Genomic DNA, 144,179 nt, shown 5'->3' with positions numbered 1-144,179 from the left:
AATTCTTCTGATAAGTCAATAACCACACATAGCCCAATGGATCTAAGGGCCCTATGGCTATGTTCCCTGAATTGAAGAAATATCTCTCTACTTGAAAGCTGTCTCTTCAGAAAACTGGCTCCTTGCTGAGGGCAGTGTTGGGCTCTGACGCCACTCTGTCTGGCCTAGAGTCCCAGGTCTGCCTCTTACTGCCCTGATAATCTCTCGGGAAACGTTATTTCCCCTCTCCGGATTAATAAATGCAAAGAACTCAGAAGAATGTCTGACATATAAGAAGTATTTGATAGATTTAGGTGTTACGATGCATTGCCCAATAGAGGTAGAAAAGACCACAAATCACTTCAAAACGTTAAAACAGAAAACCATAAAGGAAGTAAAGAAGGGTGTTTCTAGTCAAGCAAGGTGAGCATTATTCTTTAAAACCAAAAATTCTATCAAAGTATTTTCTGAATAATTATTAGTTCAACAAATATGTGCTGAGAAGCTGGGTGGCTACACGAATAAAACCTAAAACCAGAGCAACTCACCAAAAAATAATCATTGAGATATAAAATGAGCTTATAACTGCATTAGGTGCATTTTGGGTAGAGAAAAAGTATCAGACATAACTTATGTCTTCAAGATTGTCTTAGTTGAAGAGAGAAGATCATATATATGACAGACAAAAGCAGACAATAGGCACTCAGTAGATACTTGAGGACTCATTAAACGAACAACGAAAAAATCCAAAACAAGTATAAATGATAATAGAAATATAAGGACCTATAAGGTAGGCATTCCGAGGATCATAAGCTCCAACTGGGTTGATATAGTTCAAAAACTGGGATTCAGAATGGTATTTAAAGAATGTATAGATTTAAGCTTGTCATTCTCAACCCTGGTAGCCTATTAAAGTAGTGAACATCCAGGTCCCACCCCAAGAAAATCTTATTTGACTGATCTGAAGTCAAGCCCAGGCATTTATATGCTTTAAAAGCTACCAGGGTGAGTTTAATATTCAGTCAAAACGAGTCTCTGGTATAAATGGTCAGGACAGAGAAACAATTCCAAGCAGGGCTGGGGGAGAGGGAGGGTAGTGCAGAGGAAATCTGTGTGTAGGGCAATGAAAAGGTGTGTAGTGGCTCAGAAGGGAACTAGACTGAGGCTAGACTAGCTTAATTTTGAGGTATTAAAGGTCAAACCGGGGCAGCCTGGATGAGGATAAAAGTAACAGATATGTGACTTTCTCTTCTGCATGGGCTTGGACTTTAGACAGACCCAGCTTAACCCCCCGGGCAGGTTGCATGACCTCTCTGTGCCTTATATTTCTCATGTAGTGGGTGTGACTCTCTCATAAGGACCTTAGGGACAGAAAAGACACGGCGAAAGGAAATGCTGAATTAAATGAATTAAAATATACTGGGAAGATGGTAATGTCACGGGAGAGACAGGAAGATGGAAGTGCCCAAAAGGAAACAAAAAGCCAGTCACATGCTTCACGAGTTTGTAAGACTGTATTTCTAGAGAAATCATTCAAAAGAATCTCGAAACAAAATACATTGTGGATCAGAAAGCTGCTATTTTATGGAACAATTGAATCCCCTCCCCCCACTCCTCCCTATAAATTCTCCCTCAAAACCGATTATTCTGACTCAGAAATGAAACTAGAAATGTGTAAGTCAGTTTGGGAAAATTAAGAAATGATCCTCTTGAAAGTTTACTTGGTGTTTCAAACGTTCATTTAGAAGCAGAAGTATGCAAGTCCCGTGAGAAAATGCAAAATGAAAATAGGAAGTACTGAAAAGAAAGCTACATACATTTTGTAAGCATCCGTCCTTCAAATTCTTTTAGTAGACTTTTCCACATAAAAATAATTGAAATTGTTAGACTTTCTGGTGAATGTCTTCTACATGGTGGCACATATTAGTATTGTTATTTCTAGATTCAAGAAATATGGTTGCTTAGAAACATATTAAGTAACCATCTCGGCACCCTTTAGACTTAGTATAAAAAGAACAAAGAGTGCTAAGTGAGGCAGAATGATCTAGAGTGGAGTTGATCTATGATTAAATTGTCTCTTTATCTGAAGCTATTATATAATTTGCTAGGTCAGCTTTTGAAATGGCTTCTAGATATCATTGGCCTAAATATTTCTATTATCTCTATGCATTATTATGCATGTTCGCTCATTTTATCGCCACAATAACTCTGAAAGGTAGAGTAGATAAGTTATCCGGTTATGCAGTAGGACAAGGTGCATTACAGAGGGGGACTGACTGTGCCAAGAAAATGTGTCTGGCTAAGGGATAACAGTGACCAGGCTGGAACCCAACTTTCTTGAGTCTTAGTGTGATATTGTTTTATTTCTGACTATAATATTCACTCCAGTGCTCCCTGATCTTTTAAAATCACAGTCAGTAAAAATCATCCCTGTATCTTTCTTCAAGTTGATACAACACTAGTGAAACCAAATGTATTCATTTTGTGGAATTATGTATGACCTGGACTCTGACAAATGTTACTTTCTAAAGGAAATGATATTTCATATTTTCAATAGGTACAGGCCTTCATTTTAGATAGATCCAGCTTAAATATCCTGGACACCTTGCATAATCTCTATCTACCTCAGACTTCTCATCTATAAACTAGATAATTTGTACTTTACATCTGTGAGGAATTTTATCAAGTAAGAATGCATGTAATGTTCTTAACACACAGTAGGCTCGATACATGTTATCTACATCATTTTGAAGTCAAAATAACTATTTCATAATAATATGAGAAGTTTTTATTGATTTATTAAGAAAATTGTACTTAAAAAATTAACACAGTCCACACTGTAACTGAAGATACTCTGAAAAAGAATTCAGGTTAAAAGAGGGCAAAAATTAAAAATATATGAAATATAAAAAATACATAAAAATATCAACACACATTTTTATGAAGCTAGATAAATTGATATTAAAGCTCATGTAGAAAAAGAAGTGTATAAGGAGAGCCAAAAAAAAAGAAACACTAAAGAGAAAAGTTATACGGACAGCTGCATGCAAAAGAACGCAGCTGGATAACTATCTTACACCATGCACAAAATTAACTCAAATTAAATGAAAGGCTTGAACGTAAGACCTGAAACCAGAAAACTCCTAGAAGAAAACATAGGGGGTAAGTTCCTTGATATTGGTTTTAGAAATGATATTTTGGATTTGAAACCAGAAGCAAAGACAACAAAAGTAAAAATAAATAAGAGGACTATATCTAACTAAAAAGCATCTTCACAGCAAAGGAAACCATCAACAAAATGAAAAGGCAACCTACTGAATGGGAGAAAATATTTGCAAATCATATATCTGATAAGGGGTTAATATCCAAAATATATAAAAGAACACCTACAACTCAATAGCAAAAAATACAAACAATCCAATCAAGAAATGGGCAGAGGATCTGAACAGACATTTCTCCAAAGAAGTCACACAGATGGCCAACAGGAAGAGATGCTGAACATCACTAATCATCAGGGAAATGCAAATCAAAACCACAATGAGATATCACCTCACCTGTTAGGACAAGTGATAACAAATGCTGATAAGGATGTGGAGAAGAGGGAATCCTTGTACACTGTTGGTGGGAATGTAAATGGGTACATTCACTATGGAAAACAGTATGGAGGTTCCTCAAAAAATTAAAAACAGAATGACATATGACCCATCAGTTCCATATCTGTGTATTTATCTGAGGAAAACAAAAACACTAACTTGGAAAAGATATATGCACCCCCCCCCATTATTCACTGTGGCATTAGTTACAATAGTAAAGACGTGGAAATAACCTTAGTGTCCATAAATGGATGAATGAATAAAGGAGTTGTGGGGAGACATATCTATATATCTTTATCTATCTATATCTATCTACATCTATATCTGTATCTACCTATCTATCTATATAATAATAAAAATAATTGTGTAGACACATACAATGTAATATTATTTGGCCAAGAAAAAGGAAATCTTGCCCTTTGTGACAACATGAATTGCACCTTGAAGGCATTATGCTAATTGAGATAAATCAGACACAGATATACAAATATGATATTATCTCATTTATATGTAGAATCTAAAAAAATAAAACAACAACAAAAAACACCCAAAACTGAACTCATAGACACGGAGAACAAAGTGGTAGTTGCCAAAGGTGAGGAGCAGGAATAGGTGATGAAGGGTCAAAAGGTACAAGCTTCCAGTTATGAGATAAATAAGTCCAGGGGATGAAATGAATAGCATGGTCTATAGTATTGTATATTTGAAAGTTTCTAAGAGAGTAGGTCATAAAAGTTTTCATCATAAGAAAAAAATTTTGCAACTGTGTGGTGATGACATTTAACTAAACTTATTGTGGTAATCATTTCACAATATATGCATATTATCAAATCAGCATGTTGCACATTTAAAACTAATGCAATGAATACATCAAGTATATCTCAATTTTTAAAAAATCAAAAAGCAGGGGCGCCTGGATGGCTCAGTTGTTAAGCGTCTGCCTTTGGCTCAGGGCGTGATCCCAAGTCCCTGGGATCGAGCCCTGCATCAGGCTCCCCTGCTGGGAGCCTGCTTCTTCCTCTCCCACTCTCCCCTGCTTGTGTTCCCTCTCTCACTGGCTGTCTCTCTGTCAAATAAATAAATAAAATCTTTAAAAAAAATCAAAACATACATACAAAAGAAAAGCTATAAATGGAGACTATCTCTAACAGACATTAGAACCTACCATCAATCATTTATAAATGACATGGTGTGGTACTGGCACCTAACGAAGAGGTGGACCAGTGAAATTAAATGGAAATTATAGAAATAAACCCAAGTACACATAGAAGTTCAGCATGTATGTGCATATATATATATATATATGTATCTCCAAATCCCTTGCCAAACCTGAAAATCTGCCTGTTCTCTAACTCTTCTCCACCACCACTTGGAGTCACTATCCTGATAGTTGGACCTTGATTTCATTCCTTGCTTGTGGATTTTGAATTCTACTCTATACCAGTACTGTTCAACACAGCTTTCTGTATTAAAATCTGCACTGTCCTATAGAGGGACTATTGAGCTTTTGAAATATGTCTAGTGCTACTGAGGAACTTACTTTAAAATTGCTTTAAATTTTATTTTTTTAATTTTTAGTTCTTTAAAGATTTATTTGAGAGAGAGAGAGAAGGAGCCGGGGGAGGGGCAGAGGGAGAGGGAGAAGCAGACTCTCCACTGAGTACGGAGATGGACATGGGCCTTGACCCCAGGACCCTGGGATCATGACCTGAGCCAAAAGCAAACGCTTAACTGACTGAGCCATTCAGGTGCCCCAAAATTGTTTTAAATTTTAAGTAATTTATATTTAAATAGCTACGTGAAACTTGCAGGGATTCTACTGGATGATCCAGCTTTATACTCTGAGCTCCTGTTTCGTTCACACCAGTGTCCAGCATGGTACCTAAGGGTGACTGGTTTTTATTTTTCCAGCCCATATTCATTCCATTACAGATAATTGGCCGGGGGGGCGGCAGTTAGACCCTGATACTCAGCTCCATCGCTGTGCGCAGTCAAGGAAGAGGTCGTAGCTTCGGTAGGTGCTCCTTGCATGGCTTTTCCCTTTGCCAGGCGTAAGCTGGTTTAGTCTTAACCATACAGCCTTGCAAAAATTCACTCTTATTTATAGGAACCTCACAGTATTGCTTTTATATACTAGTGAATAAAAAGCGAGAGCAGGTATAAACATATTTATTCACTTGCTTTAAGGAAACTATAGGTTGCTTACAGTAGTATTTTCAGCTCTTTTGATGGAGAGGTTTGTCTTTTGAGGTCACATAGGCAGTCAATGGTTTACATAAACACTGCTCTCGAAAGCACAACATCCGATGGAGGGCTCGAGAGCAACAGAGGGAGAACAGGAGAATTTTGAAAAAGTTTCTGTTAATCTAAAACTAGTTCGAGTCAGATCGTCAAAGACAGCTTTGGGCAAAATCCAATAAAATGGTAAGCAGTATGTTGGCTTGGAAAGAGCGAGTGCTTAGGTCCATACTTCCAGCTCTCCTGTTCCCGTCAGCTGTGAGCGGAAAGCGGCTCAGCTTCTCAGCATCAGATCTTTATCTGGCAAAAAGAGAAGAAGGGTTGTGTTGTGTAAGTGTGGTTGGGGAGATAGCATGAGCTCATCATGTAAATAAATGGTCAACAGAGGTGAATTTCCCTTTACCCCCATATCTTCTCACGCTACCATCACTCCAACGAGGTTTGTAGAACACGAATATGAAGGCTGGCGAAGATCCTGGAAACCACCCAATCAAATACCCTCTCTTTATAAATGAGGAAATCGAGTATGGTATGTACACAGACAAAAGTGATACCAAAAGCAGACTCTAAAAAAAGGAGATGGTGTCATCAGCGTCACACCTGCTACGTGCTCTGTGCCACCACCTTTGAAATCAGTACTCACTGCTGAAAGCTCAGAGATGCAAACCCTCAAATCCATGTTTTGAGTTCTCCTTTCTTACACTGTGATTTTCGATATGTGATTTTTCTTCCTTCGTTGAACATATTACCAGGAGTGGTTAAGTTTCTCTCTTGGAGCCAGTGATTTCAATCACTTAAATGAAAAATAACTACCTCAACATTATTTTATCTAGCGAATAGACAAGTTCTTTGCTATCAGTATTTAGAATTATCTACAACTTTCTCTCTTCTAATGTGGTGCTTTGGTCCGTCCTGAATTTTAATGCACACAAATAGCTTTCGCTTTGTTTTGTTTTGTTCTGTTTTGTTTTTTGTTTTTCAAAACTCTGGATGTCTCTTGGTGATCATGAGACCCAGCATAGAGATGTCTGCTTGTGATAGATGACCTGTGCAATCACACGGTAGAGACACTTTAGTCATGTTACTTAAGAGAGTCAGTATTTTATGGCACAGGGTGAAAATACAGTATCAAGGAATAGATCAAGTATTTGCTTAAAGGAAAACTCCACAAAGTACTACAGTTTGGGGATTTGTTTTGTTCGGAGTTTATTATGCTTTTGACTTACAGCAACTATAAAACCCATTTCCCTTTCTCTTCTGTTTCCTGATTTGGGTATTTGAGTTTATGAAGGTAAACACATAGAAGACCTTTTTTGTGTCAGGTTAATTTTCTCATATAGAATTTTGGACCTTAGTTACAACTTAACCTAATGAGAAATCATTTTTGGTGTGGTATTCAGATATAATAGAGCCTAAGAGAAAGATAAACTAAAGATTCATGATTTTTCTTTTTGTTATGAGGCAATAAAACCTAAATACTTTGCATAGAATATGACAAAAATAACATATAACTAATATTTGACCAAATTTTGGAATGTAGCCAGAGTATTCTATTTTCCCATTTTTTACTCCTTGCAGAAATGAATACAGAATTAGAGAATATGGACACAATTGAAACTAAGACATAAAATATAAAAAATCTAGTCCAATGCATTTAATTTCTCTTGAGTGAAGTTCATGATAAATATTTTTTGTCATATATACCACTTTTACAATTTATTGGGTTGTCTTTTAAGATTACCCCCATTTTCTTTCAAAGTATGAGGAGGGAGATTAAGAAAAAGAATATTGCTCAGCAGTGTCACTCTGGAGATGAACACACTGATACCTCTAGGAGGCATATGCCATGGGTAGTTTTGTCATTATCCATTATTAGGGACTTGAGGACATTACCAACAGTGTGCTTTATTTTTCAAGGAGTCATCTGGTTACCCCATCCGCCCCTTCAGATATAACTTCCCTGACAGTTTCTCTTTTTTTCAGGCTCTCTCCCTTTTCCATCAGCTCATACCTATCCCATATTTATATGTTATTTATTTATCCATCCATCCATCCATCCATCCATCCATCCATCCATCTTATTCAGGAAGAACTCATAAGATGATAAGGCTAATATTAATCATAAAGGGGAAAGGATCCCCAAAGAAGGATTTCATTCACAGTGCTGAATTTTTGCCTCTTTATTTTTCCTTTAAAGATGATATTTGGGAAAAATTCCAAGATGAAACCTCCCCTGAACAATAGCTTCCTAAGTGAAGCTATTTTATAGCTGATTTTCTCCCTTTACAATATTATGCTTTGGCACAATATTTCTGGGCACTTAACCTCTCACTCCTCAACAGGAATCTCTTCCTTTATTGAGAGTAACAAAGCCAGGAGAGGAAGCAGGTGTTCAGAGCTTTAGCGGTCACAACTGGGGGTTAAAAAAAGAAAAAAGAAAGAAAGAAAGAAAATCTTTATCCCCAATCTACCTAGAGCATAATCTTTTTAAAAATTTGCCTTCCTAGCTATTATATTGTCAGGTTCATTCAATTTGCTTAACTGTGAGTACACGCTACCACCTTGTCAGAAAATTTCTGGAACATCCTATTTTTTCTTGTTCTTGCTAATGAGAGGGAAGCCCGAGGCAGCATCCTCCTTTGGCACAGCTCATGCTCTGACCCAGGGGTAATGGGCCTAACTAGAATAAGGACAAAGGGGGCTCCCAGGAGCTTTATCATTAGTCCTTTATAATCATAGTCTGTAGTAATTCACGGATTGGTAATCAAGAAGTCTAATTTTGAAACAAGTTATTTTAATAATATGAGCTAGTTATAAAACCATAGTGTATAAATTAAATTGTAATACCATAGGTCCACTTCTTATTTCCTAATTGAATGTAAAGTGATCCAAAATGATGTATAGAAATAATTAAACTTTCTCAAGTGATAAATTAGTGAAATTAACTTGTTAATTATTGTGAGACATTGAAGTATTAGAACTCTCCATTCAGATAGAAGAAAATATTGGAGAAATTAAGTGATGGTATCTTTTCTTATTTTTCTCCTATACTGTATCTCTTTTTAGAGTTCTGAGTTCCAAGATCTACATTTCAGGAGGGCACGTATTGCATGGTGCACTGGGTGTTATACGCAACTAATGAATCATCGAACTTTACATCAGAAACCAGGGATGTACTGTATGGTGACTAACATAGTATAATAAAAAAATTAAAATTAAAAAAACTACATTTTAAAATTCTAAAATAAATTATTTGGTGATTTCCTTTCATTCAAAGTCAGTTCAGTATGCTTTTTTCACTCAAGCACAGAAGTGTTTCTTAAATCAGGTTGCATTTCACATGTCATAAAACACCTTAAGTTGCAAAAAATAAAAAACAAAAAATAAATAAACACACCTTAAGTTGCTAACATCCTGTGAAAGGGAAAATGGACATTGTCATATATCAGGGCATAAATTGGTAGAGCCTTTGTGAAGAGTAATTTGGCAACATACATTAAAATGTAAAAAGCATGTAAAATTTGACTTAGAAGTTGCACTTCTAGGTACTTATTTATCCTCTACATATATAGGTTAATGTGCAAAATGATACGTACTGTAGCATTTTTATAATATTGAAGGTTAGAAACAACCCAAGTGTCACTAGTAGAAAAGTGGTAAATTGAGTTTACTGTATCCATACTGAAGAATGACATAGAAGTGTTAAAATAATAAACAATACTAATAAAATGGTGAAATTATTAAAACAGTAATACTAACATTTATTGAATGGTTAATTTGTAAATTTCACTTAATCCTCATAATATCTCTGTGATGTATATATTATTTTTAATCTCATTTTATAGGTTAAAAAGCTGAAGTATGGAAGAGGTTTCCCTTGGTGACCTAGGCAGTCTTATTCTGCTGTGCTATATAAACAACTGTAAAGGTTTATAGAATATGAACCCATTTGTAAAAGAAATCTATATTTAAAAAGAGAGGGAGTTTACACCCCTAATTTATCTATAGAATATAATTCTTTAAAATTATGCCTAAGTATTATATTGCTTGTTAGTGCCCATAACCCTTCATCATATAATCAAAAGTAAGTATTTTTCAATGAAGGTTAGGGTTTTATAAGTCAGACATTGCGGAGCGTGCAATGCACTCTTCAATATGGCAGCCCGTGGGCCCAGGTAGCTCTTGAGCATTTACTGTATAAAACACTCACCATACTTTGAAGATTTAGGACAAAAAAGTAAAATATCTTATTAGTAATTTTATTCATTACCTATCGAAATAATATTTTTATTATATTGAGTTAAAAAACTATTAAAGTAAATTTCACCTATTTGTTTTTACTTTTTACAATGTAGATATTAAAATACTTAAAATTACTCACATTAGGGGCTCCTGGGTGGCTCAGCTGGTTGAGAGCCGGACTCTTCATTTTGGCTCAGGTCATGATCTCACGGTCATGGGATCAAGCGCCACATGGGGCTCTGCGCTCAGCTGGGAGTCTGCTGGAGATTCTTTCACTCTGTTCCTCCCTCCCTCTCTCTCAGATAAATAAATGGATCTTTAAAGAAAATTACTCACGTTATATTTTGATTCAGTATGAATGATCTAATGCATTCAGGTTTCATTGTACTTCACTAGCTTCCCCTCTGCATTATTTTTCCAGCATGGTGGTTATCAATACTTGATGTATGTTAGAATCACCTGAGAAACATTTAACATACACCTGAGTCCCACTAAGAAGTTTTGAATTAGTTGTTCTGGGCTGGGGTCCCAGCATCATGTTTATTTTTTATTTTCCTTTTTTTTTTTTTTAAGACTTTGTTGTCTAATATGAAGTCAGAGTGGAGAATTACTGCTTTAAGCCTATGAGCCTAAAGCAATTGTACGAGGAACTTAATTTTTCAAAAGGCATTTCTCCCAATATTTTAGAAGTCAAGTTTTGCATTTTCTTAACTGGGTGGGGATCTTTATTTTATAGGGCAGTACCAAATAAGTAAGAAGGCAGAGGAAATTTTCAATTAGAGGAATATTCAGAATTTTTTGACTCTATGCTTAAATTTGTTTGATGGCTGTTAGAACAAAGAAGTCTTTTTTAAAAAATGTTTTATTTATTTATTTGTCAGAGAGAGGGAGAGAGCACACAGGCAGGGGGAGCAGCAGGCAGAGGGAGAAACAGGGTCCCCACTGAGCAAGGAACCTGTTGTGGGACTTGACCCCAGGACCCCAGGATCATGACCTGAGCCAAAGGCAGACGCTTAACCAACTGAGCCACCCAGGCGTCCCTAGAACAAAGAAGTCTTATCCATGTTGCCGTTTGTCCTCCAAACGTGGCCAAGTAAAACATTTAAAGCACTTCAAATAGAGCAAATAGAAGTTTCAAATCTGTTTATGACTGTCAAAACTAGATGGGGCCAAGAGTACTCTTTCAAAGATGATATCTTTACAAATCATAAAATAGAATTTTCTGGCCCCAAATATTCCCAGTGTCCTATAAATGGATTGTGGTAAACATACCAATAGAATCATTTGTACACTTTCAGATAAGCCCCAGTTTTATAAAATGCCACTAAAAGATGATTCTTATACATTATTGTAATCCATGGAGCCTATATTCAGCTTCTCAATTTTTCTATAGTTTTTCATAATTTGTTGCCTTCTCTGCCACAATGTGCTCCATATTTTGACCCCCAGTGTTTATTGGGTGGTAGTGATAGAATACTGCTGATTTAAAAAAAATGAAGGAAAAGAAAATTGTAACTTATAAAATTACCTATTTTCAGGGAGGAAGAAATTACTTATAAAATCTGGGTCTTTTTCTGGCTTCTTTGGTCTAAGCTACAAAATTGCCTTATGTTTATAAGATGCTAGAAACCGAATCCATAGGACTCAAAGTTTTATTAGCATTTAAGCTATTTAAAAAGTTACCTCTGCATGATTTTTTCCCCAAACTACTGAAATTCTCTCATTAGTTGACTGTAGCAACAAGCTAGAATTTAAATTCATTGAGGGCAAGCACTTATCTTCCCCCTTTCAGTACATCTCCCCAGTGTCGAGTAAAATAACTAACACATGCATTTTTTTAGTGAAAGAAAAATAGAAATTTATGACAATACTTTGAAGTACAATATAACCCCATTATGATAAAATTTCTTATTAATGGAGTGAAGTTGTAATTCAGTCACTCTGAATTTAGCACTTTTACTGTTTTTTTACCCCTGAAAATTTTTTAAAAATAAAAACTTTAAATGTTTATAAATATTTTTAAATTAATTTTTAAATGTTTTAAAATACTTTTAAAATGAAAATAAAACCATGAGAGACTCTGGACTCCAGGAAACAAACTGAGGGTTACAGAAGGAAGGGGGGTTGGGGGATAGGGTAACAGAGTGATGAGTACTAAGGAGGGCACGTGTGGTGATGAGCACTGGGTGTTATATGCAACTAATGAATTGTTGAACATCAAAAACTAATGGTGTACTATATGTTGACTAACTGAATATAATAAAAAAATAAAAATGGTGTATAAAAATGAAAATACTTTCTTTTCAAATTTGGGGAGGTTTTCAAGCTTTAGTTTAAGCCTGGCCTACCAAATATTCTTTCAATTTTCAGTGGCAGAATGGCTGCTCTTTAACATTTTGAAAAAGATACAACTACTGTTAACTTTCAAACAAATGACAGTGACATATATTACACACCTTACCCAGAGGCTGAGTGATTGTAACTGAGTGTGAGCTAATGTTCTGTGAGCGTACCTTGAGTTAAAGCATGGGAAACTCAGCCACAATCACTGTAGCAGCCTGTTATAATGGGGCAGGCAGCTTAGTACTGTGCTTCTCTGGGTGGATAGTTCAGACTCAAACACTATGAAATCTGTCTCCTCTGCCCTTGCTTAATTACCTAGGGACTAGAACTGATGGGCTAATATGCAAATGCACATTCTAGTACTATTACTCTTAGTTAACAACACCAAAAACCTTTTGAAAAGCTACTTTTAACTATAAAAATTTAGTGTATGTCATTATTGTGGTCAAGATTTATTATCTTTCAGGCACTATGCATGGATAATTTCATCTAATCTCCACAATAACTCTTTGATAAAAGTACTAGTATTGTTCCTTTTATGGATTAAAGAATTGCAGGTTAGAGAAGTTATGACACTTGCTCCGTGTTCTGCAGTTAGTGTTAGAGGTGAAATTTAATCACAAAACAATCTGACTTATCACATACAGTTTTAAACATTATATAATGTTTCTGAGTGTCTAATATGCATACCATGGGATTTAAGGTTATTGTATGTAGTAGATAAACTTTTTACAAAGTTACTTATTGAAATGTGTATTTTTTGAAAATTTAACTTTCGGGGCACCTGGCTCAGTTGGTTGAGCATCTGACTCTTGGTTTCGGCTCAGGTCATGATCTCAAGGTTCTGAGATCGAGTTTGAGATCGAGCCCTAAGTTGGGCTCCATGCTTGGCATAGAGTTGGCTTGAGATCCTCTCCTTCTCTTTCTCCCTCTCCCCTGCTTGCACACACTCTCTCTAAATTTCTCTCTCCCAGATGAATAAAATCTTTAAAAGTTTAACTTTTAATCAAAACCATGATTCCAAAATATTTTTGCATGTGGAGTGTCTGGGTGGCTCGGTCAGTTAAGTGTCTGCCTTCAGCTTGGGTCATGATCCCAGGGTCCTGGGGGGCTCCTTGTTTAGCAGGGAGTCTGCTTCTTCCTCTCCCTCTGCCTCTCCCCCTGCTCGTACTCTCTCTCTCTCTCTCTCAAATAAATAATAAATAACATCTTGAAAAATATTTTTTTTCATAGAATGAGACTAAAGTTAGCACAGTGAGCAACCTACATAGGCCACATGAACTTTATGGTGGCACTCAGGCATACATATTAAACCCCTTAATAGTTAAGCTTTTAGGATGTAAGTGTATAATATGGATTGATCACTAAGACAGATGCTTATATATTGAATTTTTCTGTTATTATGGTATTCTTTTTGGTGATGCACATACACCTCATTTTAATATGCACAATACCAATTATAAATTACAATTGAGATTATACACACTTTGGTTTTCTTTTCTTTTGAGCCTATCCTGGATCAGTGCTTTAAAAATAAGTCTTCTGAAAACATAATACTAAAAGATGCTGATGGACATGTAGGTGTGATGGTGATTGTGATGACACTGATCATATGTGTTCAGAATGGTTCAAAGACCATATTGATGAATTACCAAAGCCACTTACATTGTTGTAAAAATACCAGCTGCAGGGGCGCCTGGGTGGCACAGCGGTTAAGCCTCTGCCTTCGGCTCAGGGCATGATCCCGGCGTTATGGGATCGAGCCCCACATCAGGCTCCTCTGCTGTGAGCCTGCTTCTTCCTCTCCCACTTCCCCTGCTTGTGTTCCCTCTCTCGCTGGCTGTCTCTATCTATGTAGAATAAATAAATAAATAATCTTTAAAAAAAAATACCAGCTGCAAAGAAAGCAAAAATATCATGTTCATTATTTAAAATTTGGATTTCAGTGGACTGACAATAACTATAAGTTTCTTCCTTTAGGTACAGTGTGTTTGGGGACACTAAAAGTTCTGACAAGAAAGCATTCTATCTCAAATATCAGTTTTGAAATGTACAAAGACTACTATGGAAAGTATTGAATTTTTTTAAAGCAAAGCGGGATGATATTCAAGTAACTCAGAACCATCAGCACAGGGTGGTAGGAGATGAAATCACAAAAGTCATAGAAGCCTTGTTTATAGTGGTTGGTTCAATTGCCAAGGTTCAAGTGTTCAAGTGATTGGTGAGACACCAGTGACTGGCTGGCTGCCGGTCAAGTGAGGCTGTCTGGGACGAGGGAAGGGGAAAAAAATTCTGATGGGGCAACTCTGTCAAATACAATAATTTATCAAACGATGACAGATATGGCCCAAATGTAGAGCATCATTTATTATCCTTAGCCCAGAAAAGTCCGTAATATTCCCTGGAGACTCTAAGATGAATTCCCTGATATCAGCATCTCAACTGATCTTTTGTCAGATAGATCTGAAAAAAGGAGCCCAAGGACATATTGTTTGGCCAATCTTTGTTAACTCTTACAACTGGAGAAGAGAGTTTACTATTATTGATCACTTCGAGATAAACAGCACCATGCAAGTGATGTATCGGGCTGGGCACAGATGGAGCTAAGCCAGCGCTCTCCAGTAAGAACGATTTGTTCCATGTATTCAAGCTGTCGTACTGGAAACAAGATCTGCTCACTATTTCGTGCATGAGGAAAGCTTCCACCCTCAGAGATGGTTTCAAAAATTTAAGGAAAAAACCCTAATCAAGCTATAAAGATTGTCAACCACATTAAGGACAAGCAAACTGAATTTTCTATTTTTTCTCGCCTTAGAGAAAATATTCACATCGATTGCAAACAATTACTGTTTTCTGCAGTAACCTGCAGAAAACCTTCATGTCTTCGGTAATAAAATCCACACAGTGAGTCAAAGCATATGTGTAATTTGGATCGGCTTTCAGATCAGCGTATTAGTGATATATATTTCTCTCCTTTGAATAAACCAAACTTACCTTTCAAGGCAGGCGAACTTTATTATTCCAGATGAAATTGAAAATGAATGTGATAGTTGCAGGTCTGAATCGTTGGGACACATACCCGGATTTGAATGAGCTAGATTATTATATTGGTGTGAATAACCTTGTAGACAAGTCTTTGAAAGAAGTAACTGAAAATATTCTGAAAATGATGAATATTCACTTGATAAATATCTCCATAAATACTTGGCCAAGGAGAATGACTAGTGAGTGAGTAAGCTCTACATTTTTCATTATCCTTGATGTATTTCATATTAAAATGCTTTCTGCAAATGGCTTCTTCCAAGCGTTCAATGAACTAACATTACTTATGGAATTTTTTTTGCACTGTGATCTATGCAAATCTTTCATATTATGCCTAGGTTAGGATATTTGTAGTGGTTGTTTTGGGGTTATTACCTGTAGCCATTTTTTTTTTTTTTTGCAATTTTTTCAGAGACACTTGAAAAAGGATGGTTCTCTTCTTCATAGGGTATAGAACTCATGATATAACAATTAAATAAAATTTATTAATGATATTATTCATGTCCTCTGTATATCCATATTCACTTTTATCTGCTTGTCCTTTCAAAGATTGAGAAAGCTGTAGTAAAGTTTCCCACTATTTTTGTTTTTCTCTTTGTCTTTTTTACGGTTTTGCCTCATAAGTACATTGATACTCAGTTATTTAGCATTTTAAGGTTACAATTATACCTTCATCATAGACTGTAACCATCATTGTAACAAGTTAAAATTCTTGTTCTATAAATAATGTCCAACGTTTTCCTTTCATTCACTCTGGGTTGTGTTTTATTATGTGTATCTCTTACAGATCTTTTGTATGTAGCATTTAGGTTTTCATTTTCTTGACCTAATTTTGGGAATCTTTTTATTTCAATAATGGATTTCCTCTATTCATTTTTACGTCATTGTTTATGGACCAGCTTTCCCTCCCACTCTTTCACCCTTTCTCTTTTTTTCTTTTACTCTTTAGTTTTATTTGCTTCTTTCTGTTTCTTTTTTTTTTTTTTTAAGATTTTACTTATTGGAGAGAGAGAGAGCAAGAGAGAGCACAAGCAGGGTGGGAGGGTGGGCAGAGAGAGAGGGAGAGGGAGAAGCAGACTCTCTGCTGAGCAGGGAGCCTGACACCACATGGCATTCTATCCCAGAACCCTGAGATCATGGCCTGAGCTGAAGGCAGACACTTAACAGACTGAGCCACCCAGGCGCCCCTTATTCTTGTTTCTTTGTTTCATTTTCCTTTTATTGTATTATCTGAGATTTCTTTTATTTATTTTCTTCTCTAGTAATTTTCACTTGTCAAGTTTGTATTTAGACAGTCAACCATTAAATGTTTTTGAAAACATCTTTTAAAGTTTACTTTCTATATTATTAGCTTCAAAAACTAATTAGCTGCGCTTGTGATCCCATGGCATCCCACCTTCTCAGACTAGAGAGGCTGTTTATTTCCCCCCTATTTAAAAATTTTACTTAGCACTCTCCTTTCAAATGTGTAATTCTTAGCTTTGAAGTATGTTCACATCTCAGCCATAAAAATAATGCTCTTTCCTTGACCACATGTCTTTCTCCTTCACCTGTTTCATCTCCTCCTTACTACCACGCTTCTCTAAAGAAGTGCTGATACCAGCTGTACTCATTCCTCACCTCCCTGGGTTTCTACCAAAGCACTCCCCCAATTTATCCCTACCTCTTGGGGATTACATATCAGTCTCTCTGACTCTTTTATAATGTCATACTCCTCCACTAGGCCTTCATTTGCCATGTTTCCTCAAAACTTGGTCCTACATCCCTTATCTCCTCTCTCGGGGACATCCATGCTAAAGTTTCAAATGACACTATGTGTAGATGACTTGCAAATGTGTATCTGTAGTCACAGACCTCCCTTTGAGACTTAAGATCTGTATTGCAACTGTCTTCTTGACATCTCTAGACATATCAGAGGATGTTAAAATCAATGTGTTTGTAACTGAATTCTTGATTGTCCTCCCTGAACCAACTTACACTCTCATCCCCTGAACACAGAGAGCTCTGATAAAGCCAAGTGAGTGAGTGGAAAAGTGGCAGGAAACAAGACTGGAGTGGTGACCTGGGACCTGATCATGACTAGGCATGGAGGTCATGGCAAGGACTTTAGATTTCATTTTGAAATGCAAAATTATTGGACTTTGGGGAAGTAATAAGATTTGTATTTTAAAGAATGCTTCATCAATAGAGAAAATAAACAGGAGGGGAACAGCAAGACCCCTTAAAAGCCTATTGCAAAGGTTCGAGTGACAGATAAGGAGGTCTGTAAGAGTATGGTAGCAGTGAAAGAGATTAGATGTGGTCAGATACTAATTTTTTTTAAGGTAAAGTAAATAATACTTGTGGACAGGTTGGATGTAGAATATAAGATAAAGAGATGAGTCCAGGACAGCTCCTGGGTTTTCGGTGTCATTCTCCGATGAAGGCAACTTTGGGACAATGGCAGATATGGGAAAGAACTGGAACTGAGAGTCGAGTTTACAGCAAGATGATAGGAGATGCTCATTAGGCATCAGGAGAAGATGCTGACTAGGCAGTGGGATTTACAAGTTGAGTTCAGAGTAGAGGTCAGAGAGAGCTGCAGGTACAAATTTGGAAGTCATCAATAAATAGATGATCTTGAAAACTGTCTTGGATGTTAGAAATAGGGCCTTGTTGCCTGGGACTGATTACAAGCACTGAGGAAATTGTTTTCAGGTTAAAAGGGGAGCTTATTTAGGCCCACTCATTAAAGAGCTGTAGAGCACAGTGGACAAGGAGGCTAGTGAATGTGCCTGTGCTCAACTGGACATGGGATTTTGTGCCATAGGAATTTCTGGAGCCACAGCAGGTCTATCAGCAGCGAATCTTGCCGCTCTATTAAAAGACACTCTAAGGCTTCCTTCAAGCATCCTCTGCTTTGAAGCCATTGCAGTCCTTATTGGTCCCACCTATACCCTGCCGAACTCCCTCTTGGACCCTGTAAATGCCCCCACAGTAACAATTATTACATTTTATCCCACTCAAGTTTTTACATGTCTTTCTTTTCCACTAGATTTAGAGCTGATAGAGGGCTAGGGTACTATGTGTAATTAATATCAATGTCCCTACACAGTTCCAGGTACATAAAAGATACTTAATACAATTTTAATAATCAGTAATATTCAGGGTGATATTTAAAATCTCTAACAGGCATACTGAACAAGAAATGACCAGTCTGAACAGATGTTCAACTGGTCATAAAAACACCATACTACCACATATCAGCTGAATATCAATTCATCAAAGTTTGCTTTATTTCCACTTCATTCCTCCCTTCTTTATTATGTTGATCTTTGTGGATCTGGTAAAATAACATATGACCAAATGATATCATAGTTAAATACATAGCTCTTTTCAAAACCCAGTTTCCTGGAACAGCTCTGGTCTATGCTCCTACCATGTCAAGTTCCATGGCAAGATCTTATCAGAGCTTCAAATTAACATATCTTCCAAATGATTTAAAAGAGAATGACTTTTTTGCCTTCTGAAGGGATGGTTTTGACGCTTCCCGTGTAGTTCTCCATCATCTGAAGTACTGACAGACCAGCTGGATTGCTGAGAACAGTGAAATTCTAAGCCTTTCACTGAGGGATTATTTATCCAGCAGCCAGCACTATGTGAACCCTTATTAAACACTAAGTAAAAATCCACTAGCTGCCAGTTTATGTCACATCATGCAAGCAAGAATCCAACCTCCAAGACCAAAGCAGCCACAGATGCAGGTAAGAAGAGGGCCACAACCTGCTTAAAGAAGGTGTTTGTTTTTGATTTAGTGATACTCTTCCTCCACGGACACTTAACTAAACAAGGTTGAGTTGAAAAAAAATCAAAGCGATGTATGATGGTATTTTCTGTGGTCCCCAAAGAAAGGTAGATAGATACAGGTTTTAGCCATCATATTATGAGACAGTGCCTTTTAGATTTTCAGCATGTAGGACCACAAATCATCTCAAATGCTGCTTAATCTGTGGAAAGTATTTACAACAGCCAATGCCCCCTAGAATAAAAGAGAGCATTTCATGTGGCAGACCATGATGGAGGGGAGGCGATAAAAGAGAAAGCACAGCTTGAACTGCAGTATAACTGGGTGACTTACACCTCCCTGCTGAAGGCAGCAGACTTGCAGTTACGAAACTGCTAATCTGTTCTACTGTTTTTTAATCAGATGTTGGCATTATCTGCCACTAATTGCTTTTTCATTTCCACTTGTAATTATTCCATTGCATGTTTGTAGTGAGAAGCTGAAAATGAGGCAGATCACTGAGAAAGAATTAATTGTTAATGAATAATCATCAGTAGGAAGCCAATTTCATTATCTTCAAAGAGGTAGCCAGAGATTAACCACTAGCTGTGGTTCTCCTACTTTCTGTGCATGACTGTAAAGTAATCACAAATAATCACGCCCTCCAACTTCATCAATTATTTTCTATTATGTGGATTGATACCCATTTTTGTCTTTGTTGTTTAATGATAATGGCAGTATTCATGCTGGGGAGTGCTAATTGGAAGGTGTTACATTCAGTGGGCTCTAGGCCTAATTATTAGAGCATCTTCTTCATTAGCACAGGATCCTACAAGGGTTGCATGGTGGGAGTTACTGATTTTTCTGAGTTACAAGAATATCCTATTAGGAAACTTTTGCATGTCTTTATGCCAAGTAACACAGACAAAGTCCTATATCTGGTCAAAGTTGTGTAGCTGCCAACAGAGACTTTCTGTTTGAATAAAATCGGATGTTTTAACCTGAGATGAGTCTTTGAACACAAAGCCTGTTCTGCCCTAGAAGCTAGGTCTGCCCAGGACTGCAAATAAGCTTCTGCTTCTGCTTTGTTTCAGCACATACTAGCACTCATTTCAGAATGGCTCACACAGCTCCCTGGGACTTTCGGAGCTCTCAGTGGAGTTTTGCCAGATATTAATGGAAACATTATGAGATGAGTTTGAAAGTCACGATGGAAGGGTCCTAACATTTGTTGCCTTGGTGGTCAGGCGATGTCACTCCATACAGACTTAGGGAGAAAGTAAATCGCCTGCCCTACTTCACGTTTGCAGAGGGCTGCATGCGTTTCAAGGCTCCTTCACATGCATTGGCTCACAATGTCCTTTAACAGAGCAGCAGAATCTGTTGCTGGTGGACCTGCTGTGGCCCCAGAAACGCCTACGATACAAACCGTCATGTTCAGGTCAGAGCAGGTCCCCGTACCTGCCTCCCTTTCCATCGTGCTCTACAGTTTATAATAAGTGTGACCAAATAGGCTGTCCTTAATCAGAAAGACCTTCCTCGGTGCTTGTAATTATTCCAATGCAACCAAGACCCTATTTCTAAGTAGATCCACAGTGAAAGAAAAGTATAACATTCAGCAAGCTCAAGCACATTGGACCGTAGAGCATGTCTTTGACACATCTCTAGGAGAGACCTTGCCAAAGAGATAGAAAAATTGGGTGTAGTTAAGAGTCTGGGTTTTGCTATTGGTCTTACTCATTTTGTTAGCCACGTGAACTAGAGTAAATTATTTTACCTCTTGGAACCTCAGTTTCCCTCAGTAGGTTGTTATAAAAGTGAATGAGATATCCTAAGTAGTGCTAAACTCAGGGCCTGGCATCTAATCAGTGCTTGTCTTAGGGGCAGATCATGAAGAACTTTAAATGTCTGAGTAACAGGTTGTTTTCTGGAAATGAAAGTTTCTGAGAATGTTAGGCAAATTCTCCCCAAGTTCTCCAACAGGCAAATCCTGAAAAGTCATTGGCTTAGTACAAAAAGGTCTATTTCTTGCTCATGAAAAGTCTGCTGTGAGGTGGTCATGTCCTTCCTCTAGTTGGGGATTCAGGTTCTCTCCATCTGATGATACTGTCATCTGAAGACATGGCTTCCCAGATGATCAAGGAAGAGAAAGAGAGAAATAGCAGAGGCATATTGGCTCTCGTGTGCCATCAGCAGAAGTGATGCATTGTGTCGATTCATATTCCCATATGTCAGAATACTGTCATAAGGTTCCAATCTAGTGACTGGAGAATGTGGTCCTTCTGTGTGCCTGGGAGGAAGACATGGTGTGATAAACACAGCATTGTGCATTGTGTCTGCTATGGTTTGCAAAGAGTGAAATAATCAGGAAATTGGTTTTAGAAAGATTATAATGAGCGCACATAGAGATGGTCGGGAGCAGGGAAAAGACTAGAATTCAGGATGCACTTTAGGAGAGTAGTATAATTACAGAAGGAAAGAGATAATGGGAGTTTGAGAACAGTTTGAAACTGTGATTAGAAATAGAAGAGAGGGGTGCCTGGGTGGCACAGCGGTTAAGCGCCTGCCTTCGGCTCAGGGCGTGATCCCGGCGTTCCGGGATCGAGCCCCACATCGGGCTCCTCCGCTATGAGCCTGCTTCTTCCTCTCCCACTCCCCCTGCTTGTGTTCCCTCTCTCGCTGGCTGTCTCTAACTCTGTCAAATAAATAAATAAAATCTTTAAAAAAAAAAAAGAAATAGAAGAGAAAGGAGTCAATAAAGATAAAATTTCAAGCTTACATAATGGTTCTATGGAAACATATTAGCAATGAATGAGGAGACTAGATGCAGAGGATGAGAAGGGAAAGCATATAGGTGGTTTTCAAAATAACCTGGTTGCCACTGTTATGATCCGGGAGGAATAACCATAGTGAAGAGGAAAATACACCTGTTAGAGATCTGGACATTCAAACATCTGGGAGAAGGGCTCAAATGTGTCTTAATTTTTATTGGTAGAGTCTCTGGTGAGAGGTAATAAATGTTCAGGCAGGTAAAAAGTGCCTCTGAATTGTCTGGTGAAAATCCTACTCAGAACTTTTCTTTTTAATAAACTAATACAATTATTCCTTTACACGATGACCTTTACCCTGGCACAAAATAAATTTACCTTCCAAGGACAATAATACTAGGTTCTTGGTTTTTCTATTATTAAATGAAGTTGGGAAAGACAGGTGAGAAGTAGTGTAAAGGGGATAGAATGCACACAGATATATCCACATTTTCATAATGTTTGTAATATTAAATGCAAAAAAAATTACCATGGGATGAACATAATAGGTTTTCTAACTTATTAATAGGTGACATTATTTTGGCATTTGGACATTGCCCCATGCTATGGCATGAAGTGCTTTCTTTTGAATAAGTCATGATAACTAAGACCCTTTGTTTATACGATTTTTTGCCTGACTTGCCACTTGCCTGACTTGTCTTACTTACATAAGGCATTTCATAGGGCATTGACCATACATTTCAAGATCCTGGTCTTATTATGATATAGGCATTGGAAATAGTTGACTGATGCTTGGCGACTCTCAGCCACTTGGCTAATGCTTTTTTTTTTTTTTTTAATAATGATTTTTTATTATATTATGTTAGTCACCATACAGTACATCCCCGGTTTTCGATGTAAGGCTCGATGATTCATTAGTTGTGTATAACACCCAGTGCACCATGCAATATGTGCCCTCCTTACTACCCATCACCGGTCTATCCCATTCCCCCACCCCCCTCCCCTCTGTAGCCCTCAGTTTGTTTCTCATAGTCCATAGTCTCTCATGCTTCATTCCCCCTTCTGATTACCCCCCCTTTCTTTATCCCTTTCTTCCCCTACTGATCATTCTAGTTCTCATGTTCCATAGATGAGAGAAATCATATGATAGTTGTCTTTCTCTGCTTGACTTATTTCACTAAGCATTATCTCCTCCAGTGCTGTTCATGTTGTAGCAAATGTTGAGAACTCATTCTTTCTGATTGCTGAGTAATATTCCATTGTATATATGGACTACAACTTCTTAATCCAGTCATCTGTTGCAGGGCATCTCGGCTCCTTCCACGATTTAGCTATTGTGGACATTGCTGCTATGAACATTGGGGTGCATATGGCCCTTCTCTTCACTACGTCTGTATCTTTGGGGTAAACACCCAGTACTTGGCTAATGCTTTTGATGAAAAATTCATTCTACTGTCTCATCTCCAACTTTACCATTCCATTCAACTATGGCTACTACTGTGCCACTGTTGCACAGTTAGAAGCCGAAGATTTTATTTTATTTTATTTCTATTGCATGAAACAAAGAGATGTTCAGGATAGAGGCAGTAGAATAGACAGTTACCAACCTTCAGTAGCAACTCCATTGCATTAGAAACTAGACAAGAAAATATGCATTCCTTAAGAGCGAATACGAGCACTTTGTCAATCTAACATACTTTATTTATTGGTATTTAATATTTTTATATAATAATAATAATAATAGTATTACCATAAATTTTTTTTTTTAAGATTTTATTTATCCGCTTGACAGAGATAGAGACAGCCAGCGAGAGAGGGAACACAAGCAGGGGGAGTGGGAGAGGAAGAAGCAGGCTCCCAGTGGAGGAGCCTGATGTGGGGCTCGATCCCAGAACGCTGGGATCACGCCCTGAGCCGAAGGCAGACGCTTAACGACTGAGCCACCCAGGCGCCCCTACCATAAATTTTAACACTTGTGGCATTTTATTCATTAATTTAGGTGTCTGGTATTGTGCTAAGGATATGAAAAAAATTTCAGCTCATGCCTGTTATCTCTTAATGGCGGCCTATTTCAGAGTGCTTCCTGGGTGAGCAAGAGAAATCCAAAATAGAGATTTTAGAGGGCTCTGACTGTTTTTAGGGATAAAGGTAGTTTAAAAACCAAATGGTATGATAAAATACTATGAAATATCCTCAGATTTTAGTCCTGAACTTCACAGTAAGAATCACTAATTACACTGCTTTTAAAAAGACATTAGTGATAGAAGAGTAGGAGGGACTAGCTCCAACATATAAAAATGAATCTTGATACAATGAAGAAAACTACCAAAATGTCTTTAGGAGCGTTCATTCTGTCAATAAACTCCGCTGTCATTTTTTCTTACAAATGAGACCTTCCTAGCACTTAATACATTTTCAGTACTTTATGCAAGAGATAAGAGCTAATTATGTAACACCAGGCGCACATCCTCTACATTTCCACGGGAAGAACTAGGTTCTGAATCAAACATAAAGATTAGCAAAGAGTCTCAGGAATGAAGCCATAACAGAGACTGTTCTCAAGTGAAAACTTTACCCCTACAATGCTATTCTCCCATTTTGTCATCTCATATCAATTTTAATACCTTATGTCTCATCTGAGAGCAGTTATACTCTGACATGTTCTCTCCTGGTGCAAGATGGCAGCTACTAAAATATAAATCACTGCAGAGAATTGCTGGATTTAGAGCCAATTCTTCTAATCGAAAACAACAGCAATGTTAATTTCAGCTTGAGAATGATGGCTTTTGTATGGTCATATAATGGTACAGACTATAATGGTGTCAACTACTGCAATAAAATATGCTTCAAATGGGCTACCTTTTTTACGTTTAGACTAGGGTGACTTCTGTCACATTTCTTTTTTTGGCATGGAAACTGACAATCTATTAAATAAATATTAATCCCTAGCAGTCTTCAAAGCAGGCTCAACCATATCAGGATTTTAAATAACTTCATTAATTGCTTAACTACCTTTCCCCGAAATTCCTAAGGGATCCTTTGATGCTAGTCACTCTAATGAATTACCAAGTGATTCATGACTTCAACCTGTTATCATGCAAAATACGTTTCCAGTTGGAAATCTTTACAGATGAATTTGCCAGAAAGAAAGTAACCACTCCAGACTTTAAAGAGGGCAAATTCCATTTATGCAATGTATGAAGAAACGTGATTTGGCTTTTTTTTTTTTTAACATATTACTCTAAAATGGTATAATGTGTCCAAAAATTCAATTTGGGCAATATATGATCAAATGAGGGATTCTAATTAAGTGGTAAAAGAGGAATGGGATTATTTGTGGGTGGATTATCTATGACAATAACAGTAGCTACTGGTTGTTACTTTCCTGTGAACTTTTATATTACTTCTCTCCTCCTAAAGTAGTCACTGAAAACCCAGAATGTTTTCTATGAATCTAGACAAGACACATTTGAGAAGGTAACTATTTTTCAAAGGATGAGAGGACATTGTTTTGAGAAATCTTTTTTCAAAAGTTTGTTTTTTCTCCACTTGAATGGTAATTAAGCACTGAGTATTCTTTTTTTGTAATGAAATTTATTTTTAGAATCTATACATGTACTTAATTTTTTAAAGTACTGTGGAGCTAATAAGGAGAACCATTCCTGGAGAGGCCTTTCTGGAGGCTTCCATTCTCTGTTGCATTCTAGAGCAGCTCCTCTAGCATGGGACAGAGCCACCATCCAAGGATTTCCTTTTGTCTCTGCGTGTGCCAAGTCACCCATTTCCAGTATTCTAAAAGTTAAATAGGGAAGAAGAGCTAAAAGAAAATATGTCTTTCTTTTAACCTTTTATAGGAAGATATCTTAGAGGCTGAGGCCTCACTAGAAATTAAAACTTCTCTTTCCTGAAAAGATAATTGAGGTGTAGTTACTTAGGTCAAATAATCCTCTCTTATTACTTCCACCTTCAGTAGTGATGCTTTCAATTCTCAAGCCTTTCTGGGGTTCTGTGGCATGAGTCAGTTCACTTTCCTGGGACCTACGGATTTCAATTTTCCATCTGCCCAACATTTGTTGACATTGACTTCTCTTTTTCTTTCTTTTGTCTTTATGAATAATGATGTTGATTTACCATTACTTGAGGAGTGTTAAGGAATAGAGAGCAGTGATAGCCATTTGTTCAGTCTGCCCTGTTAACTAGATGTGGACAATTATCAAGCCTTGTCTTTTTGCCAGGGTTCTGGGGAATCAACAAACAGTAGGTCTAATTTGAAGAGAAAGTATTTCCCATCTATATGATTGAAACATCTCAATTGGTTTTTAAGTGTTTCAGTCATAGTGATTCCACAGAATTACCCTGGAGAGCTACCCCGTAGGAAAAAAAGGGAAAGAGTTGCTAGTGGATAGGACTGGAGGCTGCCAATCCCACCTCCTCACCCCAAACCGAAGGATTTCCATTTTTACGTGCTTCAGATATCATATTTTGTAAAAGATTTGAATTGAACAAAACGTTTCAAAGATACAAAGTGTTTGTACCCAGTTGAAGTCAAGTTACAGTTAAATGTAGTCTCTCTAGATCTCTTGAGAATGAGCGGCTGAGTTTTGAGATCTGAAGCTCTATCACCCTCCACGTGCTGAAATGTTTGCCTTTTCTTTGCTATCACATACATGTGGATTCTAGAGTGGACTTTTTTGTCAGCGCATAACCACATTCATGGTAAAGGTTCTGTGTACTTTAAGGAGATGTTGATTCAGACACGAAGTAGTGGCGGAGTTCCTCCGACCGCACAGCTGCCCTAATGTGTGGTTTTCACTGTCTCCTTCTTTTCATTCTTTCTCTTGTCTTCTTCACTTATAACAACTTATCCAGAAATTCATTCTTTTTGCATTAACTGTCCGGTATATTCAGATCAGACAATCAAATAATTCTTTTATCCCATATGGTAAACTGTCAATTAGCTCTTGTTCCCTGTAACCATCAGGTAAGTGTTTTTATATTTTCAGTGTTCATTTAAATACCAAAGAATTCATTTTTCTAGGTACAGAGCCATTTCAAAACTTGATGTTTTCAGGAATCTGGATTTTTACTTATCAGAGAATAATTGATGATACGGGAAAACAATTGATCTAGGCTCTCTGCTTCATAGAGAGCCAAGCCAGATGTAGATAAATACCAAATTTATTTCACAAAGTACTAAATTTCCCATGCCCTTCTTCCTTTTGTTGAGTGTTGCCACTGAGGAGAAAACAAATAGTTTTTGCTCATAAGCCAGTTCTTTTTCCCTCCCTGGTTGACTTCAGAGCCCACCTGCTTCTGTGAAATTTAAAAGGCAAGGAATTTATTTCTGACTTAATTGTTGGCTACCTCTCTTGAATCACATGTTTATAATATATAATTTCTCAAATACAGAAAACTTACGAGTGGATTCACCCCATTTTACAAAAAGCCCAATAAATGAAATGTTTGCAAGCCACTCAGTTTTTATAGAAGAAGGCCTGTAGGCTTTGGAATAGGATCAAATTTGGAATTATTAGAGATTCGAGGCATGAATTAAGTTTTCCTCTGGTATTCTCTTCATATATGTATGAAAATAATTTTTATGAAAGAATTTTCTTTATGTAACTCTTTTTTATTTTTTACCATGCTGTACATGACATCCCCATGACTTATTTATTTTATAACTGGAAGTTTGTACCTTTTGACCTCCTTCACCCATTTCACAGCTCTCTACCACCCAGCCTCACATTATTTATAGAGGAAGACTTCATCATCTGTTCTAATAATATTGATGAAGGATTTGACAAAAGTTATTAAAAAAGTAGAATGACTTTTTAAACCAAATTATTAGATGAGCAAGTTCAGGATACAGACTCTTTAGTCATTTGGCAATTATTGACTAAATGCATAATTCATAGGATTTTCCAAGGCACCTGGGTACTTCAAGTAACTAAGTAGAATCTCTGTCTTCAAGACAGAACTGGTGTGGTACTAGATTACAGAAATTAATATGAATATAAACATAATTATAATCACAAAGCTTATATAGAAAGGAAATAAAGTCATATTAAATTTGGATAATGAAAAAAGAGGGCAACTTTATAAGAAGATAAAACTTGATTCTGCCTAAAATTCAGATATGTGGCTGATTTCTTTCATGAGTACAAAAAGGAGGAGGAAGAAAATAAGTCTTTAACCACCATTTTTGCAGCTTTTGCTTCCAATGTCCTTTGTATCCATTTTTGATAGTAAAAATGTGCCAATAGACTTAGGAAGAAAATAATTTGTAAAGTAAGAAGCTTAAAGGTTTTTAACATTATAAGAGTTATAATTCTGAAAATCAGAAACATTGACCTTTAAAAAAAAGGACTGGATATATCATATGACTATCATGTTTATAGAATGGCCAAATAATAATAATAGTAATAATAAAATGTATCCATCATCTTCCCTTCCAACATGCTCCCTCTCCAATATTTCTTCACTTTAATAATTGGAATTATCATCCACCAAGATGCCTAAGTCAGAAATATGGGCATAATTCTCCACTATTATCACTCTTTGAAACTTCATGTCCAATAAATCCCTGGATTTTATGTATTTACAAGAGTTTGTGGAATCCTTCACTTTTTTCCATCCCACTACACTATGACTATTGCTCCTTTCCATTAATTTTGCCACTACTTTCTGTAGTCCTCCATACTGAAGCCAATGAAGTTTTCCTGAAGCACAAATTAGAATGGACCATTCCCAGTTTAAAATCCTTCAATGACTTCCCATAATTCTAAGGATAAAGCTTAAAATCCCTAGGATGCTTTTTAAAGCCCAAATTCACCTGAACCCTATTTGCCTCTCCAGCTCCACCCTTTGCAATTCTATGTGCTCAAGCCGTCCTCAACAGTAGTGATGCTGGGAATGCTCTGTGGCACTTTTTATGTCTGGGTTTTCAAACAAACTGCCCTTTGCATAGAATGTTTCTCCCTCCCACATCCCACTATTACCTGCCCTTTCCAATGTACTCATAATTACCTACCAGGTCCTCAGTTTCCTTAGAATTTGCCTAATATAAACTTTCTTGACTCCTATACTGAAATCTCTAGCCTTTTGCCAACCACTCCCTCCATACCCCTGGCCCAGTCCCTGACACTCTGGCAACCACTTTTCTACTCTCTGCTTTTATGGGTTCTTTTTTTTCACTTTTTAATGTGTGTGTGGTCAGTTGGTTGGTTTGTTTAGGATTCCACATTTAAGTGAAACCATGCAGTATTTGTCTTTTTCTCTCTGGCTTATTTCACTTAGCATAAGGCCCTCCAGCTCCATTCATGTTGTCACAAATGGTGGGATTTTTTTTTTTTCAGGCTGATTAATTCTCTATTTTATACACGTACGACATTTGCCTTATCCATTTATCTGCTGATGAGCACTGGAATTGTTTCCATACCTTGACTGTTGTATATAATGCTGCATTGAACATGGGAGTTCATATCTCTTTGAGATAATGGTTTCCTTTGAACATTTACCTAAAAGTGAGATAGATGGATCATATAGCAGTTCTATTTTTAATTTCTTGAGGAACATCCATACTCTTTTCCATTGTGGTTGTACAAGTTTATATTCCCACCAACAGTGTACAGGGGTTCCTTTTCCTCCACATTCTTGAGAGCATTTGTTATCTCTTATCATTTTTATAATGGCCATCCTAATAAGTATGAAATGATATCTCATTGTGGTTTTGATTTGCATTTCCCTCATGGTTAGTGATGTTGGACACCTTTTCATGTACTTTTTGGTTATTTATTTGTATGTCTTCTTTAGAAAAATGTCTCTTCAGGTCCTTTGACCATTTTTAATTGAGTTTTTGCTACTGAGTTGTGTAAGTTTGTTGTATATTCTGGATATTGATCCCTTATTGGATATGTGGCTTCCAAATGTTTTCTTCTACTCCATAAGTCGCCTTTTTATTTTGTTGATGGTTTCTTTTTATGAGCAGAAGATTTTTACTTTGATATAGTCCCACTTGTTTGTTTTTGCTTTTGTTACCTTTACTTTTGGTATTATATCCAAAAGATAATTGCCAAGACCAATGTTGACAAGCTCACCCTATATGTGGAACTTATGTATGGAAGCCTCATTGGCTATCAGGACCAGGTGATCTGGGGACCTGTCTCTTGGATAGTAGCTGCAAAATCCGGGGTGAAAACTTATGTATACAAGTTTTTTTTTTTTTTTAAGGCAAATAATGAGGACTTGGAGCAGGCTACGGGTAGGTGGAGGGGGAGGTGCCCACTTGTTTCCCTGGTTTCATGGGGGGATCATAGCCAATTCCTAGATGTGTACTAAATTAGAAGCAAGTAGCAGCTTTCAGATCATGCATATGGACCCCTTTCAGGGAAAGCCTGGGAGTTGGGTGATTGTGCCTGTTTCCTCTGTGCTGGGCCCATAGTGAGGCCTTATATGCCTATTAACAACTGCTCTTTTGTTTGTCTTCGTTTTGTGGGTCTTGTGGATGAAAGCCTTGTTGGTTTCAAAGCTAGGGTTTTGGGAACCCATCCCTTTGATGGAAGTCTTAAAAGTTGGAGGCACTAAGAGTTAAATCCAAATCCTTTGCTCCTCAGGGAGAAGCAGTCCATTGGGAGTTCTCTCCCAATTTTATGGTACTGTATCAGGGTTAGGTGTTTATGGCAGCAGTGTCTCAGTCTTTCCTTCCCGTTTCAATGTGGATATCTTCTCATTCACCTGGCGTGTAGGAGTCGCTCAGCTAGTTTCTGAATTTCTCTCATAGATAACTGCTCTGTGTGTAGCTGTACATGTCCATGGAGAGGAAGGGAGTTCAGGAGCCTCCTATGGCACCATCTTCATCAACCTTTCTTCCACTCCTTCACTCCTTCCCATTTCCTTTCTCATCCTGGTTGAAGCTGCCTTTGTTTCTTTCTTTCTTTTACTTTTTTAAGGTCAGATTTATTAAGATTAATTTATATACAATAAAATTCTCATGTTCAGTTTTATGGTTTGGTAAGTTTTGGCAAATGTAAACAGTTATGGGACTACCACCACAATTGAAATACGTAACATTGCCCATCATCCTATAAAGTTCTCTCATGGTCCTTTGTAGTCAGTCCGCTCACCCCTCCCCACCAGTAGCAATAGCTGATCTCTTCTGTATCCCAAGATCATCATACAAGTGAAATCTTAAAGAATGTAGCCTTTTGTGACTAGCTTGTCACTGAACATAATGATTGTGAGGTTCATCTGTGTTGATGCACATAGAGGTAGCCTGTTCTTCCTAGTGCTGAGTAATATTACATTTTACAATATACTACAGTTTATCTCTTTACCAAGTAATTTACATCTGGGTTATTTGGGGGGCTATAATGGGAAAAAAGTATTATGAACGAATGTTCATATAGGTCTTTGTATGGACAAATGTTTTATTTTTAATAAACATGTAGAAATGGAACGGCTTGGTTATATGGTAGGTATATATTGAACTCTACAAGAAATTGCTAAATTGTTTTCTAAAGTTGCCATATCATTTTGCATTCCCACCACAATCTGGGAATCCTTTCCAACACTTGGCATTTCTGGTTTATTAATTTAGCTCATACAGTAGATGTGAGCTAATTTCTCATTGTGCTTTTAGTTAGCAACGTCTTAATGATGTTGAGAAATCTTACATGTTTTTATTTTGCCACCTTTATTTTTTCTTGTGTGAAGTGTCCATTAAAATCTTTTGTCAATTTTTTAAAAAAATTATAATGTTTCTCTTTATTGAGTAGTAAGAATTCGTTACCTATTTTGAACAAATTCCTTTAAGAGGTGGATGTTTCGCTAACAGATTTTGGCTTGTCTCTTTTCCTGATAGCGTTGGTTTGTTTTTTTTGTTTTTTTTTTTAAGAGTAGTTTTAAATTTTCATGAAGTCCAGTTTGTTGCCCTACCTAAGAAAATCTTTGCTTAACCAAAGGTCACAAAGAGTGTATCTATGTTTTATGTTTTCTCCTGGAACTTTTATAATTTTAGTTCTTTTATACATGATCTGAGGTAATCCTAGAGCTTAATTTTTTCATAAGAGGTTTTATTCTTTTGTGTGTTTTGTTTTGTTTTGTTTTGTTTTGTTTTGTTGTAGGTCACAGCTCTTCCCACTACATCAGAATCTTCTCTGTTTTGTAGGAGATGAGAAGGTCTTAGTATCTACACTTATCTATATTATCTCAAGCTCATGATTATTTTCTTCTATGGTAGGCACAGGCCAGAACTGCCATGTTGATGTTCTTTTAGGCATTATAAGTGATTTTGAGTACCACAGACTAGTCATCATTACCTAGAAGCAATGTGGCTGTGTATGGGCCTGCCAAATCATTGTTACATGACCAACAGACACTGAAACAATAAGGTGCTGGTGGCATAGTAACATATACCCAGATGATGTGGCCTAGTCCTTTTTCTTGAATACTCCTGGTAAGTGATACTGGAAATACTTTCACGATGTTCCCTGTAGAAGATTATATTTGTAGTCCTATTATTATATTATATGAAGAAGTTTTTTTCTTTCCATTTTGTAGCATCCACCTTTATTAGAACTATAAGATACTAAGTAGCAAAAGATGAATAATGACTTATTTTACTATACTTGCTGTTTTATTTTTTAAGATGTCAATGCAGATTTTGCAATGGCATATATAGAATTTAGTCTGATTTTTAAGAGTTTTCGGAAAAAACTGGAAGTGAATTTCCCTTTTGGCCAGAAGTCTGTGTGGGTTCCTGGTTCCTCCTCCCACAAACTTCCTATTTATTCTGCTTTACTCCACATAGATTCTACAGATTTGATTTAAACTGCTCCGACTTGCACAGACATATCTGCCCTAGAGAAGTTTGACTCTTTTACTACTCATCACTAATGTTCCCGTTTCATTTGGGCTTTTAATTTGGGTGAATTCCAAATTACTATTTATTCTGATAGAAACACTACTAATTACACAAAGCATCTTAATAAAGAGTGGAAACATAATTCAGAGCATCCTCCTTGTGGTATTCTGTTACCTAGTAGCTTTAAAAGAGCATTAAAACACTTTTTTCCCATAGCTCTTATCCCACGCTATTAAAACTCTTGCTACTTGATGTTTTTCTAATGTTGAGCAAACTTAGATTCAAGGGTTTATGGAGAATTCTTCATCCTTCAGATAGATCTTAAATTTGACCAATTAGTAAGGTTTAAGCCTAAACTGAAGCAAGCATATTGACTTGCTGCTGAAGTTTAAAAATAAATCACTAGACTTGTGCTAAAAATAGGGTACAAAATAAAGTAATAAACCTGATTTTCTTGATCCTGATACTCCCCAGAGTTTCTTACAGGATCCCAAGCTTTTGCTTCCTAGTTTATATTACTATAATAGATTGAGTTAATTGCCCTGAATCTTCTTCCCTTCCTTGTATCCCCACCCTTTTCTATGTGGTTTTTCAGTTTTCCTATCAAGAGGTGAAATATTTTCCTTGCCTCTTAATTCTGAGTTCAGGCATGTGACTGGCTTTGACCAAATGGAATATCAGTAAATGAGATGCAAACAGATTGAGGAAGCACTTTAAAGGTTGTATTTACCCTCTTACGCTTCAGCCACTGCCATAAACTAGTAGGCCCAGACTAGCCTCCTATTGGTCCCACAATAAGTACAAGATACACAGGAAGCAGGGCTAAATTGACACAGCCAAGACCAGCCTGGATTATTCTGCCCCCAAATTGCGTTCAAACACATGAGTGAATCCAGTATAGGTAAGCTGTACTTCACAGATATACAACAGATGTTTATGATTGTATAATCATTATATCTCATTGTTTGTTTCACAGGTATGTGGGTTTGTTTGTTTGGGTTTTTTTTTTTTTAGTACTTTTGTTTTTTGGGGTGTTTTGCTTGTTTCAGTAAAAGAATGAATTTTTAAAAAATATTTTATTTTTTAAAATATTTTTTAAGATTTTATTTATTCATTTGACAGAGCACAAGTAGGCAGAGCGGCAGGCAGAAGGAGAGGGAGTAGCAGGCTCCCTGCTGAGCAGAAAGCCGGATGCGGGGCTCCACCCCAGGACCCCGGGATCATGACCCGAGCAGAAGGCAGATGCTTAACTGACTGAGCCACCCAGGCACCCCTTAGAAAATACTTCAAACTAATCTTTTTTCAAGTATATTTAATATACAGTGTTGTTAGTTTCAGTTGTACAATGTAATGATTCAGTAATTCTATATATTTCTCAGTCTCATCAAGTTAAATGTACTCTTACAACCCATTTTAAAAGGACTGAATCTTTACTCTCATCCACATACATTTTATGTGTATGATGTCATACTTTACATCCTTTTATTTTATGAATCCCTTGACTGATTTTTATAGATATAATTTTTTATAGATATGTGTTTTTTGCTTTAACTTCTGTATTGGTTTTATAAGTGATTAATCTACTACTTTTATGATGTTTGTTTTGTCTGTGAAATTTTTTCCTTTCCTAATTTTCTTACTTCTGATTATGGCCTTTTGACCACTCAAAGAATTCCCATTAGCATTTCTCGTAAGGCTGGTTTAGTGGTGATGAACTTCTTTAACTTTTGTTTGTCTAGGAAACTCTTTATATCTCCTTCTATTCTGAATGATAGCCTTGCTAGGTAGAGTATTGGTTGCAGTTGGGTTTTTGTGGGGTTTTTTTTGTTTTTTGTTTTTTTGTTTTTTTTTTGCCTTTCAGCACTTTGAATATATTATGCCACTCTCTTCTGGCCCACAAAGTTTCTGCTGAAAAATCAGCTGATATCCTTATAGGGCTTCCTTCATATGTAATTGTTTTCTTTTCTCCTGCTGCTTTTAAAATTCTCTATCACTACTTTTTGCCATTTTATTATTATGTGTCTTGATGTGGACCTCCTCAGATTGATGTTGTTGGGGACTCTCTGTATCTCCTGGATCTGGATGTCTCCTTCTCTAGATTTAGGGACATTTTCAGCTATTATTTCTTTTTTTTTTTTCCAGCTATTATTTCTTCAAATAAATTTTCTGCCCCTTTTGCTCTCTTTTATTCTGGGATCCTTATAATGCAAATGTTATTACACATGATGACGTCTCTAAGTTCCCTTAACCTAGTCTCATTTTTTTAAAGATTTTGTTTATTTGAGAGAGAGAGAGAGAGAGAGAGAGAGAGAGAATGAGCAGGGAGGAGTGGTAGAGGGAGAGGGAGAAGCAAAAGAAGCAGATTCCCCACTGAGCAGGGAGCCTGATGTGGGACTGGATCCCAGGATCCTGGGATCATGATCTGAGCTGATGGCAGATGGTTAACCTACTGAGCCACCCAGACCCCTTTTCTTTTTTTCCTTTTGAGAGTGTGAACACATGTGTGCTTGAGTTGGTTGGGGAGGGTCAGAGGGAGAGGGAGAGAGAGACTCTTAAGCAGGCTCCACGCTGGGCTCTATCTCACAACTCTGAGTCAAAATAAAGAGTTGGGATGCTTAACAACTGAGCTACCCAGGTGCCCCAACCTATTCGCATTTTTTATTATTCTTTTTTCTTTTTGCTGTTCAGCTTGGTTGCTAATAGAATTACCAACCAGATTAAAAACACTTTGAAGACAGAAACTTTGTGTTATTCATTTTGTCTAACACTCAGTCAGGGCTTACTTAATATATAATGGATGGATGGCTTTATGAATACAAATCAATTAAATGATTTTTCTTAGGTTCTGTTGTTGTTGTTGTTATTCTGAGAGATCATGATAAATAGCCACAATAGCATACCTCAAAATATAATAGTAGAGGACCACTTAGTGAATTAACATGTAATTAACCATCCCATTTTTCTCTAGAATTCTTTCCCAAGATCTTTAGGAGCAATTTCAGGAACCTCACCCTTGACATTGTTAGTGTATAATTCTTAACAATAAGAACTTGTGCTCTGGGAAACAAACTGAGGGGTTCGGAGGGGAGGGGGGTGGGGGAATGGGATAGGCTGGTGATGGGTATTAAGGAGGGGACATATTGCTTGGTGCCACTGGGTGTTATACGCAAACAATGAATCATGGAACTTTACATCAAAAATTAGGGATGTACTGTATGGTGACTAACATAATATAATAAAAAATATTATTTAAAAAAAAAAGAATGTGCATTTACAAAAAAAAAAAAAGAAATTGTGCTGATAAGAATAAGTAGCCATCAATGAACAATTTGCAGACCATAGATGAGCACTGAATGGAAAATTTTTTTATACTGCAGCTCAACACAGGCAGTAGCACTTGATTTTAAGCCAGTTCTAGAGAACATTGAAGAATGAGCCATTTTAAATTTCATGCCTTCCTCTTTCTGTCCCAAAATAAATATCCTTTTTCTTTTTCCTATTAAACCCTATTCTTAAAAATAGTTCTAAATGACAGCTAGCTGAGGAAGTGCAGTTAATATTGCCTCTCATGAAGAGATTTGCATATTAGCATTCATTCTTTTTTTTTTTTTTTTTTTTAACTCATGTAATAATGCTGAGTGGCCACTCTGCCCAGCACTTTGAGAAATGTTGGGGAGGTAATGGTGACCAAGGCAAACATGGTTTCTTCCTTCATGGAGCTCATGATTTGGAGGTGGGGCAAGTGGGAAGAGAAACAGGAGTAGTACATGCCTGAAAAGGAGGGGTAAAGGGTATGATGGAGTATATGGCAAGAGTTGATAACCTAGTCTACAGGGGCAGGGAATTCCCCTGGGGAAACGATATTTGCATCTGAGAAGGTAAAGTTGGTCCAAAAAGTATGGGAAAATCATTCCTGGAAAGGGAACTCTTAATACAGGGTTCTGAGGAGAGATAAATCTTAGTTTGTTCCAGAACTGAAGGTAGTCCAGAATGGCTGGAATTAAAAGAAAGATGGCATGGTCCTTGATGATGATATTTTGAATATTGTTCAAAGTTTTGTCAAAATAGTGTCTAAAAATAGTGTTTGGATTACAGGAGATGCTTGTTAAAAAAGCAGATTCCTGAGCCTCCCCCTGCTATTACAGGGCCGCAATCTTCAATCAGAGTCTCTGATCAGCATTTTAAAGGTTCATCCTACAATTTTTATGCCCCTCAAATTTTGAGAACCACTGGCCTAAGTGAATATAGCTCCCAAGGGAGGAAACTGACAGGTGTTAAAAGTAGGCAAGAAATGTGTTTGGGTGGAAGGCAGAATATCCTGGAGTTTTTAAAGTAACACCACATAGGCCAGGGTCTACTACTATTTGGCCAGCAGAGTTGCTAATTCTCTTTATATGAATAGGAGCATTGGGTCATGGCAAGCAATAGTCCTGAAATGTTCTGTTTTAAGAACTTATATTCAATGTAGAAATATCAAATGATTTTAAATTAATTCTAATTTATATACCATAATAACTCTTGAGAAGTACCTGGAATATAATAATTATCATGGATGTTCCCTTAATATACCCCCTACTTGACCAACTTGCTGGACTTGCTGTTCCTTCTGCCCTGAGGCACCCAGATACTTGTGAAAATAGACTCTTACAAAATACTTAAAGTATAGTATAACATACAATGCTCTATTAGTTTCAGGTATACAACATATTGACTCAACAATTCTATATATTACTCAATGCTTACCACTAGTTACCATCTGTCATCATACAACCTTATTATGAACATCATTGACTATATTCCGTGTGCTGTATTTTTCATCTCTGTGACTTACTTATTCTAAAACTAGAAGTTTGTCCGTCTTAATCCCTTTCACCTATTTTGCCCATCCTTCACCCACCTCCCTTCTGGCAACCATCGCAGTTTGTTCTCTGTATTTTTTAGTCTATTTCTTTTTATTTTGTTTTTTAGATTCCACATGTAAGTGAAATCATGTGGTATTTGTCTTTGTCTCTCTGAATTATGTCACTTCACATACTATCCACTAGGTCCATTCATGTTTTCACAAATGACAAGACTTCACTTTTTTGTGGCTCAATAATATGCCTCTGTGTGTGTGTGTGTGTGTGTGTGTGTGCGCGTGTGTGGGCGCGCATGCCACATCTTCTTTATCCACTTTCTATAGATGGATATTTGGGTTGCTTCCATATCTTGGCTACTGCAGATAATGCTGCGATAAATATAGGGATACATGTATATTTTTCTGAATTAGTGTTTTTGTTTTCTTCAGGTAAATACCCAGTAGTAGAATTATTGGATCATATGATCTTTCAAAATAGTCTCTTCTTAAGGATAAGCACATACCCCTTTATTCTTAATATGAGTCACTTGTGTTTATCTTTGAACTTGTTTATGCCACTTGTTTCTCATTTTGTAACTATAACATTTAATTAAATTTAAATAAACAATGTAATTGTGAAGAGTTTTTATTTCTGGGAATACTAAATTTAATGCTTCATAAAGTTTTGAAAATTCTTTAACATTGCTGTCAAATTAAGTACAGGTGAGAAAACAGAAAAGATTGGAGAAAAGTCAGAAAAACTTAGATAGAGATTCTGCTTTAAATTGTTCATCCATATCTTTGAGTTCTTATTTCACAAATGCACAAAACAAAACATATGCAAAACAAAGCAAAATAGTACTTGTTGAAGATGTGTCTGGATTTGTTTGTGCAAACAATCAACTCAAGGCTCCCCATACCAAAGAAATAATTTTGGCCCTACATTTGAACTTTGGCAAATGAGTGGGTATATTTCTTAAGTTAAATTAATATGTTAAGATATATGTGTATGGGGGCACCTGGGTGGCACAGCGGTTAAGCATCTGCCTTCGGCTCAGGGCGTGATCCCGGTGTTACGGGATCGAGCCCCACATCAGGCTCTTCCGCTATGAGCCTGCTTCTTCCTCTCCCACTCCCCCTGCTTGTGTTCCCTCTCTCGCTGCCTGTCTCTCTCTCTGTCAAATAAATTAATAAAATCTTTAAAAAAAAAAGATATATGTGTATGGCTTTTTATGACTTTAAAGTAGGCTTCAACCTACTTTTTTGGTTAAATAAGTAATTATTTAACTTAACTCTTTTTTTAGTCTCATCAGTTCCAATCTCATTGGTTCAGAAGCGTTTTCTCCTACAAAAAATATGGGGATTGATGCTCTAACAAGTTGAAAGGTGGGTACACATGACAGGTGGGTACATGACCAACTCCAGCCCTCTCAGAGAAGAACTGGTACAATGTACGATAGTTGAAATTTTAATAGTCTGGAAAGCACTGTACATATGTTATATATTATTGTAACTTTTGGTGACAATAGAAAGAGTTTTATAAAAGAGGAATATTTTTATTTTCATGGAAGATGAACTATTTGCTCCTTTGGTTTATTTTTCCTATAACACAAAGACAGAAGCACATTTACTTCTGTCTGGAGATTCCCTGGATGGCCGTTGCTTTTGAGAAAGGGTTTCTTGCTCCTTTTTTTTTTTTTTTTTTTTTCCATTTTCTGATAGTAATGGCAGGTTTAGCAAGAACAGGGAACTTTCAAAATCTTCTCCTTCTATGCTAATCATCCCAGAGAACTTCATTCAGGCAAGAAGAATTTCCTTTCTAAGTCACAAGTACACCATAACCCAGGAAAGGAATATCAGCTAGAGATGCTTGGAATTCAGAAACACCAGCAAGAGTAATATATCTAGATTCAGCTTTTCAGTAAATGCAACTAAAGAATCTTAATGAATATATTGTGTAAAGACAAAAGTGGCCTCCACTTCAAGAGGTAAGAGAGAAGGGCTCATAAAATCTGGGTTTTGTTTTCTAGGATTCAGTTACTTCCAGTGGGGTATATTTATTAACTCCTCCTTTTCTCATTTATTTGAAAAGAATTTGTACAATAAAAATTGCCTCCAGAATCCTTAGAAATGGAGCATATGAAGCAATGGTCAAGGACTTCTCATGTTATTGTATATTTCTGTGCCTTGTCTGGTCGTTATCTTTGCGTGGCCCTGGGATCATTTATGTGATCTACTCTTAGTTCTCTCATTAGGAGAGTCTCTATTCTTAACTGCTACTATTTAAGCAGTATATTTATTGGCAATTTTAGATGACAGACGGACATGTGCTCAGATGATGGGTGTGCACATCTGATTGGTAAATATCCCCCAGTAAACAGATAAATGAATGTTCAGAGAATGTCTGAAATGCTATATTTAAGGTTCCTGTGCGCATTTTGTTTAGCATTACAAATTGACTGTCTAACAGAATTAGGTAGAGAAAATATACATCGGATCCATGAAGCTTTGTGAGTAACTGACTAGCCACACAGGTGCATAAGATTTCAGTTGAGATTTCCTTGTTTTTATGAGGAATATGTATTATTAAAAGATGGAGGGGGGTGTTCCAGGGATTCCTTGTCATTTTTACAATAACAAAATTTTATGCATAATTTATCACGTGGCTGAAGTTTTATAAATGCCTTGCCATTGTCGTGATATCATCTATACCACCGTTGCCCCAAGAAAGGAGAATTTTATAATTTATTCTGATAGTAAGTGTTATGCTTCAAGCTCTCTTTTCTTCTGTCCTGGGGCTGGGTGCTGCCACAGTGCAAAGCTCTAGCTATCCTTCAGAGCACTCTGCACTCTCACCTTGAAGCACTTGTCACAATTGTAATGATGTGATAACTCATAATGATTCATTTCATGTTTGTCACCCCTACTAGATTATAAACTGAAAGCAGTCAAAGTTCATGGCAGAAGTTTAATTCATACTGTGGCCCCAACACAAAGTAGGTGATCGATGCATGTTTGTTTTTTTTTTTTTAATTAAAGAATGAATAGACAGGAAGGAGTAGAGAAACCTGTATTTTCCTCCATTCATTCTTCTCTTAGCTTTTCTAGGGCTGTTGTGCCTAGTGGGCATCCCTTGAGGAGACAGAGGGGACCTAGGTAGTAAGCTCCTCTCCCTCCTCTAAACCTCTGCTCAGCCCATACTCAGTCCCTCTTCCTTTGGCTCTAGATGTCAGATATCCTACCACTATGGACAAAAACAGATCAGGACATAATTTATTCTGAGACTAGTAAAGGCTTTAGTGCACTGCCAAAAAATCACTGCCTTCACACGTGGCCAAGGCCATCCTTATACCACTATTCATGTAGCATACATCAAGATCCTTTCATAGAGAAAATATATTGTAGAAAACTATACTATTTCAAGTACTTCCTTAACTTTCTGAAGTTGACCTCAGAGAAAAAAAATCGGGCACTTCACACAATTCTCTTTAGTGCCACTGTCACAGAAAGAACATGAAATAGCTGGAATACAATTCTAGCAAAGTTTTATATTTTAGTGCTGTCTATTCTGAAAATATTTATGTAATAACTTGCCACATACAGTACAGTTATAAAATAAATCATTAGAAATAAATATATAACATACTAAGTCAGTGGGGTAGGGAAGATAGCTAATGCAGAGACCTCAGCAAACAAGATAAAATAGATAAAAGTAAGCATTGACCACTATTTAGGGAAATGTATGTAAAAATCAGGTTGTAATAATAAAAATAACAGGAAACATTATGAAGACTAATCAAATATGGTGATGAAATGTGGGATTGAAAGTATCTGAAGATTCAAAAACTAAAACAAGAAAACTAATAGGATATAAATGCTTCGTGTTAAATAGTGAAGAAAACTTCATGTTATCTCATAGTTTGGTGATTCAAACAGTATAAAAAATAATTTATAAGAGATGTAGAGGAGCTAGAAAGTAGATGTGGCCAATTATAATTTTAAAGTCAATCAATCAACAAATATACAGTTTATATACAGGATAGTAAGTACTAAAATGTGTAAAATGTGATCCCTATTCTTGAAAACTTCATAATTTTTTATGTCTTTACCTAGACTACCCCACCTTGACTATTGCAATAAGCTTTGAAATGACCAGTCCACTTTCTAAGCTCTCCCACTTGTTTATCAGGCTTCTTTCCTGAGTCTGCCATTACATCACTTTCTCCTCCATGCATTCATATTTCATTAGGCCCCACTGAATGCCACCTGTTTTCCAAGAGGCTTTCTCTAATAACCAGCTGTAAGTGAGTGTCTTCCTCCTCTAAAATGTCATAAAACTTTATCAGCACCTTTCTTATTTATGACTCTTAGAACTTTCTACTTTGTATTTCAGTGACTAATGCACATTTTTACAACTTCCTCACTAGTCCATAAATTTTTGAGGGTGAAATTTTACTGTACACTCGGCCAAGCATATTATAATATCCAGCTCACAGCAGGTACTCAATTGATCAATGTAGACTGTACCTGATTTTCAAGACAGTTTTTATACATGGGACTCTGAAGAGCATTCACCTTTCCCTTTACTCCCTTTGTCTGCTTTTCTAAACTTGGCTGGGAGGCCCACTCAAGGCAGTTCCTCGTGAAGCTCTTCACGGCCCCCAAGTTCAAAGTGGTCTCTTCTCTGACATAATCCCATGCATTCAACATCTAGAATGTTTGAGTCACTGCACCAGGCAATCTGATACTCATCATCCTCATATGGTAGGTCACCATTTTTATGTGTATCAACCTCCCTCATTCAAGATTATGAACTTTTCAAGAATAGGGATCACATTTTACACATTTTAGTACTTACTATTCTACATTTAGTAGTTAATGTCAGCTCAGAGTGGTGTTTCACATCTGCTACTGCTTTTTTGTTACTGAAGTATCCTGAGCATCGAGAATACCACCAACACCTAGTAAGTTCTAAAGAAATACTTGTTGAATGTGGTTGAATAAGTGAGAGGTAAAAGCTGATTTCTAGTAACTCTGAGTGAAAGGTTGACTCTTTCAACAACTGCTTCCAGGAGCTGATTTCTTAGCTATGAAAAGTAGAAAGCAGTGTGCACTTCCCGCACACCTAGGCAGCACCAGGCCGGTTAACTGGACCACTTATACAGACATGTTCTTCGTGATCCTCAGTTCACTTTCTCTTTGGCATATTTCCTTGAGGAGGCACATGTCAGATCGGAGTGGCCTCTACTTGGAAATATTGGATCATTAATTGTGTAGATCAGTTATGCCATTTCCCCCTCAGTCAAGTGATTTTTCTCTGGCTCTCCTGAGTCGGTATGCCCAATGTGTCCTTCTTTAACATTTTCCTTATTCATGTGATGTTTGCCAAATTACATTTTAGTCACTTTATATTAAGACAGATAACATTATCTCCTTTCACTCATCATTAATAAGCATATGATAATTCACCAAACATGGAGGTGTTGATTAAACTAGAGTGTTTTGAATTCATGTAGCCAAATGCAGTGGTATTTAATCACATGAAGGTTTAGCTTAGAACACCGGTCTGTTGTTTCTCTTTTCACTGTTGGAGCTGTTACCCTGAAGGAGCCTTCCTTCCTTTCTTCTGCTACTTGCTAAAGATACAATAGGAAATAAGTCAGAAATGCTTCCTGTCCTAATGGAAATTAAATTTTTAGAGGAGATTACACCTTTGGTGAAGACTAATGCTTACCGTTTTTATTACAATTATTATAAATGCAACAAAGAAGTACAGAGAACTGTGGGAGCTTACAAAAGTCTATCCTGGTTGTATGGAAAAGGGGCAGTAGTGTTAAGGTTGAATCGTGAAGAGCTAGTCAGAATAAGTGAGGAAAGTAGGAAGGGTGGAGGAATATTCAAGGAAGAAGGAAGCAAGGGGTCACTTCCCTTGAGTGGTCACTTCCACTTCTCCCTATATTCACCAGCTAACAAGAATGAATATCTTGTTCATTAAATTGTTAGGTTGGCTTAAAGAGGTATTTGACTCATTACATAAGAAATGCCATCGCATATTAATATAAAATTGTATATATATATATTTGAAAGACTGCATTTTCTTCCATAAATTAAAAATAAAGCAAAATGTGTCAAATCCTGGCCATATGGTACACGGGAAATCTCTTTTTCTTTACCTTAATTTACACTAATTTGGGATTATTTCAAAGGCAAGTTAAAGGGAAAACTAGTCATTTGCTCTGTTAATTTTTCAAATATTTATTAGCTTCTATCCTCAAGAGTACGGACATTATTAGTCGTTTTCATATTTGTGATTTTTTAATCAACTTTTAAATGGATGTTTTTGAAAAGTTTTTCACAATGTCTAGTTTCTAGGTTAATTGACATTTCAGTAAATAAATCGTAGTACCCTAAATATAATCCTTGAAAGCCAGATTAAAGGGCATTAAGAGTTAAAAACTGGTAGGGAAGAAGACTTCACTACAAGTTAATGAAATGGATATAATTTAGTTGAAAGAAACAAAATATTTTCAAATTGAAAATTACTATTCTGTGGTGATCCTTCTATAGTTCATATGGAATGTGACTTTCTAAAGGCAGGGTTATTGGATTTTTATTCATATTATGATGTGGCCCCTTTCTAGAGGAGTGAAAATTTTGTGTAACTCTAAAACAATGGAATATATTTTGGAAAAATATATGTCTAATTTTTATTACTGTAGCTATTTCTAGTGAAAGATATCCTTTGGTCAGGGAATGAGAAGGAATCATTAACTATTATATGTGCACTCTTTTTGCTCATAAAACTAAGCAAGTCTAATAGACTAAAATTTATCTAAGTCACAACTGTCTGATTAGTGGCATTTTTCTTGCAATAAGATCACAAAGGCTATTTTCATCTCTTTCAAGTCAGCAGTCAGGTCAAGGCCCCCTAATAGAAGGCTGCATTATTCTTTAGTCCTGCCACTTTTAGTAGCATTTATTTTTAACTTCATTCTGTGTTAAGTGAAGGAGAGTAGGTATTGCCCTTTATAGGTGCAGAGGGGGAAATAAGAAACCTTGGGTCTTCTTTCACTCCAAAGAGAGAACCATCAGACCTAACCCCATGACTGCTCCTTAAGGTATGTAGATAATAGAATGATCATCTTTCCAGAAACATCATGACTTCCTTGCTTAAAAATGTTGCAGAATTTCTATTGCCCCATCAAAGGTTCTTAAACTACTGAGCATCAGATTCACCTCCAGGGCCTATGGAATCATGGATTGCCGGGCCTGCCCCAGAGTTTCTGATTCAGTAGGTCTGGGATAGGGTGCATACATGGAGAACCCTGGCCTACAGGGTAAAGACTAAAATTCTTATTATGCCCTAAAAAGGCTGATCATAATCTGAAGGTAGCAGAGGTCACTTGGGCTCTGGAATCAAAAACCTTGGGTTCAGAGTTCTGCCACTTACTCATTAGGTGACCATGACCAAATTATTTCATCTGTAAAATTGGGCTACTAATAATATTTCTCTCTTAGGGTTGTTATGAATATTATATGAGATAGTACATTGCAATATGCTAAAACACAATGTGTCCTACTGTGGTAGGTTCCAGATGAATATGAGCTATTATTATCATCATCATCTTTACAATCTTTTCTTAGTTAGATATCTTATTTACAAGTATATCAGATTTATTCTAACCCATAGTTATATCATAGCTAATTTTATATCTTTGAAATTTCAAATGTCCAGTTTTCTCAATATGGTTCCTATCCTTTTCCTACGCCCTTCCCATCTTCATCTAGTTAACTCCTATTCATAATTGAGATTTCACCTTCTATGTAACTTTTCCAGGGAGGCACAGACCATATGCCCAGTAGTTAGTTAGTAAATATCTGCTGAATACATGAAAGAGTTGTGACTCATGCTGTCCTTTGGGGCTCTACCCTCACGAAGAAAACCTTTGCCCCTGAACTGGAAAAATGTGCCAAGACTGGGGATTTGGGGTTTATTTTTTGTTGTTGTTGCTGTTGTTCCACGCTGAGGAAAGAACTGAGTGACAAATGATAACTACAACTTTTGGTGAAGTTCTGAGTATCAGAGGAACCTGTCAGGTCATATTTTGTAAATATAGGGATTTCAGTTTCTTTTATATTTAGATATGCCATTCTGCAATTGTTTTAATACCTAAAAATGGTAAGGGTAAGAAGAACTTGGAAGCATATGCCAACATAGTGTTTTAAATAGTGTTTTTAGGAGTATGGCTATTTCGTATACCAACATAGCACAATAGTTAAAGGCATGGATACAGAAATACAATATGACCTACTTTCTGATGACGTCAGATTCTTCCCTTTCTGACACCAGATTCTTTTTCTGTGAAATGAACATAATAGTATTACCAAATAGTTATTACAATTGAGATAAGGTATGCAAAGCACTTAGCCCTTATTTTTAAGAACCAAATGAGATAGATTTTTAGCTCTTCATTGCTTTATGAAATGGCAATTATGGTTTCCTTCTCATGCAGATTCAATTGAAAGCTGATAGTGTATATAACTCTGCACTGACTTGGTTTTATGAAAGGAGAAAGAATTTCAACATTTAATTGGGGGGCAGGACTGGGAATGATGATCGAATAGAGTACAAACCAAGTCAATAACGTAATGTGTAGGGAATCTCCATAAAATTCCCATTCAGAATTATTTGGGGAATGTATAAACCGTAAAGCATACAGGATCACTTCAGAGTTTAATTAGTGGAGAATCCAGGCTGATTTGTCTTTAATGAACTAGTGTAACATTCTATAATATTGTTTCCACATTTACCTATGATGCTGGGTGCTGGGCTATTGCACGGGGCCATCACCAATCTTATATGAGCTTTCTGCTATTATCCTTTTCATACAGGATCAGATGGTCGGCTAGGTCAGATGACTTGTAAGGATTAAGAGGGAAAATTCCAATGATGCTGAAACACTTGGAAGCACTTTCTGGGCTTCTCTGATCCCCTTTTCTCCAGGCTGTACTAGCAACCTTTCCACACACCACCATCATTGAACTTATCAAATGATAATTGCCCATGTCAGTTGTCATCTGCTTCCCCCCACTCCCCACTATTTTAGCTGATAGAACCAAATTGAAGAAACTAAAAACATTTAAGAATCAGAATATGTGGATCAACATTCACTGAAAAATTCATGGACACAGAGTCTTTAAGGTATATGTGTAGCCTAAGTTAATAGAAGCTCCTGATGCTACTCAGTGATTTAAGAAGTCGATGGTATCGACCAGCTTGAATTCTAAATCATCACATCTCTAAAATACCATCGAGTGGAAGTCACTCTTTTCCTTAATAATAGTCGTCTAATAGTCTCAGCAGAGAAGCCTTGACAAATTCCTTAAATTCCAGGAATCATACCTCTTTTCAGAAGGGAACCTGAAATTGCATGACAGGGGTCCAGCCACCAATACAATTTCTTTAGATGCTTTACATTCTCTTCACTGAAACTTGGCACGAAGTGATATCCCTAGTAGCAGAAGTGTGTGATTTGAAGAAGAGTCTTAAATTCAGCTTCTTGCTTTTCAAGCCCAGGAGAAAACAAGTTGTTTTATCTATTTTGGGTTAGTAAGAGGAACCAAACCAGAAAGGGATTTTAGTTTTCTCTTTATGTTGTAGTTATGGGAAATTCCCTCCTTTAGATCACAAAGGGGGCTATTAGAGATAGACCTTTTATGCCCTTTGAGTTAATACGTCTTCTCTTTAAAATAAATTAATTAAAATTCTGTCACAGTATGCCTCTTCAAGTTTCATCCTCCTCCAAATACATTCTATACACAAACTCAAATGGATTAATATTTTATATCTAATTAAAAATAACTGCAAAAGAGTGTCATATCATGTCACAGTGGACATATATCAACAATGTCTTTCAACTTGAGCTCTAGGGAAGAAAGATCTCAAATTCTATGCATGAATATTCAGTAAGTCTGTGAATCTTTCAGTCACAAGTTAAGATTCAGAAAGGAGTATCGGTACACACAAAAATAAGAAAATAACCAAATAAAATGAAATTCTGTGTTACTGACGCAGCCATTGAATGTCCATTATTCCTTCTAACTATGTATCTATAGAGCTTAAACATGTAATTGAAAAAGTAAAAATACAATTCAGTAATTTTACCCACATAATATTGAACAATATTTAAAATTTTTCCTCCATCAAAAAGATGAAAGTTTCTAGTTATTTAAATATATGCAATACTGTATAAAGGTTTTATGAGAGAATTATTTCTATTGTTATAAATAAGAAAATTTATTTTCCAAAATTATTTATGAAGGAAATGACCAATAGATGCCCAGTGTTAATGCAAAAATAACTCATCACTTGTTTGGGGAGAAATTAAGTTTCCCAACTTGTAGCTCGATATATGTGTGTGTATGTATGTGTGTATATATATATATATATACACACATACATACACACACAAATTTGGAATAGCATTATTTATTTATCTATTTATTTATCTATCTATCTATCTATCTATTTATTTATTTTAAAGATTTTATTTGTTTATTTGTCAGAGAGAAAGAGAGAGAGCATAAGCAAGAGGAGCGGCAGGTAGAGGGAAAGCAGACTCCCTACTGAGCAAGGAGCCTGGTGTAGGACTTGATCCCAGGACCTTGGGATCATGACCTGAGCTGAAGGCAGATGTCTAACCAATGAGCCACCCAGGCATCCCAGAATAGCATATATTTAATGCCTGGAAATGCCATCAGGAAAAGGATAAGAGAGGAGTGATTTCAGATAAATAGAACAAAAATCATAGAAAATTAACATTCTAGACATTGCAGCCTCAAGGTTAGCTTTGATTTACAAAGCACCATTGAACCTATTTCTCTTTGGTAGACTCTTGGAAATAAGGAAAAGGGAGATTTAATTTTTATGGGCACTCATCCTGATCTGGACAATAAAGCTGCTTGGGGAAACCTCCCCAAAAAATCCAATAGGGCCCCTTTTGGATGGTTTGGAAAGGCCTCTAGGAGAACTTAAAAGAAAAACCCTATTGTCTCCTCCAACTCTGATACATATGACATTCTGTATTAGTTGACATCCCAACTCAGTTAAAATGCCATGGTTTTAATAAAGAAAGCTTGAATTCTGATTCATTTCACAGGATAGCAAGTCTATCCATGTTTCTAGAATTTGTATAATGAAATACAGAAATGAATTCAGCCTAAAATTCTGGAATTTATATAATGAAATACAGAAATGAATGCAGTCTAAAAAGCCTAAATTCAAGCGTAAGTGAATTCATTTCTATAAAATAAAGATTGTGTCAAGAGAAGACCAGTAATCTTCACAAAACTTCATAAAAAGCTGACATTCATTCAACAAAAATTATGTCCTTTTTTTACTTTTATTCTCATCAATATGACATTTTCCAAAGACTGGAATGTCTACAACTGCTTTGCAGACTACAGTTCATTGAAGAACATAAACTATGGATCATATTCTCTCTTAGAACACTCCTGCTTTAACTTAATGGAAATTAATTTAATTTAATTAATTCAAAGATCCTGCATTTGTACAAATTAACTTATGTTCTCAGTATGTGGTTATTGGTTCACTAAAAATGTTAGCTATGAGATAGTTTGTCTGTTAGATGTTTTATTGTCTTGTAAGAATAATGATAAAGAATTTCAGAAAAGAATGTCAAGTAGAAGTATCCCGAGGGATTTAAACAAAGAAACATGTCTAGGGTAGCATCATAGCTTTGACAACAGTAGTCTTATTTGATTTGATTGTAAAAAAATATATGTAAAACGTATTTTTTAGTTTATTTGTGTTTATCTGTGTTATCATGTGTTTGAGTAATATCTGTGCCAGAATTGAATAGGAAATGGCAGAAGCTTAAATCCATGTATCTACATGAGCTAATGGGTCCTTATTCACACACCAGTTATAAATTAGAAGAAATACTACATCTTCAGAATGGACTACTATGTTTATCAGTTTACAGAAAAGGAAACGTGGACCAGCTCATAGGAGTTTAGAAAAGCAGCTATACACAGAACAAAAAAATAGGAAGAAAATGGTTTATCATCTTAAGAATTATTGTCTAGTTGGTATCAATTTGCATAGTTGCAATCATGTCAAACAAAGGCCTTCCCCCACAGATTAGCATTCAATGGTCAAGAACTGACAAGATAGAATGTAAACCGTAGACAGTTGGTTTGCTTTGGAGAATAAGGAGAGATGAGCAAAGAGAGGATACTATTGTTTAGAAAACAACAAAACTCTTCTGAAGTGACTGAGTGTTTCACTAGTTGTTATACACCTAGGCAGCCATGATGATTATTATTATTGTATTTTAATATTTTGAAGGGTATTTAGTTGGCAACATTAATTCCTGAAAACTGTTTGCCAACTCTATTGTTTTGAAAGTCATTTTGGCCAAATCATTGTTTAAGTATACTGGTGTTTTCCATCTAACTTTCGGGTAACGGGGGTTCCATGTGGACTGGAGAGGCCAGGACTGGGGAGTAACTATGGCTTCTGCGCAAGGGCAGAAAATTTCCACAGAGTGAAGCAAGTAGTGTGGGGGACCGAAAGCTTTCAGTGTGCTGAAGAAAGGAAGTATACTCCTCTGTGTGTCAGAATAGGTAGAAAGACAGCCCAGCTATATGCTTTTAATCATTTTAACTGGCAGCAGTCAGAATTTCAATAAATAAATCTTAAGAATACTGTTTATACAACAGATTTAAGTGACCTTGAATGTCTTTTAAACTCCCAATTTATCATGAACAAACCCGTACTGGGTTCATATGCAATGTATTAATCATCAACTGTATAAAATAAGCTACACAATAAAATTAAATCTCAATTTACCAAAACATTAACATGCTAACAACTTTGTTAAGTCACAGTGTAAAAGCGAAATGCATAAAACACTAGAATCACTATACCAAACAATATAATTGAAGTTAAAACGCTATTTTCTGTGGTTCTTTTAGAGAAAATAACAAGTTGTTTACTTTAATGCAGTGACATTTTATTTTGTGATTAATTTTAAAATAACATTGTAAAAACTACAAACTCATTTTAATTTGACAAGCATTTGGTAATTAATTTTCAAACAATGCTATGGGAACCCAGAAAGCACTCTTCCTTTGACATGTATTTTATAATTTATTTTAAAACAATGCTGCACAAATCTGCAAAGGCATAATTCATTTGGGAGTTCATTAATTATGCAAATGAGTTGCAATTAACAAATCTGTTCCAAGGATGGCATTTGCATAATAATGAACTTCATGTTTGTGACATTATTTAATAAGATACCTTTGTGCATTTTTAAACAAAACACTCCTGTGAATACTATATGATGAGATGGGGTTGAAAATGGACATCTACTCAATGAGATTCAAAACTGTATCCAGAAAAATGTTGTTAAAATAAACAGAATTATATATAATTCAAATAATAAATATGGATATTCCATTTAAAGCACAGGGGTTTTGATTAATCTCAGCTTCCCTAAATAGCATAAGACTTTAATTTACATTTATAAAAACCAACATACAAATAAGGCTAAAGCAAGCTGAATCAAGAAAAACTATAAATTTCTATTTAATATTTCAAATGAAGGTAGGTCATATGTTGTACACATGAATCTTAAAATACATATCTTTCAATAGGAAGGAAAATGTAACATCAAATCAAAGACCCCTCCTTTCTCGGGGGTTATGGCAGGATGACTACAAAACTCAGATGATATTCACTTATTCAGTCAGTTATCATTTATTGAACATCTACAATGACCAGACTGTCCTCAAGTTAGGGCAGATCAAAAGAAGAATAAGACGTATGTCTACCTTCAAGTGTCATGAAGCCTAATGAGGGACACAGATATATAAATACCAAAATTCAATGAAAGTTATCTTAAAGAAATGCCAAGTGTTATAGGAGTACAGATGATAAGAATAACAAACTGAGTTTGATGGAATTCAGGAAGTTCTCAAAGATAAAAAGGGGACAAAATGTTTTGAAGGATGTGAAGAAGTTCACCAGTAGGTAAGAAGGTCAGAGTATTTGAGAAAAAAGAAACCACATACATAAAGTCATGAAATAGTGAATGATTGACATATGTTTAAGAAAATAGTAAGAAGGTCACTGTGACTTGAAGCAGAGGATATGGGTTGGGGAATAAGTGCTTTTGGAGCAAGACTGTCAGAAGTCTCAGAGATCTAGTTTGAAATTTTAGAAAGTTAACGAGGACAGTGTTACGGTAGATGGGCTTGGAAGTGATGGAACGATGGGCAATTTTCTCTGAGCTAATCAGCAGAGAGTATCTTGAATGATCCGTGGCACATGTTTTGAGTATAGGGTGAGATCAGATGAGTTTGCAAGCCAAGTATTTGCCATTCCAAATCAATGTAACTCTGTCGTGACCATAGGATTTTATGATTCTATCATATGTTTTTCCTAAGTACTTTTTCTTTACTTGTGCTTTTAGCCTCTCCAGTCACGTTTCAGTTTGATGCCAAACATCTCTTAGAAATTACTCCATGCCCTGACTTCACCATCTTTCTGCAGCTAGAGAGTCTTCCAAACCCAGCCTTATCTACCCTCCACTTAACTAAAGTTTATCCAGACTTCAAAACGATATCCTCGTGGCTTGGAAATTTAAGTAAATAAGTAACGAGTGATACTGTAGCCCTACCAGTCAGGCAAACTGGTAGTACCTTTATCACTAGTTGGTATTCTTGGCTGAGTTTTATTTCAAAATCTCATTGTAGAAAGAATAGTTGAATGAAGGAAAAAGATATGTCCTGATACTAGAATTTAACAACCCTACTTTTAACTCAGAGGCAGGTTTTGTTTTTATTTAGTTTAGTTTATTTTCTTTTGCTTGTATTTAGTATAAAGATATCCACTTTCTTCAGTTTTTTTTTTAGTAAGTTTTTTATTTTTCTTTCCTTTCAGCTGTTGCTGACAGTGAGTCTTGTCACCCATCCCACAAAAGCCAAAAGAGGGAGGTAGACATTTACTGCCTCTTGGTCATCCAGCACCCCTTCTCCATTCTTCTCATTCTTTCCTTTGGGGAATTGTCTTTTCCTCATTGTGTGCAGTTCTACTTGGTGCTAAAGCTGGGTGCTTTCCCTTCTATTTCTTCCACTAGATTCCATTAGGCCTTGAAGTCTAAGGAAAATGCTATTTGGAGCAAATGACGTTTAAACAAAAGATAAGAGTCTGGGTGAAGGCTCTATACCGTCAACGGTCATTTCTAATAATGGCATTGATCCCTGATAACTAGAAGCAGAGGTTGAAAGCCCCCCCCCAGCTTTTTTTAATGATTTATTTATTTATTTTAGAGAGGGAGAGCTGGGAGGGGATAGAGGGAGAGAGAGAATTGTAAGCAGGCTCCATACCCACCATGGTGCCCATGCGGGTCTCAATCTCACAACCCGAGATCATGACCTGAGCCGAAACTAAGAGTCAGATGCTTAATCGACTGAGCCACCCAGGTGTCCCAGAGGTTGAAAGCCTTTTAGAAGATTACAGAAACACAGAGAATTCAACTCTGTCTGCTCCCTCCACCTTCATACCGGTTCCTCAACCTAGTTTTGCCCCTGCCTTTAGAAGGACTAGACAAACAGGCTTGTGTTGTGGCATCTTGAAAGCAGGAATGGGTAACTTGGCCAGATAGTAATGGTCCTAATGTAAAGGCAGCTATGCCTGGTATCAGCCATAAGACCTTGAACTTCAGGGCCATTTTGTCTGCCCCAGACAACTAGCTAGCTAAAAATGACTTCCAGCTGTCATTGAGATGCACCAGGTTTAAAAATGTTAAAAGGACAAAAAATATTTTTTTAAATTATGGCAGTGTAGTAATTGCATTGTCTATGGCCATTAAAATAGCAATTACATTTGTTTATCATGGCAAGAATCATATGATTTTAGATACAAGAGATTTCAGAATGAAAATTTCCATCAGGCACCTGGATATGTTAAAATATTTGGATACTAGGCATTGTGATAAAGTATTTCATCACAAAATACAAAGAATTGTTGAGAGAGAAAAAAGAAAACATTGTTGAGTGCAGAAAAAGTATTACCAGGGCAAATACTATCCTCATATAGTTTTTATTAAATAGTATATGTAGGAGGTGGAAGGAAATGCCTTATGACCCGTGTATTTGTCTGACGATGCCATACAAACTCCGATCAGGCTTTGAAATTCCTTTTTCTCTATTTATGTTTCCCAAATCCTCATAAAGCATTCCCCAAATACTCAGAACAACATGGACGCTGTTCTCTCTACAAGTTCACAAACACTGAGGCAGTGACCATCCTCTTCCTCAGCAAGGATATCAGCCATAATCTATTCTGAAGGACTTCCTTCTCATGTCCCTTCTCCCTTTTGAAATCCAGTTGCCAGAAATGGTTAGTCTCTTGGAGTTAACCCAGGCTGCTGTCAGCAGGCATTTTTAAGTTGATATCTGAGAGCGTCATGGAGCATAAGCGTTTTCTCTGGTTTGACTTTATGTGCACATGAGGCCAAAGGAGGTTTACACTTGACTATTACTAGATGCAGCTGATTTAAAAAAAATTTTTGACTAAAGTGCAGTGCCTTTTTTTTTATATCAGCAATTCTTGTCCCTAGCTGGGGGCTCTGAGATTTGCAGATTTTTTTTTTTTTGCTTTTTTTTTCCTTCTGTATGTAGCCTACAATATCCTGATACAAAAGGCGTATCCAGTTTCAATGGTCTATTATTCTATGTATATTTTGATGGTATTCCATGCCAATAAGTAACAGTAGCAATAACAAAAAGCAAAACAACAATGCAAGAAAAGCTATTGTTTTCCACGGTATTGTTAATTCTTTTATCTTAAAATAGTGAAAGTATGCCTTTTTACACTTCACAATTGGAAAACACAGTAGCTCCGAAGAGATTTTATATTTGAAGAATTAGCATATGTTATTGCTGCCTTACTCAAGCAGACCCTGAACAGGATTCTGGGAGACAGATGCTTAGTTGTTGATTGGCTTTCTACAATGATATGACACTTTGTCACTGAGCACTGCCCATTTGGCCCATATTTCCCTGACCCACCCCACTCCACACTCCAATTAAGTCTGGCAGTGTTAAGTCTGAGAAGCCATTTTGCTCAGCTGGTAGTCTCGTAGGGCTCTGTGATTAAATATGTTATGATAGGACTCAATACATACACATTCTAGTCTGTGGAGTTTCCATTTTATATCAAAGGGGGATCAGTAGTAAAAGAATAACAGGTGACAATATACTATTCTGAGGATAGAAAATGTTCAGATGGCTACTACCTTCACTGGGAGGTAGTATAATGAACTTCAAGATTAAGACCACAGATTTTGGTCTAGGATTCAGTTCCCAGCTCTGGCTCCCCTGTTTCCTTATTCATGAAACAGAGATAATAATAGCATCTATCTTCAGGGTTGTTTTGACATGTATATATAGTAACTACACTACATATATATCAAGTTAAAGTTAAAAGACCTATAAAAGTATATATAAATATATTACTATATAAATATACTATAAAAAGTATATAAAGTATATTAATATATATTATTAATAATTATTAATAAATACATACTCGTATGTATTTATTAATATATTTTATATTACAATATAAACATTGATATGTAAAAAAGTCCGTAAGAAGAACTTTGGGCAGTGGCTCCCATAAAGTGTTTATTAAATGCTAGTAATATCATTACTGTCATTATATTCTGTCACATGTAAGCCTATATATATAGTATGAAATCAAAGGTCATACTGCTCTTCCCAATAAGAGCAGAACTGAAATAATGTTCCTCCCCTTACCACCTTGAATTAGATCCATGTAATAGAAAACCGTAATAATAGTGACTTTAAAAAAGGTAAAAGTTTATTTCCCTCTCATACAGAAGAAATCTGGGCTTCGGTGGCCCAGGCTGCTGTGACAGCCACATGGTCATCGAGAATCCACAATGCTTTGCTTTTTTGGCTCCCATTCCACCCTCAAGTTTACCTCATAATTCCAGACGGTAATCAGAACTCCATTCCCACATCTGCAGTTCAAACATTAGGACGAGGGAACAAAACATTAAATATCCCTGCTGAATCCATTCCCTTTGAGCAGCCTACCCAGAATTCTGTTTCACTTCCTGGGCTGGCACCTCATTTGGTCACATCTACATGTAAGAGAGGAAGAAAACTATAGTCCTTAGGTTGCTTGCTTTCTACCCCAAATAAATATTTGCTCCTGAAGAAGAGGGAGAGGATGAATATTGGACGGCAACTTGCGTTCTCTACTCCTTCTTCATTTGTGGCGGGAAAAGTGAGAAGTTCTATCTGAGCACGGATGCATAACCTCGAACTACTGAAAAGCTGATGCTAGGCTCAAACGTGGGGCCCAGGCTTCCTCTACGTGGCAGCCACTTAGGCTGACTTACTTGATCCAGGAATAAAAGGGTTATAGAGGAATGTCCATAATATAAAGCAGAGATCAGAAGATTATACACTTTATAAATCAATGACCCCTTTGTACTCTTTAGCCATTTCATTATGGGTTTTCTCTTCGTATTGCTCAGAGCATTTGGCCTTGTTGACCCCCAGCAAGTTGTGAATTAGCCCATTCATCTTAAAGAGAAAAAGGGATATCTAGTGTAGTACATGTTACATATTCTTTATTTGAAATGTAATAATTTCTCAAGAGAATGTGTTTACTTGCGCAATTTTGTCATCAGCTTATCGAAAGTATCCATAGACTTAAGAATACATGTTAAACTGATGTAGTTGTGAAATACCATTCGTAATCATTTTCCCCTAACTATACATAAGTGCTGAAAATTGAGCTTAATTTTTCTTAGCTAGATAAACATAGCCAAAGTGTTGCTTGATTTAGATTCAAACATATAATCTGAAAACAGAGACTTCAATTCTAGTGTTTTCCTAAAGAATGTTTGGGAACAGGAAAAGTGGTAAATTTTTTTTCCTTTATTTTTTTAAAGACTTTATTTATTTGAGAGAGAGAGACAGAACAAGCACAAGGTGCTGAGGGGCAGGGAAAAACAGACTCCCTGCTCAGCAGGGAGCCCGATGTGGGGCTCAATCCCAGCACCCTGGGATCATGACCTGAGCCAAAGGCAATCGCTTAACTGACTGAGCCACCCAGTTGCCCCGTTTTTTCATTTAATTAAAAGAAGGACTCTTAACATTTTATTATTTTTATCTGGCCTATGTAAGTATCTGCAAACTCTCTTTGGAGGAAGAGTTGATTCAATTTTTAAACTTGTTATTTCTGATGGTCTTGGATTAACAACTATTCAAGGATCCTGAATTTATAAATGAGCTATGTTGTGACAGTGGTGTGTAAGATGAAAGACAATATACATAATCTTAGCTACTTCTGGTTATAATAATTTTGGAAAACATTGCATTCATTTCATAGCAATACAATTAGGACTAAAACTGAAAATCTGAATAAAATGAAAAATTAAAATGGCCTATTAAGAAATGTCTACAAAGAACTTGGAGGAATTGTTTTGACTATTTGTATCTAAAGATCTAAAAGATGGGGAGGGAAAAATCATCACCATACAATGGAAATCAGGTTAAAAGACAAACACATACAAAAGAGCAATTGACATTGAAGAAACCCGGATAAAAAAAGAAGGGATGCTGAGTTCAGAAGTCAAAGGCCTTCGCTGAAGACAAGGTCTCTTTGCTTCTGAGGCTCCACCACCTTGTGATTCCCCAACAAAGGACTATTCTTTGACTGAATTACCACTCTTACTCCTGTGACCCTATTTCCTTTCCCCGAAACTTAGTCTGACCTCCCTTTCAAAAGAGAAACATTTAACTCCCCAGAATCTCTCTCAACCTAGGTCTACAGGCTAGAGATCCTCCAGGAAATTTCTCTTGACTTTAGAGATCACATGTTCTGGAAAATCCCACTGTATTCTAAGAGAACCATTTCAAGTCACAATTTAATGAGGAGTGATGTTGTCAGATGCAGGGAGACAGGTGGAATATTTTCTGGGTTCAGGGACACCTAACTTCCTACCCTTTATAAACTCTGTGTAATCAATAAAAATTCAATAAAAACATGAAAAAGTGAAACTTCATAATTTGAACAGTACTAACTCAGGGCCCTTCAGATGTTGATTGAGTCAAAATGTACCTTTTTCTAATCAGGGAAGCCATGTACAAAGGCTGTTTTCGAAAGCCAGAGGACCAGCACTACTAAACAGACCATCTAGGACAGCTGTGCAAGTTCAACAGTGAAATAATGAGACATTCCAGACTGCTGCCATTTGATATGAGGTGCCCAGACAAGGTCTCTGAGGCAGTAAAACAAGGGTCGGTAACACAATGAGAAAAAAAAAAAAATAGTGTGAATGGAATGAGTAATACTGAATGGAATTAAGATTCTACACTTGCTTCACCAAAGATTTATAATCAAGAAAATCTCAAACCTAAATAAAGTAAGGCCTGGAATGTTGGAAAGCTTCAAGAGATGGGAACATGTGTGAGGCTGCCAAATGGGTCATTGTTTCTAAAAATGATGTGTCCCAAGATGACAGCAGACGTGTTTTTCAGACAACTGGCATTCATTTATGTGATTGCTCCAATACTTTCTTCTTTCTTGATTCGTCCAGAATCTGTTCTGTTCTGACAAGGCTGGAGAGGAATCCACATGTGTTGCCAAATTGAACATTGTGACCGTTAGGGGGTTTAGGTTTTATGAATATCATTTTCATTTGGTAAATGTTGCTACAATATTTAGGGAAGGAAGAAGAAATAGGTCCGATTGAGCATGCATTCAGTAGTCAGTTCAGAAAGCTCAGAGGCTAGAAACAGCTTCCTGTGAATGAGCTCTTTTTATGTAAGTTCAAAGGACTAATTATTATTTGTATATTTTAGTTGTTTTTCCTCCTGATTATTCCTTAAGGTCTTTCCAATGGCATTTGCCTTTGATTAGCATCTGTTAAATTTTATTGTGTTCTCGTATGATTTGTTGGCTTTATCAGTGGTAGTTGGAAATGGTTTCAGTGTAGGGCTACTCATTATTTTCCAAAGACTGATTTCCAGAAAATTTACATGCTGTCTTCCCTTATATCCTTGCGGTTTCCTCACTCCTACATCTACCCCAGGCAGCTGCTTTCTGCGTCCCTGTCTTAATTAAACGGGTCGCTATTTACACAAAGCTAGCAGTCATCCTCTATCATAGCTCTTTTACCCCCACATGCAATCAATCACCCAATCTTGACGGTTCTGCTGCAGACATGTCTTCAAAATCTGTTGCTTCTTCTCCTTTCTTATCATCTCTCTACGAGGCTATTGAAATGACTTTCTCGCTGGCCTCCCTGTCGTGATTCTGCAGTCCCTTTTTCCTCCCCCCTCACATCCCTCCCGGCTACTACTGGCCATCATAGGCAAGACCTACAGAGTTGATTCTCTGGTTAAGACTTCCTTCCATTCATCTCCCATTGCCTGCAGGATACACTGCAGTCACTAGGGTGGTACCAAGGCCATTTCTTATCCTACCTCAATTCCTTTCCAGCCTCATCTCCTGCTACATCCTCCCATGCCCTCTGCTTCTAAGCACTGACCATCTCACTATTCTCTAAAATTCTATGCCCTTTTATGACTCTGTGTCTTGACATGCAGACCTTGAGCCTCAAAAGCCTTTCCTCACTCTCTCTGTCATTCTTTTCTTTTTTTAATGAGATTCAGTCCAAATGTCTCTTTACCGTGATAGCTTTCCCTGCGGTACCTGGCAGAGTGTGCTGTTCCTTGAAGTCTGTTGAGACCTATAGTACAGAAACCTATGTTATGACATGTGCCATGTTCCGTGTGGAATCACCTTACTATGTGGCTGCCTCTGAACCTTCTGTGAGCTCTATGATAGCAAAACCTGTTTTATTCATCTTTTTATACCCACCTCCAAGCATGGGTCCTGGCACAAAGCAGGGGCTCAGAAAGAGTTTGGGTATCATGTGATTTTGTAAGGCAGACATTTCAGATTGCTTATAAGCTTTAATAATAGCAAGTCTTCTGTCGGCATTCTGAGAAAATCCTACACACAAGAAATGATTTTTAGTAGCAAGAAATTTCTGCATAAAATCAACAAATGAGGCTACAATACCATGATCATAAATGGGAAAATGCCCAGCTAACATCCATCCATCCATCTACCCATTCATTCAACAAATATTTTTGAGTGTCCACTCAGTGCCAGGTGCTATGCCACATGCATCAACAAGAACAGCTCTGGGGAAAGACTGAGAAGTCTTTACAGGCATGACTGGAAACTCAACTAATTCTACCAGCAATATTCTCTGGGCAAATGAGCAATAGTGTGTATGTGTGTGTACATATATACACACACATATATAATATATAAGAGTGGCATTTGAAATGTTTAACCATCAGTCAGGTAGATACATTTATTTTACCCTGAAGCCCTTATCTACAGGAAAGGTGTGCTGGCATGACGTGAGAAGAGATAGGAGAAGGCACAGTAAGACGATCTACCAGCAAGCCAAGGACTTAGGGTGCAGCTTTGAAGAGAGATTTTAAGCCTCTCCATCTCTCTTTCTTTCCAACCTCACAGGGGGGGAAAAATCAGTAATGAATTAGAGATCGAAGCATCTGATTTTTTTATTGTTTGAGTAGCCACACACCATTGGCAACTGTTTTCTAGAGGCTATCAGTCTTTGTGCTGGAAAACACTGTATTACTTTAAAAAAAAAAGTGGCTTTTTTGTGAAAAGCGGGGCAATGGTCAACCAAGAAAGATGATAAACCCAACTCTTACCGGCAGAGCTGATAATGATCAGTCGGTTGCGTGCTATTTCACAGCTGATACCTCTTCCAACAACAACAAACAAAAAAAGGAAAAAAAATGATATTAATTGCAAAAGTTTCACAGATGTCTGCAGCAGTTGACCAGAGCTCCTGGGTTATTGCTTGTCAGACTATTAATGGGCTTGGCTAACCATGACAGTCATTACTTTTCCCCCTCCTGTGAGCTACTTTCTGTGTAATTTATGCATAGGTTTTGCCAAGATTTGACAACTTTCAGGATATTAACATAAAATTAGACTGCCGAGCTGAACAATGGGTGGCTTTAAAATTAGCTGTGGTGGAAACCAAGCAAACAGAATTGGCTTTTCCTTTACATTGCTAAGTTTATTATCGATGTCTTCCTTTCCACATGTAAGAGATCATGTCAGCAATTCTGTACAGATTAGAGGAAGGAGGAAGGTCTGAGAGAAGCATGCTACCCTTTGACCTTGGAGAAGAAGCTGTTGTAAGCCAGGCAAGCTCCCGCGAGTTAAAATGCCTGACAATGGCTGAAATGAACTTGTGCAGCAACCATTCCTGAAATTTATCAGAACACACCCACATTTTGAAGCTCATCTGAGAGGAGAACCTTCCCTTTGCCATCTCTCAGTTCCACACAGCTTGCTCTTGAATGCCATTACAGAATGCGATGTGCGTGTTAATAAGCCAGGACATCTGGTAACCAGCTTTTTTCTGATTCATTAACCGACTCTGCTTCTGTGGCCAGCGGGGATGAGAGGAGAAACTGGAAGGTTTTGCTTTTAGCAAATGGGCACTTGATATATGCCTTGCTTCTTTGGTCTTGCCTCAACTTTTCAACTTTACTCCAAGGTCAGCATTTAAATATTTGCAAGCAACCTTTGGTGAGCAGTGTCTTGTCCCATATAGAAAACACATAGTACATAAATCATTCTATATAGTCTGAGAATGCAGAAAAGAGGAAACGAATCTTAGAAATCGTGTAGCCTAAATCCTATTTTAAGGCAGATCAGGAAGTAAAGAACTTGCTGGATCACTCAAGTATGGTTGTGACAAAGCAGGGCACAGACTCCGTATCCCTTGATCCCCCTTCCAGTCTTTCTACCTCAGCACGTTGTTTTTGCTAACTTTTGTTTTGTTCATTTGCCTTATGGTTAGTTTTTAAGTCACCAGTGTCTGCCTGATTTTTCTTTTCTGACCTCCCATTTGTATGCCTTTAGAACAACGAAGCGGACTACAAGTGCCGAATCAGTCCTCCTGCCTCCCCTAATAAGTGATTAGGGACCCATTCAAGCATTTATAAAAGGTACTTAGGGATAGTTAATTTAAACTTTTGAAGAATGGACAACTTCAATCCAGGTTGTGAGTAACCCTAGGGAACAGAATTAACTAACTAGAATATGAGAGAACTCAAATAGAAAATAGATTAGGTTCTAAAAACCTCCCAATAATTAAGATGTTTAAAATTAAAAAAAAATAATAATACAACAAGAACAAACTACTGTCCCCCTCAGAAATTTTTTAAAAAGCAAAAAAACCTTCTTATTGAAGTAAACTAGGTCTGAATGCTCAAGAGAGTGATTCGAGTAAAAGAAGTCTGACTTGATGATACATGTTGGGCGATGAAATGGACAATGAAGTTTCCATATGCTGTTTTTATGCAGTAATTAGAAACTGTCACACACCGTTTCATTTTTTCATTTCCTTGGGCTTATTTGCATGTTGGAACTTCCTTTGGAGCAGAATGGAGAGCATCAAACTGGCACCCAGTTGAAATGAGGAGCAGCGGCTCGTGGGCGTCCCCCCCAGCTCCGAGGCAGGAGGGAAGCCAGGGGCAGGTAGCGCGGGCGCGCGGAGGACGGCGAGGCTGCCAGCGGTGCAGCTGCCCTGGACGCTGTTCACATGGCGCCTCCGCCTGCCCGGGTCCGAACGCTAACCGAGCCCTCCCGTCGGTCATTACGAAGCACTTTGGCTCCCCGAAGCTGCTCTCCCTCTTCAAGCACTTTCATTCCATCCCAATTATCTTTCCTTTTCTATTTGCCTGGGCAGACTTGAAGGCAGGTACCCTGTCTTCCCTACTGCCAGGCACAATACGGTTCCCACGGGGCCTTAGCAAATCTAAATAAATAACCTTTTCAGGTCTGGATTCTTATTTTCTATCTTTTTCTGTCTTTTTAAAAATTCATCAGCAGGGGCACCTGGGTGGCTCAGTCTGTTAAGCTTTCAGCTCAGGTCATGATCCCGGGGTCCTGGGCTCACACCTCCTGTCAGGCTCCCTGCTCAGCAGGCAGTCTGCTTCTCCCTCTCCCTCTGCCCCTCCCCCCTGCTCATGCCTTCTCTTTCTTTCTCTGTCTCAAATAAATAAAAATCTTTGAAAAAATAAAATCATCCGCATTGTAAAAACAAAAAATTAGTCCAAGCAGTTTCCATTTAATAAGGATTGTAGCTAGAAGCTGTAAACTCCAGAAGTCTTTTGAATGTCAACTGCATTCTAAAAATCTGCTGCTTTCTTTTACTAAGCTGTTACTAGCAAAATGAGAAATCCCAGGAAGCTGGGAGTAGAAAGAAACTTCATTTGTCTAAGATGGATTATCTATCTACCTGGACAGCTATTCAACGGAATATTAAAAGACCTGAAACTGTAAGAAGAATTGAATTAAGTGGGCATGATTTGACTTACAATACAGTCAAAGAGTTTCCTAATACCACAGTGTTGTCAGAAAGAAATTCCTTGAGAAGTTTAAAATGCCATCTTAATTAAAATCATTTAAGTAAATTATTTATTTAAAAATAAGCATCAAGAAAAACAAACCTCTGATTAATTCCACCTCCAGAAACAAGCCTTATTACTATTTTGATCCTTGACTTTTTCGTGTGTGAATATATAGATACATTTATATATAAATTGTTCTCAAAAAGGTTGACTAATAATAAACTAGTGCTTTGTAATATGGTTTTGGCATAAAAGACACCAAGAACATTTTTTTTTCATGACCAGTATTTCTATTACATCATTTTAATGGCTGTATAGTGTTCTAGAATGTAGGTATTCCATATTTTATTTAGGCAGTCTCCTTTTTTTAAAGACATCTAGATGTTCTAAAATTTTTCCTATTACAATCAATGTGATGACCATCATTGAACATTCACCTTAAGCATTTCTTTATTTCTTTGGGATCTATTTTCAGAAGTAGAAGTGACTGGTAAGAGGTTTTGCCCATTTTTAAGGCTTTTGATACATATTGCCATTTGCCTTCCAGAAAAGTTGTATTAATTTAGAATCCCACCAGCAGAGCATGGCACACTTGTTTCCTCACTCCCCTGCCAACACTCAGCATTATGGTTCTTTTTAATCTTTGCTAATCTGAGGAGTGAAAAATGGTGTGTCTTTGTTGTTTTAATTCATTCATTCCTGAAACCAGAATTTCTGCAGCTAGAATGGCACCTACTCGCTCCTATACATAATTGCATGTCAGTCGTTATACCTAGAATTCATTATTACTTGTATTTTCTAGTACCTTCAGGGGTTTACAGCAGGTAAAACTAATCTGTTTAGGCCACAAGGCTGTTCGGTCTCCTAGGAAAATACAGATTTATGCAAATAAGGCATGGGGGCTATCTTCTTCCTTGTGTCTGGGAAAATACAAAATACAATGACATTTAAAAGCCATGCTTTGCTTGGTGCTGAGGGAGAAAGGCGTGAGCTGGTTGGAAGATAACCGTGCTATTGGTCAGCCTGGGGGATGGCATACATTGGCTACGGCACAACTGCTAGAGGTGACTGTGTTGGTATCTGTAACATGTTGATGTGTGAAGTGAAAAAATGAATCCTATTCCTCAGGAGAGTCCTGCATATGTCAAGTATATTGTCTCATTAAGCCAATCCATTTATCAACCCGCTGAATGCCAATTAAATTGCACAGGATGGTGCAGGTATATGGTGGGCTATTGGTGCCAAACTTTATTACAGCTGAGCTTTGCTGGCGCAGTATGTTCCACCCAGCAAAATGGCAGGCGTATCAAAGCCAAATTAAATGTTCTTGAAATAATGCCTTTAAAGAGGACGAAATGCCACAACCTGGCAGAAGAGAATGTGAAATGTAATGTCAGTTCTTAGTGTACTTTTAGTTCCAATGAAGATGTCAAGGCTCAGATCCAGCCAGTGCCAAATGTCTTCACAGCGTGCAAATTAGATCAGTGTAATTTCATCAGGAGAATGATCAGACTCTGCTGTAGCTATGGTTGAATTCACTGCTTCTGCCGAGGGCTGGGCTGAGGACTGGGGGCCAGCTGAGCTCACACTGCCATCCTCAGAAAGAGAGGGAATCTGGTTTAATGTATTGTTCTCTTGATGCCACCGTTGAAAGTCAGCCCCACCTCTCAGAAATATTGCTAAATGAGCATCTAACATAGATTACGTTGATTTTTTTTGGAATTAAAAAAAAAATCTGTTCAGTGAAAATTAAACCCCAAGTAAGTAAAATACTAAGCTAGCTGCCAGGAGGTATTAGAAGCAGAAGAGTTTTATGTTTGTGATTAAACATGAGATTTGTCTGAAAACATCAATATTGGTATTAAATACTTAGAGTATTCAAATTCCAGGTATGTTTGGAAATATATATCATCTAATACATTGATATAATGTTGCATATTAAGAGGCACTAGAGATAAATAAATTGGTTATACGAAATAAACAATACTGAAAATTTCTAACTAAAAAAAAAAGCCCATCAAGAATGTTGCAACTTATATGCAGCGTTAAGTGTAGTAGAAATGGGTCAGGGTAGGTATCTTGGGAAAAACACTATAAGTGACTTAACATTTGGAACAAATTGAGATGAACCAATTTTATAACAAAAGGATACTTCTCATCCTAAAATTGTTTACTTTTTTGAAATCGTTTCTTAATGCAGCACTGTTCAATGTATTCCTGAAATGTTATTTTAGTTTAAGAATGGATTTTTCTTTTCTTTTTCACATCTAGTTTTCTATCAGAGTAATAGTTTCAGGTTTCCTTTTGGATTTGTTACTGTATCCTCAGGAAAGACAAAGCAGGTATCCCCACACTTGGGTGGAAGCAAAAGCACCTAGAGAATTTTCCGTGTTTCATGTTTAAAGAAGTTGTGGTTGATTTGCAGCCTTTTCAAACCATGCACATTATGCTAATGCAATAATTAAGCACATTGTTTTAATTTTATTTGCATAATATTTTTAAATGGTTATTGTATGATCTTTATAAGATAAACAATGCTAACTAATGAAAAGGAAAATAAAAAATTACCATTACCCACCATGCAGACATAACAATGCTAATAGTTTGTATTTGTTTTTTCTAGTCTTTAGTCAGTATACACCTGATTTTTTCCAATTGAGATTCTATTGTCTATATAGTTTATCTCCTGCTCTTAACATAGCATGAGCATTTCCTATGCCAATAAACAGTCTTTAAAATGATTTTAATGGTACAGAATACTCTATTGTATGTAACCTTCCCTATTTTTGGATATTTGTATTAGTATTTAGCTATTTACCTTCACAGTGAGCATACTTACAAATAAATTTTTGTCTATATCTAATTAACTTAGGGCAAATTCCTAAGAGTTGAGGAATTACAAAGTCAAATGTATGAATTTCAAGGTTCTTGTTACTACCATGCTATTTCTCAGAAGCTACGCATAAATCTATTATTTGTAGCCCTCCCAAAAAATTCCTTGACAAAATGAGATTCATTAAACAATTCATATTTTATATACCACCATCTATATTATCACTTCTACATTTCAAATCTTAAATAGAAATGGGATGAAAAATAATTCAAAATACTCTAAAACTACCTGAAGTCTGAGACTAAGATTATGGCTATCTTCCTTCTGTTATTGCTCTTCACTAATGAAAAATGTGCATTCTCAGTTACCGGAAACTAATTTAAGTGATTGATTCAATTATTGTGGAACACAGTGAAAGTCAATGAAAATGATTTTCCCAGCCTTGAAACTATTTTGACATTCTCCCTGTATATTTACGTGGTATAGACAAACCAATAATTTACTAAAAGCTAGTGTTACTTTGAATTACTTTTCATTCCTGTATATTTCTTCAAAATCATTTAGAGTCTCTACTGGGGAACTTTCTTTCATTTTCTACTTTAGCAAAAGGCACAAAACCCAAGGCTATCTCTGGGGCTTGCCAAGGCCCAGATGCCAAGCCTTGGAACATTCTAGTAGCAACATCTGGCCTTTTGGTGAGCTCCACAGGCACTTGTGCACTCAGCTCAGAATTGCCTCTGGGGATGTCACATAGGAAATAATCCACTGATACTTGGGCTGGGTGTTCTCTGAGGAAACATTTGTCTTTCTGCTCACTTTGAATATATAGCAGATAATGTTAGAGTTATCAATTATGTGGAAAAATAATGTCTTCTATACAAAACAATTTGTTTTAAAATCTTGCTTCGTTACTTTAATTGGTAGTGTTGCATTCCCACCTAGTTTCCAGCTGTTTGTGACATTTTTCAGGAGTCAGGAGAGACAATGACTATTTCCATTCTGGATAATTTTTGAACTGCAACAAATTTATGAAAAGTGACCATATTTGCATTTAGAAGTGGCTTAAATTATTGATGGTAATTGAGAAAAAGATACCTCCAAGATATTTCCTCAAAAATAACCTTCCTCGTTGATTGTGTTAAGAATTTCCTAGGTTATCTCTGATGCTGTGATCCACTCTGATAATTGGTTTCCTGTCATTAGATGGCTGAAGATCTGTTTTAATGTCTTTTTCAATCAAGAGATTAAAATCTATGTTCAAACAACACCAGTAATTAATTTAAAGTTATTATCAATTTAGCATAAAGAGCAATCCCAACTGTTTCCCTTTTTGAGTATGCAAGATTAATCAGACACAAGAAAAAATACAATTAATGTATTGCCTCCAACAATTTTCTGTTTTTCAAGGGAACAGACAAAAAATGCATTTACAATATTTGCCTGGTAGTGAAAAACAAGACCTAATATCATGTCAAAAACACAACACAAAAACTGATAAATCTTTATCCTATCGTTTTTAGAAGTTGCTACAAGATTTTAGCTTTTTTTTTTTTTTAAGATTTTATTTATTTATTTGACAGAGATAGAGACAGCCAATGAGAGAGGGAACACAAGCAGGGGGAGTGGGAGAGGACGAAGCAGGCTCATAGCAGAGGAGCCTGATGTGGGGCTCGATCCCATAACGCCGGGATCACGCCCTGAGCCGAAGGCAGACACTTAAGCGCTGTGCCACCCAGGCGCCCCTAGATTTTAGCTTCTTAATAAATTCTGTCTATTGTAAAATTACTGTGTAGTTCATTTTCTTTGATAATGTACAGTTCAAATTTTTATACTTCCTTTAAAGTGTATTTTCCAAGAAAGTTTAAAAGCAGAAATTTGTTTCCATCCATTTGGAGAGTTTGATATTTTTTTAGTATTTTTCAAAGAAAACATTGTTTATATAATCTTGAGTTGCAGTACTGACTGAGTGATTAGTATTTTCTAGCATAGATTCAGAATGTGTACGTATAAATGTTTTATTTCTGCAATAAAATCAGACTCTCTGTTAGGTATCAATTGAATATTTACCCACCTTTCAAAAGAAGTAGGAAAAATCCCTCTATGAGGACCATTTAAATGTAGTTCCCCTACAGTGTCTAAATGATTGAGATTGAGGCTCAATATGATAGAATGTGGATTGATGGTTCTTAAGCAAACCCAATGCAATAGGAATTATTGATTGGGTAGTAAAATTGCAGCAGTCAGTTGAAGACATTCAGGTTTTGGTATTTCCGCTTTCTTATAAAGGGGATAATTTCTTTTTTAACTAAAGACTCAGAAACAACTAAATTAGCCCACATAACATGAGTTAATATATCCTGTTTTGTAAAACTATCAACTTGAACAAAACTATAACCAATTACCATATGAACCAGGCAACTAGTAAGTCTTTTGGTGTACGCTTGGCACCGAGCTCAAATTCAATGACCCAGAAACTACCAAACTGCATTTAACTTTGCTCTTTTCCCTTCAAACCTATCCTTTCTTTCAGTTCTTAAATATGCACTTTCTCATTGGCTTCTTATTCCTGTGGATGGGGTCTAAATTCCATAATGCTATTGCTGGTCACAACTTTCTCTTGCCACTGGCTTCACTCATCAGTGGGGCATTGGGGTTAGATTAGCCTTGCTCCACTTGTCTGTTCTGGCTTTGAATCAAATGGTCACTCTAATAGTCTGAACAAAGCGGGGAAAAAATACTTTTATTTTGTCCCTATAGGAAGAAAAATGTCTTTAGGCTAGAAATCAGCAACCCAGATGTGGCTGGGACAATCATCAGTCTCTGCTTTGGCACTGTCACAGACAATCCCTTAGACCCATATTTTCCTCCACTTGAGAGCAGTGACAGCACCAGCATATAGTCGAGCTAGTGCCTTACACTGAAGCAATCAACTGCAGCGTGGGTGTGGATACCAGGTGGGAGCAGGGAGGTGGAGACAGAGACCTACCTAACTGGAAGGGTGGCTACACTCAGAGATAGAGAACTGCAGAGTTGCAAGCTTAACATAGGGTAAGAATATTCAGGCCTTGAAATCCTCCTAGGCCTTGGGATTAAGAAGTAATTATAACTTTTTGTAAAGAGAAGTGACATTCATGCAACTACCGGCTGCTTGGAATTTTCCAGTTTTATCTTCGTTGTATTTTTCTCTTCCCATACCCTTCATTATCCCTTATTTCTTTTAGCTCTTCTCTTCAAAAGCTGTCTCCTGAGGTGACATCAGCAAGGTGGAAAAGCAAGAACCTCTGAAAATGTTCTCCTCCATAAAAGCAATGAGAAAGCTGGGGGGGGGGGGAAATGATCAAATCAACTTTTGCATAACTTTGGAAATTAACTAAAGGATTTCAGCACTTCACGAAGAGTTCATTCAAGAAAAAGATTGGAATCACGGTAAGAGCAGAGAGTTTGTGGCGTTTTAACTTGCAATGTTCTTATCTTCACTCCCTGGCTCAGTGGTAGCCTTGAAAATTAACAGCCCATAATCACAGTGAAACCCAGCAGTCTGGCAGCCACTGGAAGGAGCAGAACACAGTTGAAGCTCCTTCAAAGTCCCATTCCCCCCATTCCCCGAGAACTGTCATTGGTTGACCTATTCAGTGGTTCTCTTGCAAGGTCATCCTTATCTGATCTAACTAGGAGATTCACCGCTGTGAAAAGTCTTTTCTTTGGGGCATTTGTAAAAGACAATACAGGAAATTGGTAACATTGTGGTTGCCTGGGTCATGGATAACAGTTGGAGCAAAAAACAGGCTAACCGGTAAGCTTAAAGGGAAAAATTGGGAAATATGTTCATAGGGGTTTGGCAAGCTGTAACATATCCCTGGAGATCTAGAAAGTTGTGCACATGCCCGGGGCTGTGTACAATTTTCAGGAACAACCCAAAAAGATGCTAAGTGCTCACTCTTGGCTGCCCTTGAGGTTCTGTCCAAGCTGGCCGTAGTGGCCGAGGCAGAGTTCCCAACTGCCTGGCTCAGTGATGAAGGCATACCCCAACATGCACATAGAGCCCTTTGTCAACCATTTGGAGCGTCATTGGTTCCAGGCTTTAGAGGAAATCTCTGCCTAATTATTAGCTGACTGCTAACCTAAATGATCAGAACTTTCAGTGGCCAAAAATGACAAAGAATACAGACTTCATAGAATTAGGTCAGAAAGATCACCAAACAGCAACAAACAGCAATAGCAACAAACCCTGGGGAGGCAGAGATTCTAATTTCATAGTTCCTACATTATATTATTTATAATGTCAAATTTTCAACAAAAATTTATGACACATGCAGAGAAGTAAGAAATTTGACCCATAACATGAAAAAAGTCCATCAATAGCAAATGTATCTTAGAAAGTTCAGATATTGGACTGATGAGACAAAGACTTGAAATCACCTCTCTAAATATATTCAAAGAACTAAAAGAAGCCATGTGTAAAGAACAAGAAGAAAGTATGGGAATGAGGTCTCATTATGAATGTAGTTTATTGCTTATAGGATACTTAGCTGTCATTCTTTTTCTTCCAGCATTTTGAATATTCATTCCTCAGCTTTCCAACCTTCATGGTTTCTAATGAGAAGTCAGCTGTTAATTATATTGAGGATTCCTTGTATGAGATGTTTCCTCCTGGAAAGCAGGATGTCTTCACTTCATTTGCCTTAGAGCGATTTTATAGGTTTCTTTTCTTAAAAAAAAAACAAAACGCAAATTAATAACTAGTGGTTCCTATGTATAACTTGACTAATGAATTGTAGGACTGTTTCCTTTGATAAGTATGATCTTTATAGACTCTGCCAGACATACAATATTATCATTTTAAATATTAATGATGTTAGGAAAACTCGTCTAAAACTTAGGAATTAGACAAAGTAGGATTACATGTTCTTTCAATGTTATATTGAAGTATCCACAGAACCACTCAAAGATTATTTAAGGGATTGGAGCTTTGTTTATTTGACTCTTAACTACTGATTAAGGCCCAGGCTCTGTGAAGTTTCATATTACCAATATATATATTGGTAGAGATGCAAATGAATTCTTCCTAGTAGAAAATATGATTGTATTGAATGTAGACTAGTATGTTGTTTTGTATTTAACCTAGCAATCTTATTTTGACTTTCCTTTTTCATTTCCTATAAATATCCAGGTCCTGAAATACTCAGGATCAATTTTATCATCCTGATGGCTCAGTCATTAGTCAGTTTAATAAATATTAGACATACGCTTGTTCTGTATTTGTGTAAGATTATGTTGTTTCCTTTTACATTTCACAGTACTAAACTAAGTTGGCCAATTTGCAGAAATCATTTCAAGAATCGTGCCATAATTAGTTTTTTAACCCCGAAACATTTTTCAGAGAAGTCCATATTTAAAGAAAAGTGTGAAACTTGCCTGTTTCAAAACAACCTACTTTCTCCTGATCCAATGCATTAAGTGTGCAGTAGAGAGCCTCACAGGCATATACCCCTTTCTGCATCTATTTCTACAAAGGCATGTGAATTCTGTGTCCTTCTCCACCCACAGGCAGGTCCTTGAGGAGATATTTATGAAGTGGGGAAATAAAGGACTCCAATTCAAATGATGTAATAGCAAATCTTATTAATGAAATCCATGTGAAATTCTTGACATTCATTTTCCCTTAATTAAATGTCTGATCATGATGCCCAGATGTTAGATGTTAGACTTTTTTTTTTTTTAATGTGAGCATGTAATATGTAAACTTTCGGTCTTCTTCTTTTGGAGATTTAAATTATTACCCATTTTGGAATTCCCTCAAGTTATACTATATCCTCAAATGATTTCTTACCCAACAAGTGTTAACAAAAATGCTGTTGAATGAAATTTATTCACTATGTTGAAAAATGCTGAAATGATAGAATAACCAAAAAATGCAACTTGAATTGTTGGTCTCTACATCTATAATTATTGTCCAGAAAAAATATTAAAAAACAAATTGCTATATAGTCAAAAAGGAAAAATGTGCTTCAAAAATTGTGTATACGAACTGGAAGATGACAGACACCATGTACGCAGGTCTTAAGAAAAATAGAGAAGGAAAAACAAGGATGTCATCAGTTTTGCTAAAGCCAGGAGGCTTGCAGGGTGACCACAGAGCCAGGTAGACTTGAATTCTTGACATTATAGTCCCTGGCTTATTACCTTTGGTGTAGTAACTATAGACTTACTCCTGATACCATATTTACTTTAAAAATTATTCTGCTTTATGAATTCTGTGGATTCTCAACTTTTTGTTTTGGATCACATATCTCTAAACACCAATATCATACTTTCGAAGTTTTCCTTTGAGTTTTTCAGGTTTTTTGTTTGTTTTTTGTATTTTATTTAAAGATGAAAGTCTGACTTACATAAAAACACTTCAAATGGAAGTTTAACATTCTTCTTGGAAAATAAGGGCTGTTTTTATGCCACAATGTAAATAATGAGCCCAAGAACAATTCTATTTTTGGTGAATTTGCATGTTTTGATAACTTTTTCAGAAATGGGTCTTTGGTTTCTGCTTTAGTTCAGACAAGAAGCAAAGGATTTTCTGTATAAAATATTTTTCAATATGCTTAATTGCTACAGTTGAAGTTTCTTTTATTTCCCTAATGAATTACTTCCCTATTATGAAGAAATGACTCTCTAAAGGACAATCATTTATTACACCTGAGCCTTCCTGGTCCCAGTTGTACCACATGCTGCTCAATAATTTGCAATGATTTAGGAAGATTGCCATAACCACTCAATTAAACAATGGCTTTGGATGCAACCTATAGCATGAGGCACATCCTTAGTACACATTTAGAACTGTCTTGTTAATTAGAATCCAGCAACCACTGTGTTCGGAATATCCCATAGACAGCAGACATCCTATCCTGGAGGACTGAAAGTAGTCACTTGTTTTCTTTGATCCAACAAGCTGATGTAGGGGTGCCATAGAGTAGAAATAGAGCCATGGGGAGATGAAGTAGACTAAGGTTTAGGAAACTGGATTTCTGTTTCTGGCTCTATTGCTTTTTGGTTTTTGATCCTTGGGTAATATTCTCTGAGCTTTAGTTTCCTCCTTTATATAAAATGTGAGCTATAGCTGATACATTCTTAGGCATTTTACTAATCAATGTAACACCTCTACGTAACTTAAAAATATTTTGCAAAATGTTACCAAGGTATTTATGAAAAGTCTCAATAGCTTATTTCCATGTAGCATTCTAAAGCAACATGATGAGAAATCAAGCACTGCAAGACAGGATAACTAATTTAAAACTGTAAATGTCAAAATTTGTAATTGCTTCTCGGCATATGATATAGAATTGATAGGCAATGTAGTTTAACTAACAGTAATTTTATGGCAAAAATCGACGTTCCCATGGGGAAAATAGACACATGTCCATATGTCCAGGTAATGAAGTCTGAACGATAAAGGAAATATGAACGAATGCTGAAAACAAATTTTATTGAATTCACAGTTATGCCTTGGACCAGTCCTATATTATTAATATTTGAAATAAGCCCCTTATGTTTACTATTTTAGATCATAGAAATTACCTAGAATATATTCAACAAACAACATATAGTCTTCTAATAGATAAAATCACTTCATACATAATTAAAACAGATTTAAAGTGAACACTAACCTTAACTTCTTTTTTATTATGTCATCTCTATAATGAACTATTTGTAAAATTCAATGTGTAATATTCATTATCTTTTTTTTGCCTTCATAGGTCTATTTAAATGAAGTAAATGAATATTAATTTACATAGACCATAATGTCTATGACAATATTACTGTATAAATCTCTTTGCATAATACCTAGTATGGCACAATAGAAATTTGAAACACTTTGTGATGTCTCCCCATAGAGTGCAAAGATTATGAATTTTGGAGTTGGCATATCTAGTTTGTTTTCTAATAATTTCTGACTGATAATGAACAAGCCAGTTAGAGTTTCTGAGACATTTTGCTCATTTGTAGAACCAGGCATAATATTGTCCAGAGTCTTTTTGATGTGTAATAATATAATGATATTTATTTTCAGGGTAGTATCTATGAACATTCTTCAAATACATTATTATTCCCATCTCCCCAGACATTCTTTAAGAACATGAAGGGAATTTGCTTGTTTGAGAAGGAATGGGGAAGGAGATGGAGGAGGACTGCAAGGACCAGGGAGCATTTTGCAGTTTTTCAAAATATAACATGTGAAGCTCATCTCTTTAAAAAGAAAAGCACTATTTAAAACAAAGACTGTAACAAGAGACAAGGAAGGACATCACATAATGATAAAGGAATTGACAAGTGAGTATAACAATTATAAATATCTATGCACCCAACATAGGAGCACCTAAATACATAAAGCAAATATTAACAGACATAAAGGGAGAGATTGATAATAATACACTAAAGCAGGAGACTTCAACACCCCAATTATATCAGTGATAGATCCTCCAGACAGAAAATCAATAAAGAAACAGTGGCTTTGAATGACACATTAGAACAGATGGACATAACAGATATTTACAGAACATTCCATTCCAGAATAGCAGAATACAGATTCTTTTCAAGTGTACATCGAACATTCTCCAGGGTAGGTCACATGTTAGACCACAAAACAAGTCTCCATAAATTTAAGAAGATTGAAATCATATCAAGCATCTTTTCCAACTGCAATGGTATGAAACTAAAAATCAATTTAAAAACCCCACAATCGTATAGGTTAAACAACATGTTACTAAACAATGAATAGGTCAATGAAGAAATCAAAGAAGAAATAAAAAAATGCTTATAGACAAATGAAAACAATAACACAATGGTCCAAAATCTTTGGGACTCAGTGAAAGCAGTTCTAAGGAGGAAGTTTATTGTGATACAGGCCTACCTCAAAAAACAATAAAAATCTCAAATAATCACCTATCTGTACACTTGGAGAAACTGGAAAATGAAGAATAAACAAAGACCAAATTGAGTAGAAGGACAGAAATAATAAAGATCATGGAGGAAATAAATGAAATAGAGACTGAAAAAATAATAGGAAAGATCAATGAAGCCAAGAGCTGGTTCTTTGAAAAGATAAAATTGAGAAAGCTTTAGCCAGACTCATCAAGAAAAAAGATATAACTTAAAAAAATTAAATCGGAAATGAAAGAGAAGTAATAATACCACCACAGAAGTACAAAGGATTATAAGTGAGTACTGTGAAAAAATATATACCAACAAACTGGACAATGTAGAAGAAATTGATAAATTCCTAGAAACAAAATCAAACTGAATCAGGAAGAAATAAAAAATCTCAACACACTGATTACTGGTAACAAAATTGAATTGGTAATCAAAAACTGCCAAAAAGCAAAAGCCCAGGATCAGAAAGAGTTGCAGGTGAATTCTACCAAACATTTAAAGAAAAGCTAATACCTATTCTCCTCAAAATATTCCAAATAGTAGAGAAGAAAAGTTTCCAAACTCATTCTACAAGGCCAGCATTACCTTGATACCAAAACCGGAAAAACACTACAGAAAACAAACAAACAAAACTATAGGCTGGTATCCCTGATGAACATAAATGCAAAAATCCTTAACAAAATATTAGCAAATTGAGTTCAACAATACATTAAAAGGATCATTCACTACAATCAAGTGGAATTTGTTCCAGAGATGCAACGGTGGCTGAATATCTACAAATCAATCCCTGTAATATATCAAATGGACAAAATGAAAGATAAAACCATTTGATTGTCTGAATAGATGCAGGAGAAGTAACTGACCAAAATTCACATCCATTCATGATAAAAACCCTCAACAAAGTGATTTAGTGGGAACATATCTCAATGTAATAAAGGCCACATATGAAAAATTCACAGTTAACATGATACTCATTGGTGAAAAACTGAAAGTTTTTTCTCTAAGATCAGAAACAAGACAGGAATGTTCATTCTTGTTACTTGTATTCAACATAGAACTAGAAGTCCAAGCCACAGCAATCAGGCAAGAAAAAGAAATAAAAGGTATCCACATTGGTAAAGAAAAAGTAAAACTTTCATTATGTGCAGATGACATGATACTATATATAGAAAACACTAATGATTCCATCAAAAAACTGTTAGAACTAATAAATGAATTGAGTAAAGTTACAGGATACAAAACTAATATATAGAAATCAGTTTCATTTCTATACGTTAATAACAAAGTAGCAGAAAGAGAAATTAACAAAGCAATCCCATTTACAATTGCACCGAAAAGAATAAAATACCTAGGAATAAATTTAACCATGGAGGTGAAAGACCTATACTCTGAAAACTATAACTTGTTGATGACAGAAATTAAAGGTGACACAAATGGAAAGATATACCATGCTCATGGACTGAAAATATTGTTAAGTAACCATACCACCCAAAGCAATCTACAGATTCAGTGCAGTCCCTATCAAAACACCATCAGTATTTTTCATAGAACTAGAACAAATATTACTGAAATTTGTATGGAATCACAAAAGACTCTGAATAGCCAAAGTAATCTAGAGAAAGAAGAACAAGGTTGAATGTATCACAATCCTAGATTTCAAGATACACTGCAAAGCTATCATAATCAAAACAGGAGAGCCCAGACATACACCCATGACTATATGGTCAATTAATCTATGCCAAAGGAAGCAAGAATATACATTGGGGAAGAGAGAGTCTGTTCAATAAGTGGTGTTGGAAAAACTGAACATCTATATACAAAATAATAAAACTGGACCATTTTCTTCTACCACACACAAAAATAACTCAACACGGATTAAAGAACTAACTCAAAACCGTACAACTCCTAAAATAAAACTTTTTTTAGGAGTCTCTTTCTTCCTAAAAGAAAACATAGGTGTAATCTTTTGGACATCAGCCTTAGCAACATATTTTCTAGATATGTCTCCTCAGGCAAGGGAACAAAAGCAAAAATAAACAATTCAGACTACACCAAAATAAAAAGCTTTTGTCCAGGGAAGGAAATCATCAACAAAACAAAAAGGCAATTTACTGAATGAGAAAAGATATTTCTAAATGTTATATCTGATAAGGGATTAATATCCAAAATATATTTTAAAAACTTACACAACTCAACACCAGGAAAAGCAAATTAAAAAATGAGCGGGGGCGGGGGGCGGCGCCTGGGTGGCTCAGTCGTTAAGTGTCTGCCTTCGGCTCAGGTCATGATCCCAGCGTTCTGGGTTCGAGCCCTGCATCGGGCTCCCTGCTCAGCCGGAAGCCTGCTTCTCCCTTTCCCACTCCCCCTGCTTGTGTTCCTCTCTTGCTGCCTCTCCCTCTGTCAAATAAATTGATAAATAAAATCTTTTAAAAAAAAAAATGAGCAGAGGGCACGAATAGACATTTTTTCCAAAGAAGGCAAACAGATGGCCAACAGACATATAAGATGCTCAACATCACCAGTCATCAGGGAAACACAAATCAGAGCTACAAGATAGTACTTCATACCAGCCAGAGTGGCTAGTATCAAAAAGATAAAAAGTAACTAGTGTCAGTGAGGTTGTGGAGAAAAGGGAGCGCTCTTGCAGTGTTGGTTGGAATGTAAATTGGTGCAGCCACTGTGGAAAGCAGTATGCAAGTTTGTAAAAAAAATTTAAATATAAAAATACCATAGAATTTAGTAATTCCACTACTGGGTATTTACCTGGAGAAAATGAAAACACTAATTCAAAAAGATATATGCACCCCTATGTTTATTGTAGCATTATTTATAGTAGCCTCTAAGATATGGAAGCAACCTAAGTGTCCATCGATAGATGAATGGATAAAGAAGTGATCTATTTGTATATATATATATATACATATACATATTTATATAATTATATATATTATATGGAATATAATAGTCCATATTATGTATTATGTGGAATATACATTTATTATATGGAATTATGTATATGGAATATTATTCAACAATTATATATTATATGTGGAATATTGCTAACAATTTTATGTAATATATAATATTTCATTACATATAATAGAATATTACTCAACCACAAGAAATGGTATCTGGCCATTTGCAATATCATGAATGAACCTAGAAGCTATCATACTAAATGAAATAAGTCTGATAGACAAAGACAAATACTATGTGATTTCATTTATATGTGTAATCTAAAAAATGAAACAAATGAACAGACAAGAAAGAGAAACAGAATCATAAATAGAACAAACTGGTGGTTGCTAAAGGGGAGGAAGTTAAGGGAAATGAGCAAAATAGGTGAAGGAGATTAAGAGGTACAAATTTCCAATTATGACATAAATAAGTCATAGGATTAAAGGTACAGCATAGAAAATATAGTCAATAATATTGTAATAATGTTGTATGGTGACAAATGTTAATTACACTTACAGTAATGAGTACAGTGTAATGTACAGAGTAGTCAGAACACTGTGTTGTACCCCTAAAAGTAATATAACATTGTATGTCAACTATACTTCAATTTAAAAAATACATATAAAGAAAAAAAATAAAACAAGTGCTAATACCTATCTCACAGCATCTGTGAGTATTAAATGAGAGTCATAAGAGCTTTGTGTTTTTTATTCATAATTTTCAAAATAGAGATAGCTTGTTTTACTTGATTATAAAATATATGTACTGTTATAATTTTGATATTTTCAAGACTTTTGTATGCCTACATTAAGAGAAAAATTTTTCCAAAAGAATGGGATTCCATAAGTAAAACAGTTTGAAATTTAATTTTTTACCTAATAATATAAATTGAAGAACTCCTGTATCAAATGAAGATTTACTACATATTTTGAAGGGTTGAAAAATACTCCATTATATGAATATATTATAATTTAAGTAGTTCCCAATTGTTTGATATTATCTTTGTAAGAGTAACAAATTGGAAGCTGTAGTCAACTTCCCTAAACATATATACTTGTGCACATGTCCAAGTGATTCTTCAAAATAAATTAGTACTCTAGGATGTCTAGATCTCAGCCAGAAAACCAGAGGTCTAGGGCCCGCAGTCATCTGAAGCCTTGGTCATTTATTCACATTTCTAGTTGACTGGTGTTTGATGCTAGACACAGGCTAAGGGACTTGCTTCATTACATGATGGGGGCTGGATTTCAAGAGAGAGAGAGTGAGCTAGGTGAAACCATATTGCATTTTATGACCTAGCTTTAGAAATCACACAGCATCGCTTCTGCCACATTTCATTGGTTGAAGTAGTTACAAAGGTCACTCAGGTTCAAGGGAAGGAGACGTAGACCCCACCTCTTGATGGGAGAGTGTTCATGTCACATTTATAAGAAAAACATGTGACATGAGTTGTATATTGGTGCTGCTCTCTTTGGAAAACTACCTGTGCTAGACAATATTAGGACCTTTGACCTATATCACCAACATGACCTCCATTAGTAATATATGTTTTGAGTAATATCTTTGCCTATCTGATGATATGAAAAATGGTATTTCACTATTGTTTTAGGTTGTTTTTATACTTAAATATACCAAACAGTGTTTTGCAATGTTTGCAATATTTACCATTTATATTTTTATGATTATTTTGTTTAACATAACCTTTATGTTTCTAAGGATGTGTTCATCTGTTTAATAGTGATTTATAAAACTTCTTCATATGCTATATTAAGAAGATAACCCTCTGTCAGTTTTGTTGAAAAAATTTTTCCCAGAATGTTTTCTTTACTGTTTTATTGCATTACTCATTCTTTATTGACTTTTAAATATGTTTTCTATTTTATATGTCATGCTTAAATATACTTTCCTTACCCCAGAACTACAATTTTTTTACTTGTATGCTAATTTATTCATTTATAAATTACATCAAAGTAAATTCCACATGGATTAAAGACAGGATCTAATATTTTTCTAGGTTTTTAGCTTTTTGGTTTTGTTTGTTGAAATTTTCAGAATAGCAACAAGTTTTAAAAATAGTAGTAACCAAAGAAAATGGAGAAGGATTCTCATCCTGATTATGTTCTATTGAATAATCTATGCCTGCTCTACCAACTGGAAATGTTACATTTATCATGTGTTAATTCCCATATACACTTGAGTCCCTCTCTGGACTCTTTATCATTGATCTCCATTGCAGTTCACTATCATATCACTTTAATCATTACAATTTGAAAAAGTACATTTTAATATCTAGAAAGCTCCCTTTCTCTTCAAATGCCTTGTAATTCACGAAGAGCTGTTCGGTACTCAGTCCCTTACTCTCTTTCCTCCCTGGTGATCTGATTCAGGCTCATGGCTTTAAGCACCTTCCGTAATGACAGCTCCCCTGTTTATATCTCCAGCCCAGGCCTCTCCTGTGAACTCCAAATCCAGTTACCCCGTGGGACTTGCACAGGCCTCTTTGTTTCAATAGGTCAGAACTAAACCCTTAATTTTTTTTTTTTCTCTCTAGATCTTCTCTTCCCTCGGTGTTTCCAAACCCAATGAAGAGCATTATATCAGCTATTCTGGTGATATAACGATAGGCAGATTTAATATTGTGATAGCCAATCATTACATCAATGTAGAAATGTTTGCATTATTTTAACATATCCATTAAAATAGGAAATGTCACTTTTGGGGGACAGGTTAAATCTACACTGAAACTAGAGTGTCAAAATTCAAGCCTGAGTTAGCATGTGAATAGTGGGTGCTATAAAGGTGAGTCAAGGAGCCTTGGTCCTATTGAGCATTGTAGGAGTTATTTTTGTATTTTGGATTTATAGCATCTACTTATAGAGTGTGGCTTCAGCCTCGTTCTCCAGGCTTTGTGGTTTCTTGCTGGTTTCTGGGAGCTAAACAGTGTTAATAAGTTTGCCCACAAGTAGAAGATGTACTATTAACGCTTCCATGTTTCTCATAAAGAGGGTTTTTTTTCCTTAAAAATACTTGCATTTTCTATGTTTTAAATAATTAAAGTAAATATGTAGTCGTGGTTTGAAAAAGAACATACTACCAAGTGAAGAAAAATTATAGATTTCAATAAGAAATAAAGGTTAACATTAAAAATCACACGTTAAAACAAGAATAAATTGTATTTCTCACTATTGTTGATACTTTAAAATATAGTAACTCTAATATAAAATCAGTGGAACCATAAGATGATTTTGAGAAAAAAAACAAAAAAATACCACATACGAAACAAATGATATAATTGCACACATTATTTATTGGTGATAATTATTTTGCATCTGGTGACCATCCTTATATTATTTGGTAAAAATAGAGAGTCGTAGCAAGGTTTACAAATAGTAGTATCCAAAAAAAAACAGGAAGGAGTCTTATACTGATTATCCTCCATTTGTCCTTCCAGAGCCATTCTCCGCTCTTCCTCAGGGAAATCTGCACTCCAGCAGGCTGACTGGTATGGACTACATCATCTGAATTCTCTCACCCTCTCACTTCCCATTGGGTTCACCCAGTGGGAGGGACTAGGTAGATATCAGAGAAAGGAGCGTGGGCGGAGGGGGAGGGAGATAAAAAGACTGCAAGAGAGAAAGAGCGAGAGAATGTGTTTTGATTGTGACTACCTTCCTCTACCTACAGTCCTAACTATTAGGTGGTCCATTTCCCACTGCTCAGCTCTCATCAGATTCAGTACCGCTGCCTGCTTGGACCCCGTCAGGCTCTGGAGTGGTAATGACTTTCCACAGTTGCTGCCCTGAGGTGCCTCACCGTTCCTCGTTGGTCCTTGATGCTGCCACACCTCTGTACGTGTTCCCTTCAGCAAAATGTCTCCACTCATCTCTGTGAGAGAGCCTTCTGTTTTCTGCCTGGACCTTGACTGATAAAAGTTCCAACTTTGCTTCCATGGTATTCATAAAAGGAAAAAATATAGCTTGTAAACTCTACTGTGATCATCGTTACAAAGCTATCAATGAAGAGTTACTACTCTTCGATCATGTCAGTTCAATTTAAACTTCCTCTGAGTGGTTTTTCACAAGCCAGACTAAGCAATGCTATGATGATAAAAGTAAAGATAAGACAGAGTACCTGTCCCTCAAGGAGCTTATTCAGCAGACAGTTTATTAACACTTGAAAAAGTTCAACAAGGTTATGCATGACAGAATGCAAAAAAGAGCCACTAATAGACAGTATATATAACTGAAAACAGAGAAGATACGATTCGAGCTTGCAGGAAAGGCTCTGTTGAAGAGGTAGGACTTTAACTGGACCTTGGAGGATATAAATATTCACCACAAAATGTCTCCTGTCTGTTTCATCACACAAATAGTATTTTTTCCCCACTTGGATTTCTCCTCGCTATTTTAGAGTCATTTATGTGCCACATGAAGTAATGCCTACTCGTGACAACTAAATTGGTTTTCTTGCCTGACCTACCCTGTGCCAGGATATGCTTTGAGTGGCATAATGGTTCTTTTGCTCACGTGTTAGATGCACACTTGCCAACACTGCGCCAGCTGCTCAGGAAGGGTTACGTGAGGAGAGATTCAGGTAACTTCAATCATAGAGGAAGAATTTGCCAAAAGTCACCCCCAAAGACTCTATGGGGCAAACAGTGGCCCAGCTCTAGAGTTAAAATTTCATTTATACTCTCTCCCTTTCATTTAAGATTTCTTCTCAGAAACAGCACCTACTTAAAAGACAAAATCAGGTTTAGATTCATGAAGACTATCTTTATGGAACTCAAACTAATGACAAATTTCCATAACCTAGGATGACATGATCACTAAAAATAGTGGCCCTACCATTTTTACCTTGTGTCTGACCACGAAAAGAGATGTAAAGTACATTTACAGCCAGAATTCTCCAACCCAAATATGCTTGTTAAGTTTGTTTATCCAGTCATACCGCGTGCCACACAGTGGTGAACTATTTAGAGGAGGTTTACTAGACACTTTTCTGTCGAGGAATTTTTTCTTTCTTTTCGATTTTCTGCCTCATATCACGCTGGGGATGATTTAATGTGACTACATTAAGTGTTTTCTGAACCGCTGCTATTTCTAAATAGTTCTGATATCTTTGGGGGCATCCTTTCCTCAAAAGCCAGATTTCCTTGAAAGGGATTCTGGTTCAATTAATTAATTTAGCATACTGAGCATATAAGCTAATACAAACAAACCCAATTATTATCTTGTCAAACAATGGCCTAGGAACTCAGGCTGAAACAGGAATATGGCACACAGATGGAGATATTTATGGAAAGTACATTCTGGTGGGGGAAGCCCTAAAATCAATAAATAGCCAAATAATTAAAGAGAATATACCAGAAAGTAATGATAGGCACATAAAGAATGACTGGGTGACAACTTTTTGGAAGGCCTTTTTCAGATCTATTTTCTAGAGAATCTAGAAAATCATAGTTGATACCAAGAGGCAGCAAATCTCTATGGTGCCCCCTTTCCCTCGCAGAGACTTTAGAAGGAAGTAAAAAGAATGAAGGATTAAACATCAAACAAAAAAGACAAAGAAAAGGAACAGGCTTGACCGGTAACAATAAAACAGTCAAGGAGCAAGACCAGCGGGCAGGAACAACAGGACAAAGGGGTTGGGAGAATATGTGCCTACAGAAAGTGTGGGTGTCTTGAGCTGCCAACACTGTTTACAGAGTTTTTGGCCTGTAGAGCTGGAAGTGATCTTCGGTCATGTATTCCAACCCTCCTATCTTACAGATGGAGTGGCTGGCATCTGAAGAGTCATGAGACTCGTCCATGTCATGGTTAGAGATTTAGAGGCAGAACTGGAAGTTAGCCTTCCTGGTATATTTAGTTTGCACCTCTGCCAATGTTTGCTTTCATCTGGGTTCTTTGGGATATGGATACTAAAAAATAGAATTCCTGAGGTAGATAGTGTCGGATTTAGGTATTCACAAAATTTGGTATTTTACTAAGTTTATTATGTGGCAAATGATGTGTCTGTGGGTCAGGACATCCTGCAAATTACTAGTGAGTCTGGCTCATAGAGCCCTTTGTCATGGAGTTATAGAGAAATGCAAGTCCTCTTCCTTTTCCCCCAAACCATGAACAAAAGCAGCTTGAAAACTTAAAAGGTAAAGGAACTTCTAATCTGTTGCAAGAGAGGTGCTTAAAAAGGCCCAAACTAGAGACCAAAAAAAAAAAAAAAGGATGATTAGCTCCTTAGTTATTTGGAAGGAATTCTAGTGAAGATTAAAAAACACCATGGTCTGGCCTGTAGTTAAACCCCATGATATGTAGTTTTAGCAGTCGTCTGGTGGACAGCCAATAGTGGTGTGTAATTATGGAAATGCTGACATTGCAGAACATAGTGGAAACCAAATCAATTTTCAACATGCATACCCAAGACCTAATAAGAAACTTCCATTGATGATGAGAAAATAATTGGGAAATAGAAAAAAGTGAGTAAGAATATGCGAGTAAATGTAGAACGTTGACTGAATTCTCCTTACTCTGTCTCTGTGCTCTTTCCCCTAGCTCTTTGCTCCCTCATCTGAGGGAGTGACAGCCTCATGGGACTCTTCCCACCAAGTCCTCTGAGTAAAGGTAAGAAGCTGGATGAAAGTCTCAAAGAACTTTTTAAAACAAACTGCTTCTGCTGACATAAGGAGAAAATTAATAACTAGAATATCTAAAACGTATTTTTGAAGTTGTTAGGGGGGAAAATCATTAAATAACAATGTTATAACTCTCAATTTGCAGTGGACCTAGTGAGGGGCCCTAGAAAACTGTAAAATTGCACATGAGGGAAGAGCTAAGAGATGGCAGCTGCTCTGAGACCTTTCTGAAACAGAAAAGGGACAAGAGAAATAACAAGTCACTTAATCTTTGGGATCGGGAACTGTTCATGCAGATCACACGTCTCAGACAGACCAAATGGCTGTGGGAAAGCACTGCATTTCTCTTGGCTGCAGAGTCTGCATTCATTAAAAGCCTTTAACCTTCTTGTTGTGAGAAGGAATAAGTGATAGTGGACACTGTCAGATACGAGGTACCATGTGCAGGCTCGGCCAGAAGCAGAAGCAAGAGGTACACTGTCCGTTAGAACTGAGATCGAATGGTTCAGCTCTATGGAATGGAAGTTTCAGAGAAGAGGAGGAAAAACAGAGCTGTATAGGAGCACTGGTAAATGGGATCCCCTGTCATTGTTTCCCACTCTTGCTCATGGTAGTCTTTATCTATTATTGGTTATCTAATGCTGCTTAACAAATTAACCCAAATTTAGCATCTAAAAACATCAATAGACACGTATTATCTCACACAGTTTCTATGGGCCAGAAATTCAAGAGGGTCTCAGCTGAGGTCATTCTGGCCCCTTGTGCCCTATGAAGCTGCGGTCAAAGATGTTGGCTCACTCTCAATGGCTGTAAACAAGAGATAATGTTCCTCGCTGGCGGTGAGTAGGAGGCCTCAGTCATTCGGCACTTGGGACTCTTCATAGGGTTGTTCTTTGTGGCATGGCAGTTGATTTCCCTCAGAATGAACGACTCAAGGTCAAACTGAAGCCTCAGTGACGTTTGTCCTAGCCTTGGAAGTCACACTCTTTCATTGCCACAATAGCCTGTAGGTTAAATGAGTCATGTGTTGGTACTATCCAGTGTGAGAGGGGATTATTCAAGGGCATGAATCCCAGGAATTGAAACCCATGGAGCCATCTTGGAGACTTCCTGCCATAGTCATTATACACCAACATCAGAAGTTTGGCCTTTTCCATATGAACTTTTAAAATATATCCAACTTAAGCGGTCATATCTTTGAAATCATAGATTTGATGTGGTCTTTATATTAATTATCATGTGATAATTTCCAAAAATATATATAACTATTAAAACAAAATACATTTTTTTCTTGTGTCTCCTAATAGCAACTCAAGCATAACCAGGGTTATATGTACCACCCCTCGGAAAACCCCACCAGCCACAAACTTGAGCTGGTCTTGCTTGAAGGAGATCCTTATAAGTCTAGTGTAAGTCAGGAGACATTTGTTTCACGTGACATCCTCACTTACACTACATGCCCTGGAAGTCTAAGACAATAGTACTCAGGGGTAGACTACCACACTACAACCAAGTCCATTTGCTACAGTGGTTATAACTGTCACTTGCCAGCTATCTTTTGTAATTACTTAAAACAGAAACAGTTTAAAGAACTGAACCATAAGGGTAAAGCAGATTGTTCTCAGGACATAAAACTAAACTCACCTTATTATGTATTGTTATACTGCTGTCCACTCTCATTACCGAAGGCCGTAAAGCAATTTTAACTATTCCCTGGAATGTCACCAGCAATAAGTGTTTTTGCTTTACTGTTCTGTTGAGCTGAATGTAATAGTTATATTTTAGAACTCTGACAGCTGGGAAATCTAGAAATGGCTCTGGTCTTTGTGAATTCATTAAAATATTTGGTTTGAGTAACCTTAGTGTTACCTTAAGTACGGTTGGGGAAATCATGTCATAATCACTGAATTTTATTAGCCACCAGCCCTTTTTAATCATAAAATGCAATGTTCTGAAACTGAGAGCCTGTTCTGTCCCATGCTGGTGACTTTATCACTTCTTTTGGCGGTGTGTCCATGAGCCCCATTATGCTTTCCTGGGGTGCTGTATTTGCTGGCGTCCTTTATGGCCAAAGGTGACAATATGAACAATGTAAAGTGTGGCTGGTGGGAAGAATCTCTATGCTGAGTACACACACTATTTCCCATACTTAAGCGTACTAAGACTGGGACCATTCGCAGGGTCAAGTTTCTCTGGTTTTTATCTTATACCCATCAGCTTTACATTTTTATTTCATTCGAGAAGAAAATAATCTCTTTTACTTTAATTCTAAATTCCTATCTGAATGAATATACCTATTCTATTGTTAGTTTTCTTCCTCCCCACCATTCTCCTTCATAAAAAGGGAGGCATTGTGGAGAATGGCAAGGCAGTATACATATCCACCATGCTAATGCAATTGTCTTCCAGAGTCTTCCCTTTTCCTTCATCAGTTTCCTTTTATTAGGAAATTTAACTTCCGAGAATAAATGTTTTGCAACTTAAAACTACATATGCCCAGCTTCTGTTTCCTTAAGACTAGGGAGAGAGAGATCAGCCTGGATTATTCTGGAGACAGTTAATACCTGATCTTTGTTATGCTCAATGTGACTTGGGCATTTTTGAAGGCAATTTATGCAGTTATTATTTTCCTTTTCCTTTATAATGAAGTAGGAAGTGCAGGAGGTCTTCATCATCAAACACTCATTTTAACGAAAGCTAAATTAAATAAAAGAGACGTAAGGCTAAAAGAGACCACTGTGTAGGTATCTAAGAAAAAGAGTCCAAGTAGCTCTGGAGCTAAAAGTGGATCTGAAGGTCATGCTCGGGGATTGTTGCTTCTGTCTCTCAAATACCATGTGTTTTCTGTCATCCTTGTTTCTGTCTTTGCTTCTCAACTCTCAAGCAGCTTCTTCTTCTTGCCACTGGCCCCTAACCCCTTACGCTACATGCTTGTTTCAATGCCAGCAGTCATCGCGCTAATATCTCTGCGCGTCGTCATTCACATCAGAGAAAAAGAAAGAAATCTGAATGTTATTCATACTTTCTCTGTGTAGATTCTAAGGAAGATGATATTAATGATAACGTCCACTGAATGGGATGAGGAATATGGAAATGCAAAATTACACGTGGAGAGAGATTTTTTAATTGTACTGGGAAAGAAAAGGGAAAGTGTAAGGATAGATGAATTATCTTCATTGCCAGTAAGAAACTTGGTGAGTCTTTCAGAAGGACATACATGTTTAATCAGGAATTTCGTCAAGTTCTGTTGTGTGTTGCCTAATGGAACTGCCTTTTTTTGTTTCCCCATCATGTCTTCTGTAATATCTAGTTTTGCTACCCTCTGTATGACCAAGATTGGATTGCTCACAACTACTTTCCTAGCTTTATTTCCCAGAAGTCATCCTTACATACGCAAAGCCCAGCTAGGATGAACTGGTTTGTAGATTCCCCTTGTTTTTCCATACTTCTGTGACTTTGCTCGTTACTCTACCTCTTCAGAAGAAATCCCTTGTATCAGTTTCAACAGCTACTTTACATCAAGACCAAACTCAAATGCTACTTTCTCCAGCAAAATTAGCCTTTCCTTCTCAAGTCTTAACAGCACTTGGTTTTGTGCCCTGCACTAAACATACCGATAGCACGCCTTATCTGCCCTATCAGACTGAAGAAGCATCTTAGTCACCTCTCAAATTCTCCACATATGAAGTCAAGGACAGTGCATGCCATATGAGCATTCAATAAATGTTTCCTGAATTGAATAAAAAGGTCAGTAATTTAGTTCACTGTGTGGTTTGCACACAATGTGTTCTTTTTTAAAAAAAATATTATATTTTTTTGCATATGGTGTGTTCTATCCAGATTTTTATAATACTGTCAAATAGTAGGCTAAAACATGTGCACTTAAATAAATGCATTTCCATGATGAAGATATGTTGGCTTCTTGATGATAAAGTAATAAGCTTTCATCTCCCTGCCACGGCATGTCCTGAAGATAAATGGGAGCATGAACATGCAAACACTTTGGGAAGTGAAAGCATGCTATTGTAAGTAAAGGATATTGTTTATTTCTATAGCTACTATATGGAGTAAGATAGGATCCCTATCACTCAAATGGCTCTCTGTACCGTGGGGTAATCATGATGGTTTTGGTTAATCTGAACCCTCCCAGTCAATGCTACTCAAATTGTGAACACTGGACCAGTGCCAATCCATGAACAGAAACGCTGGGACTAAGCATTTAAAAACTTTTATAGCAATTTGATAGAACAATAGAACTACCGAATTTAATAATAGAAATGTGGCTTATGTCTCTACACCTTTGCTTTATCAGTTTCATTTTGCTAGTAATCATTTCCACTGTTGTATAATATAATTGATCCACAACAGCCTGAAAACAAAAACAAAACATCAGAAAAGCTGGACCTTCAATGTAGACAGTTAGAGAAGCACTGCTCTAAGTCATTCTCGCCAGAACAAAGATACCCACTCGTGTACATGGCAGTTCTGGGAAAAAGATGAAGATAAACTTGTAGATATTATGAAATACTAGTATCAGCAAAATACCAATAAAAGTTGATATTAAAAAAAACAATACAGTGAATGATAATGAGAAGACTCTGAAATATGACCGTTCTGATTCATAGTATTGATTTTGATCAGTCTTTCTAAAACCTTTTTGTGCAGCTTTAACAACCCTCTATGCAAACTCCTCTTTCCAGTATACAGGCTTACATTCTGGAACTTTTAGAGAAAATAACATTCTCTCCTATTGTTACATAAATTTGGGGGTGTGTTTGCTTACAAAAAAACTTTAATGCACCCATTTAATTAACATTAACAGTAATTCCTCAGTCATCTATACGTCTTCTCTATGAAAAATTCCTTCATGAAATCAATAAAGTCGGTGTTTTAAATACAACAGAACTTTGTAATCTGTTACTTTCTCACCAATTTGACACTGACTTTTTAATGGAAAGTTTTCTTAACATAAGTCAGGACAGTATTTTTTTTTTAGGATTTTTATATTTATTTATTTATTTGACAGAGAAAGAGAGCGCGGGAGAAAGAGAGAAAGCACAAGCAGGGGGAGTGGAAGAGGGAGAAGCAGGCTCCCCACTGGGCAGGGAGCCCTACTCAACTTGGAGCTCCATCCCAAGACCCTGGGATCATGACCTGAGCCGAAGGCTTAACTGACTGAGCCACCCAGGCGCCCCAGTTGGGACAGTATTTTGAGCAAACAGTATGTGGTTCCTTTTGTCAGAGCATCTTGTTTTTCCAGATTACCAAGACAACACATTCTACAGGGGTTTAGAAAATGTTCTACAGATTTCTCATTCTATGGAAATCAGTACTTGCCAATGCCTTAAAATTTAATATTCATAAATCACACTGCAGATTTTGATTTTAGGAATCTTAGAATCATTGTTTAGATCACGAAATCAGAGGGTAGGTGCTGGGTAAGGTGTCAGGTTTTGTATTGAACCTTATGGGGTAGAATCGCTCAGAAGCAGTTCTTAATGCTTATGAGGCAGAGTCCTTGGCAATGCATCGATCTAGGCCCAATAGGAGGGGTTTTTTGATCCATTTATAATGTAACTTTAACTGTCCTATATTTCATTTCAGTTTTCTTTCCTTCCCCTGCTAGGCAAATCTGGCCCCGGATGTTCAGGCCCTATGTGAACTGAAGTTAGTAACCTCAGCAAGCCCTGCGTTATGGTCCTCTGGGGTACACACTCCATTTCTATCCTTTCCCTACAACTTTCAGACTCAGATTATCTTGACTCATTTTGCAACATGGGCTATATTTCTTCAGCTTTTTTTTTTAAAGGAATGCTTTATGAAGATGACGATATTCCAATAAAGAGAAAATCCGTTTCCTGCTAACCAAATTGCTTCCTACAATACATTCATCTGTTCTAAATAATGTGTATTTAAAATTACCTCTTTTATAACTGTGGGGTCAGAGGAGTAGAGAAAGTCTGGGTTAGTCACTAGAAGTTCTGAAAGCTTTGCTGATTTTTAAAATTCTTTAGTTCAGTAAGCAGAGTTAAATCCAAGGATACAAATTTTGAAAAGAATGGGACAGCATGTTGATTTTTCCCCTTATCTTTGCCTCTTGATCTTGCTATCTTAGGAATCCTGGATGACCTTTTCTTGAATGTCTTCCTAGTCTGACTTTGCTCCCGACTTTCGTCCCAAAGCACATTATCCCTCACTGAGCCTCCTTCAGCCATGAGTTCATCTGCAGCTGTTGCAGAGCGGTCCCTCCACCTACACACCTTTGGCCCTTGGAGACATTTCCAGACACCCCCATTCAGCACACCATCTCTCATCGGCCCTCCAATTTTCCTGCCTCTACCCTTCCTCCCAATGGCAGATCCACCACATCTGATCCTGGATTTTTCTCCTTGCCTGCTGCTTAGGTGTGATGTTTTGCTCTTCCCTGATCTCTCTCCCTGTCCTTATTGAAAATTCAGCCTCCCTAAACACATAGTTTCTAACTCACCTCCACTATCACCCCATTCCCTTTTTCTTTTAAATTCATGTGTACTCCCAAACCCAGTTCTGGCTTCAAATGCCTGGGAGGGAAATCCAGATACCTTGAAATATTATCAGCCATATTTATAACAAAACCAAGAGCCTGAGAGTTTAATGATTTCAACAGTGGCCAGCCTTTCTTTGGTTCATCCTTTCGCTCTCTCTTGTCCATGGTTAAATTGTGAGTCCTATTTTGCTGAATGTAGTTGTATTAATGACATTGCTTTACCTACACTTGACTACATCCTAGAACTTAATCCTGGAAACTCATGCCCCATTGGAAGCAAGCGAGAGGCAGTCAAGCCTGATGAGTCTTGTGGCTTATTGACAAAGATACTTGAAAATACTTCCACCATCTCTGCTTATCTATCCTTGACTTTTCAAAAAAGGTACCAGTTTAAACTTGAGGGCATTATGCTAAACGAAATAGGTCAGACAGAAAGACAAATACTATGTGATCTCACTTATACGTGGAATCTAAACAAGAACAACAACAACAAACAACATCAAGCTTATAGGTACAGAGAACACATTGGTAGTTTCCAGAGGCTGGGAGTTGGGGGTGGTCAAATGGGTGAAGAAGTCAAAAAGGTACAAACTTCTAGTTATAAAATAAGTCATGGAGATATAATGAACAGCATGGTGACTCTAGTTAATAATACTGTATCGAATATTTGACAGTAGCTGAGAAAATAAACCTGAAAAGTTATCTCAAGAAAAATATTCTATACAGGTGGTGACGGATGTTAACTAAACTTATCGTGGTGATAATTTCACAATATATACGAATATCAAATCCTTAATATTATATGCCTGAAACTAATATAGTATTGTATGTCAATTCTGCCTCCATCAAAAAACAATAAAATTTTTTTAAAGTACCAATTCAGAAACCTGAAACACCATTTCCCACAGTGCTTAGCACTCTCTGCCCTCTGAGTCTGATGTCTGCACCCTGTCTGCCTGTTGGCATCCTATGTACGTATATCGTGTGGCACCAGCAGCAGCTGCTCCCTATGGCAAAGCAGCTGTGAAAGCTGATCAGCCAGGATTTTTCACTTGAATCAGTTTAAACTGAGCACACAAAGATGTGGCAGACACAACTAGACACGTTTTCTAGCCATTTCTTTCAAATTTACCGTCTTAGCCTTATGCTTGGAGCAGCATGTTTGGTCTGTGCCTTGGGTATTAGGAAGAAGACCAAAAGCCTCCTGTCACTAATAACACCCTTTTCTACATTAACCCTTCAAATCTCAAAAAAATTTTTTGAGAACAGATAGAACTGGCTTCCCCGGGGTCTGGCTTCTCTCTCAGTGGATGACACTATAACACATTTTATCTTTTTGAAGTGAGCAGTCTGTCAGTTTCAACACATCATTTCTCTCACCCTCCCATATTTACATCTGTAGCCAAAACTGATTCTTTTCACTTACCAGTAGCTCGTAAAAGAATTAGGTTCTTTATCGATCTATCCACTTATCTATCTGCCTATCTATCATCTGTCATCTATTGATTTAATATAACCACTGCCTTGTCATCTGTTTTAAATGATTTCATACTCTTTCTGTTCTACTCACCCTGAGCCTGACCATTTGACTCCTCTTTCCTTCAACCTTGCTCTCTCCTGCTTGCTTTCACCAGGCTATCCAAGACTGTCTTGCTTTGCTGTTCCCTCCCATTTCTGTCTGTCCCTGTGCTCCTAGGTTAACATAATCCTATTTGAGTCTTTCATTTTATTAACACTATCCCCTGTGAGCCTTGCTTCTGACTGGTTCTATGTCGGAGATGTTAGTCTTCTCAAATCACCTGGACAGATCACCTATATAGGTCATCTATACAGATCACAACTGTCCAAGAAGAAGGAACTGGATCCTGTCCACCAGTCTCATCTTGGCAAGTGTACCTGGGGAAGCCCCTTGAGTGGGATCCCAAGGGTCCAATACCTATGTTTATGTGTGCTTCATAGTGTGGGCTGTATTCTAAGTGCTACGCACATATGCAGTCATTTAATCCTTACAACACTGGGAGACATGGAGCATTATCATTCCCATTCACAGGTTAAGAAATTGAGGCACAGAGGGTAAGTGACTTGCTGGTCATACAACTCATTAGGAAGAAAGCAGTCTTGAAGTAGGCAATTGAGCTCCAGAGCCTGCGCTCTTCACCACCACGCCATAAAACAGGGTTTCAACATCCAATATTTCTGCTTTCTATCTCTTCCCAGGTCCCATGAGCTTCTTCTACAGTCCCAGGCTTCCCATTCGGCCTCATTCTGCCAGGGGAAAAGAAAATTCTCTCTCGAACTCATGAAATCTTATGACTTCCTCTTTACTCACCACACTTTCATTTCTTTGTACAAATTGAACTTGTTTCCTTTATCTCCGTGGCTTTCCTCCAGATCCTAGCTTCCAGTTCGCTTGACCAAATATAGACATTTGCACTCCTCTTACTGATGTTTCCCATCACGAGGTGCAACGACAGGGAGAACACGGGCTGCGAGGATGCTCACAGCCCTCTTCTGAGCTCCCAACTCTTGAGAGGCTAGAATGAAGTTCCTGATTTTCCTCTTTGGGTCATTTGTTGACCATTACATGGTTAAGTCATTTTAAAGCACAGAGGACTGTTTGTAAGCCTTTACCTTCTCAATATGGCTGAAATTCGAGCACACAATGAGGCGACCTCTGAACCAGAGCAGCCAGGATGGCGGCAAAGAAAGGAGCACAGCAAATGGCAGGAATTTCAACAATTTAAGTGATTGAATAAAATGTTTAATTTTCAGAAAGTGAACATTGAAACTTGATAATCCAGTAGCCAAATGCGGTGCAAAAGTTTAGTGGCATGAACTGAAAAGTCTCTGCCTGATGTCAAGCTACATGACTCCTCCTCATAAAAGGGCAGGGTTCCTCTTTTCTACTTTCCCTTTGTTTTTGTAATGACCAGCAGGGACTCACTTGGTGATATTGAGGCAGCCCTGATTCCTCTTTATTTTTACCTCCCCCCTCCAGTCCATCAACTTAAAAACTTCTTTCCCTGGCTTACGGAGCCGAGCAAGTCCTGGCCCCTGGCTGCTTGGATCTTCCCTATCACCTCACATTTGACCCACGCTAGCCTGTTTGCTGCTCTGTGATCTTCTCAAGTCATTTTGTTTCCTGCCTTAGGACCTTTCTCACTAGCTTTTTTCTCTGTTCAAGATGCTCTCTCCCTTGACCTTTCCACGGCCCAGCCATTCCTGTAGTAGAAGCCTTCCTGAACCATTCAATCTGAAGTAACTGTCCAGCCGTCCTACCACATAGCCGTATGTGAATTTTCAGGGTTGCACTAATTTTAGTCATAAGACTTTAAATTGGGAATCTTTACTTAAGTTTTAGCTGAGTTCATAAAACAAGAGGTGAAAATACTTCAGTATTCTAAAAGGAGGTGTTAGACTACCTATACAGGACTTTTCAAGGAGGTAGACAGTTGGTTTTGCAACTCTTGGTTAACCGCTAATCTGCAGTCTACAAAATGGATTGGTGGAGTCAAAAGAGATATTGAAGATTAAAAATTAACTTTCAGACGGAATTGATGGTGTGCTATGAGCTACCCCCTCAATTTATACACTGAAAAGTAGGGATGGGGGTGCATCCCCCCCTCTTTTCTGCCTGCTGCAGAAACTTTGGTAAGACTACTCAGTGATCTTGACCTATGTCCCCTCGAGTCACGGAACTGACCCACACCTAAAAATGTCTAAAAGTAAAAGACTAGCTGCTCTGACAGACAAGCAGGAAGAACAGGCTGAGTCCTTGAGTCGAGAGTGGTCTAGACTTCCAGAATTTATTATGACAAAGGGCATATGAGTGTTTCCTCTTGACCAAATGATGGTGACAGGAGAAAGCCCCAACCTGGAGCCCTTTTAAGTCCCACCAAATGGGCTGTGTGTAGGAGAAAAGTGACTTTTATTTTAGGATCAAACTACAATAATTTTTTGCTAGAAGATTGAAATCACTTCACATCAACCTTTAAAAATTAAACTCCATCTTTAATAACAATTGTTAAACCCTAACAATAGTTCCAGTGACTTCCATGTAAACACCAGACTGGGATCTTCCCCTAAACCCGTGTGTCATCAATTCAGTCAAGAAATAGTTATTGAGCTGTTTCTACAAGATAACAGATCATGTTCAACTCCTGAGAACAGAGCTTGAAACAACCCAAAGTGCCTGTTTTCATCTAAACAAAGCTCTTTTTTGACAGTGATAGCTTCTGTGGTAATAATTAGGACACTTGATAGTACAGTTTTCCAGTCTTGCCTGATAATGACTCACCCAGGTGGCTTATTAAAAATACAGATTCCTGAGCTTGTCTCCTGGAACTGCTGATTGATGACATCTGGGGTGAGTCCTACAAATCCATTATTTTACACATGGCCCAGGTTTGTCTTATCAGGCAATTGTAGGAGGCATTTGATTGAGAATCCCAGGGTAGGGGTGGTCTGCAAAAGTGTACGGAGGAGTTGGCGTTTGATTTGAGGCCCAAATGCAGAGAAAGTATGGGGGAGGTGGAATCCAAGCAGAAGGAACAGCAAAAGCAAAGACCCCAAGCACGCTATGAGGTTGCTGGCTTTCAGGAGCACAGAAAGCCAGTAAAATCACAGATTTACCAATTAGAGAAAGCTTGGCCAAATGAGGTTAGACAGGAAGGCAGAAGCTATGCCAAGGAGTTTGAAAGTTTTCTAAACTCAGGGGGCGGCTGTTGGATAATTTTAAATAGAGGAATGACAATCTGATAAACGTTTCAAAAAGATGTATTCAAAACCACTCTTCATCAGAATGGGACCTGAGAATGTGCTTCAAAATCACCTGGAATGATTTCTTTAAAATGCAGTTTCCTAGCCTGTATGCCAGATCTTTTGAACTAAGGCCCAGACTTCTCTACTTTAGACAAGCATGCTAGGCCTGAAAGCCTCCGACTAGAACCCCCACGTGGACCTGACTCTATTTTAATAATACAATGGCTAGTCTTGAAGTAGTGGGACTATTACTTAATTCCTGAGGATCTTGTGAAATGCTTTTAGTGAATATATAAATGAATGGCCAAATCTTTGATATTTAAAATGTAACTACAGGTGCCTGGGTGGCTGGGTGGGTTAAGCTTCTGCCTTTGGCTCAGATCATGATCTCAGGGTCCTGGGATCTAGTCCCACATTAGACTCCCTGCTCAGCGGGGAGTCTGCCTCTCTATCTCCCTTTGCACCTCCCCTGCCCCGCTCCTACTTGTGCTCTCCCTCTCTTTCTCTCAAATAAATAAATAAAATCTTTTAAAATAATTAATGAATTAATTAAAACATAACTGGCTTTTTTAAAAAGTCAGGTATCTTATAAACCAATTGGAATAATAAGTATGATTATTAGCAGTTCTTACATATTTCAGTTATTCCCTAAACAAAAAAATTTAGGCTAGAGTTTTTATCATTTTCATTAATATATGAATATAATAATCTGGCTTCTCTAATTTACCTAGATTTGGTTAAAAAAAGTATCATCACAGGAGATTACTGATGAGTTATAGAAGATTATTGATTTTTACAGATTATAAAAGGTAACAGAGCAAAAATCATGCTTGAATAGTTTTCGTTGCTTAATACTCAGAGTTTGGTCACATTTGTAGCATCTGTCATCCGTAATGGTTGAGGGGGAAAAACACATATAAATCAAGGCAAAACCCCAAAGTTATACTATCAGAGTTTTTCTTCTAAAATTTACCCCATATACATAGACGTGGAGAGTTTCTGCATTTATATATAGTATAGTATTTTGATGATTGCAAGTGCCCCTTTTTCCCTTAGGATCAAGAGAAATGCTATGAAATATAAGAGCAATCTGTAAAACTTGGAAGAAAATAGATAATCAAATGTGTATTAAGATATGCTCTGGGTTATAAAAAAGACGATGCAAATAAGAGTGATATATGAGAAGCAGTATGATTTATAATTAAAAACTAAAACTTTTTTAAAATTCTTGGGAATAGCATAGATCGGTTCATAAAAAAACTATTTCCAGTGTAAATATACATCATTTTCACAGGTAATATGCAAAGCATTAAATGTAACTAGATCAGTTACAAGCCTGTTCCAGACTAGGCAAATGCTACATCTTACTTTATCATCAGAGATTAACACACAGTGGACCTTCAGTAAATGTTTCATGAATGACTGAATGATTGTCACAGTTGATATATATCATGAAGTTAATGTGACCAAGTTCATGTTCGTTCAACTGAACGTATCTGCTTTCTCGGCACCAAGAGCCATTATCTCTTTATTTCTAACTGGAAACCTACCGTATCCTTTTTCCATCACCTAATTTATTCATTGGTCACAAAAGAAACTGGGCAAGAAAATGCATCTGTCACAACTTTCCAACAAAAATTGATAGTGTTATATGCCAAGACCAGAATAAGTATATAAGTATATATATGTATATCCAGATCTAGGTAGATAGATACACACACACGTGCATATATATATATATATATATGTACACATACACACACACACATAATGCCATATGTATGAATCTGTGTGTATGTCTGTAAGTTTAAAAAGGTATGGATCTATATTTTATAATTACATATATAATATATATTATTAATAATAACTTGTATGATTTCAAAAGAGAAAAAGTTAAGGCCCATTATCATAGGCCTGATACACATTACTGGATTTTGAATGTGTGTTCCAAAGAGATTGCACTGAAGAGCTAAATATATTTAAAGCTAATAAAAATAAAAGGCTTTTTGAAAAAAAATTATGTTGAAGCTCTTTACACAACCACTTTATTCCACTTTCTGTCAAAGCTTATATGCTTCCAAGGGAGTACAGTAATTTGTGCATTTTCTATTTTTAAATCATTCATTGTTCTAGTTAAATATTATGAGTGTATGCCAATTCCCAAAAAAGTCATGCAGAGATAGTAGGTGCAATTGTGTTGTACTCAAAATAAATTCATGGTTAAAGCAAATATTTAACAACTGTCAAATACTGGGTTGCATGTAGAAAAACTAATCCTGTATAGCTCTGGTAAATTAAAACTTCAAACCAAACCTTCCTTCTGTGCTTTATAATTAGAAAACCAAATGAGGAACTTTTCTGAGCAGCCTGGTTTAAGAAACCCACCTGTTTTCTCTTTAGAAAAAACTATATTTCTGAAGTTAATATGTTTAAGTAAAGGATTTAATTGACCCAGAAAACTGGAATTTAATTGTACAGTGAGAATGACCCTCTCACATTTAAATATTACCATGTATGTTTGTGACATCATGTAATTTGATAAATGGCTTATCAGGCATTAATTATAAATTATATGCACTAAAAAAGAATCAAACTCAGGTTAGTCCAAGGAGACATCACCTGAGGAATGCCAGCTGTCCCATGGATAGCCTCATATCCAACAACATTTATATTTTCTCCACATCAGCCACCCTGGCTTCATCCGGGACCTTGTCAGCTTTCAGAAGAGCTGTACTGAAATACTAAACTTGGGGATTCAGCTCTCTGATCACCAGCCCCCCACGATTAGCGTCCCCACATCTGTCTTCAGTCTTTCAGGGACAGTTAGTTTCTTGACTCCTCTCTTCTCTATTGCCTGTCCATATAAATTCCATGCTTCATTATTTCAAATACTTGCTTCCTAATTCCTCAGCTCTTTTCTCCTGTTGTCCTTCAGTCTGAGTACTTAGAAAAACCCCACCTTGGCCAACCTAATTCTTCATCTTTTCTGAAAGAATACCCATGTTACTCAGTGCCTCCGGAGGAACTTCGTACATACTTGTAGATTGGTGCCAGCCCAAATTTTCAGACTCAACTGTGTTCTCAGAGAGTTCTGACAAACTCCCTCACCCTTTTTTCAAAATACTTCGAACTTCTCTTTTCTTCTTAAATCTCCAACTTCATCACTTACTCTCACTTTCATCAGGTGACCTTGCTTTCATCTTCATGAGGAAAAGAGAAGCCATCAAAGTAGAATAGCTTCAATCTTGCATTCTGATTACAGACTTCCCACATGTCAACCTTCCTTTCCCCCTTCCCTCCTATGATGATGGGAGGGGGTCTCTTCTGTCGAAGACTAGCCTTTCTATTAAGGAGGTTCTATTTCCTCTCACCCTTTAGAGGGCCATGCTCCAATTTCTAGTTTCCTTTTTCCCCCTGTATCCTTAAAATAATTTTCTATACTGGCCTATTTTCACAAATAATGAAATGATTACTTCAAGTCTTCCCAACATAAAAAGAAAACCTCTCCATGTCTTTTTCTGTGGCCCCTACCTCCTCTCTGCATCCTTTGATAGCTAAACTTTTTGAAAGAATACTTGCCCTTTCCTCTTTCTCACCTCCCACTTACTCTTTGATGCCCCTATGTTCTGGCTTCTGCCTTCACCACACCCCTGAAAGGACTCTCACCAAAGTCACAAATGACCATTGTGTCAATCAAGGTTTCAGTAGGAAAGAGATGGGACATTCGAGGTGGAATAATTTGGACAGAATGTCATAAAGAGATTAAAGGCCTTTGAGAGAGCATAGTGAACCCTCAAGAGATGGCACAATATTCCAGAGCTAAACAATGCAGGAAGCTCTTGCTCACACTACCCCAAAAGAGGTAAGCAGAACTAACCGCCTGACAGGAAAGGTGACCTTTAGTCGAGGAATGCATAGCCTGCAGCTAATCCGCAAAGCGGCAGCTGAGGTACAAATATCCTCTTTCACTCTTCTCCCTTATGTCCTCCTTCTCATCCCTGCCAGTGCACACCATTGGTCTAACTCAAACAGGAGATAGAATGCATAGAGTTCATTGATGTCATTCATACTGGTCAAACTTCTGGGTGTGAAACAAGCTGAAGAGGGACGAAAGCAAACAGAATGTGACCAGCACAACATTATTGCTAAATCTATTATGCAGCTCTCCATCTTTATCTTACTTAGGCTCTTGTAGTATTTAAAAATGCTGTCCTCTTCTTGCAACTCCTTTTTGCGTGAAGCTTCCATGCCACTGAAATCTTCTCCCTCATCTCCCTACCCTATACCTTTTTTTAAATGCTGGTGCTCCTCAGGGCTGTGGCTCTTCAAAGGCTGCTTTTCTCTCATTGTCCGTCAGTGGACTCATCTGTTCTTAGGGCTTCAGTCGCCATCTGTAGCTTCAGGATTCTCAAGAATATATTTTGAGCCTGGATCTTTGCCCGAAGCCCTCAGGCCTACTTCCTCATCTGCGTATCGTGCATCTTACTAAGACATCTCACAGATACCTCAAAATCAACTTGTCAAAACTTACACCATCATGTCTAGCCTCAGATTCGTTCCGTTTGTGCTTCTTACTGTAGCGCAGGCGTGCCTCGTGTTTGCACTTTGCTTTATTGAGCTTCACAGATAACTTTTTTCTTTTTTTTCTTTTTATTTATTCTTTTTCATTGAAGGCTTGTAGCAACCTGCCATTGAGCAAGTCTACTGGCACTATTTTTCCAAAAGCATTTGCTCATTTTGTGTCTCTGTATCACATTTGGGTAATTCTCACAGTACTTTGTACTTTCTCATTATTATTATTAAATTTGTTATGGTGATCTCTGATCAGAGATCTTTGATGTTACTACTCTGATTGCTTTGAGGCACCACACACTGCATCCATGTAAGATGGCGAACTTAATCGATAAACGTATATGTTCTGAGTGTGCCACTGACCAGCCATTCCCTGTCTCTTTCCCTCTCCTCAGTCTTCCCTATTCCCTGATACACAGAAATATTGAAATTAGGCCAATTAGAAATCCTACAAGGGCCTCTAAGTGTTCAAGTGGAAGAAAGAGAGTTACACATCTTTCACTGTAAGTCAAAAGGTGAAAATGGTTAAGCTTAGTGAGGAAGGCATATCGAGAGCTGAGATGGGCCAAAAGGTCTCTTATACCAACAGCTAAGTTGTGAATGCAAAGGAAAGGTTCTTGAAGGAAATGAAACATGCTACTGCAGGGTACACACAAATAATAAGAGAGCTCCGTATTGGCAATATGGAGAAAGTTTTAGTGGTCTGGACAGAAGATCAAACCGGCCACAACATTCCCTTGAGCCAAAGCCTAATTCAGAGCAAGGCCCTAACTCTCTTCAATTCTCTGAAGGCTGAGAGAGGTGAGGAAACTGCAGAGGACAAATTGGAAGCTACCAGAGGTTGTTCATGAGGTTTAGGGAAAGAAGCCGTCTCTGTAACATAAAAGTGCCAGGGGAAGCAGCAAGAGCTGATGTAGAAGCTTCAGCGAGTTCTCCAGAAGATCGAGCTCAGATCATTCATGAAGATGGCTGCACTAACCAGCGGATATTCAGTGTAGATAAAACAGGCTTCACTTGGAAGAAGATGCCATCAAGGACTTTCATAGCTAGAGAGAAGTCAGTGCTTTGGATTCAAAGCTTCAAAGGACAGGCTGACTCTCTTGTTAAGGGCTAACATAGCTGGTTATTGTAAGTTGAAGCCAATGCTCATTGGTCATCCCCAAAATCTTCAGGGCCTTAAGAATTTTGCTCAATCTATTCTGTGCTCTGTAAATGACACAACAAAGCCTGGATAACAGCACATCTGTCTACAACATGATTTACTAAATATTTTAAGCCCATGGTTTAGATCTACTTCTCAGAAAAGAAGATTCCTTCCAAACTCTCACTGCTCATTGACAATGCACCTGGTCACCCAAGAGCTCTGCTGGAGATGCACAACGAGATTAATGTTGTCTCATGCCTGCTAACTCAACATCCTTGCTGTAGCCCACAAATCAAGGAGTGATTTTGACCTTCAAGTTGTATTATTAAGAAATACATTTTGTAAGGCTATGCAAAATAGTCCTCAGATAGTGATTCTTCTGCTGGATCTGAGCAAAGTAAATTGAAAACCTTCTAGAAAGGATTCACCATGCTGGATGCCACTAAAAACATTTGTGGTTTATGAGGGGAGGTCAAAATATCAATATTAATAGGACTTTGGGAGAAGTTGATTCCAACCCTCATGGATGGCTTGGAGGGATTCAACATTTCAGTGGAAGAGGTAACCGCAGATGAGGTGGAGACAGCAAGAGAACCAGAATTAGAAGTGGAGCCTGAAGATGTGACTGAATTGTTGCAAACTCACGTTAATGGATGAGGAGTTGCTTCTTATGGATGAGCAAAGAGTGATTTCCTGAGATGGAATCTACTGGTGAAGATGCCGCGAAGATTGTTGAAATGACAGCAGAAGGTTTAGAATATTGTATAAACTTAGTTGACAAAGCAGCAACAGGGTTTGAGAGGATTGACTACAATTTTGAGAGAAGCTGGGTGCAATGCTATCAGCAGCATCACATGCTACAGAGAAATTGTTTGTGAAAGGAAGAGTCCATTAAGGCAGCAAACTTTATTGTTGTCGTATCTTAAGAAACTGCCACAGCCACCCTAACCTTCAGCAACCACCACCCTGATCCGCCAGCAACTATCAACATGGAGGCAAGACCCTCCACCAGCAAAAAGATAACTCTCTGAAAGCACAGATGATAGCATTTTTTTTAGCAATAAAGTATTTTTAAATTAAGGCACATACATTTTTTTTAGCCTAAAGCTACTGCACACTTAATAGACTACAGTATAGTGTAAACATAACTTCTCCTGGGAAACCAAAAACCTTATTGGACTCATCTTCTGGCAGTATTTGCTTGATTGCAGTAATCTGGAACTGAACCAGCAGTATCTCTGAGGTGTGCCTATAAATGACACCATCATTCTCACAGCTGCCCAAAACAGAAACTTGGGATTCAATCTTGACTTACCACATTTACAATTAATTTGAATTCCTATACTTTCTGCCTCAAATATTCCTCAGTTTTATTGGTTTACCTTCATCCTCACTGGTGCTACTCAAATCTAGGCCACCCTAAACTCATATCTGGGTTCTAGAAGCAGCTTCTTACCTGGTCCTCTGCTTCTCTTCTTGGCCCATTCTGCACCCATCAGCCAGAATGTACTTTCTAAGACAAATCTGCTCACTGTGTTTTTACTTTCAAAACTTCCAAAAGCTCTATATTTTTCTTAGAATAAGCCCAAATTTCTAATCTTGGCTTCAGGATTTATCCTGTCCTTCCTTAGGCACCACTATGCTACATTTCAATAGAACAAAATCTCTTTCACTTATTTAAATAGGATATGCTCAGTTTCACCTTTGAATCTTCACACATTTTTTTGTCTTCTTCTTGGTCCACCACTTGGCCCTTCTTCACCCGGATGGTTCCCGCCTTGCCTTCAGGCCTCAGTGTTAAGGTCACTTCCTTGAGATGCCTTCTCTGGTAAGCAAAGCCTGGCTATTATGTGCCTCTGCTACCCTGTAGTATATTGTATTTCCCACCACGAACCTTGTTTTACCTGCATACATGCCCCTCTAGACTCCACTCAAGGACTGTGTCTTTGATTTTCATTGCTGCATCCCTAGCACCTAACAGAGTCACAGACATTTTTTATTTTTTTTATTTTTTTTTTATTTTTTTTTATTTATTTATTTTTTAAAGACATTTTTTATTGAATGAATGAAATTGCCTTTGAGGCTAGGAATGTAACTTACGGAGTAGGAGTAGAGTAGATCACTGACAAAATTAAAAGATGTGGCATCACAGATGGCATCATAATTCTGTCTGAACTTTTATGTTTACTGTGAGGACAGTGGCTTACATAGAATATTCTTAAGTAACAGAGTGATAAGCAGAAGTTGTGTTATAGAGAGGTAAAATAGAGGAGTAGGGGACCCTAATTTTGTCTGGTCCCTGGAATTCAGCTAGCTAGCTATCAAGTCATCTGAACACCTGCAAACTCAACCAGAGATCTAAGAAAAGCATTGCTGCAACTCTACAAATAGAAAAGTAACCATTTTCTGCAAGGTAGGAGATGTGAAGACGTGAATCTGAAGCAATATATGGGAAGATAAACCACGGGAGAGGGAGCCTCTGGCAGCCAACTACCAAAAAGTTATATAGCAGTGGAGCCCCAAATCGGAACTTTTAGAAGTCTGCTCCAGTGGGGGATGTCCCTGCCTGAAAGGCACTCAGCTGGTGAAGTGCAGCAGAAGCCCAGGTGGGACAGTGTGGTCTCAGGATCCCCAGGGTCACAAAAGGGGGCACGAACTTTCAGCTCCCAGACTGGAGATAGGGGCACCACCATTTTCATCCCCCGAACTGGTATTGAAAGCCTTCAGAGAACAAAAGCCACATAGAGCAATCCAGAGCCGCTTAGACTGAGCCTGGCCCCCTGGCGGGGGGGGAGTGGGGGTGCAGTTCCACCTGGGCAAAGACACCTGAGAATCACTGCAACAGGCCCCTACCCTAGAAGACCAGCGGGAATACCAAGTTTACCAATCATACGGAACTGCAAAACTCCAGTGCTAAGGGAAAATTGTATATAGAATTTGTGGGTTTTTTCTCATGATTCTTTAGTCTTTCAGTTTTAATTTTTATTCCTTTTGAGCTAATTTCTTGTTTTAATCAACCGTTTTTTTAATTTTCATTTTTACATTTACTTTTTTAATATATATTTCCGTTTCAGCTTCCTTTCATTGTATTCAATTTTATTTTTGTATATATAAGTTTTTCTTTCTTTCCAATTTTGGGATCTAGTTTCTTCTAACAAACAGACCAAAATATACCCAGGATCTAGTTTATTTTTCTGTTCTGTTCACCTTCTGTTTTATTTTCTTCTCTCTTTTTCTTTTTGTCTCTCTTTTTTTTTTTTCTTTTTTGTTTTCTGATCTCTTCTGATTTGTTTAATGTATATTTTTCTGGCTTTATTGTTGCTATTTTTGTATTTTTTTTTTCTTTCATCTGTTTTTCTCTGGACATAATGACAAGATGTAAGAACTCACCCCAAAAGAGAACAAGAGGCAGTACTCACTGCCAGGGACTTAATCAATATGGACACAAGTAAGATGTCAGAACTAGAATTCAAAACAATGATTATAAAGATACTAGCTGGGCTTGAAAAATGCATAGAAGACACTAGAGAATCCATTTCTGGAGAAATAAAAGAACTAAAATCTAATCAGGTCGAAATCAAAAAGGCTATTACTGAGAAGCAGTCAAAAGCAGAGGCTCTAACTGCTAGGGTAAACAAGGCAGAAGAGAGAGTCAGTGATATAGAAGACAAAATGATGGAGAATAAAGCATCTGAGAAAAAGATAGATAAACAACTACTGGATCACAAGCAGAGAATTTAAGAGATAAGTGATACCATAAAGGAAAACAATATTAAAATAATTGGGATCCCAGAAGAAGAGGAAAGGGGAGGGCAGAAGGTATATTGGAGCAAATTATAGTGGAGAACTTTCCTAATCTGGGGAAGGAAACGGGCATTCAAGCCCAGGAGGCACAGAGAACACCCCCCAAAATCAATAAAAATAGGTCAACACCTTGACATATAATAGTGAAACTTGCAAATCTCAGAGACAAAGAGAAAATCCTGAAAGCAGCTTGGGACAAGAGATCCATAACTTACAAGAGTAGAAACATAAGGCTGGCAGCAGACCTATCCACAGAGACCTGGCAGGCCAGAAAGGACTGGCATGATATATTCAGGGTGCTGAATGAGAAAAATATGCAACCCAGAATACTTTACCCAGCAAGGCTGTCATTCAGAATAGAAGGAGAGATAAAGAGGTTCCAGAACAAACAGAAACTAAAAGAATTTGTGATCACTAAACCAGCCCTGTAAAAAATATTAAAGGGAATCCTTTAAGCAAAGAGAGAGCCCCAAAGTAACAAAGACCAGAAAGGAACAGAGACAATATACAGAAACAGTGGCTTTACAGATAATACAATGGCACCAGATTCATATCTTTCAATAATTACTCTGAATGCAAATAGGTTAAATGCTCCAATCAAAAGACACAGGGTATCAGATTGGATAAAAAACAAGATACATTGATATGCTGTCTATAAGAGACTAATTTTAGACTCAAAGACATCTCCAAATTGAAAGTGAGAAGGTGGAGAACTATTTATCATGCTAATGAACATCAAAAGAAAGCTGGGGTAGCAATCCTTATATCAGACAAATTAGATTTTAAACCAAAGCCTGTAATAAGAGATGAAGAAGAACACTATATCATAATTAAAGGGTCTATCCAACAAGAAGATCTAACAATTTTAAGTATTTATGCCCCTAACTTGGGAGCAGCCAATTATATATATAAATTAATAACCAAATTAAAGAATCACATTGATAATAATACAATAATAGTAGGGGACTTTAACACTCCACTCACAGCAATGGACAAATAATCTAAGCAGAAGATCAACAAGGAAACAAGGACTTTGAATGACACACTGGACCACATGGACTTCTCAGATATATTCAGAGCATTTCATCCTAAAGGAACAGAACATACATTCTTGAGTGCACATGGAACATTCTCCAGAATAGATCACATACTGGGTCACAAATCAGGTTTCAACTGGTACCAAAAGATTGGGATTATTCCCTGCATATTTTCAGACCACAGTACTTTAAAACTTGAACTCAATCACAAGAGAAAATTTGGAAGGAGCACAAATACATGGAGGTTAAAGAGTATCCTATTAAAGAATGAATGTGTCAACCAGGAAATTAAAGAAGAATTTAAAAAAATTCATGGAAACAAATGAAAACACAACTGTTCAAAACTTTGGGATGCAGCAAAGGCAGTCCTAAGAGGGAAGTATATCTCACTACAAGCCTTTCTCAAGAATCAAGAAAGATCTCAAATAAATAACCTAACCCTACACTTAAAGGAGCTAACTGGTGAAAGAACAACAAATAAAGCATAAATCCAGCAGGAAAAGAGAAATAATAAAGATTAGAGCAGAAATCAATAACATAGAAACCAAAAGACACTAGAAAAGATCAATGGAACTAGGAGCTGGTTCTTTGAAAGAATTAATAAGATGGATAAACCCATAGCCAGACTTATCAGAAAGAAAAGAGTAAGGAACCAAATAAAATCATAAATGAAAGAGGAGAGATCACAGCCAACACTGCAGAAATACAAACAATTATAAGAACAATTATATATATATATACACATACATACATACACACACACAATTATAAGAACATACTATGAGTAACTATATGCCAACAAATTAGGCAATCTGGAAGAAATGGATACATTCCTAGAGACATATATCTATAAAAACCAAAACATTCAAAAAATGGTGTTGGGAAAATTGGACAGCCATATGCAGAAAAATGCAACTGGACCATTTTCTTATACCGTATATAAAAATAAACTCAAATGGATGAAAGACCTAAGTGTGAGACTGGAATCCATCAAAATCCTAGAGGAGAACACAGGCAGCAACCTCTTTGTCCTTGGCCACAGCAACTTCTTGCTACACACGTCTCCAAAGGCAAGGGAAACAAAAGCAAAAATGAACTATTGGGACTTCATTAAGATAAAAAGCTTTTGCACGACAAGGGAAACAGTCGACAAAACCAAAAGACAACCTACAGAATGGGAGAAGATATTTGCAAATGTCTTATCAGATAAAAGGCTAGTATCCAAAATCTATAAAGAACTCATCAAACTCAACATCCAAAAAACAAATAATCCAGTCAAGAAATGGGCAGAAGACATAAACAGACATTTCTCCAATGAAGACATACAAATGGCCAACAGACCCATGAAAAAATGCTCAACATCACTCAGCATCAGGGAAATAGAAATCAAAACCACAATGAGATACCACCTCACACCAGTCAGAATGGCTAATATTAACAAGTCAGGAAACCACAAATGTTGGTGAGGATGCAGAGAAAGGGGAACCCTCTTGCACTGTTGGTGGACTGCAAACTGGTACAGCCACTCTGGAAAACAGTATGGAGTTTCCTCAAAAAGTTAAAAGTAGAGCTACCCTACAACCCAGCAATTGCACTACTAGATATTTACCCAAAAGATACAAACAGAGTGATCCAAAGGGGCACGTGCACCCCAATGTTTATAGCTGCAGCGTCCACAATAGCCAAACTATGGAAAGAGCCCAGATGTCCATCAACAGATGAATGGGTAAAGAAGATGTGAGTGAGATAGATATAGATAGATAGATAGATAGATAGATAGATAGATAGATAGATAGATGATAGATATACACACATATATATACACTATGGAATGTTAGTCATCAAAAAAATGAAATCTTAACATTTACAATGATGGGGATGGAACTAGAGGATATTATGCTAAGCAAAATAAGTCAATCATAGAGAATTATATGATTTCACTCATATGTGGAATTTAAGAAACAAAATAAAGAATCATGGGGGAAGGGAGGGAAAAATAAGACAAAATCAGAGAGAGAGAGACAAACCATAAGAGACTCCTAACTATCAGAAACGAAGTTTTGTTAGAGGGGAGGTGGGTGGGGGATGGGGTAACCGGGTGATGGACATTAAGGAGGGCACGTGATGTAATGAGCACTGGGTGTTATATGCAATTGATGAATCACTAAACTCTACCACTAAACCTAATACTATATGTTAATTAATTGAATTTAAGTAAAATTAAATTTTTTTTAAAAAAGTTGTGTTATAGAGATAGTAATTTTCCTGCTATGTGTGGAATAAACCAAAAGAGAAGAGAACTAGAAGTTAGGAAAACAATTCTGACAAATTTCAGCAAAGTGAGACTTTGTAAGACTGCAAAAAGGGATACAGCGATGGGAGCTGTTTGAAAATATGAAGAGCAACCCTGGACATCAAGGGCAAAGTGAAAGAAGAAGGAAAACATGACTATGATTTTGATCCTGGTAACTAAAGAGAATAGTTCTGTCATTTACCAAAATAGGGAAGTTGGAAAGGGGAATTTATTTGAGGGAGACATAAAGAGAATTAGAGACTGTGATAAGGTCATAACTTCTAAGTAGAAATGTTCTAAGAAATGTGATATAGGACGGGACTGGAATAATCTCTGTCATTTCTTAAGAGACAAGACTTTTCTTCTGGTCCTAAAACATGTGCTCTGGCACAAGAGAAGCACTTTAGGACCTGACTCTTTTCCCTTCTGGGTATTTTTGTGGGCTCTTTTGAGTTTCCTTATCATTAGAGAAATCTCATTTCTGTCTCCCAGTGTCTCCAGCTGGTCCCCTGGCATTTCTCCTCTGTCCCTGGTTATCTAGCAAGTCACGTCAAGACTCTTAGCTGAGGCCTCCTTGACCCTCCATTAGCCTTTTGGGGAAGAACCCAAAGAAAACCCCAGACAGCTCTTGTATGTGGTCCCCATCTGGGCCTCTGTCTGTCAGCCATGCAGTTACTTCCAGGAGCAGCACTGTCCTCTGTCACCAGGAGTCACTTCAGCCAGTCACCTGTTCTCGTGAGATCTCAGGCATGACTACAGTCCACCATGTCCCCATAGTTCCAGGAGATACATATGAAACTTCCTGTGTAGCTTTCCTGAAGCCTTCCTCACTCGACTCGGGGTAACAAAGGTATGCCTCTCAACCTCCTTCTCACGAGAAAGAATCGCAAGTACTCTGACGTCTCTCTCTAGGGAATCCTCCTGGAAACTCCATCTTCTCTCTTGAGCTTTTAAGCTTCTTTATAAGCTGGAATCAGGTGGTTAGCTCTGAGTAGCAAAACTTCCAGCACAAGACAAGCAGAAGTGGGTTAGCACCTCACAAGTAGGTGGGAGTACACTTATCACCTCTAATTTAAGCCTCAGCTAAAACCAACAGGAAGAGCGCTGTTTAACATCCTGTTACCAATGAGATGTACATGTATCAAACACTTATCAAAATCGTAAAAGTAGTTTTTGATTGTAAGACAAATCGGGGTCAGTAAGGCTCAGAGAAGGCTAATAAGGAAAACTATGACCAGTAGGATGACAAACTCAAGGTCACGGGACATATGAAACTCATCGAACTCCACCTGTGCTGTTGCTTCTATAGAAACTGTACTTTCAAACCCATATTGCACTTCAGAGAGGAAAATAAACCATGCTCTCCATCTATGAAGCATAATTACAAGAGAAAGAAATGAGTCATATAATTGCATTGCAGAATATTTGCGTGTGTGCTTCGTGTAAAAAACTAGAGAACTAACGAGGGATATTTAGTTCAATAAACGTGCAGTATGTTCCACAAAATTATTCAGGTATTGAAATAGAAGACTACAAATTTCTCCTTCAGCTTTTTTGTTGCTTTCTTTATGTGCAGAAGGACCTACACAATGTGAGAAGAGGCCCCTTTTAAAACCTCATTTCAACCTTGACGTATCACCTCAGAGGGACTGATTTGTTCTTTGGAACATTTTTAAGCTTCGCAACAGTGGCGTATGCACAGAACAAATTGCGCCTGGAAAGCTGCATTGTTGGGGGTCGAAATGTGACTCCTCAAAAGATACAGTGAAGTCCTATCCCCTTAGCACCTGTGCATGTGACCTTATTAGGAATAAAAGTCTTTACAAATGTAATTAAGTTAAGATGCAGTCCTGTTTGAATAGGGCATGTCCTGATCCAATCTGTGCCATGTCCGTAGAAATAGAGGAAAATGCCCTGCGAAGGCAAAGACACACAGGAAGATACACGGGGAGGAGGCCATGGGATGACAGAGGCCGAGATGGAAATGCTGCAGCTTTGAGCCAAGGAACCCCAAGGATGGCCAGCCGTCCCCAGAAGCTAGCAAGGGGCAAGGAAGGATTTTATCCAGAGAGGAAGGATGGCCCTGCTGGTATCTTGATTTCAGACTTCTAGCCTCTGGAATGTGAGAGAATGAATTTCTGCTGTTTCAAGGCGTCCAGTCAGTGGTACTTTGTTAGAGCAACCCTAGCAAATATACAGAAATCAAAACTTCAGTTGTGAACTCAGAAAACTGTAAGACAGTTTTCTTCTGAGATCCAGACCCCCACTAAGTAGTCACCTGATGGAGAAAGTTGCTTGGATTGATGGTCTTTTTCTGGAGGAGTGGCATTTCCAGTTTGGGTGCTGATGTATAGACCACTGCTGGAAACAATTGTTGCAGTGCTCGAATTGCTCCTGTCTTTTCTGACTGGAGTATTGATCTAAACAGACCGCAAGCCCCATCGCTCTTTAGCGGTCCTGAAGGGAAACAACCTCATTTCTCAGAATGATGACTGTGTCTTGTAAAATTATTTGTGGGATGCGTATTTCAAAATATTTGCTTTTTCTTGTTGTAGGAAATATTTCTTTGGTTTGGGCAAATTCTGATTCAACATAAAAGTAATTCGGTTAAAATTTCATTCATTTTCATGGTTTGGCAATATACTCACAGCAACCACATTTACCCAAAAAGTGTGTCAACTCAGTGATAACCAGGAAATCTGGGTATTACTCTTACTATAAAAATCCATGAATTAAATAATAACTGTTCACATTAAAATATCTGTAATCATATTTTACATTGTGCTCTTAAAAAGAAGTCATTTATTTGTGTTTGTTTCACAAATTGAAAAATCAAGGAGCCTTTCTTTATGAGACGATGGAAATATTCTAAAATCAGATTGTGGTGGTGGTCTCACAACTCTGTAAGTTTATAAAAATCGCTGAATTGTACACTTAAAATGAGGGAATTTTATGGTGCGCAAGCTGTATGTCAATAACGCTGCTTAAAAAACAAAGATTCTACTCTCCTAGTAGGAAACATCAGTTCTGTCGAAATCCTTGTAGTTGGGGTTTTAGTACTTGACTGGTGATGGTGTTCACATCGCTCTGTAACAGTTCTAGCAAAACAAAGGTGTTTTGTGCATGTGGTGATTTTGTCTTACGCAACGATGAACATGGGTAAACTGGGACTTTGTTGGATGAAAGGAATTCCGGAGACAATGGACCTCCAGAGAGTCAAGAAGTATTTCTCCTGCAATAGCTCTAGAGCCTGGGATTAATCTTTAGAAGACCTTTCAAGGCATTATCTTCACGAGAATTTGCACTGCCCCTAACTACACTCCCACCCCATCCATACACACTGATCACCTGAGAAGGCAAAGCACTTTTCTACTTCTGATCCAAATTTATTAGGGGGAAAGTATCGTCTGAAAAAGTAGAAGCGTATTTGGTCTATAAACCAATGGTACCCAAGAGTTGCCTTCTAGAGAGCCTACTTTATTTTAAAAGAAGGAGGGATTTGTCGTTTCCATATCGAAGGTCAAACTGAGTTGAGCCGGGTGGACTTTGTTTGTGTGGTAATTTCAGTGTTTGCACACTTCTCATGTGCTTCAAAACAGTCTTCTCCCAGTGCTGAACAGGCACTATTCATTGGCCTAACGAGCTGCTCTCCTTTTCCCCCTCCTTTCCCTCTCCTCGAAAGACAATGTGAAGATAAACTGCCCCTTGTGCCAAATATGAATAATCATAAATTTCATATTAGAGAAGACTGAAAAATACACTTTGTTGTCTTTCCCCTTTTATTTTTTTTGCATATTTTCAAATCCTTCTCTGCGCAGAGAAACTGTCTTAGCACAAAATGTTTTATTTTATGGCGAAGTTTTAGTGACTATGCAAAGCCTATAGATTCTTTGAACACCATTTTTCAATAATGTTACATAGGAAAAGGGTAAAGCAGTTTCATAAAGCTTTCAAACGTAATACTAAGGAGCTCTCGATTGAAGTATTAATAACTGAAATTATTATAACTTATTTTTAAGACATAAGTTCTGATATTTTATCTTTTTTTACTCTTAAAGTTGGTACTTTTGAGTAAGTTAATGCGTGGACAGATTATTTTCAGAAGATTGACTTCTGAAAAGCAGAATATTTTAGAGTAAAAAAGTTAACCATTTTTCAGAACAGTATAAATATTTTCATGTGCTCATTGTTCAGTCATGTTTGTGGCCAAATTTTCTTTTCACTGTAGAATAGACAACAGTGCAGGTTATGAGTTAAGCTACTAGATATGATCATTCATAAGAGAAACTAGTATGTCAGTATTTCTAACTAAGGCAATCACTCAGGAATCTCTGCTTCCCCTCAATTTGTGTTTCTGAGTGCTCTGGCAAATGTTTTATACATTTTAATATGTACAGTAATTAAACAAATGCACCTAGCTATAGGTAATTTTATGTGGAATATAAATAATGCTATACATAGAAGTCTAAAATCTAAATGTTGTTTGCAATTCTACTTTACATTAAGATACCACTAACGATTTTGTACTTTTTTTGCATTTAGAATAAAAATGCTTCCCAAACCTCTTTCCCCAAAAAGATAATCCATAGCAGAATCTACACATGGATTTGAGCATAAAGATGACCAAATTCCTCTTACTGGAATAAATAATCCATCATCTGAGCTGTTCAACTCTACATTGGTGCTTAGAAAGGAACTGCCTGACACTTTGAGAAAGTACAGCATGAGATTGTCTCCGATTGAGGAAACAAAATTATTCCATATATTTAATTTAGTTAGTGGCCATAGACAAATTTATATTATGGCGGCATTTTTTTCTTTTCTAGACATTATTCTTGGTAAGCTGGAGCAGTGTTAGGATTTGGGGATAGATTTTTACAAAATCAGCGAGAACTAAATAATTTTGCAAAAGACAGCCCTGGAACCAACTGTCTGGTACATGAATGTGTAGTTTATGATCCCACGGCACGGAAGCGCTTGCAAGATCAAGTCAAGAGACTCCATTTAATGACACTCAGGTAGTCGTGAGGCCCCATAAAAGAGAAGCAATCCTGTCGCCAAAACGAGCTGATGGATGAAGCAAGGCTTTTAGTAAGACATGCATTCATACATCACAACCCAGTACGTACTAATGCACACACACTCACACTTATATACAACTGAAATGAAATTCCACAAAACAGTATTTATTGGAATTACAGCCAAACACTATCTTACTATTTTATTCATCCTGGTTTTTTGTGTGTCAACCGTGACCCAATAGGTTATTCCATGTTCTATTAAAGAGTACCACCAAGCATTTTGGAAAACAGTGTCAATTAAAGTGGGTTATAAAGGATGACAGATAGTGTGAGCGCCTGTTACACTCCGATTTCCAAGTAGAGGTGGCCAGGAGAACACGAATTTCCTTTGATCAAGTGTCTTCTACAAATTTTTCACTTTTAGTTTTGCAGAGACTGATTACATTGGGAAATACAAGGGTTTACTCAGGAACTTTCGACTTCGAAGTCAATGAGGCAAGTAAATGGAAACCTCTGAAACATAAGTTAAGTCATATAAACTTATTACATTTACTCAGAGATAGTAGGTAATGATTGATATTTTTTTGGATCATGCCTGTTTGAAATTATAAATTCAGAATATGTTCCTCAGATTAAAAACTGGGATAATCTGTTACTTCTAATCACATAGAGAAGCAGTGGTGAAGAGTTGAGAAGAAGAGCCCAGCATCTTTCTGCTCTTTCTGTCTTGGAAGGGGTGCTGAGCCCTGTTCTAACCTGAGAATCTGGTAGGAAAGGTTTCTGTCCCTTCATGCACAAGGGAAATTCCAGCATTATACAGTATAATTAGGCAGATACTAGAATGGTCTGTGGGCTTCTGCCTGAACATCTGCCAATAAAAAATCTATTCACTTGGATTACATCACAACTCTTAGGGAAAAAATCATACTTTTAGGTGGAGTAATGGCTTATAAGCATCTAAAAAATTGACTGAGTTCATCAGAATTCTTTGAAAGTGCCAAATAGCTAAATATAAATGCAACAGGAGTCAGGACTTAGAAGTCAAACAAGCTGAGAGCATGAAGGAAAGAGCCAGAACAGAGCACACACTCAGCTAGCATCCGGGGGTCCTGATGAATGAGAGGGCACCAGGAACAGAGAGCAGCGGGTGAAAGGGAGTGGGAGGGCACCAGAGATGGCTTTAACACCTGTGCTATTTAGTGTAAAAGGCTAAGCTGCTACAGTGCTACCCAAGTGAGTCTTAACAAGAGAGAAGCTTTAAAAATGACTCGTATTTCTTCCTCACGTATCAATCTGGGGCAAGTAGGCAGACTTCTATGCTCCATACCATTAGGAATCCAGGCTCCTTCCATCTTCTTTCTCCATTATCACTAAGAGTATTTCCTGCATCCCCATGAAGTGTGTATTCTAAGGCAGATTCCTTTAAACAGAATTTGTCCCAGCTTGGTTGAGGAGGAAAATGCATGAAGGAGCATATGCACAGTGTTTTAAGACCCAGGACTGGAAGGGTCACACAGCACCTTCCTTTGTTTTCCTCGGGGTGAAAATGAAGTCACTCAGCCATGTTTAGCTGCAAGGATTGGGGGAGGGGTAGCAATGCTAGAAAATAGAGCCCTGTCTTGGTAGTCAGCCCCCTAGCCTGTCTGTATTACTTGGGAATAAGGGGAGAATGAACACTGGGGTACAGCCAGCAGTCCCTGCCACAGCTACTTCTTAGTCGGTCCTGCCTTATAGAACATTTCTGTGTCTACTGCCCAAAAGCAGACCATGGTGTGCCCAGGATGCAATGATTGTGTATAAAGCATTCTTCGTGGTGAAAATGTTCCTTGAACATTTATCATCAGGTCATTGACATAACTACAAAGGCTTTTGAAAAATAACCCCACATTAATTTTAATCCAATTTTTCTATTAGCTTGGAATGCTTTACATTGCTAATATAAAACTTCTGGGACTAAGGCCATAAGTTAAAAGTGAATGTTTTTAATCAGTTCCAGATTTCCAATCTAACTTCTAATATAAATCTTGCTCCTTGAATATAATATATACTATAAGAGCAAGGTATGATAGACAAGCCATAAGCTTTTAAAATATTGGTTTGAACAGCAACCAGGCTACGTGTTAAAGTCTGACCATGTCATCTATATTCAAAATATTCTTACATACAAGGAGAATTAATTTGGGTTCTTTGTATGTAAACCAATGCACAACCTAGATAAAACTGGTAAATTTATGAATAACCTAGACTTGAATTTTAATGTCTTATAAGAAGTTCCTCAAGGAAGTTTCATTTAAATAGAATTTGCATGTAGGGGATGGATCAGTTTTTGGCTGAGTGGGAAACTGAAATTCAAAACCCAATATGTAGAAGACATCCTAGATTCTGTCTAATGCAGAGCTGTTTCTTTTCCATTTCAATCTGTGATATTCTTCAAGAATCATTGCCACATTCCTAAATCTTTAAAGGGAGCTCTCCCTTATGCTGATGAGAGAAGGTCTCTGGTTCCAACATCAATATGATAGTGTTGTAGATAAGAGAGGTGTTAAGAGGAGGCTCAGATGGGGGTTTGAGTGGAATAGAAGGTACAGAACTTCAAAATCTTCTGCTGCAAATACAGTTGGTTAGCCTTGCTAACACCCAGTAAATTCAGCCTCATCCTTTGGTTTAAAGGAGTTCAAGGATGTTAACTCGTTCTTTTCTACACAGAGAAATTATAAATTAAGTAGAGGTCTCCAAATGATTTCTATTACTGTATAGTATTCTTTACAAACATCCTATCCCCTTTTTTAAGTGGCTGTGATGTCTTTCTCTTTTAAATTTATAAATTTTATTCATTCATTCCATAAATGTTTTTGAGCCTATGTGATACACTAAATGCTAAACATACAGAGGTGAACTCATGTTTTAAGATTCTAATGAAGGCAGCATAAAATAGACAAGTATGAAAGTATATGACAAAAAAATGTACAGAAGAAAAATAAAACAGGTATCTTTGAAAGCCTGATCAGAGAGGTTCTCCTGGAGGAGGTGACATATGATCAGGGAATAAGGGAACAAATGATGTGAAAATCTGAAGAATGAAGCTCTGGGCAGAAGATAGAAAGTGCCAAGGGTACAAGATGAATGAATGAATGAATGAATGAATGAATGAATGAATGAATGAATGAATGAAAGAAAAAGGAAGAAAGAAAGAAAGGGAGGGAGGAAGGAAGGAAGGAAAGGCGAGAAAAATGGTCTGGGATTTTGGAAAAACAGGAAAAAGGACAGGACTACACGGGACTGGAGTCTACGCTAAATGAAACAGAAAGCTGTTTGAAGGGTTTAAGCAGGGAAAGAATGTGATTTGATTTATGTTTTTAAATGACCACTCTCTGGTAGTTGTGTGGAGAATTGATCATAAGGGGACAAGAATGGAAGCACCAGTAAAATGGCTTTTACAGAAATGAAAAAATATATATATGGTGACCTGAACCAGCATGAAAACGGTGGAGGTGAACACGTGTTTTTTAAAATCTCCTATAGGCTTTGTTTTTTCTTTCTCTTTCTCTTTTTTTTTTTTTAAGATTTTATTTATTTATTTGATAGAGAGACAGCCAGCAAGAGAAGGAACACAAGCAGGGGGAGTGGGAAAGGAAGAAGCAGGCTCCCAGCAGAGCAGGGAGCCCAATGCAGGGCTCGATCCAAGGACCCTGGGATCAGGCCCTGAGCCTAAGGCAGACACTTAAGGACTGAGCAACCCAGGCGCCCCTCCTATAGGCTTTGTTAGTTGCCTTCCTGGAAGCCATCACCCTTTCATTCTTTGCTAATAGTCCTCTGATATAAATCTGGTGTACCAGCTCCAGGTGATAAATTATGATTAGGTTAATGGTATCTTGACCATCCCACACATTCACTTGCACAACATAGCTCAGAATGTCCTGGTTATCCAAAAAGACTTCAGATCAGGTCTTTTGGAGGACCCTTCTATGAAGGCTTTCTTCTTATTGATGATAGAAGGAAAGGCATTCATTCTGTCCAGTTCTCCCTCACACCAACAACTTGATATAGAAAATCGAAAAGGGAAAACATTCCCCAAAGTGTATTCTATGTATTTTAAATAATAAATTTGAGGAACACAGTGATAAAGTGCAATAGGTTTATTCTCAGTTTTTTGAATATGTGTGTGCTTAATGGATGTCTAAGAGAGAGCTAAAGAACCTAGATTTTTCCAAATGTATATGACCATAGAATTCCCATTCAGGGATGGTTCACAGAATTAGTCTTCTTCATAACACCATTGTGGTTATGTTGGATAAAAGAGTCAATTTTATCGAATCAAATATTCTTCAAATCATGTATATCAGTGATGCGCTGAGAGAACTCACATCAGGCTGAAAATATTTAAAGATTTAAGCGTTAATGTCTTCTGTGATAAAAACAGATCAACTGCTTAGGATGTTTGGTGTTAAGAGTTGGATTCTCATAAATCTTACTTATTCTCAAGAATTAGAAGAGTTGTTTCAATGAAGATACAGCTAGAAAACTACTTCCTGGATTCCCCCCCCCCCTTGTTAAATAGACTCATTATGAACTTGAGTTATTATGGAAGCTGCTACCCTCATCCCAAGAAAGAAGTTTGAAAGGAAGGGAGAGAGGAAGAAAGGAAGGAAACAGCTAAGAATCTTCTGTACTAATAGTTCATTCTGTCATTATTAAAAAAAAAAAAACTTAATTTAAATAAAGATATGAACTACACTAGAAATTTTGCCATGACTATTTACAGACAGTCATAAGGAGAGATAGGATTTCTAAGTATAATTCATTGAATCTGGTAGTAAAAGATAGCATGCTGCAAAATTTTATCTCATCATAAAAAAAGGATTAATATGGCTTATAACTAAATGTCAAAATACATTTTCATTACATTGTCTAATTCAATTTCTCAACCCCAAGATGTTAGCATGAAAGAGTGATTTATACTTAGCTGCTCAATTCAGATTTTCTTTGCTGGCATTTCTGACAATAGACTTTATACTCTACTGGTAGAACTGTGTAACGAAACTCAACTAAGAATATTCTCTTAAAAATCTTACTACTCCAAGTGTGATCCATAGCCTAGCAGCTTTGGCATCATCTGGAAACTTGGTAGAAAGGCAGAATCTTGGTTGGGGCGCCTGGGTGGCACAGCAGTTAAGCGTCTGCCTTCGGCTCAGGGCGTGATCCTGGCGTTATGGGATCGAGCCCCACATCAGGCTCTTCTGCTATGAGCCTGCTTCTTCCTCTCCCACTCCCCCTGCTTGTGTTCCCTCTCTTGCTGGCTGTCTCTTCTGTCGAATAAATAAATAAAATCTTTAAAAAAAAAAAAAGAAAGAAAGAAATGCAGAATCTTGGGCTTTACCCCAAAGCTACTAAATCAGAATTTGCATTTTAACAAGATTTCCAAGTGATTCATGGGCACATTAAAGTTTGAGAAGCACTGTCTTAGAAGACATTCTCCAGGTGTTTTACTATCATTGAGGACTGTTCTGCCACCACCTGGGGTGAGCAGCAGATTTTCCTAAAAACACAAAACTGGGATTACAGCTCAACCCCTTCACTGTGTACCCATTTAAAATTTATAATAGACTGAAAACACTGATGTACAAATGTTGACTAGATATTAATTTCACATCTTAGCTATCCAGTCTAACTTAATGGGACACAAGTTTATAAAGCATGTTATGTGTGCGTGTGTCTGTGTGTGTGAGAGAGAGAGAAAATGTGACCAAGAGTGAGTGAGCTGTCTGGACTCTTAAGTTCACCAATTAGCAAAAATCCAAACAGCCAAGTTTGTAGCCACTCAGTTCCCCAGAACAAGATTCCCATTTTATTGGAAGCATTTGGCCGCCTCTGAAATGCTTCCACCCTCATTCTGAATTGGTGGCAGTGAAGTCGTCCATGGGCGGTGGTCATCCTCAGTGGCCATCCTTAAAGGAGGAGAGAGGGAACTAGAAGGTTAGGACCAAGGCTAATGGAGTGGAGATTTGAGAGAGAGCTTGATATCTGGTAAAAACAAGAGGAAATGAGGTATACACTGTCAGAAAAGAGTAGGGAAATGAGAAACCCAGCTACACAGAAAAATCAGCATTTAGAGGGAGCAGTCTTCCTTGCCAGGATTGACTTTTGGCTTTAGTGCTGGTCCTGAGTGTAAGCATGAGATGATCTCAGGAGACCCTCACTCAGGCCTCCCTCTTGAATGTAGCAGACATACAGGCCCAGGGTCAGCCGTAAGACCCATCTTTCTTACCCAGCTTCCTCCAGACACCTATAGATCATGACTCCAAAGATCCCCAAACTGCTAAATGCCCATAGTATCTGTCCTGTCAATCCCATTCACATGGAGGCCACTCTCTTCTCTCAGTTATCAGTAATATGACCTTTCTCTGGTTCTCCCACCTCTCTGATGATTTCTTCTTACACTCAATTGTGGGTTGCTTTTCCTCTGCCTGACCCAAAACTTTTGTATCCTCCAAGATTCTCTCCAAGGCTCTCTTTTCTCTCCTTTTCCATGTGCTCATCATCATCTACTTGCATGTTTATGATGCGACGAGGATCATATCTTTAGCACAAGAGTATCTCTGTCTAATTGTCTCTGGAACATAGTCACTTGAATGTATCTCAGAAAACTCAAACTTAACCACCAACCCTGTCATCATTATCTTTCCATTCAGATCTGCTCCTACTCATTATCACAGTGAATGGCAATACGCAATCAACCAAGAACTGTGGACACCATGCTCACTTCCTCCCTTGCCCTCACCTCATCCCTTTCTCTTTAGCCAAGACTCATTTAATTTGAGCTCTTGGCATCTCTCTCAGACATCAGTCATTTAGACTCTCTGCTTCTAATTTCCTATTCAACCCCAGTCTCTCTAGGCATGTTTTTCTACTGCATACTTTGTTTTCTGAATAGAATAAAATTCATATTCCTTAACATGGCATATGAGGTTTGCACACTCTGATTCCTGCCTACCTCTTTTATGTCTCTTCCTACTGCTCCCTGGTCTGTGCCGAGTGCCTCAAGTCCCCCAAGTGTACTATGGATTTCATGCTGTCTTAGAGCTTCAGCCCCTATTCAGTGAGCACCTACTCATATCACAAGAGTCAACTTAGATGCCCCTACCTTAAATAAGCTTTTCCCGACTCTTGAGGTTGACCACATCTTTCTTTGTTCCCACATGGAATATTGCAATTTAAAAAACGGTAGTACTTTACTGGTTATATGTTGATCTCACGTACACACACTGTCATTTCCTTGAGTATGGGGTCCTCTCTTATTTATGTTTCATTTGTAGCCCCAAGCACCGTGCCTGGCATAGGCCTCAGTAAATATTCGCTGAGAGAAAGAATAAATATATAGGCATGGGAGGAATACAAGGGAAACTGGGAACTTGTCTATAGTTGACTTGCTGATGCCTAAAATTTGTTTATCATGACAAAGCCAGGCTTCACATGAAATTCCCCTGGTAGGCTGGACAGTAGTCACAGCATGGGCTAAAGAAATGATAGCAAAGCTATGCTTGCGACAGAGGGATGCAAGAAGAAGCAGGTCTCAGAAGGCGGTAGGCACAGACAAGTGGTCAGGGGGGTTCCAAAAGAAGCCCGGGCAGATTTTATCTGTTAACAGACATCGAGTTACACATACAGAGAAGCAAAAAAGAATAAGCAGGCTTACCCTCCGACAAATGTTTCTCTCATAGCTTCAATTCCCATACAGGAGATCTTGGGATGTTGTTTGCAAGTCAGACTATCATTTTACTTCAAAGAATATCTGTGGCCTGTGTGTAGCTGAGCTCTCTCTGGTGAAAAATAAGGATTTTCTCTAACTTGAAGTCAAAAGCCATTTGAAAGTCCTGTTTGTGAAAGATTATCAAATGACATTATGAAATCTGGGAGTTTCTTTTTTTTCCTCAAGACCATTCTAGCTTAAGAAGCAGGCTGGTGCTGATAACCTTTTGCTCTAGGGTGGGACTCCTCTGAGGGCAGTGGAAGAGACTTAATCCTACCCTCTATTCTGCTCTCCCATTTTTGTTCGGTAACCAGCCTCAGGGGCTCTGAGTTGCTAACATGCCCATTGGAGGTAATTACTGTCAATACTGATGTTGATCCCAAAACAAGGGTTTATTTCAGTCAAACCATTAGAATTTCATTTGACTCAGTGAAAATTTTTTCAATGGAGCTATGAAAGCATTTTTGCTCATTCCCTGAACTATTACTAGTTGAAGACTGAATTGGATTTCATAAAGATTTATGAACACTTCCAAAAACACTTAACAGCTGAAAGCCCTGTAGTAACTTTTTCCATGATTGAAAGAAAACGGGAGGCTTGTGGAAATGACCAGTGGTGAAAGAGCAGGACATGGATTTGGATTATTTCTGCCCAGACCCTGTTCCGTCTACCACAGGGCCCATGGCTCTGCTGCCCGCCCATGCCAGCTGCCCCTGAAGAATTGTGCAAGCTTGCCGAGCCTCAGAGTGCGTCCTTTACACTGTCAACTTCTTGGAGTTCAGTTGAATGTTGGCATAACCCACCCTTAATTATCAGCAGAAATGGAGAGGGGGCAATGTCTCAAGTGTGAGCAACTTGAAAATTATTCTGAATAAAACTTGAAGCAGATTTCCTTTTACGTTTATACTTGAATATAGGTAGGTCAGGTGGTACAGGAATTATTTTTAATAAAAAGTCTCATGACAAAGATTTGACTGACATGGATCTAGAAAGTCATTCTGTGTGACTTCATTCCCTCAGCCTTATTTCCAGTACTTTACCTCTTCTGCCTGGGAGAAGCACCAGGTGAGGCCAAGCGGCTTCTCAAAATTACCTTGGTAGAGTGGTGAGAAGTTTGAATTCCCAAGGCTTCCTTAATTTACAAGGAAAACATTGTCAGTCTGAATCCAGCTAAGCTAGGAATTAAACAGGTGCTCTCAACGTTTAAAGGCAAGATTTCTTTAGATACTGAGCTTCTCTTCTCTATACACAGCGTAGGTCCTGAAGTATATTGGAAAGAAATAGTAAAAAATTGTAAATTTGCATAGCAGACCGGGTTGAATAATTTTTTTAAAAGATTTATTTATTTATTTATTTGAGAGAGGAGGGGGAGGGGCAGAGAAATGTAAGCAGACTTCACACTGAGTGCAGAGCCTGACTCAGGGCTGGATCTCATGACCCTGAGATGATGACCTGAGCTGAAACCAAGAGTCGGCTGCTTAACGTACTGTGCCACCCAGGCACCTCCTTAGTCACTTACTAACACTATAAGATGCTCCCTTCCACAGGCAATTTTCATATCTTTAAGACACCAAAGCCAGTCAAGACAAATCATAGGTTCTTCAGCTCTGTTTGCAGTGATTACCCAGGAATATTGAGACTTGCTCCTTTTGTCAGTTTCCACCTATTTCTTGAACCTTAGTTTTGCCTTCTTTCTTTCTTTCTTTCTTTCTTTCTTTCTTTCTTTCTTTCTTCCCTCCCCCCCCCCATTTCTATTCTTCATTTAAATGGATTAATCTTAGTTTCTCTAACTCCAACTTGAGGAAGGTCTTTCTGGTTTTGCCCGGTGCTGTTCCCAGAGACCCTGGCAGCCACTCAGATTGGCTGTCCCTCTGGATCGGCCAATCCAGTCCCCTGTGAGGAAATGTGAGGGGGGCAGGACTGTAGTCACTGGCCTTGAGTGAGCCGGTTAACACTTTGGAAGCCACTGCCTCATCTCTAAAGCGAAAGAAATTATTCTACCAGTATTTTCTTCTAAGGATTAAACCTGTAATATCAAGTTTTACTTAAGGAGCCAGGAATAAGCCTTGGTAAGACAGCATTGCCTCCCACTTAACCGGTAAATATTCTAGGCAGCGGAGCACCGATTGCAATTTTTGGTTGAGATGTTTCTAGGTCAGAACTCTACCTGTAATCAAAACTGCTCTCTGAGCACTTTGTACTAGGAATAAATGCAGCAACTAGGACTGACTAAACTCACAGAAGAACGTGAACTACCTAAAATACTATTAACTTTAAAAGATATCAGCTATGTCGCAGACTTCCTATAGTGAATTTTCAGTCTCTCCTCCCTGAAGTATCAGTAATAGCCTTTACTTTGTTGTGGCCGAAGGGGGAAAACAACAACAAACAAACAACAACAAACCCAGTTGTTAACATGGTCCGTGCTGTTTCGTATCTATTCTCTTGACCTGGTTCCTGTACAATCTTTACCTTTCTGCCCGAGTGTATGCTGGCGTCACATTAATGAGACCGGGGCTGGCACTTCCTTTTATTAGGCAGTTAATCCTACATACAGAGGATTCTCAGTTTTTTACATACAATTACTCAAAACTCAGTCTCCCTTGATAGAGGTTACAGTGTTCTCCAATTATATTACAAAATAATCTTTAATGAGGTCTGCATACTCTGGAGATGTTCTCTTTGCCATTTTCCCCAACCCTGAGATCAAAGTGTGATCTGTCTAAATGCCTTTGACATCTGCCTCTGAGTTCACAGTGCTGCTGCTCTTAGTTGCTTATCTAGTGATGAGAGAGTAACTTCCAGATTAAGGCTAAGATGAAAATCATGTCCATCTGTTTGTCTGTCCGTCTGTCTGTCTCTCTCAATTTAAAAGTGTAGCTTTGGCTACCATGGTGCATTTTATATTGTTTCCTTTTGCACCATACAATGCCCCTGGGATCTCAGGCTTTACTGATAATTATTTTACAGCTGCTTTAGTGCAGCTCAGGAAACATACTCTGTAAATTGTAAAGATCCATACAAGTGTAATTTATTTTTGGTCATTTATCAGAAGACCACATATATATGAGTACAAAAGGAAATGAGCCCTGGGCAAGGCAATTGTGAAACCTCGTAAAGGAAGAAACTGCTTCTTTTCTCTACATTAATCACTTCTGACACCAAGTGTGTGGGTTTTCCATACCAGGTGATTCTCCGGTCCTCTGCAGACACCATCTGGGTGTCCTATGATTTAATTCAGTTCTGACACTGACACCCAGGGTTAGCACAGACCCTATAGGTTCAGGGCTCAGTCCCACAAAAAAGATGTCAATCAAAAGTCTGGGCTTCCCATACTTCTGACTGACTGGCTAAAAATCAGGGGTCTCCCTGACCCTGTCCTTAGGTTCCATGATTACCTAGAACGGTTTACAAAACTCAGGGAAACACCGTATTTACCAGGTTATCATAAAGGATACCATTCGGGAATAGCCAGATGAAAGAGATGCATAGGGAAGGGCGTGGGGGTAGGGAGATGTGCCACGCTTCCATGGTCTCTCTGGGCGCACCACCCTCCTGGAACCTCAGTGTTCACCAGCCCAGAAGCTCTCCACAGCCCATCACTTAGAGTTTTTATGAGGTTCTGTATAGACACACTTGACTAAATCATTGGCCCTTCATGATTGAACCTAATTTCTAGCCTCCCTTCTCTCTCCTTGGAGGTTGGGGAATGGGGCTGAAAGTTCCAATCCTCTAATCACATGGTTGGTTCCCCTGGCAACCAGCCCCCATTTTCAGGGGCTTTCCAAAATTCACTTTTATCCCTCCAGAGCTATTTTAGGAGCTGGAAACAAAACCCAAATATTATAACCAAGATGCTCCTTTCACCTTTGTCACTTAGGAAATGACAAGATTTTAGGAGCTCTGGCCAGGAGCTGGGGACAAAGACTGAAATATGTATTTCTTATTATATCATAGTATCACAGCTAGAAAAGAGTGTTATCCGACATTTCTGGAAAGAAAAGTTAACACATTTCTATTCTGCACATACTTAACTAACCCAAGAAATAAAAGACAGATTATTCATTGATATACAGAGAGCCAATTATGATTTTGATATACAGACGTATGAATGTTAACATTTATTCAAGATTCATATTTTTTTCCTTACATGTGCGTCATTTCACCTTTTTGAATAGTTATCAACTGAACTGAATGCCTTTCACTTGCCTCTCTGTGTATGTGATTTCCTGATTCCTACTTCAGGCTCTGAAAGTACAGCATTCCCCAGCTATATATGGTAACATAAAAGAGTAACATTTTGGAAACAGAAATAACTTTAGTGACATTCTAATTGAATCCTTCCATTTTAATAACAAAAGAACTATAAAAATATAAGGACAGTTTCATTATTAGACTTCATTATTAGTCTCCCCGATTGCTTTATGGTCTCTAAAATCAGTTTTTAAAAAGCCTGCCAAGGAGCACCTGGGTGGCGCAGTCAGTTAAGCATCTGACTCTTAGTTTCGGCTCAGGTTGTGATCTCAGGGTCTTGAGATCGACCCCATGTCAGGCTTTACACTCAGCTTGGCATCTGCTTGAGATTCTCTCTCCCTCTGCCCACCCGCTTGCTCTCTTTCTCTCTCAAATAAATAAGTAAATCTTGAAAAAAAAAATTAAAAAGCCTGCCTATCCTTATGTGAAGCATGAAAAGAGTAAGAAATCTCTCTATAGTTCACAAGGAAGATGTTTATATTATTATTATTGTGTTGAATTAGTATTACCATCCTTAGACAATAATAAAAGATAGGTCTGAAATTGATTTGTTTTCACTCTTATCCACAATTCTAATGAGTTCCTTATGAAGAACATGTGGCTTTAAAACCAAAATAGTTTTTCTAGTTTCTGTAAACAGAGGAAATTTACTTTACTGGGTCAATATACCGTGCAACTGTTATAAACAAAGCCGATCTTCAGTGTGCACCAAAAATAGAATATCCAGTTTGGTCTTCCAATGCATAGACGTGAGAGAGAGCTAAAATTAGTTTCTGGTAGTATTATTCATTATATTTTACTAATCCAAATTACAAATAATTCTAAAGTTTCTGTAGGATTTTAAACAGTTCAGGAAACTTTGGCACATTAGATTATTCTTTTTATGTCTCACTATTGTCCTTACAAAGCGGTATAGCCCCTCTCCACTGTTTACATTCCTTCTATTTACTGATGATATTTTAGTCTCTGATGTTCTCTTATCTTTTATCTGGTCTACAAAGAATAATCTCTATGTTCTTTCAGAGTGGTCTGGTTTAAAAAGAAGAAAAGAAAAGGAAGGAAGTTAGCTTAAACTAGATTTTTTTCCTTTAATCCCCCCACTGAACATTTAGCTACTTTGAACACATCACATTACATTATATAATTCGTGCTATATCCATAATGTATTTTGTTATGTTGCTTTGAAATTGTTTTCTGGTTTCAAGTTTGTGTGTATAGTCTAATCAGATTGCAGGCATTCACGAATAAGAACATATCTTTATTTTGTGTCTTCAAAGTGCTTAGAGCATATGTACATAAATGTTTGTTGTGTGATATAAGTTTACCCATGATTAAACAATTTTACACTGTTTATTCATCACATCCCTTTCCAAAATGCCTAGGAACACTGTTTTTCCAGATGAGATCATTGTATGAGAGGCTTTGGATAAGACACTGTTGTGTAGCACTTTTGCAGTGACTCTAGCCTCTGAGAATACAGGAGAGTGATACTGTGAACTGTGTGTCATGTGAACCTTGGAGATGTGGACCAGTTGTTAAATCATTCCAGTGCACAAATCCAATCTCCCAGGTCAGATTACTTATGAGATAAAATGTTGTCACATAATAACTATGTGCTCTGAGGGGAAAATGGCTTTATGCTAGGTCCTCTATACATTGTAACAAGAGGAGCAATTGTTTCTTTTTCGGAACTGAAGCATGAAATAGACTTGGTTTAAGAAGTTATAAAGTATCATGAGTTTCAGGAGTTTTGAAAAGACTGTAAATTCTCAAAGTTCCCCTTCTACTCCAGAAAAATTGCCCCAAACACCCCAGCCAGAAGAAACCTCTCTGTCTGTTGAATATCTCTCTTATGTACCTTTTTGTATGGCATTTGGTACCTACTGGCTTAACTAGTTTTTTCCTCATCTGTTGATTTCTCAAACTAAAGGGAACATTTCCAGAGGGAAGGAGAAATAGGTTATGTTTAGAGAAAGAAAGAAAGAAAGAAAGAAAGAAAGAAAGAAAGAAAGAAAGAAAGAAAGAAAGAAAGAAAGAAAGAAAGAAAGAAAAAAAGAGAGAAAGAGAAAGAAAGAAAGAAAGAGGAAGGGGAGAAGGGGGGAAGGAGGGAAGGAGGGAAGGGGAAGGGAGGGAAGGAAAAAGGAAGAAAGTTAGCTTGAGGTCAAGCATGGAAGGTGTTAAACCCAGGTAAGAAATCCCCGTTTAATTGGGTTGAGCCGGGGGAGGAGCCATTAGGAGTCCCTGTGTGGGGAAATGACATATTCATAGTTGTGCTGTAGAAAAAAAAATCATGTGCTTATATATATGTCAATGTAATGAAAAGTCACAAGACTAAAAACAGGAAATTATTATTTATTGTCTGATTGCCTATTAGAATAGGCAATCTAAAAAGGATAAAGGATAAGGATCCCAAATCTGTATCCCATGTTATGCACAGCATCTCTCAGCTACACGTAATAGGTGCTCGATAAATATTTGTTGAATGAGTGAATAAATAAATGTAAGCAAGTAGAGACAGAAAATGCCTCTTATAACTTAGACAACCTTCCACATATGAACCCTGAGCTCAGATTTCCATACATTGCTTATCTCTATAGGTACTTGATTTATACATAAATTAAATCATTAATGATATGATGATAAGAAAAGATGAATGAAGGAGTAAGTGCTACTATTTATTCTGTATTGATTATGTGCTAAGCACTGTATTAAGTGCTTTACCCTCACTCACTCATTTTCCCCATCCAAACAGAGAAAACTTAAGAGATTAAAAGCCAGGTTTGAGGCACACCAACGAACCACCCAGGTTTGGATTGGCACTCGTAACAGACACCTTCGGTGACCCACCCTTTGGGTTACCTGAGCTCCCCTGCTGCTGGGTGGACCCTTTCAGCACACTGGCAGCTTTCCAGGGAGTCTATGTCTCTCCTCTGCCTGAGGGCTCTTCTAGTGTCTAGGAGTGTGCTTGCCTGCAAAGTGTGGGGAGGTTAACCTCCTGCCAAGTAGAGCGTGGTCCTTGGGTAAATGCTCCAGACTCTTGTTTTTCCAGTAAGGAATTCCAGAGTGTGTTCCACACAGTTTCTCAGCAGGTTTCAGAAATCTTATGATAGAGAAGATGCCTTGTTTCATGTTTCTTTAAAAGCAAACTTGTCAATTGATATTTATATTCCAAGCATCAGGAAGTCTAGTCTAATAGTATCTTTCAGGATTAAAGAATTGGAGCCTCTGGTTTGTTGTTGGGAACTTTATTACTGTAAAAATAAAACAAAACAATAAAAAACCCTTGTATTGTCTTAGTTTGAATGCCCCAAGAGCAGACCTCGGGACAAGCACTTGGGTGCAGTCAAGTTATTGAGGAAAGGGGAGGAGGTGCCTCCGAAGGGTGGATTAAAGGGAGTCAGGGAGAGATTGCAAACATTTTTTTTTATGTAACACTAATTGTTTTACTTATTGTATGCTTTACTTTAGTAATTTTTAAAAAATAACAAAAGTAAAACAAAAAACAAAAAAATAGCCAACAGTACTTGCTAGACATATCTATGATTATTCTACCATCACATCTCATCTCTAAAACCCACCCAGCATTATTCAAACACACTCTCTCTTTCCTCTCCATGCCCACTCTTTCCTCGGATTGCTTTTTGTGTTGCTTTTCATGGTATCACCGTTGTCTCAGGCACCTGGCCTAAAAATGCCAGTCATACCTTAATTCTCCATTTTCCCTGTACTTGACAATTCACATCAGTTTTTCTCCCAATGTATTCTGCCAATTCTTTCATTTCCCCTGCCCTACACTCTCCCTAAATTTAGGTCTCGAGAACGCCCTCAATGCCACTACTATTCGTTAGCAACCGACTGTCCCTTCTTCCCCCAGTGTATACAACATTCACATTTGACTATGTTGTCTGGTTCCCTAAGACAGATCCTCTGTCTCCTTGAAAATTATAAGCTGCTTGAGAACAGGACCTATCTTTACATGTCTTTGCATCTACTAAGGGACGTAATACATTGTTTGCATGTAATAATGCATGAAAATGAACTCATAAACATTCAGATTTCTCTCTGTTTATGACATTATTCATGTAAAAAGTTCAAATCACGTAAGGGCCATTCAGAAAATACTTCTGGAGCACCTGCTCTGTGCAGCCGGATAGCAGGAGCTGGAGGTTCAGTGGTGAGCACGTGCGACAGCACAGGGCGAGAGAGAGACCATGTGAAAGAGTAAATACATATATGATATGAGTTACAGGGCTCGGAAGAGAATAAACGGCATAGCCTCTGGTGACCTATTTTAAATGGCGGGCCAGGAAACCCTCTGGGAGGAGACCTTTAAGTTAAGGCTGAAGAAAGATACGAATCACGTGAAAAGGCAGAGGTTGTGTGTTCAGGCAGAGGGAGCAATATGGACAGAAGCCCCAAGGGTGAAAAAACTCTGATGCACTTAAGGAAATTAAGGAAGGCCTGGGTGTCTTAAACAACACGACCTGGGGCAAGGGGCTCATGGCAAATGTGCAAAATAGTCAGATGCCAGATCAGTGGGTCCTTACAGGCCACATCGAGGCTGTACTGGAAGAGCAGTGGGAAATTATTTTAAGGATTTACACAAGGGAGTAGCATGCATGATTTGATTTAGAATTTTAAAAGTTCACTTTAGCTTCTTTGTAGAAAATTGATAGTGTGGGGAGGGATGAGTAGGGAAACCAGGTAGTTGATTATTAAAAAGCCCAGGTGAGAGTTCTGTACTTGGAAGAGGGGACCAGCAGACAGAACAGAAGCAGAAGGACAGCAGGACAGAAGAAAATAAATAGATCATCTTCAGATGTAGTTTGAAGGTTGAATTGATAGACCTTGATGACTGATGGATTCGATGTGGGGAATAGAAAGAGGAAGAAGTCAAGGATTACTTTCCAAATTTCTGGTCTGAACAACTGGGCAGATGGAGTGCTGTTTATTAGAAAGGAAGAAATTGGGTGGAGAAATAGTTTAGACTCGAGTAAGGAACAGAACTCAGTGTTAGATATGTTATGTTCACAATGCCCACTAGACTTCCAAGTAGAGAGGTCAGGTAGGCAGTAAAACATGTGACTCTGGAGCTCTCAAGAGAGACATGGAGACATGAATTGGGGACTCATGGTCGTATGTAATAGTATTATATTGCTGGTATTTAAAGACATGGGAAATGGGTTAGATCTTCTAAAGAGGGAGGAAAGAGAAGGAAAGAGGGCTCAGAATGGAGCTCTGGGGCTGTCCAACACTTGTAGCAGAGAGAAAGGAGCCAGCAAAGGAGACTCACAGTGACCACATAGAAAGGGGAGGGGGGGTGGAGCTCAAAAAGGTGGTATTCCAAGAAGAGAGGCTTTCAAGAAAGAGAAATGCTCGCTCTGAAAAACTGGGTGAGCCCGTATTAGAATCTTATCTATGGAGGAGGGGTTCTTACCAAGGATAGACATTACTTGGATTTCATTTTTACTCTTACTTGAGTCCTTGATGCAACTCCTGCCACACAGTGGCCACGTGTAACCTCTCGATCAAAGGACACACATTAATTGGATAACTGCATATTTAAGCAGTTGAGGATGAGGAATAGGCATAAGTCATTTTGGAAAGTTCTCCTCTTCTCCCCATCTATCCTCCTCCCCCCACACACACACGATTCTCACACTTGCCTACAAAAGTGCTTATTAGAGAGATGGCAGTATCTTCAGGCAGCATTAAACACCCTGTATTCCTACTGACTTAACAAAAGCGAGCTGTTCTCTAAGCCTTGGAGGAAGGACACTCAGGGCTAATACAGGGTATGAAGAGTGATGGGTAGCTGTGTCTGGAAAGGTGGTGAAATTATAACCATAATCATCACCACACTCACAGAAAAAAGGTCGTGCCCCAACAAATGCCCTACTGACCGTTACTCATCTTGACGAGGTTATGAAAAAAATTGTGTTGAGTGGATTTCATTGCATAAGCATTTGGTGAAGGCTCAACTGAAAATGTTGTGGCTGCAAACGAGAGGGACTGCTGATTTCAGAATGATGACAACGTGAGCTAGTTGTAGAACTGGGTTGAAATCAGCACATAGATCTAGTCAGAAAGAAACACACATAGAGTGGAAAAACAGAGCAGGACCCTTCCCCACAGGCCCTGATAGCTACTTTTCTGGAAGCCACTTCATTTCATATTTACAGTAGATTTATCACACACTATTATTTGCCTCTTACTTTATTGCAAATAGTGAGAGAGGGTTACTATTCCTCGTTTTGTCTGTTGACAAAAGAGTAAAAATAATGGGGTTGGGTGTGGCTAGAGTATCCTAACATTCCACAGACATCTCACACTCCACCTGCCTAAAACTCCATTCATCAGCGCCTGCGCATTGGACACGTTCACACACGTGCACACATACCGGCATATAACCTCAATCCCCTGGTGCGTTTTTTCTCTTTGAATTAGCACAGTATACCCAGATCCCAAACTCACACACTCCGACTCCTTCTCAACTCTGCATTCATATTTACCAGTACTATCACCAGGATTTATTGGGTTCTATCTTGCAGATCTCTCTCAAATCTATTTTTTCCTCTATCCCTCCTTCTTGGTGTAGGCCACCACTATCTTGACAGGTACTGTTGTGGGAAGCCTCCAGAACTAGGTTTTCTGTGTTCAGTCTTTTCTTTACACACCTGAAGCACAAGACAAATCTTTCAACTGCTTCCTATCCACCCCAGCACAGAGTTAAAAATTCCTAACCTGGTTTGGGATGTTCCTGATGTGTCCCTGCTTCCCTAGTCAGCTTCCTGTAGTACTAAGCCATGTGTGGGTGGCTAAATGCTCCAGCCAAGACCCGCTCTCCCTGCTCCTCTATCTGGTCCTGCCAGCATCATCTCTCATTCCTCCTCTCAAATTGCTCAGCCTAACTCACCCCTCTTTGTCCTTCAAATCTCTAAGTGTCCCTAACTCATTCAGAACTTTCTCTAGTTAGCAAAAGTTTGTTGGCTGAAAATTTTCCTGAAGGCTTGTCCTGCCGTGCTCACTGAGGTATCCTGTGGGCTTAGCATAGTCGCTGCTCAATGAATACGCTGAAAAGATGCGGCAAGTATTTTAATGACGTGTCTGCCATCACAACTGAAGACGTGCTATTTCAGTTTGGCTTTAATGAGCCCTTTTTCTTTCTTTTTTTATTCGTATAGTATTAATTAAAAACTGGACCTGCATCTCCTGCAAATATCAGCCTAACCAGCTATGGCCGTCTCTCTAGTTGCTCTGGAACTTGAGGCACATCTGGATAGCATTAGGATAAAAACTGTCACCCAGTTCAGGTATGTTGCGCTGTGGGTCTCCGGTGCATTTTCAGGGGCTCATTGTGGTGTCTTTCCCTTGACCTCGTCCTGGGTCTGCACCCCTGATGGCAGGTGTATCTGGGGGCAACGACAGATGCACGGAAAGGAGGAGTATCAAGAACCAGACGGAGATACCCTTAAAGTGAGGCAAGTTTTAGTGCTTCTTTAACTTAGCCTCCGCGCGGGACTCTGCAACAGCCTAAACCGTGCTCCATTCAGTTTGACCCGATCACCCCTCCTCTGCTCAGGAACGCAGCAGCCGGACTTCAGAGGAAGTGTGGGGAGGAAGGAAGTAGGCATAGAAGGGTGCAGGGCTCTTGAAGTGAATAGCCATAACGTCTTTGTCACCAAAGCGTACCTCAGGAGCTTTCAGGGAGTTCTTTTTGTTTATTTGGCTTTAATTTGTGGCCTTTGGTTGATGTCTCTAGTGGTTGCTTATGCCCTCTCCGCCATCGCTCCCTCCCCCCCAATCAGAGATAGAGCTTAACTATCCACGAAAGGAACAGAAAGATCTCCGCCTCCGCCCTGGTGCCCTAGTTTGTGGCCAGCCTTTTTTGGGCCACGCCAGGCAGGCCGGGGAGATCCTACTCATCGTGGTGCACGCGCGGGTCAGGTTGGGGCCACGCCGCTCTGCAGCCAGGGCTCAACCACGGTTAAAAGGCGAAGTCCCGTGTCCCTTCCAGCTCCCTTCTTGCTAAGCCAAGGAACCCAGAGTCATCCCGCGCTCCGCGGGCTGGGAGGCCCCGGCCGGGACGCGCGTCGGGCGCAGCCGAGGTCCCCCAGCGCCCCCTACAGCCGCTCGTGGGGTGAGACAGCGCCGGGTCCTGTGCTCCGCACCACGCCCGGGACCCCACCCAGAGGCCGGCGCCCCGGGACCGCGCGAGCACCCGCAGCTCCCGGCTGCAGAAGCGGGGCGTGGGGCCCGGTGGCTTGCCGCATCCCAGATCAACCTCGATTGCTCCGCCCGCGGCGGCCTGACTTCCCCTCCCTTCCTCGGTCCCTCCCTCCCTCCCTCCTTCCCTCTCGCCCGCCGGCGCCGGACACGCTGCACTTCTCCTGGGGCGCTCTTCCCCTTGGCCCACCATCTCATCCCGCGCAACTTTGGGACAGTGGCCGTTCGGTGTTGAATGTTCTCCTCCGAGAGTTCATGGCTAGGGAAGCGAGGTGCGGGCCGGGTCCCCGAGGGGCCGTCGTCTGGAAGGCAGTGCTGCTGCTGCTGTGCCTGGAGGTCCCGACTGGGCGCCCCTACAACGTGGACACCGAGAGCGCGCTGCTCTACCAGGGCCCCCCCAACACCCTGTTCGGCTATTCGGTGGTGCTGCACAGCCACGGGGCGAACCGCTGGTGAGTGGACTGGCACTGGGCGCTTTGGGCATCCGAGAGCCGCGAGGGAACGGCGCCTCAGGGATTCCCTGCCCAGTTCAAACTTTCCTCCCTCTGGAGGAGCCAGAAGGGGAGCCCTGCGACGGCCAGCTCGCTGGATCCGCTCGGGAAGCGAACTGATGTGGGGGTGGCCCGCCTGGGGTGCGTTCCGGCGCAAGGCTCTGGAGCTGCGAGTTGGGGGTGGCGGGTTGAGTGCGCGAGGTGGTGGGTGGATGAGGAGGTTTGGGGGAGCGGCCCCGCTGCCAGCTGCATCTGTGGAGACCAGGAGTTCAGTGGGCAGCACAGCTCACGTCTGCGTGCACGTGCACATTTCTCCCTGTAGGCTCATAGTGGGGGCGCCCACGGCCAATTGGCTTGCCAACGCTTCAGTGGTCAATCCCGGAGCGATTTACAGATGCAAGATCGGAAAGAATCCAGACCTGAACTGCGAACAGCTCCAGCTGGGTGAGTTGGGTCTGGGATGGGGGCGGGCGGGGGGGGGGGAGGAGGGGGGAACTAATACAAGTCCTGGAAAAACTCATTGTTGCCTATTCTAGTTTAAAATGAACGATTTTCACTCGTAACTCCAAACCCTCTAACCTTGTTAAAACAAAAGTGACTCCCTTCTTTCCATCAACATTTTTCTCCCTTTTGATTACAAGGATGGTTGCAGTACCGGGGCAAAACTATGGACGGGAAAGTTTCTTAGGATACATTCTCTTCACCTCTCCCTCTCTCCCCCTTATGTAAAATACATTTTAAAGTCTCTCAGCACATTAAAGACAGGATCCAGGTAGGCCATCGCTTAAGCATTTTATTCCCATCTTTGACCTATCAGCCTTGTTAAAGACAGGCTAAGGAGCAGGTCAGGAATAGCAGCTGGAATTGACGCCATATCCTGTCATTGAGCCTAAGGGCTTTCTAAAAAAGAAAATGTTATAGTTTTATTTAAAATATGAAATGTAAAAGAAGAGCACAAGGAAAAATTGGCATCTCCACTGTTACTATAATTAAAATGAGGGCTAAGGTATAATTGTTAATTTTTCTCTCCCAAAACTCTCATGTTAAATGGATACCTCTATTTGAGGTCATTACTTAATGTCTCTTCTTAGGTGACAACTTGAAAAAATGTATTTTGATCGGGGGAGGGGGGAGAAAGTTCACATTTCAAAACCAAAAGCAAAGTTGTTTTGCACAGACACGTGGGGTAAGAAAGGGGAACTAATATTAATTTAGACCTATCTTGTTTTAAACACTGTTAGACACTCCTTTATATGTTGCTTCCCCTCTCCCCCCTCAAAGCACCACTGGGTCATGGTTGGCATTGTTCCTACTTTACACATGAGGACTCTGTGACTCAGAGGGTTGCAAGTACTTTTTCTGAAGTTACTCAGCTAATGAGGGAAAGATGGGACCTCAAATTCAATCAAGTCAGCTTGGTTCCAAAGACCAAGCCCTTTCCTTTCCTTTGTGCATCTTCAGTGCAAAAAAATTAAATGAGGAGTCCAATATGATATATCATCTGTAAATGGTGAATAAAAGGTTACAATTGGTACTTCTTTCACATTTATCTTTGCTATAAATAGACCTTTGGGATAAGCTACAGCATCTTTAGCCCCTTTTTCTTTTTATAGTAGTCTTTGCTTTTTCTCCAACCGGAAAGCTGGTTTCCCTCATTTAGAACGAATTCAAAGAGGTTGTGCACAGAACTCAGAGAGCATCCAGAAAAGTCTAGCAGTTGTCTGTGGCATGTGGGATCAGCGCTAGCGTTTCATTAAGTATCTTCCATCCCAGAAGGCAGACTAGGAAGGCATAACGTCCATAGCCCTATCCATTTGGAACAAACTGCAAAGCATAATTTTCATGATATGAAAGAGTTGTGGGATGAAGAATTAGGGAGCAGGGGAGACAAACTTGATCTGCCAGAGGATCTTGACAGAGTCTCAGCAAGGAAAAGTTTCATTTCTGTTGTCCTGTCAGCTTCCTGATCCATGGCATTGTAACTACTGGTATTTAGCGCCTACTTCCTGTCTGGAAGGGCACTGAATCTATTTCTAGACGTCTGTGTTTAACTGGAAAGATCATGTCATAATATCACACACAATATGAGATAATAATGCCTGTCAAAATGGAAGGAAAACCTAAATTTGGGGGCACGTGGAGCTTGGGGATTGACTACAGACATATCCTCAGAGAAATATGCACATGATTCATGTGCCACAAACAGGAATTAAGTGAAGATTTAATGGATGGATAAATGAATAAAGGCAAAGTGAAAGTTTGATTGTCATCAACCTGACTGATGAATAAGAGAATTAATTAGAAATGATAAGCCAAGTGACATTTTTAAGTTTCAAAGTTTTGGTCAATAAAAAAAAGAAGGTGTTAACTGAGATAAAAGGCAAAAAGAAAAACAAGTTTTCTGGTCAGTCAGTTGAAATACTCCCATCTGTGGTAATAGCTTGGAATATTTGCAAAAGAATTGACTGAAGTTGTTTCTCATGTAACATTTTAAACAATATGTCTTCTATTCCTTCAATAAAGAAATGGTGTGCTTCTATTCAGAACAAACTCAGAAGTAACCTGAAGCTGTAAAATAAGGGATTGGGGATGAAGTCTAGAAAGGAAACACTAAAAATAATAAATTGGTAATAAAAGACATGAAAGGATTATCACATTTATGGGCTATGTAATATTTTCTATAGAAATCTTCAAGAAAAAAATATGTAACTATAGATACAGACAATATTCTAATTCTATAGATTATAAGAACGGCTTCAGTTATTCTGTCTCAAATGGGGGTAACTATACTGTATAGGAAATGCTTAGCTCGATACCTGACATATAATAGACATTTAAGAAGTATTCATTTATTTCTTTTTATCCCTGTGTTCGACTTAAAACTGTATCTGTACGTTATCTGCTATAGTCAGGTGGAGGCTAATAAATAGGGACAATTAAACTAAACAAAAAGTTAAATGTATAAAGTAAAAGGTAACAGTTGAGATGAAACATGGTGAAAAACATTTCCTTGTTGAACCCCCTGGAAAAATCTTATGGTAGTAACTAAACATTGAGCTATGATTGCCATGTCAGTAAGGTGTTTTCTTTCATTTGGAATGGCTTAACTTGCTGTCAAGGAGATGAAGTTGGAAGATATTGTAAAATGGTGCCCATCTCCTAGTACGTTAAGTACTATGCACGCAGACTGGTCTTTAGGTCTCAGTTAGAATTTCACATCAAAGTTTGACTCAGATGGACTCCTCCCTCGAGAGAGGAGATCAGTACCCTCCCATTGCATGCCATCACCCCTGGATAATGTTGTCACACGCTGTGGCATATTCACTGGAGCCATAATCAGAAGTGAGCAACAGATGCCCATTTATCTAGAACGTTCAGGGGGTAAGGTGTTGAGAGTAAGATACCCCTTTTAATGAAGTGACTTGACTTTAGAAGAGGTGTTTTCGTCCTGCATGCAGACAGGCTGCCCCCACCTCCCTGCCTGCCAAAGTGTCTCTCCTCTCATTCTTTGGTACTTCCTTCTATGAACCAAAGGAAGGTGGGTTCCCCATCAGGAAGGTCTGAGCCCAGACTTGTTCCCGAACACGTTGTGTCTGAGGAGGCCATAGTGATTTCACATGTCCAGTTGCTTTTCCACTCGGGCATTCTTTATTCTTGCTGAGGCCTTTCTAAAGGAAACTTTGATCACACGTGGTTGCTAAATTAAGGCATTAAAAATAATGACTCCATTACCATATGGAGTCATAGACTTTCCATGGATTACCAATATTCAAAGAATTAGAACATAATAAAATACATAAATGATTATAAAATTATACTAAAAAGACTGTCCTTATTTGGTCATTCTAAAGACATTCCAGATCTTTTTATTACTTTGGAGTCACTGCTAATAGCATTATACGCATGCTACACACACACACACACACACACACACACATATCTGGGTAATAGAGTCTAAAGTTACATGGTTACACTGCCCAGGAGCCACATGTGGCTATTGAGCACATGAAATGTAGCTAGTTTGCAGTGAGAGATGCTGTAATGTTAATTAATGCTGGATTTCAAAGACTTAGTGCAAAAAACAGAATATAAAACATCTCTTTAATTTTTTAGATATTATATGTCAAAATAAATATTTTAAAATAAATACTGATTACATATCTAAATGATAATATTTTGGATGTGTCAGGTTAAATAAAGTATATTTTTAAAATTAATTTTATTTCTTTTACTTTTGTAATGTGACTACTATGAAATTAGACATTTCATATGTGGCTTGTATTATAATTTCTACTGGACAGCACTGCTCTAGAGAAATATAATTTCCCTGCATGAAAAACACTAACTATTTAACAGGTGCTTTCCAGTGTCTGTGCATAAATGAATAGGACTTTCACTTTTCTTTTCTAGACCAAGTGCTGCGTAATTACTAGACCTTTAAGGTTCTTGCTTGTGCCTCTCTTTTCTTTACTGGAAAGAACAAGGATCCATCACAAGTTGGTCATCATTATTCCCCTTCAGATTTCTTTCTAGAAATATCACTCTAGCCAACCTCCAGGGTAATACTAAATAACCTATTTGGAAAAGGTTAATTAGCATTGCATCATTAAATGAATGATGACCTCATTCTCACTTCTGCCTGATTTGCAGGAATTATTAGCTTAACATTAAAAGGCAAACCTCACACTGTTGAAACTTCAAAATGTTCTTGATAACTTTTCTTTCTCATTTGCAATACTCTTTAAATTGTACCTTATGAAGTTGAGACTGATACAGACTGGTCATTTTGAAAAATTGTCCCTGAACATAAGTTCTAATTATGCAGAAAATCAAGACAGAGAGCTTCATTAATAAACTATCATGTTAAGAGAATTAAGTTTCCTGATTTCCAGCAATTTCCCAGACTCCATCTCTAAAAGAATGTTTTCCATCTAATTTGAGAGCTGAGGTTTTCTAAATGCATTTCATTTTTGCCTTAAGTTTACTTGATCACTGAGTAATGTTCTTAATGACTACGAATATCTCCCCTCAGTAAGAGTTCTAGAGCCAGATATGGCAATCTGTTTTACATGTGGGTCATTTATTCATTCATTCATTTACTAAGGGGTGCCAAAGGGCCAGAACTTGGATGTAGGAAAGAAACATGGTCCTTGCACCGAGGGAGGTTAGGACAGGTTATTATAGGAAAAGTATGGTGAGATCTAATCTAATTAGGAAAATCAGGTGATGACTTCCTGGGTAATTGATGTTCAAGTGGAGAACTGAATAAAAATCAGCAGTTAGCTGGAGAAGGAGGTTTATGGGAAAGGGTGCCAGACAGAGCAAACAATGTGTGTGATGACCCAGGTCTTTCAGAGCATTGGCATCTTTGAAATGAAAGAATAATTCATACAATTGGACTGTGGAGTGTGAAGTGGATGGTAGGTTGGAGAGCTAAGCAGGGATTAATTTTGTACAACTTTGTGAGCTCTGGTTAAGGAGTATGAATTTTCTGGAGGTTATTAATGCTGGGGAGTGCTGTGATCAGATTTGTGTTTTAGATACTTCTGGTTGCAGGGTAGTGAATGCTTTGGAGTGAACGAGTCAAGGCTGAAGGTAGTGAAACAATTTTAAGATTTTGCTACTTTTTAGGCTACTTGGATAAGTGCTTGTACTAAGACAGTGGCAGCAGGAATGAAGCAAAACAGATGTTCTACAGTTAGTTGGAAGCCAGACGCAACAGGTCTTGGTAATTATTAAATGAGAGAGATGAAAGGGAAGAAGGTTTCAAAGATGTCACCCAGGGTTCTGACTCGGGCCATCGGATGGACGATTGTGCTGTCCACAGAAGACAGGGAAATAAATATCTAGGGTGCGTTGGGTGCATGGGTCTGGTGGGCAGGAGGGGTCTCCAGCGGCAATTTGCAGAGTTGGCTGCGGTGGACGGAGAGGCCAATCAAAGCCATAGGAGTTAATGAGTTTAACTTAGAAGCTCTCTAGGCTGATCAGAGGGTTCAGGAGAGATCCCAGAGGATTCCTACTATTTGAGAAGTGGCTAGAACAGAGTTGCTCAATTCTGGCTGCAAATGAGATTTTCCTGCAGAGCTTTAAGAATACCAGTGCTCAGGGGATGCGTGGGTGGCTCAGTCCGTTCAGTGTCTGTCTTCGGCTCAGGTCATGATCCCAGGGTCCTGGGATCAAGTCCCACATCAGGCTCCTTGCTCAGCAGAGAACCTACTTCTTGCTGCTCCCCCTGCTTGTGCCTGCTCTGTCTCTCTGACAAATAAATAAAATCTTCAAAACAAAAACAAAAACAAAAACAAAAACACACCAGTGCTCAGGCACCTGGATGGCTCAGTCAGTTAAGAATCTGTGTTTGGCTCTGGGTTATGATCGTAGGGTCCTGGGCTCCCTGCTCGGTGGGGGGACTGTTTCTCCCCCTCTTCCCCTGCCCCTCCCCCCACTCATGCACGCTCTCTCTCTCTCAAATAAAGAAATACAATCTTAAAGAAAATAATACCTGGGCACATCCTAAATGAATGAAATCTCTGCAAGTGGGTCTAGGTAGGTGTGACATTGTGATTTATAGTAAGAAATATCATTTGGTCTTATTCCCTGTTTTTGGCACAGAGTTCCTAAAACTTGGAAATTTTAAATGAAGAGAGCTACAAAAGTGTCTTTTGTGAGTGAGGTGGCTCCTGGACCCCATGTAAGGATGGGGACTGGTTACCAGTGAAGCCAAACTTGGGATTGGAGGGTTGGGACTTTCCGTCCCACCCCTAACTTCCAGGATGGAGAGAGGGCATGGATGTGGAATTAATCACCAATGGCCAATGATTTCATTAGTCATGTCTATGTAAAGAAGGTGCTGTAAAAACCCTAAAGGACAGGGCGGGGAGATCTTCTGGCTTGGTGAACACATGGAGATTCGGGGAAGAGTGGAATGCTGAGAGAAAGTGGAAGCTGCGTCCCTTTCCCCGTGCCTTACCCTGTGCCTCTCTCCCTTCTGGTTGTTCCTGACTTATATCCTTCTACAGTAAATTAGTAATCTAGGAAGTAACATGCCTCTCTGAATTCTGTGACGTGCTCTAGCAAATTAATCAAACCCAGGGACGGGATAGTTGGAACTTCTGATGGCTAGTTGGTTAGAAGAGTAGGTGACAATCTGGACTTTTGATTGGCATCTGAAGTGTGTTTGTGTAGGTGTATGTGTATTGGGGTGGGACATTTTGTAGGACTAAGTCCTTAACCTGTGGGATCTGATGCTATCACCAGATAGTGTCAGAATTGAGCTGAATTGTAGGGCACCCAGCTAGTGTCAGAGAATTGCTTGTTGGGGTGGAAACCATTCCCCCCAACCCCCCCCTCCCCACACACAATGAAATTGAATACAGAACCCTTAGTAGGGCATTAGGGTTTCCAAAGTTCCCCAGATGATACCAGTATTCATCCATGGTTGAGAATGACTGGAGAAGAAAAGAGGAGCCTGAAAAAATTACTGAGGAGAAGCTAAAGAGGTTGCAAGGAGATCTGATCAGTGTGGCATTACCGAAGTCAAAGGATGAGAGATCGTGAGAAGAGATAAGTGGTTGGCAGTATCAAAAGTTGCCAAGAGGTCAAGCAAGGTGTAAGAACTTAGTACAGTTCATGAGAAACCTTAGTAAGACCAGTTTTAGTGGCAAGGCCAGAGACTATAGAGGGTTGAGGAGAAGTAAGGAGTAAGAAAATACTGGTAGCAGGTGTCAACAACTCTTTTATCTGGGTTCTTCCTTCATTAATTAAATACATTTTATTGTTTACTTATGCTAGGTAGTAGGAATAGAAAGTTGAGTAAGACATGGCTGAAGCCCTCAAAGAACTCACTCTAGATGACAATAGAGACAGGTAAACATTGGATCATCAATGATGAGAATATGTGTTAAACATGATAGAGACACAGTGGGGGAGAAGAAATTGTTTGAATGATGAGAGAAGGTTTCCTGGAAGAGCAGACACCTGAGTCATGAGCGTGTTCTGGCCACTTTTGATGAGCATATAGTAAAAAGCTCAATACATGCAAAAGGGATGGATGCATTTCTCAGATTTGAGTGATTCCTCTGTTGTACACGTCAGCATCATTTCCAGAGGTCTGGGCCAGCCCCGGGTTCCAAAGATTCTGCTTGCTCATACCAGGCAATCTAAATGATAATACCCCCTTCTGGGACAGGGAGCTTGGAACTGACCATCTTTAAAAACAGAGATTTTTTTTTTTAATTTTAAGACAGCTGAAAACATCAAATTAGAACATGGAAGTGGACTTACAAGTGTTCAATAATGCAGTGTGTTTGTTCTGATGCCCCCCAAAATTAAAACAATGGGGGAGGGAATCTTTTTCATATAAATTATTTGAAATTCTATAATTCACAATGAATATGTTCAGAAATAGTAAGCATGTGGACTTAGTCATCAGACCTCTTTTATAGGAAATATTGTACGAAATGGATTAGGCATGTCCTTTAAAAATAATACCCTGTGTTGAAGATTCTTTCAATGTATACCCTATGTTTGTGAAATCGTTCTAGGTCTGCCTCACCAGATACCATTCTTGTTGTCTTGTGAAAGTTTTTTAGTATTCTTTATGGTGTCATTATTTTGTCTGCAGATCATTGTCTAACATCCTATCCCATCCTTAAACTTTGGACAGAGACATGTCCTCTGATGTCTGTAACTCCTCATCTCAGTCTGACCCTGTATAGGATAATGCCATGGAGGTCCTGACTAACCCTTATTTCTCTCACATACTTCATACTTCGCATTTCCTGACCTCTTCCATCCTACCTTGTAACTTCCAAAACCACGCAGCGTGCTTCAATATTGACCACCTACCATTGAGAGCATATTTCCCTAGAGGGTTGTTTTTTTTCTTTCAGTTTACATTTTTGTATTGTTGTTTCAAAGACACTCATCTATTAGTGATAGTTATTCAAATGAATCTGTAAATCCAAGAGATTAACTGAAAACCATGGAAGTAGAGAATTTTCTTTCTTTGTTTTCTAATGTTGGAAATTAGTGTTATAAGAGTAGGTTATCATAGAAATCGGATTTGTGTAGGTTTGTAAACAATGTCAGTATTTGTCTTCTTTCCCTGCCTCACAGGGAAATAGCCACCATTGTAGGTAGTATAGGGTGGCGGTTGACAGTGTCTACCTGAATCGTTCCCCACTTATTAGAGGTGTAACTTTGGGCAAGATGCTTAACCTCCCTTTGTTTCAGCTTCTCCATCTGTAAAATTTGGATTATGATAATATCTGCTCATAGGGATGTCATGAAAATTAAAGGAGTTAATATATATGTTTACATGGTATTAAAAGTGTGCTTGGGTACGTAGGAAGCATGTAATAAATATTAGTTATTATTGTTAAGACAGTGGTCTCTCTTTAAATTATGTTCACCAAATGTGTCAGTTGTGCTACGTTGTAGTTAGTGAAAAGACGTTTCGGTTTTCTGTAGGAATTTGAAGAAGTTGGGGCCTAATGTCCGTGGACAAGAACCATAACCCAGAATTAAGCTCACAAGTGACCTGGTTTTGTAGAATTTTGAGGTCTAGTGATGATTCAGGATCAACCCTGATTTATAAAATTGCAGCCCTAAAACTTGGCTCTTCTGCCTGGGGACATCTACCTCTGTGGTGAACTCTTTCTGAATACATATAAAGTAAAATAAAATAAAAATAGAAAGTAAAAAAGGGATATAAAATAAAATGGAACAGAGGACTGAAACG

The 144,179-nt window shown here is 38.0% G+C and overlaps 1 protein-coding gene and 1 long non-coding RNA gene across 2 annotated transcripts in view; both read left to right on the top strand.

The window, feature by feature from the left end:
* Positions 1–38,888: 38,888 nt before the first annotated feature.
* LOC103659635 lies at positions 38,889–111,524 on the top strand. Its single transcript, XR_567566.2, has 7 exons — positions 38,889–39,052; positions 69,275–69,479; positions 74,116–74,375; positions 81,385–81,506; positions 81,618–81,781; positions 84,485–84,553; positions 110,278–111,524. It is a non-coding gene; the product is annotated as an uncharacterized LOC103659635 (long non-coding RNA).
* A 22,070-nt stretch (positions 111,525–133,594) lies between these two features.
* Positions 133,595–144,179, top strand: part of ITGA4 (integrin subunit alpha 4) — a 75,543-nt gene continuing 64,958 nt past the window's right edge. Inside the window, exons 1-2 of the mRNA XM_040643228.1 lie at positions 133,595–134,401; positions 134,763–134,884. Of these exons, the coding sequence (XP_040499162.1) occupies positions 134,205–134,401; positions 134,763–134,884 (319 nt within the window). The 5' untranslated portion in view covers positions 133,595–134,204. The remainder of the gene's footprint in view (positions 134,402–134,762; positions 134,885–144,179) is intronic.

Source organism: Ursus maritimus, unplaced genomic scaffold, assembly GCF_017311325.1.
Source record: "Ursus maritimus isolate PB19 unplaced genomic scaffold, ASM1731132v1 scaffold_1, whole genome shotgun sequence".
In the NCBI taxonomy this organism is placed as follows: Eukaryota; Metazoa; Chordata; class Mammalia; order Carnivora; family Ursidae; genus Ursus; species Ursus maritimus.
This window is presented reverse-complemented; position numbering and strand designations above follow the sequence as displayed.